Source organism: Callorhinus ursinus, unplaced genomic scaffold (genome assembly GCF_003265705.2).
Source record: "Callorhinus ursinus isolate GAN/ISIS: 27379988/994484 unplaced genomic scaffold, GSC_fseal_2.0 scaffold6, whole genome shotgun sequence".
Lineage (NCBI taxonomy): Eukaryota > Metazoa > Chordata > Mammalia > Carnivora > Otariidae > Callorhinus > Callorhinus ursinus.
Window position 1 is genome coordinate 19595798 of NW_027397068.1, and position 144179 is coordinate 19739976.

Sequence of the window (144179 nt, forward strand, 5' to 3'; positions counted from 1 at the left end):
GAAAGGGCGCAAGCTTTCCTGGGACCTAGGAGAAGGGCATGGGCTAGCGCCGTTGCCAGCATCTCTTCTTAAGGCGCCTTAAGCCTGTTGTCGCGGAAAGGGACCAGGGGACCCTGCAGCCGCCCCCAGGCAGCGAGGCCCGCCTGAACAGCCTGCTCAGCCATTGTCCTAGCGAGTGATCTCAGGGAGCTGTACTGGAGTGAGGGAGATATCAAGACACCTTGTCAGTTCAAAGCATTTTAGGGTTGTTTGAAATCCTCTCCACGTCAACGTAAGCAGCCTCTGTATTTGAACAGCTGCTTTGAACAGTGAAAGGGAATGAGCTGAATCAAAACCTGGAGGTGTCTCCCCGAGACACCTTCAACGTGCTTTTATGCGGGTTGGAGAAAGGCAGGCAGACCTGCAGACTCTGCCCTGGCGGGGTCAGCCTCAAAGAAAGGAACCCGAGACGGTGGGAGGGGGGAAGGAAGATGGAGAAGCCCCCATCTGGAGCTAAAATCCCCGAGAGTCCGGGTTCCCAGAGCCCCAGGGAGGAGTCGCGCCGGGGGGTGGGGGCAGACAGGAAGCTGAGGCTACTCAGGACCCGGCGTTCGCGCCAACCGGGCCTCCGGCGACAAGCAGGGAGGCGGGGGAAGCGCGGGGGGAGGTGGTACACGGAGCCCTAGTGCGCGCCCAGCCTTGCCCGCCCGGCGATTGGCCCGGCTCCGAGGTTGGGGGTGGGGTGCAGAGGCTAAGGCCCGGGGGTTGGGCACTGCTTTGTGTAGTCCCGGGGATTTATTGGGTGTATTAATCCGATAGAACTACCCGGATTACCCTGTTGGGAACGTTTTGGAGCCAACGCCTGCCAGCCAAATGAGGTGGGGCGGGTGGGGTGGAATAGAGACCCGGAACCTCAACGTGGGATGGATCTCAGAGTGGTAATCGCCAGTGAAGTCCCGTTGCAGACAGGAAGTTTTGATGTACACGTGCAGCATGTTCTTGCCCGCATCCCCCCGCCCCCCGACCGCAGCGCCCTTTGCCCGGGGTTGGAGTGGAGTGGGCAGAAGAAGAGGAAGGTGGGGATACTTTTAAACTGACTCGGAGCCCAGCCGCCTAGGTTCTCTCAGAGATGCGTCTGGAAACCCTTCTCTTCCCTCGAATGTATCACCCCAAGGGCTGCAAAGGGCTTTGTCCCTTGAGAAATGTGAAATCAAATCCAGAGAAAAGCAGACACCTGCCCTGGAAGGGGGAAAAGGGAGGGGGCGGTGAGCTGCTGAGTATCCTGACACGGCTCTTCCCGGCGGCTGCAGGATTCTTCCATCTGGGGACCTCTGAGTTCTCCGAGCAGAGGGGCGGGGGTGGGGTGGGGTGGGGCAGAGGGGAGAGGCAGGCCTGGACGGGACGCGGCTGGCACGCCGCCCGAGCGCTCCCAAAGCCCCAGGAGAGCCGCGCGCCCAGAGTGGGGAACTCCGGGCCGCCGTCGCGAGGAGGCGGTCCTGCCCGCCGCCCAGCCCCTCCGCTCCCAGTCGAGGAGCCTCAGGCGCCAGCCGCCGAGTCTGCGCGCTCCGAGGCTAGGAGTTTTTCATTTTTCCCTAGCCGGGCAAAGTTACGGGATTCCTAGCAGCCCCCAAGCGCGCGGCCGGAGTGGCTCCGCGCTTGCGCTGGAACCGAGCGCCACTCCGTGTGTGTCCTCGCCTCGCCGCGCGGGTGCGCGCGTGGGGGGATGCAGGTCCGTCCGGTTGGCGGCCTGTGGGCTCGCCCCTCCCCTAACCATTTCTCTCTCTCCCACACACACACTCATAAACACAGGGCACGTGGAAATCCTCAGCCAAAGCGCCTTGCCCGGGCGGGTGCTCAACGTGGTGATTTATAAACAACTCAGCCACTCCCCGAAGAGCTCGTTCCTCGTTAGTCGTGATGAATTCTCTGGCCCGCTCCACTTTGCTGTCTAGATTAAGATGCTCGGAGGCCCCAAAGTGCTCCCCTTGAGCGTTGTTTTGGCTTCCTTCACAAACACAAGACCACCGGCAGCGCCAGCGCTACAACGCGCAGGGCCAAGGGTGAGAGGTGGGGACGCGATTCACTTTCCCTGGGGTCTTTTTTTTTTTTTCCTCTTCTTGGCAACAACTTTTGATTCTCTTCGCAGTATCCGCGCCCTTCACTTGGCCCTTCGTGGTGGTCCCGCTGCGCCAGCCTGGGTCCGCGCCTGGGTCTCTCCTACCCGGCTCGCAGACACCTGCTCGGGGCGGCTAGGGAACTGACCGCGCAACGCGCTCGCGCTCGCGCTCGGTAGAGCGGCGCCGCCAGCGTACGGTCCCGCAGTCTTGCTCTGGAGTTCACGGCTGAAGGCTAAACGGGGAGCTTCGCTAGCAAGCACCTGAAAGCGGAGTTAGACCAGCCCCACCCGCTGGCGCCCGTAGAAGTTACTAATTAGAATGAATCCCCTAGCATCAGCCCTTCACACACCCTTCCTCCCTTTCGAAGCAGCTAACGGAAAAGTTGCATCGAAAAACGCCAGCCGCTCAGGGCAGCGCGCACGCAGCCCCGCGTCTCGGCTTCCCCGAGCGGCCCTCGGTGCCTCCACCGCACCCGGAGGCTGAGCACTTCTCGCCTGCACTCCTGTAGCCTTGCACAAGGCAAAGGTCCGCCCGCCCAGGCTCCTGGTTTTCTAAACCAAAAACTGTGTGCGCGCCCCAGTGTGTGAATCTGACAGAGACTTTGTGAGTTTTGTTTTGTTTTCAGTCCAGGCCGCTGCGCTGTCAGAGCAGGCAGTTCCGCGCCTTTACAGGAGTTTCTCACTAGCGGACGAGCGTAGGCTGAGCCAGCCTCTCATGGGGTCCTCGCTCAGGGACTGGGAGACAACTGGGCCTGGAACCTAAAGGGAAGAGAGCCTGCGCTAGCGGCGGGTTGGAGGGGAAGAAGAGGACCTTTATTTGGGGCAAAAGTGTCCGCATGCCTTGGAGCACGTGGACACTGAAATTCTAACCGTGGGGGGAAAGGAGACTTCAACAGAGGGACAAGTCTGGCTTCTGGCTCTAGGTTAAGAAAGCTGGTGTGTGTGTGTGTGTGTGTGTGTGTCCCAAGGTGAGTAAAAATGGGACTACCCCAGGCTCCGTGCGACTCAGCCTTTCTTTTTCTCTCCTTCACCCCCCACCCCAGCCCCAATAGGAAGAGAAGGTAGACCGACACACACACCCCCACCCCCCCACACCCAAGTCTTCCAAGTGGCTGTGGTCGAAAGAGGGCTGAGGCCGCCCCACCACCAACACCCCCGCCACGCCACAAACCCCCCGCCACCCCACCCCTCCGCGCCCAGCTTGACTGCTAGGGAGACAGATGGGGGGCGGGGCCCATCCAAGAGGGGCGGAGGAGCCCCGGGGTTGGGGAGCTAGGGTGGTGAGAACTAAGAGAATCTGAATTGGGTGGAGAGGGGGGACTGGAGGAGGGCTGAGAGGACTCAGCGCCCGGGGGGAGGAGGAGGGGCACCTCTACGCCAATCAGTGGCGCCGGCCTGGGAGGTTGCTAGCGGTATCCACGTAAATCAAAGGGCGCGGAGCCAATGGGAGGGGGCGGAGGGGGCGGGGCCCAGGCGCGTGCCGCTGCGAGCTGGCGCTGCCAAGAGAGCGGGAGAGAGCTGGAGAGAGCAGGGAGAGGGGGGAGCGCGGAGCTAGTCAGAGAGTGAGCGAGAGCAAGAAGGAGGGAGAGGAGGAGAAAGAGAGCGAGGGCGGGCGGGAGGCGGCGGCGGCAGCAGCAGTAATAGCAGGAGCAGCAACAGAAGGCGTCGGAGCGGGCGTCGGAGCTGCCCGCTGGGGGAGAGAGAAAGGAGAGAGAAAGAGAGCGAGCGAGCAGAGGAGCCCGAGGCGAAAAAGTAACTGTCAAATGCGCGGCTCCTTTAACCGGAGCGCTCAGTCCGGCTCCGAGAGTCATGGCGACCGCAGCGTCTAACCACTACAGCCTGCTCACCTCCAGCGCCTCCATCGTGCACGCCGAACCGCCGGGCGGCATGCAGCAGGGCGCGGGGGGCTACCGCGAGGCTCAGAGCCTGGTGCAGGGCGACTACGGCGCGCTGCAGAGCAACGGGCACCCGCTCAGCCACGCTCACCAGTGGATCACCGCGCTGTCCCACGGCGGCGGCGGCGGGGGCGGTGGCGGCGGCGGCGGGGGCGGGGGCGGCGGCGGGGGCGGCGGCGACGGCTCCCCGTGGTCCACCAGCCCCCTGGGCCAGCCGGACATCAAGCCTTCGGTGGTGGTACAGCAGGGCGGCCGCGGCGACGAGCTGCACGGGCCAGGCGCCCTGCAGCAGCAGCACCAGCAGCAGCAACAGCAGCAGCAACAGCAGCAGCAGCAACAACAACAGCAGCAGCAACAGCCGCGGCCGCCGCATCTGGTGCACCACGCCGCCAACCATCACCCGGGGCCCGGGGCATGGCGGAGCGCCGCGGCTGCAGCGCACCTCCCGCCCTCCATGGGAGCGTCCAACGGCGGCTTGCTCTACTCGCAGCCCAGCTTCACGGTGAACGGCATGCTGGGCGCCGGCGGGCAGCCGGCGGGGCTGCACCACCATGGCCTGCGGGACGCGCACGACGAGCCGCACCACGCCGACCACCACCCTCACCCGCACTCGCACCCGCACCAGCAGCCGCCGCCGCCGCCGCCCCCGCAAGGCCCGCCGGGCCACCCCGGCGCGCACCACGACCCGCACTCCGACGAGGACACGCCGACCTCGGATGACCTGGAGCAGTTCGCCAAGCAGTTCAAGCAGCGCCGGATCAAACTGGGATTTACCCAAGCGGACGTGGGGCTGGCGCTGGGCACCCTGTACGGCAACGTGTTCTCGCAGACCACCATCTGCAGGTTTGAGGCCCTGCAGCTGAGCTTCAAGAACATGTGCAAGCTGAAGCCTTTGTTGAACAAGTGGTTGGAGGAGGCGGACTCGTCCTCGGGCAGCCCCACGAGCATAGACAAGATCGCAGCGCAGGGGCGCAAGAGGAAAAAGCGGACCTCCATCGAGGTGAGCGTCAAGGGGGCTCTGGAGAGCCATTTCCTCAAATGCCCCAAGCCCTCGGCCCAGGAGATCACCTCCCTCGCGGACAGCTTACAGCTGGAGAAGGAGGTGGTGAGAGTTTGGTTTTGTAACAGGAGACAGAAAGAGAAAAGGATGACCCCTCCCGGAGGGACTCTGCCGGGCGCCGAGGATGTGTACGGGGGGAGTAGGGACACGCCACCACACCACGGGGTGCAGACGCCCGTCCAGTGAACTCGAGCGGGGGGGAGGGGCAGAGCGCGGGGGCTCCCCCTCCTCTACGGTCCACGGCCCTTTCCCGGCCCCCTTGTTCCCTCTCTAACTTCTGATGTTCTTTTATTTTAATTATTATTTCCCCGTCCCTTAAAAAGAAAAAAAATAATAATAAGGAAGGCAACTAAGGCACTGGACTATCCTTTAAACGGTAGCAGGTGTAATGATGTGTTTTGACCTTTACAGGCTAGTACCCAGGCAATGGAGTGGAGTGTCTTAGAGAGAGAGTGAGGAGAGAGTGTGTAATAGAGAGAGAAAGAGAGATGGCAAGCACTGAGTTAAATACCTGGCAAAACTAAATAAATTACCAAAAAGAAAAAAAAAATCCACCAAACCGTGATAAACACAAAACAGCTTCCTGATGCTCGGAGTTGGCACATGCCGCTGTGTTGGTTTAATGTGGATCCTCATCAGGAAAGAGGGAAAAATACACATGTTCTTTAATGTAGTCAAAATTTCACCACATAAATTTGCACTGCAAGAAAATTGAAGTTTACATGAACAAATTCATGAACGTATTTTTCTTTCTCCCACCGTTAATTTTGAAATTGCCGGGTTTTGTTTTGTTTTGTTTTGTTTTGTTTTATCAGCAGAGAGTTGAAGCCAGCTCTTGGCTACTCTCCATTTCCAACGTTCTCTTGTTGCCCCTTGTTCTTCTTACTGTTTGTGAACTTTGGTTACCTTCGGTCCCCCCCACCCCAACATTGGTGTAACATCTATTTGCTTCTTTTACCAAAGCAAAAATGATTGGCTTCGTACAAAATAAATCATTCTCTGCTTTCAGGAAACGTGCATGGTCTACCCGCTTTATCCAAGGCAAGAATCCGGTTTGGAATACAAAAATGAGTCAAGCATTGGTTTTTGTTACCAGCCACAAAGTAAACTTCATTTTCAGGCAGTGTTTCTGGGGGAGGTTGTGGAGGGGAGAAAAAGAAAAATCGATAGTGAGTGACTGATTGCTTCATTTTATCAGGCGGGCCCATTGTGAAAGAGCTCAGAGGAAATGTGGAGGTTAAATATATTTCCAGAGTTGTCCAACAGAAAGTGGCACTTTGAAGAGAACTAGGGAAATATATATCTTCAGAAACCCCTGTATAGTTCTCTGCCTTCAGTATTAATAACTTGATTATGAGGAATTATTTGTGCTGACAGCAGCAGTTAAACTTTGTTCCTCTAATAGCTTTTTTTTTTTAACATAAAGAAAATAATCTGGGAACTTAATGGTGTATGCATAGACTGTTTCTTACCACGCAAATACCCACATGCATACAGAGAATATCTCCACTCTAGACTGGTTTTGTCTTCACTAGCTCATTTGTTTATCAAATCGTATTTAAGGTCCCACACCCTCTTCTCTTATAATTTATTATGGAAAATACCAGTTTGACCTGGACAGCTTTTTCCCCCTCTTTCACTAAGGAAGCCAAATGAACTGGGAAAAAATGCTATTTTCTATCCTTCCTTTTCTCCCTTTGTTAATAGTTTTAAGTGCGTTTTTACCTTATCTTGATGGAAAATGGTTAACTCCCATAACAAAAGACTCTACTGGGAAGTGTAGGTGAAAAAACTTCTAACTGTATTGAAAATAAATACCATTAAACTGTGATCAGTTAAAATATTTAAAAATAATCAGCACAAAAGGGCGCTCAAAGGGAAAACACTTTTTATTAATCTTAAAAGTTTGGGGCTTTTTTTCTGGTTAAGTATTAGACAAATTTTTATTTTAAAAAATTAAATTCTCAATACCATAAAATTATGGTTCAGCATCAGATTAGCGTTGCACTCAGTAGTTAAGGTTTTAGGAAATATACTTTATATTGTCTTTTCAAACACCTGTGATGGTTTCATTTTCAATGTTTTTGCAAGATATATGATGACTTATAATGGGCATATTTATTTGCCTGTATTTCATTTCCCCCAACGAATGTCACAAGGAGATGGGCACGGAGCTGCTGCTTCAGGGTGCATCACGCTGCTTGTTCCTGAGGTGTGGGGACTGGCCTTTAGTGAAGCAATCCAGAGCAGGGCAAATAGCCAATGGTAAAGGGAGGAAATGAATTTTCAGATTCTTATTACCAAGTGGGTAAGGTCAGATGTTGGAGTTCAGGGGACGTGTCTATAGCTCCTCTAACTCTCATAGGTTTACTAAGATGAAAGTTACCACTGAACCTTACCACTATGTATATATGTTTAATATCTGTCTTTTGAAATGCAGAAATAGTTTAAATGTTTCTTTGTCTATTTTTCTTTTTTTTTAATGCTACCCAGGGAAATATTTTCATATCATTTTTAAGTGGCCTGCCTCAATGTATATTTATTTCTTTTAAAGCAAAAAGGTTCTGGAAACTGTTTTTCTGTAGCTTTAAATGAGTAGATGAGCAAAATCTATATGGGATGTAATTTTTTTGTTCAGTCTCTTTAAGAATATTTTGTTTTGGTACATTTGGTTGTGCTTGTGGGGAAAATAAAAACGCAGAGATCCTTATATATTTATGTTAAAGTAATATTTTATTATCTACATAAAACAGAAATGCACAATACCTTCATAGTTTGTTCTAATTATTGAAATATCTTTATTTTATTTTTAAAGATAGTGCCAAGTTTTAAGGGGGGAGAAAACCCTAGACCTTATACTGACTGAGTTGAGTTGTGTGTAAAATACTTCCCTTCCTTTATACTTCATAAAGTTTTGGAATAAATTTTATGCGCATACTGCCAGGTTTCATGTTTATAACTTTCAGAGCTTTTTTTTTTTTAAGAGAGACTACTGTTCTGATTCTAATTCACTTTTCTTTGCAAAAAACTATCAGTTCCAGACCTTTCAGTCACTACACCTATAGCATTAAATTGAAATGGTCATTGGGTTTGAGCTTCCATTTGTTTGCCATTTCATGGTCTGACAAAGAGATGTTTGTCGCCTTTAAATAAATGCAGATATCCCTACATCTTCTTTCTAGGTTACCTTTACCTTAACTGATTGTGCTTTTTTTTTTTTTTAAGAGCATCAGTGGAACTAGGTGGACTTTAATCTTTACCCACATGTCCTCACATAATTTGAGATCTAAAAAAGCAAAGCTTAGTTAAGGGTGTTATTCTTTTTAATAATTAACAAATATCTTTCAACTAAGAGTAACTGACAATATGCAAGAGGTGTGTTTACCAAGTGATTATTGGTAGGTCCCATGTATTATTCCTGTTAGGTTTACAGGGAAAAAAATGGATTTTGCAATGGTTTATACAATAGTGTGTGTTTCTCTTCAGGCAAGCAAACAGGCTCTCACACAGGGCAAGAAAAAAAAGGAAAGAATGTATGGAAGACACTCAAGGCTGTGATGCTAATCACAGACTCTTTCAGATATTCTTAGAGGGAACATTATACTTACCAAAATCAGTGTAAGGTTAGTGCAACATCCAAGCAGTGTTGAGTTAGTTTACAAGTTTGCTGTTGTATTTAAAGTCCTCCTTGGAACACTGGTTTAAGTATAAATGTCCATTTTGAAAGGCAGTTTCTGGGCTTATTACATCTGATCATCTTTTCTAACTCCTAGTCAATATTACACAGGTCCCAAACAGATTCAGCCAAATGATCTTATCAATAGTCTGAACAAGAAGTGACAGAAAGAAGAAGTGTTTTGTGACCGCAGACATGCTGATGGGTAAAATGTTTAAGCTGGGTATAGATTTGAGTTCTGGGTCAATATCCTCCTCCATTGTAGGCAGAAAACAAGCAGCATCTGCCCTCTGCAGGGCATTTTAGTGGACCTTGAGAAGGTGGTTTTTGTTCTTAGCCACAGGGGCTACTGACTGGAAACCATCACGTGTTAAACGGACACGCCATGGTTTTGACCCATGCTTGCTGTTCAGATTCTAAAGCTACTCAGGCAGTTTCAGTGCCGGTTTGGGGAATGTATGACATGCTAAAGTGAAAAACTCCATCACTGCCCCTGGGAGAAATTTGTGGGGAAGTCATCCCCAAGATGTTGGCCAGCCACAATAACAAACCCTTTCTTTCCCCCAAAGACAATAATGCAGAATGCGGCCATCCTGCAAAAGCTCCTGTTGTTTCCTCAAAATATGTCACTTTTTAAAATTTATGGTATAAGATGGGGGAGAAACGATCATGTGGGAGAGTTACGTGAAGGTCAGATAGAGGGAATGGCCACAGATATTATGCTTGGCACTTGTAGACATTCTCGGTTCCCATGAAGTTACCTCCTGTATATTTGAGATGGCAGCCACAAAAGCACTCTTCTTCACCTCCTGCTCCTACCAGTGTAAGCCACACACTGGTTGGCAAGATTTTCTGATGAAATGGCTTTAATAAAGGCACTCATCTCTCTTACCTTCTTATTTCTCCAAGAGCAGCTAATAAAGAGATGCAACAGCAACAATGGGGGGAAATGGCATGTGAGTGCTTTGGTACCTGTGCATGTATGTCTCTATGCTGCCTTCTTTTGCCTTTCACTTGCCTTACTGTGGAAACAGCTTGGGTAATGCTGGGTTGCTGGGTGAGAGAAATTATCATTTTGTCACTGGCTTCTGTGATTTGTCTTTGTTGATTTTTCAATCAGTTTATAGAACTGTGTTCTAGATTCTATTGAATTCCTAGACAAGTTAAAGAATGAGATAAAGAACAGAGCTTTTAACCGAAAAGAAAGACGGATGGTGAAGGGAGGGTCAAAGGTAAAAGTGTTTCTTTGGATCTGCTTGTATATTTCAGTGAGGTAAAAGGGACAGTGTCTATTTAAAATGAAAAATGCATCTTGGAGGTACTAGCAATGAATCTTGACAATAGGACTAAATGGGATGTTCAGCTAAATTTTATACCAACATTATCCCTATTCAGGAAAGTTTACTTTTTTCAGTGACGCATAATATCTTAACAGGGGGCAGATGGTGGTAGGAGAGGACCAGGGCTCCTGGTACCTATTCTCACCACTTGATTCAGTACAGGAAATAATGCAAAAGTGGCAGGGGCGTGCCACTTAGCTGGAAAATCAAGGAATAAACTTGCCCACCTTGGTAGAACTTGGGCCAGAGTTATTTCAATGCTTCCTTATCTAGAGGTGGGTACAGGAGTGCCAGAAAATGGCTTTTTAGTTTTCCTAAAGGCTTCGCTTGGTTATGGAGATAAACAATCAGAATATTTTCACATTGTTCTTATGTTTTGTGGGAAGCTAGGAAATTTGTTTCCTTCTTTATTTTTTAAGGAAAAAAAAGTTAATTAACTTTACCACGTAGTACTTTCCCTTTACCTTAATAACAACTCTGCTTGGCTTAGCTGTTAGAGGTTTTAGAAACAATATCATATCCCATCAAAACAACCCTGGCCTCTTATTGTTAGAATTCTGGTTGTTGATAACATGAAGATGTATTTCTTTAAAAAAAAAATGTCTGAAATGTTATTTAATACACCAGTAAAAGTGCATCTATATCTTAAAGTTTATTCCTTTCACGTCTTTCTGAGTTTTTATAGCTCTTTGTCTGGGATTTGGGGGGAGGGGGGCAAAAACTTCCATATGCGATTCGTCCGTGAAGAGCCTGGGCTCTGCAGTGGGCTGTAGCTGGCGGCAAAGAGCTCTCTGCTCTCCGAAAGGGGAGCTGTCATCTAGCAAAAGAAGGAAATAAATGCCCCACAAAGACTCACTTGTCACTGATTTTAGAAAGACAGGGGAGCACTAGGACCCCATCTGAGCAATATGGAGGGGATTTTGATTGTTATAAATTGTATAGGATTAACTCTCGGTGTGCAGAACGACAGCAGTACGAAACCTCGCTGTGGAGTACATTTGAATCTGCATCCTTTTTGATTTGGGGCATCTATTTTTCCTCCCACCAGTGTTTCCTCTGGGTTTGTTGTTTAAAGGCGGGGCGGGGGGGAGCCACACACACAAAAATATGCCCGGAGTTTGGCAGGAGAGTGGAAAGAAAGAAAAAGTTTCTTGCGGGGGTTTGTAACACAAATTAGCCGTTGTAAATCACTGGGCTTTAAGGTTCAGGCAAATGCTCGTGCAAAGGGTTGGGAGTTCTTTCCCTCTTCCTGTTCAGAAATCTCTATTCCGTCCGAAGAATTTTTACGTTCCACAGCACACGATTCTGGAGACAATGATTTGACATCAATAACTTTTTGTTTGTTTGCTCCCTTAACAAAATATTCCTTCAAAGTTGTTACAGCGCCTGGCCAAGGCTGGCGAGGGTGCTGCGGGGCCGGCTGCTACTGGGCGCTCGGACGCAGAGGAGGCGCCCCAGACCCGCCGTGAACCCTCACCTCGGGGAAGGCCAGGCCGCTGAAAAGAAGGCCCACACTGCCCAGCTTGTGGGCGGAGGGAGGAGAGGGGCCCGTGGAGCCGGGCGGTCCCTGTCTCCAACCCCGGGCCTCGCTCCGGGACACTGAACAGCCCCACAGTGTCTGCTAGGAACCCGGGGACTCTGCGGCTCCAGCGGTTCCGACGTCCGAATCTTTACGGGGAGGGTCGCCAGCCCCGACGTCGCGGGCTAGTCCATCACTCTCACTCTCCAGGGACACCCTGGGGGGGGGCAGTCAACGATTGGTGGGTTCGCCCACCCGAGGCTGAGGATAGAGGTTGTGGCTAGGGGGAGGAGGGCAGAAGCCTTGGGTACAGCTGCCGCCCCTGGGAAAGTTGGTTACAGTCGCAGCGAGTCGGCGGGTCCTCTCTGGGGGCGCGTGCGGCCGGGGCAGAGATGCGCTGGGGCGCAGAGGTGACTGAGGGTCCAGGGTCCAGGGGCGAGTGAATCTCCGAGCTTTCTGCCTGCGCGGCTTTTCCGCTTGAGTCTGCCAAGTTGGGCCCAGGACTTCGCTTCCTGCGTGAGGGAGGCAAGCGTGGGAGAAGGTGCCCCGAGAGAAGAGGGCGGAGGAGCCCACTGCAGGAAAACTGGGGAGAAGAGAGGGAAGTAAAGTAATTTGGCCTTTTCTGGTGTATTTGTTTGTTTGGGGGCGACTGGGAGAGGGGCAAGGAGTGGAGCAAGGGAGCCGAGAGCGGGCAAGCGAAGTTCTGAAGCACGTTCCCTTCAGCCCACACCTCTCAAACTTCTGGCTGCTCCTGACCTCAGCTCCGGGCCTCCAGTGAGGAAGAGCCTGCCCACCAAGTGCTGAAGCCAGGAAGAAAGCGAACCTCTAAACCCCTCGGAAACCGACCGCTCCCTGCTGGGGCCTAAAGTCGCTTTTTTATCTACACAGGAGGAATATCAGTTCCCCAGCGAAGGGAACCGGGGAGCCCCACTGGGTACCCCAGCCTCCCAAGTCAGAGATGAGGGCAGCGAGCGGGGAGGGGCCGCGCCCCACGACCGGAGGCCTGGGGTCCTGCAGTCTGGGTTTTTACAGCACGGGCGAACGACCGCCACCTCACCCCCCCCCCCCCCCCCCCGCTCCTTAGCCCTCCAAGGCGCCTGGGAGGAGTCGCCTAGTGGGAGGAAATCACTCAATTCTTAAAATCCCCGTAGTCGGGCCCTAGGAGTTCTAAAACGGCCTTTTGCCTCTGGAGGAGATGAGGCCTGTTGGGGAACAGGGGCTCTGGGGGGTTGGGGGAGCGGCGGGGCCCTGGGGGCGGGCAGCTGTCTGAGGAGGGGTGGGAAGGCCGCCAGGGACGGAAGCAGGGGCTCCGGCCGGGCGCAGGTCGGTGTTGGCGCCTGGCCCGGCCTCTGCCCGGCGCGCGGGGCCTCCTGCTCGCTCCCGCCGCGCCAGTCCGCGGCCACTCACCGGGCCCCGCGGCCAGCCCGGGCGGGGAAGCACGCAAACAAGGATGCTTCTATTTACTCGCCTCTGCCTGTGGATTTCTAAGACATTCAGCAGGCACAATCATTAAACTAATTTGTATTTGATTGTTTGGGCGGACGGAGGGTAGTTTTATTGCGCTAAGCATTCAAGCAGGCACGCATCGCTGATTACCAGTATACATTAAATAAAGTTGTTTGTACACATTGTCTTACCACATATAGGCAGAGGCTTATTATTCTAATTACTCTAATTAGTGCATTGAAATGTTTTCTACTTGATTTGAGGAGACAGTGATTAGTTCTATTACTTCTTTTAACTCGTATTTTATGGAAAACTGTTGGTGCATGTTCAAATTACTTTATTTGCCCCTGGAATATAACGCTGACCCAAACGCAGTGAACTGCACGGCCCTTGCGGGGCCCCAACTTTGATGTGGGCCTCAGCTTGGAAGACGCGTTTGTTCTTTATTATTTCCCTCCCACCCGCGCGGCCGCGTCTCCAAGGCCCGCCGCCCCCGCCCCAGCCTGAGCCCCAGATGCGCGCCCCGCACTGGCCGAGTCCAAGCAGACGGGGATCCGAAACCCGCTTCTACGCCGCCTCGCTGGCCTCCTGCCCCGCTAGTTGCCTGGGTGCGATTACTTTTAAAAGACGCCCTTAAGCATATTTTCCGTGAATCTGTTTCTTGAGCTTTAATGTTACTATTAATTGATAAGATCAGCTCATCAAACATACTATTTCGATAGGGAATTGTAATTAAAACCTTAATCCTGTTTGAGACTTTTTTTCCTTTAAATTCCTTTTTCTTATGGAAGGGGTGCAAAGTTCACTATAAAAGTATTATAACAGGGAGATTAATTCGTTATCTAAATAACAATCTTTGCTATTGATCCAACGTACTTTCCTCCACCTTTTGTGTTGGTCGAGGAGACCCTTAGAAAAGAGACTATGACAAAGCAGAAGATTTGGACCGAGTTCCGCAGACTCGGATCGACTTGGCAAAACAAGGGGTCCGCGGCCCTCCTCCCTTAAACACAATCTGAAGAAGCTTCCGAAGTGGAGGTGGGTCTCGGCCCGCCCGGCGACACCGCGGGGAAGCGCCGCTCCAGAGCCGCGGGACGGGGAGCCGGGCCTCCTCCGCGCTCCTCTCCCTTGGCAAAAGGAGATCTGCTCAGTTTCTAGGTAAATATTCCACCGGTTCTGCTTTTACTGTTAATATTTAAACTCGGATTATCCCGTCTCGAAATGCGCGTTCCTAACCTTTGCCGGTGGCTGGGATGTAATAAACCCAGGCGGGGCCGGGCGGTTCAGCCTCTCCGGGTCTCGGCCGCAGCCTCCCGCCCCCCGCCCCCACCCCGCCCCGCCAGCCCCCGCCCTCCGCCCCTCGCCGCCCGCCGCCCGCGGCGAAAGCCGCGCGGGAATGAAATCAGCGCCTCCCGGCAGCTGACGGCTGAGCATCCAGGACGCTCGCGGGCTGAGGGAGGCCGCCCTTTATCCCGGCTGAAGAGTCCTCGGGGGCTGCAGGCGGAGTTGGGCAACCCCGCAGCGCCCTGGGAGGAGAGAGAGCCCCGGTTCCCGGTGGCGGCAGCCCCCAAATAGGGGTGGGGGGGCCAGGAAGTTGGGCGGGGTAGCCGGTATGTTTGTGGGGAGCAGATCCACTCCTAATCTATCTCCCTCGTCACACGCCCCTTTAAAAGAGGTCGTGGCCCCAGTTTGAGAAGAAGCCCAAGAATTTCTGAAGCGAAGAGGAGCGTCTGCGTTCCTTATCCGTCAGCTCAGTGGTCTGAGATTGTCTTCTTTTCTAAGAGCTTTCCCCCATTCACACCCTCCTTCTTTCCTTCCAACAAAGTCTTCTTCCACCACGCACAGACTTGTTATGTAACAAAGTCTCCCCGGCGAGTTTAACTGGAGAATAAAGGACACCCCAGCCCCACCCCTCCTTTCCTCTCCCTTCCCTCCTTCCTCCCTCTTTTCTTCCCCCAGTGCATCTGTTCTCCAGGACTTCAGTCCTCGCACCTTGCACAACACGGCCGCAGGCCTTAGCCGAGTAGAACTTTGGCGCCCCACAGTGGAATCAGCTCGGAATTACTCTCGATTTTACAGCCTCCTGATCTGCTCAAATGTTTTGTTTCAGATCCAATTGTCTTCCCCTCCTCTTCCTCTCCCTCCTCGCTCTACATTCTTTCCCTCAACTCCCAGCCAAATACTTATGAAGGTGCCTTTATACATATGACTCATACAAAGGTTTCTAAACATCCGGTTCTAGGTAGTTCCTGAGTAGGGATTTGAAACACTTCATCTGGAAAGATCATACATTTTATAAAAGAAAGCCTCCCCCCCAAAAGATAAGAAAGAATTGCTCCCCAACCCTTGGCCCAGACGTGTCTGGACTTTGGCAAGTCTTCAGTCTCTCAGAGAAGCCCTGGCCCTTTAGGAGCATCAAGACCAGAATACCAGGTTAGAAGCAATGGTTAATAATAAATAGGATACTTCGTCAGGGAAAAGGGTGCTCAGTAAATGCTATTTTAATTCAGCCCAGGTTACACCTGTGGCTTCTTTCTATACAGTAGGTTTGTTCAGTCTTAGGTTTCAAAAAGTGAGTTTCTAGCTAGCTGTTGCTTGAACAGAGACCTATCCATGGAAGAGCTTTCCAGAATAGGGACCCCCCACCCCAAAGAAATACCTACCAAAAGCATCAATTCAGCATATGGAGCTGAATTTTGCTTCCTTCAGAGCCCAGGGGATTAGTCCTTCTCCCACACGATAGGCCATTCTCACCACGAACGGTGATTTCTCCCTCTGCTTTTATCCCAAGTATCAGGATGAGAAGGGAGAAGGGAACAAGGACCCCCGACAGCTCGCAGCAGTGCTCATAGAGCTGGAAATGGGCCTGCAGTCAGAACACCTGCGTTCGTGGACCCGCTCTGCACTTACGTGTGAGCAACCAAGGAGAAGTCAGTAGACACCTCCAAATCTCAGTTGTTCTCTTTTGCAGAATGTGGATAATACCACTTCTTTCTTTCCAACAGGATTTAAGTAAGGCTCAAATGAAATAATGTACCCAAAAGCCTATAAAGTGCAAGACCAATATGAAGTTCCGTTGTCACCAGCTCCCCTGTAGGCCTCTGCTGTGACTGTCCAGCAAAAGATGCTTTTAGCTTAAAAACAATGACGCAGCCTTGTGTCTATCAGCGTGGAGAAAGAAAAAAAAATGCAGGAGTACCCATCTGAATTGCATTATCTAGGAAAGGACCCAGTGATTCTGATTAGCTTTAAATCGGGCTACGACGGCACCGGGTTTTTGTTGTTGTTGTATTTAGGATGTTCAGGCTCGGGCTTGTGGTGAAAGCCATCATTAGGCCTCCAGCGCCCCACAACAGTAATCCCAGCGCTTGTAGCTCCGCTGTGATGCCAGGACCAGCCCAGTACTCCAGCAAACCACTGCCCCCCTCCCCGTTTTTGTTTTTTGTTTTTTGTTTTTTAACATCTTACAACCTCTTGACATTTATAGCGTCCTTCTCTGGGTGTCATTTATAGCAGCCTGCATTAGTCAAGAAGAGAAGACTGGGACCATATACTTAAACCCGGTCACACATACACATAAAGCAGCCACAGCAACTAGAGCACCAACCACCAGCAGGTTCTCTTGAATAGATACAGGCCTCCCACCTGTGGAGAGCTCCAGTGGTCGCGGGCCACATCCAGTCACTGAACTTGGAAAATAAAGACAGTTTGGATCCGAAAGGCTCTCTGCGATACCCGGGAGTTCCCCGGAGGGGCGCTGTGGCGGAAGCCGGTCCTGCACTCTGGGGTACCCTTCGCCACTCAGACGATCCCAGCCCACAGGAAGCGTCCTTCCACCGCCCCGAAGTTCCTTCCGCCGCCGGCCCGGGGTCCCTCGGCCACTTAGGCGTAGGAGGAGTGGCCCCGGCCAGTCCCTCACTTTGCCCGCGTCCGGAGGCCCTCTTGGGGCGCCCAGCCGGCCCGGGGTAGAGGGAGAGGTTCTGGGCGTTTTCCCGCCCGCGCGGAAGCCTCGGGCCCGGGTGTCCCTGCGGGGGGCAAAGGGGGGGGTCCCTGAGCTGGCGACCCGAAGGCGCGGGAGCGCTCCGGGCGTCCGAAGTACCGGCGGAGCAAGGGTTTCGCCCCGGGCCGCTTCTGGGCTGCCCCCCGCCTTTTCTTCTTGTTGGCAACGCGGCGCAGCCGGGGCGTGCCAGGGCCAAGTTTTACACTTTGTCTCTCAGGAGTTGTGGGGAAGCAGGAGGAAGTCGCTGGCCCGCGGGGTGACCATCGGGTCACCCCCGGGACCCGGCAAAGACACCTCGCGAAGACGAGGAGGTGGCCCGGCCGGGAAATGACCTGCGCCTTACGTCCTCCGCCCTGTGGCCCCAGCAGTGCTCCCAGGGCTCTCCCCTCGATGGTTACCTTCTGAACGCCTGGAGGCCCCTGAGGCGTCCCCTGTCCCGGCTCACGGGGGTGGGGAGAGAGAGGCGGCCGAGGCTGCCCAAGGCCCCGGAGGGCAGCGGGCTTTGCCGGCGAAGAAGGGAAGTGAGGCGGCACCAAGACGACCCGGATCCTGCCTATCCGGCCTGAGCCAAAGACTGAACCCTGGGTGCACCTTCACCTGGTTGTCGGAAGAGCCAAACCACTAGCCCAAGAACAGCAGGACTTCTTCCAAATGCGTGGAGTCCCTGAGCCAAGATGTGTTCTGGCACTGCTCCCTGCAACAAGGCGTTGATCATGCAGGCACATGAAAACACACGCATTTCCAAAAGGATAGACCCATGTTCAATCCACTACGATTCTTAGAATAATCGAAGTTGGAGGGGAAAGGTAATTTAGCAATCTTTTTTTTTTCTTTCTTTTTCTTTTTTCTTTTTTTTTTTTTTTCTTTTTTTTTTTGAGAGAGAGGGTGCTTTGGCAGAAAGAAGAAGGAAGTGGAGTGGGCACTCTAGGTAAGGAGGCGGCCGGCACAGGGCGAGGCCGGGGAAGCAGGAAAAGGCAGAGGGTGCGCAGGTTTGGTCGGCGGGGCCTGAGAACAGGAGCCCGCGCCACCACGAGCAGGCTGCTAAAGGGGCCTGCGTACAGAGTTAATTGGTAGAGGATCTTGAAGAAGTTTTAATTAGATTCAAAAGGCAATTAAGAGCCATTGTAGAGGAGTGATCCGATGAAAATAATGCTTCAGAAAGGAAGAGAGTTGGCGCGGTGCATCAGATAGATGGGAGAGGATGAAAAGCAGAGAGGTTAGCGAGGGGGCTGCGGGGGGTAGTCCGGACTCCAAGTTGTCGCGGAAGGCGGAGACCGACAGGCAGATGATGGGGCTGACATGGCTGTGGGCACTGAAAGGAGAGAGAGAGAAATTGCCAGCCCATGATTACATTCTTGGGGAATCAGATGGACAAGAAGAGAGAGCCGGGAACAAAGAAATTGTGTTCAGTTTGAGATGTACTACTTTCGCTAGTCTCTCTCTCTGTCTCCTCTCTCTCCTCTCTCTCTCGCTCTCACACACACACAGTATCACAAAGTCATCAGGGTAGCAGGTTTTTCAGCAACACTTATCTATTTGTTGAACCTACCTCTAAGGCTAAGCTGGTTAAACAAACTTAATTTCAATAAAGGACATTTTTATTAAGCACCTATCAGATGCGAAACCCTTTCCTAAATGACGTCTCTGTAACTGAGCTGGAAAGAATAGGAAGGGAGAGAAAACGAACATATATCAGAGGTCACAAATTTTTCATACACAGAAGGTGCCAAGCATATGGAGAAACCTTTATAGACCGGGTTCCTGTAACTTCCCGGAGCAAGGCCTGTGAAAGCCATGTCGCTTCCTTTTTTTCATGTATTTTCTATCACATATTTTCATCCAAATCTTAACTTGCTTCCACGGGAGTTAAAGAAAGAAGTCTTCTTTTGAAAAAAATTAGTTACACGTGAAATGTTCCTTACTTAAAATGTCAAGTGTCTAAATCAATGAGGGGTTAGATTGGGGGATACTATCTTTGTTTATATTTAATGCTACTTTACAACAAAAGTGCTCAAACCCCTCTCCAAGATTTCCTAGCCTTCAAAAAACTAGGAATGGTATACTGGATCACTATGAGTTCGGAAGAAAGGAAGGCAATTTGAATAGAGGGCAGCGGAACATGAGTCTGCCAGTATTCCCTTGAATGTGGTGTAAAGTCACTGAGAGGGCCTGCTTTAAAAGACAGAGTGTGAACTGACTTCATATAATTTCTTTTACTCTTTCGTATACCATAGACAGTCAGCCTACATTGCTTTTACTTTCCACTTCCCGTGTAAGTCAAGCTCACCAGATGTCCTTGATTTTTTTCCTTGGACACTCCATTTCTCAGAAAAGAACTTTTCACCTGAAAGTGTTTGTTATTAATGAATATTTGGAGGAATCCTAGGAAAAAAATGAGAAACTATTTTCTGCCATATTTGTCAGAATAAGATTTAATCCTAATTTGTTAAGGGAATTAAAGTTTCTAGAGTCCTTCCCCAAGCATTTCTTCAGACGTAAACGTTCTACTCCCAGCCCACACCACCCTCTGAAACATACTGCAAAATGCATCCTATAAAAATCTCTCAGGGGCAATGAAGTGGACACGTTCTGAGTTAGAGGATGTGCGTGTCGAGTAGAAGAGCTGCCCGTGCTGCCTGCCTTTCTTCTCTGTCTGTCATCAGCACAGCTAATTTGGAAAGAAGAGAAAGAGCTACTTTAAAATAGTACAGCATGGGGGCTGAGTTATCAGAGTTATCTGTATAGTAAAGCAACGTTTTAGAAACCAATTAAACAAGTATTTCTGAGTCTCAGGTGGCGTAGATTTGAATGGCATCTTAATCAGATGATATAGAATTCTCTTCATAATTTTGCAGTATTTTATATAGAAAGATCAAAGAAATGTATCACAAATACCCGTATACCTACCGCACTCTTTGAGAAAGTGAACATTGTCAGTACATTACTTACTCCTCAGATATGGCTCCCTCATAGCTTCCCTCTCTTCTCCACCAGAGGTAACTACTATCCTGAATTTAGTGTTTTCCACCCATTAATTTCTTTATATTTTTATGCATATATTTTTTATTCTTTTTAAGATTTTATTTTTAAGTAATCTCTATACCCAATGTGGGGCTCAAACTCATGACCTCAAGATCAAGAGTCATGTGCTCCACCAACTGAGCCAACCACATGCCCCAACATATATTTTTATTCTTAAAGAGTTTTTCATGTTTTAAAATTTTATATAAATGATTTAAAACTTTTGAATAAACCACTTTGTAGAAAAAATGTTAAAGATCTCAAATGCAAAAGACGGGCATCTTTGGATGCACTGCTATCCTTTTCAGACTTACATAATGCAATATATTGGTTCAAAGGCCTGTAGGGCTATTCTAAACCAGTTACGCTTTCAAAAATTGAAGCTCTATAGGACATTGTGAAAGGCAGAATGGATAGCAATTGCAATATTTATGTTTTGCCTTTTTCAATAAGCAAAACCTATATATTTTACAAATAATCAGCTTAGTTGTATATATAAGCCAAATACTACCATATGTGTGTACTTAGAAATACTTGTATATCTAATACTTGCCACCTCAGAAATATTTATTTCCCAATGGAAGCATTATTTTTTCACTTTGAGTACTTTTATAAGTATCAAATGGTTCAAGAAGGATTCCACTTACATGTATCAAGAGAATTTGGATGTGAAAAGGTAGTTTTTTTCTCCAATTATGAATAAAAATGACAGGTTGTTTCCAGAGATAGTCCCAACACTAGCCCCCATCCCGCACACCTTCTGCCATGAGGTTTTGCCATTCTCTCATCGCATGGTGGAGCTAGACCACCTACCGCAAGTCCTATCTAAGCTGGGCTGGCCCTGGCTTTGATTAAGAAAATGTGGCCATGGAATCGACTCTACATGGCTTGCAAAACCAAGATTTAAGAGTCCGTGTCACTTCTATTTTTGAACTCTTGGAACCCCTGAGGGGACAGGAGAGATGAGGCTCTTCAGCCAACAACCTGGCTGAACCCAAGCCCAGCCAGTCAGCTAGCTGAATGCAGCCACAGGTGACTACAGGCAAGAACAGAAGGATTGGCCAAACAATCCAGAGCCACGAGAAATAATAAATCATTATTTTTTCAAGTGCTACATTTTGAGGGAACTACAATGAAGCAATAAATAATTGAAAGAAAGAGTAATATGAGAATGGGCTTGTGCTATAGGTCTAGCATATTTGCGCTGTAAGGTGAGAAGTCACAAAAAATGCTCACAAAAGGAAGTCTTACCAGTTCTGCATCTTAGTGAAACTAAATATCTAAAAATTCTTAGGGTGCCGTTTCTGCCCAACTCACAGTCCTCTGAGGCGTGTCAATTGTGAGCAAAAGAGACTTTACCCTAGATGAAAATTTTCAAATAACCAGTCCAAATGGCACTGCACGTATGGCCAAGTGTGTGGGGAACCCTGAACTCCTCTGCTGGTGTCAGTAGGATTTATAATTGCTGCAAGGAGTTTATAAACTGAGTACACAAATCCATACCAATTTCCAGGACGACAGAAGCATCTGAATTTTATGTGTAAACTGACTCAGACTTAGTTGGAGGAGAATCCAAAGGTAAGAAGAGTAATACAAGAAAACAATTTAGCAGAGTTTAAGACGAGCAGATGTGATCTGGCAGAAGAAGTGGGCTGATACTTTATAGAGGGAACAACCGGAAAAGGCAAAGGAAACTTGCCCTTTAGAGGAAATGGGTGGGAGGAGTGGTCTCTTGAAAGAATATTTTTTTCAGAATACTAGTATTTGGCTATTAGAACTCTTCCATTTGCAAGTCATTGAAACTAAATAAAGCAGGCTTAACCACCCCCACAAAAAAAATACAATAAAACAAAACAAAAAGAAAACAAGGAATTTATTAGATCATGCAACATAAAACTTCTGAAATGACTTGACGCAGAGGGACAAATGACATCAGCAGGTCTGAGTCGGGCTCTCTACATCTCCTGGCAGGTGAACTCATTCTGGTGACCAAACCTGCTGGCTTGATGATCAAAGTTAGGTTTGTATTCTGTACTACAAAGAGCCTAATCTTGAAGACGCCAAGAATTAGTCTTATTACTCATTCTTTTAAAACAGGCAGTGTGTGGTGTGCGCACTTGCGGGCGCGTGCGTGTTAAAAGAGCTGCAATGCTCTGATTGGTTAGTCCAGCGTTCACATGCCAACTTCTAAAACTAAGGAACCAACTCAATCTAAACCATATATCCCTAGTCTGAGAGGGGTGTTTTCCCAAAGAAAGTCAGGGTGGTGGTGCAAGAAAGGTTAAAATGTAGCATGAACAGGAAAAATAGGAATGAAGAAAAATAAAGTGTCTACTATAATCAATGTACTTTTAATACAGTAATGCTTATATTTTAAACGTCTCTAGGCTAAGACCTAAAAGTAAGGGTACTTGCAGAACTCTTTTCTATCTTGACTTAGCTACTTAAAAAAATGGGTTATATCATTATTTAAGTGAGTTACAAAAGTGAATGTTATCAGTCTCTTAACCTACAATTTCCCTATTTCTTACTGTAGAGGTAATAGATTTTTCTAGGAAGCTACTCTTAGAAGATTAAAAGATTTCATCTAAAAATATGTTCTTATTTGAAATTCCACAACATTCTTAACGAAAAAATATTATCTGCATAATTACATTAAATGGCTTCTGGAATACATTACCACTAATGATGCTAATAGAGTTAGTCCAGATGCAAACTATAAAAACATCCATTATCTTTTGTCCTTGAAGGAACTTCAAAAATTGCTTTTTTTCTTGTAGGAAGTCTACTAATGCTATAGTCTAATTTCTTGTATGTTGTTTTGTAAACTGTTCTACAGACTCTCGATATCTCACAGAAGCTTCTGAAATGATTCAGAAAATATAGCCCATAATTTTTTACTTTTTTTCTGTGGTTCAATTTCATATGTAATTGATTTAAAGAATGTAGTAGCCAACATATTTAAATCTGATTCTTATTTGTCTTCTTAGTTTGTATTCAGCCTACAGATATTCGGTAGGACCATACACAACAAAAACATTTTCTACTATTTTATAAGAAAAAAATTAAGTTACCATTATTGGTAATACATAAAGTTGAAAATAGATTTCATTGTGCACCAGTGTTAACTTATAGAATTTACAAAAAAAATGTCTGCAGGGATAAAGTAACCAAAATATTCTGGGTCTTAAGTTCATAAAAAAGCAAAAGTCATACAAAAATGATGCTTATGTAAAAATACTTATTTGTGAGATAGGCAAGTGCATAGTGATAGAAAAACCTATACATTTAAAGCTCAGTGAATGACTAGATCTCTCCAATAAAGTATATATATTACAAACTGCTGCTAGCTGTAAATGATCATATGACATGGTCATTACTATGTATACAATGCTTTGAATCCAGTTAATAAAATGTCTTTATTTTCTCCTGTATAATTAGTAGGTCACAAGCTCTTTTGGCCTTGTTGGGAAGTGTATTAGTCAGAGTCCTACAGAGAAATGGAACCAACAGGATATGTATATATGTATGTATATATGTATAAATATTTATACAATAGTAAAAGGAGTTGGCTCATGGAATTATTGAGGTTGGCAAATCCAAAATCTGCAGGGAATGCTGACAAGGTAAGAGATCCAAGAGAACCAGTGTTCTAGTTTGAGTCCAAAGACAGTTTGCTGTAGAACCAGGAAAAGCTAATGTTGCAGAGAAAGCCCAAAGGCAGCATGCTGGAGAAATTCTCTCTTGCTTGGGGGAGGCCAAGCTTTTTGTTCTATTCAGGCCTTCAACTGACTAGATAAGGCCCACTTCCATTATAGAGGGCATTTTGCTTTACTCGAAGTCCACTAATTTAAATGTTAATCTCATCCAAACACAAAGAATACACCCAGAATGTTTGATCAAATATCTGGGCACCTGGTGGTGCCAAGTTGACACATAAAATTAGCCATCACACGTGTACCCCTTCAAACCTTGGCATCCATACACATGTTCTGAAATTGTACTTAATCTCCAAATAAAAAAATAAGGTCACAATTCCACCTAACATGATACAATTATCCTGCATTCAACCAAAAACCCACTAACGTTTTCCCCAGAAGAAAACGCGTAGTCCTTAGATGATGTTTACTTTTCTTGATATCTTGTAATATAAATGCTATGATGTAAAATTAACAATACTTAGATACTATGATATAAAGTCAATACATCTTATATTAAATGATAAGGAGATGAGAGAGAGACAAAAACAGTTACTCTCTATAAATATGCACGCAAACATATTCATAATGAAAGAGCAAGTACTCATGACAGTTACAGTCCTTACTTCTGTAACTGGTCATGTGGTCATAGCCGGTATTCATGACTACCTCCCTCCACTACCCACTGGTATTCCCTTAGCCTTTAGCAAGCACCTCTGCTGGTCTTGGTTATTCAGGTGGTGAGGTGACTCAAACCTTCATTCCTGACAGTGTTCTGGCACATAGGGCATTTCTAGGCACCAGACCAGGCAGTAAGTAACAATTAGGGAAATCTAGACCAGGGAGGGGAAAATGTCCAAATAAGTGGACTGCTTTAATGTGGTCTAATAGTTTCTTTTTTAAAAAAGATTTTATTTATTTGAGAGAGAGAGAGAGAGAGAGTGTGTGTGTGCACAAGTTGGGGGGAGGGGCAGAAGGGGAGGGAGAGGGAGAAAGAATCTCTCAAGTAGACTCCACATTGAGTGTGGAGCCCGATGCAGGGCTGGATCTCATGACGCCGGGGTCATGACCTGAGCTGAAATCAAGTTGGATGCTTAACCGACTGAGCCACCCAAGCGCCCCGGTCTAATCTTATTTTACTAAAAATGTTGTAAACATTGCAACAGCTATTTTTTTTCTTCAGTTTTCAAAGTGCTTTGGGCTGATTGTCTCAATAATCTCAGTTCTCTCCCAGTCAGGCTTTTATCTTTATTTTTATTTATTTAATTTATTTTATTTATTTTAAAGTAAGCTCTGTGCCCAGTGTGGGGCTAGAACTCAAAACCCTGAGATCAAGAGTCACACACTCTGTGGACTGAGCCAGCCAGGCACCCTAGTCAGGCATATTTTTATGGCATAAATTCTTCCACCAATAGATATGTTGGTTTTAGAGGGCATGTATCAGAGGATGCTGAGAAATAAATTCTCTCTTTAGTTTGTTTTTTAATCAAGAAGATTTCGAGTCTTCCGAGGAACGTGTGAATGCTGTTACACATTCATTTATCTATCCCATATATGTATCACATGAAGATAAGTGCTCAGTTTTATGAGAGTGTAAATCTGGGGCCTTTCACCAGCATCGAATTCATAGTTGGAGTTTCCTATTTCAATTAAGTAATTAAAACTTGCTGAAGTGAAATATCATCTTTAAATTGCCATAATTCAAAATAAAGTATCACACATAATTAAAAAATAGACTAGAAAAAGATGGAAAGAAGAGACTTTGCAAAAGGGATGATAAATCTAAAAGTAATAAATTAAAGTGACTTTCAAAATAGATGGGAAATTAAGAGAAAATAAAACTGCCTTTAAAAACATTGCCTATTTTATAAAACTTGGGTCTTAATAGTCTTGCCTTAAACTGGAGACAGGCCAAGCTGTGTATAATCCCCAAAATTTGGGGATTCAACCAATACTTACTGAGTCCCTACTCTGTGCCAGGTATTAGTCTCATTCCCAGGACACAGAGCAGTGAACAAAACAAGGCCCTTGTTCTTACTGAGATAAAAATTATAGAGGGGTGGATACCAATTGACACATAGTCTGTCAAATAGTCATAGGTGTTCCAAACAAAAATGTAGGGTACAAAGCCTAGTGACTGATGGGTGGGGGAGAATATGCTGCTCTATCAGATTGTCAAATAAGGGGCTCTGTGCGCAGGCAGTATCGGAGCGGAGCCCGGAGGAAAGCGAGCTCCGGAGCGGGGAAGAGGCTCAGGGAAGAGCCTTGCAGCAAGGAGCAGGTGCAGAGGCGAGGGCGGCAGTTGCGGAGAGAAGAGCGTAGAGGATAAGGGTTTGGGTTTTTATTCTGGAGAGTTTTAAGCAGAGAAATGACATATGTGAGTATGTTTTAAAAGCAGTTTGTGGGGCACCTGGGTGGCTCAGTCGTTAAGCGTCTGCCTTCGGGTCCTGGGATCGAGCCCCGCATCGGGCTCCCTGCTCCGCCGGAAGCCTGCTTCTCCCTCTCCCACTCCCCCTGCTTGTGTTCCCTCTCTCGCCTTCTCTCTCTGTCAAATAAATAAAATCTTAAAAAAAAATAAAAATAAAAGCAGTTTGTGAACGTGGAGATGAGATTGTGAGGAAACAAGGGGAGAAGCAGGGAGACTGGATGTCACCAGTTAACAGTAGTTGTAATTTTGTAGTATTTCAATCTGAGGCAGATCTACCCTGTGGATTTGGAGAATCTAATACTAATCAAAGCACGTTCACTTCAAAGGAATATTAAGACATTTGGTTTCCACGTTTCTAAAATTTACATATGAACATAATTCCATCACTTACAGAGGTCCAATATACTAAGCATGGTTTTTTAAAAAAGTTAAATTTACGAAGACAAAATACAACCACCAAATAAGGAATGTGTAATTGAGAAGCATGGTATTAACTATTTTAAATTATTATAGCATATAGTATCCCAGCATATGGGCGCTTATCAATATCATCATTATTATTATCAATATAATTTATAGAGTCTGTACTGCTTAGACTACTTTGGACACCTGGAGTGTTTGTTAGAAATGTGGTTTTCTGGGTTCTGTCTAGGCTTGTTATCTCCAGGGGCTTGGGGGCTGGAAATTTACATTTTAAACAAGCGCGCAGATGATTCTTACATATAATGATGTTTAAACTGGCAAATCTCAGAGTAATGGAAGAATATCAGTTTGAATATTAAGATTAAAAACAAGGAGAGTGGGGGGCCTGGGTGGCTTAGTTGGTTGAGCGACTGCCTTTGGCTCAGGTCATGATCCCGGAGTCCCGGGATCGAGTCCCGCATCGGGCTCCCTGTTCAGCGGGGAGTCTGCTTCTCCCTCTGACCCTCTTCCCTCTCGTGCTCTCTATCTCTCATTCTCTCTCTCTCTCAAATAAATAAATAAAATCTTAAAAAAAAAAAACAAGGAGAGTTGTCCTTTGCTACTTCATCTCAAATCCTTTTTTTAATAGGGTGGGATATGAATAGAAGAAAATTAAGATTCTATTGCTCTGCCATAATTCTAGGAAAAATGAGTTAAACTATAATAAAAATTGCAGAAGGATATGCTTTGTTAATTAGATGACAATAAAAAAACATTAGAATGAGAGCTTTATAGTAAGAATGACCTCAGGAAGCTTGTGGAACAACTTTCTTATTTTACACATGAGGAAATTGAGAGGCAGAAGAGTTAAATAACAGCCACAAAGTAGCACAGCCCAGACTGTGGATTCCTCAGGACTCCTGCTTTCTTTCCATTGTTTCCATGACTACACCATCAATTAGCTAGGGCCACTTCAATGAGTTTATTATATTTTTTATTTCCTACAGAATTAGGTGATAGTGATATTTGGGGAAATCTTTTCATTTTCCAAAGGATGAAATACAAAGAATGAGGATCCTTCTAAAAATTCTGAACCTAAACCAATGTATCATACCTTCCTTTTTTAAAAAATTATTTCCTTTTATATTATTTTGACATACTTTGGCTACTTATAGTGAGCTCAATTATTTGTGGGAAATTGTGGTACCTGGGGTATTATTGTTCAGAATTAGTTGTTTCCAATACCTTTGGCTATGACTTATCATGGCTCCCTGGAAGAAGAGTGGTCTTGTTGCCTGATGACTGGGCTTGGCCACATGCCTTGCTTTGGCCAACAGAATGTGAGCAGATGTAATGCTTAGTATATCCAGCTGGACACTATGAGATGCATTTCACATCGCTGCCAGTTCTCTTCCATCAACGCCCTTTGCCACTAGAAGGGCATATCCCAGTTAGGGTCTTCTCTTTCAGTCTGGGTCCTGGATGGAGCCGCCCTGCGCCTGAACCACGTCTTGGAGGACAGCTATGGCAACCAACCCACAGTAGCTAACGTGTCACATGAGTGAGAAATAGATGTTATTGGAAGCCACTGATACTTTTGAGGTTGTTATTCACTGTAGCCTGATAAAGGCTAGTACATAAATGCTTCCAAATCTGGACCAACAATCCGGTTCCTGAGGCAGAAAGATATCAAAAGTAAAAATTCTGAGGTTCCAAGAATCTCTGTGATAAAAAAGTGTACATATCTTATCGATGTGCCTGCATATACATTAGTGATAGAAGGTTTTTATGCAGTTTAGAGTTCAGTATGTGATAGGTACATATTTGAGTTATGGTCATTTGTGTTTGGAAAATAGGTGTAATGAATCTCCATGACAATTTCATAATGTGAAATTGCACCAACATGCAGAAAGGAAATGTCATAATTTATCTGGGGATATAATTTTCAAAGTCCATGGAAATATGGGGGAATGTTTTTTTAAAAATTATAATCCCACAAACACACAATGCTCTATCAATTTACATGACTGATGTCAGATTTACATCAGTAAAAGTAATTTGCTTCTCATAATTTTGCAAAGTTTTTCTTCTTAGTATTCTTAATTCTTCTCCTAGTAACCATTTGATAATAGTTTAGGAACATTTATTTTAACTTTATTCTTTCAATGTAGTCAGTGGCAAGGAAGAATTTCATTGATTTTGAAGGACCGCTTGACCACAGATAATACCACCTCTGCGGGACAACCAGCGATAGCTTCTGATGCCTGTTTTTCATCTGGCAGCAGTGAGCTGTGGCCGGTTCACATCAACTCAAAAGAACAGTGTGTGCATCTCATCCCAACTCAGCACTGAGTGACTTCACCTTGAAAGCTTGAAATCAGTCACACTGGGAGTATTTATATGACAAAAATTGGAAAGCACTACAGATCAGGGCTTTTCTCCCCCACCAGAGAGTCGGTGGTTAAACATTTATCAAAAGGCTTAAAAAGTCACCTTCTTTAACATTTGGTACTTTAATGTTCAGAACATCAAAAAAATAGATGGCCTAGTTTGATTTCTGAGGGAGGATTTATAGCTACCGAGTTAAAACCGAAGCTAGCGGCTGGTGACAGAGGTTTAGGACTGTCGGTGCCAAGGAATCAGGCCTAATGATGCTCCGGGAATGCCCTTGCACTCAGACTCTGGGCCATGGTCAAACTGGTGAACCGAGAGTAGGACATGACCCCTGACTTTGGTGAGGAGTGTCTATAGAAAGGGGATCAGAAGACATTTTGAAAGACAGAAGCAGAACAGTTGTCGAATCGTCTAATATTTTTTCTCTTTTCTGTGTAGCTACACATGGTCAGACACACTGCTGACAGATGCTAAGGAAACATATGCTGGAAACACACATTTTCAGATCTTGCCATTTTACGAATATTTCTGATTATAAGGACTTATGAATATTTATTTTAGGTTTTACTGGGTGGAATTATTTTTAGGACTTTTAAGCAAAGGAAACAGGGCTTCAACACTATCAATTCTTTATTTGGGGTATCTGTCAGCAAAAACATCTCAAATAAGAACAATGGTGTGCCGGAATCTGTGTTGGTATTAGTAATTCTCGAGCTTTTGTGGTTGTAATCTTAGCAGCAATTTACAAATATTCTATAGAAAGCACTGCAGAAGCATAACTTCTCACTAAAAAAAAATTAACAAAATTAAACACATACTTACTTGAGACTGAAATGTATATGTGTTTATTTTTTTTTCTAAGATTTTATTTATTTGAGATAGAGAGTGAGAGAGAGAGATCACAAGCGGGGGGGGGGAAGGGTAGAGGGAGAGGCAGAAGCAGGCTCCCCACTAAGCAGGGAGCCCGATGTGGGGCTCCATCCCAGGACCCTGGGACCATGACCTGAACCGAAGGCAGACGCTTAACCGACTGGGCCACCCAGGCGCCCCTGTGGTGAATACTTTTTATAAGACACCATATAATACTGCTTAGTAGCACTTTCTTTTTATTTTATTTTATTTTATTATTTTATGTTAGGAACCATTCATTACATCATTAGCTTTTGATGTAGTGTTCCATGATTCATTGTTTGCTTAGTAGCACTTTCTTAAACTGTGCCCTGAGAAACTATAGTTTCCAAGAAATGTTGACAAGTATTCCACAGAAAAGTGGGAAACACCACAAACCTTACCTCATCTCACCTTCCAGTAGATATTAAAGGTTCTGAAGTAAAGAAAGGTCCAGTAGTAAAGAAATCTCCCTAACTGTGCTGAATCCATGGTACCCCATGCTTAGCTCACCATTGATTTTTTTTTTCTTGGCACATAACCACTTTTTAAAATTGCTCTGTGATTATTTATATGCATTCTGTAAACCTGGTCCCCCCCATCCTAATATGTGCCTAGCACAAAGATCTCCACATATATTTGTTGTCCATATACATTATCAATTAAGTAGATGGATGAATGGGTCTTATCTTGTGTTATTCTTTCTATTCTAGCTCACCAAAAATAGTTTGGGCACAACAAGAACTATAGAACCTAGGAACTAATTAGTAATGAAGGGATTGGCTTTTACAGAAACCAAATGCCACAGTACATGATACCTTATAAGTAAACTCTGTGTCAAACTCTGGTTTAAGTAACAAACCAAACAAACTTTGAGTAAATAAATCTGAATTGGGGGAATTACTGAGAAAGGAGAGAAAAGTAAGTAACAGCGTGAATGCAGTCTGCAGTTTAATTGAAGACCCGTGTAATTTTAGAGTTTAAAAGGAGCTGATGTCATTTCATAACATGAGGATGGATTGTGAGCGGTTAGCACATAGATGATGGTTCATCTACCAGGCTTATTCTCGTCTAATTTCATAGAGGCTGTGACACAAACCTATTTACCCAAATCTTCCATTATATTCAGCAGTGTCCTGAAATGATCAATTTTGAAAGTGAGCTAATGAGATACTCAAGTTATCGTATTATTCTGAAGTACAGGATAATACAAACAATAAAAATCATTAGACATTGAATAGCATTTTTATACAAATAAAATTTAAAACATCTCCGTTAGTTGTCTGCACAGATTCTCATTTGTAACAGAAAGAGCTGTTTTATCTTTGGTGTAATCTACTCAATTTATCTGATCATATGACTGCTTTGCTTTTAAATTTTTCCTTAAAAATTTTATAGCTAAGATTGCACCAATTTACTTCGCCAAATACACTGATAAAAATCTTCCTTCCTCTGAAAATGTCAATTTCAACATAATTACCTTTTTCCTTTCAAAATGTAATAAACCATTAATAGTATTCCTATGTACAAAAATTTAAGCCCAAAATTCAGACCTATAGGCAAAAATCTTAAATACACTTTCTGCTGTACCAAAGGAAAAATCTTGGCTTCTATCCACATTTATAAAATATATATAATAAATCATGATCTCTGATTAATTTATCTTTTACCTTTTGACTGGTTGCTATTGCTGTCAATCATCATCTCATTTGCTTATTGACATTAATGTACTGCTAGAGAACGAGGCTGCAAGGATAAAAATCACAGCTGCTAGAATAGTTTTTTAGCAATAGCTAACATTCTGTTAAGGGTCACTGACAAAATTTTCAGAATAGCTGAAAAGAAAAGTTCTTCTGAAGTATTAATTTAGTATTAAATGTGCTAAGAGAGGAGGAAACTAGATATAACACTGAAAAACGTGTGATAAATGGCTTTGAAAATGAAAGTTACTGTGTCAGAAATAGGTGTCCTTTAATACCGTAAAGTAAAAAATGAAAAGTCAAATATTCATTATTAATTTACATGATAACTAAATGAAATTTATATTTGGTTTTTTATCTCTTTGTTAGTATTACTATACTTGTAAATATGAGTTTCCAGTCTTTAGTTAATTTCTGGGAAACACCAAAAAAAAAAAAACCCACTTCTTTAAAGAAATCACTTTTTCTTTGCTACATACTGGCCCAAAATTAATCAACCCACAAGAAAGGAAGAAGAATATTAGCTGTCTAAATGTTTTTCCATATTTTGTGTATTTTTAGGGTCTTATTTCAGGGCAGTTTAAATTAAGAGGTTCCTTTACTTAATGCTCACAGAGTTAGAGATGTATTTTAATGTTACTAGTCACTGGGAAGATAATTTATCTTACCAAAATGCTAATAAATATTAAAAAACTTAAGCCAGTTGACAATATTAATAATGATGGGCCATTTGGCTTCAAATTTTAATGGATAGTCTACATATTTTCTCGTGTTAAGGGAACCCTTATACACTGCTGGTGGGAATGTAAGTTGGTACAGCCATTATGAAAAAAATATGGAGGTTTCTCAAAAACTTAAAAATATGATCAGCAATCATATGATCATATGATCCAGCATATGATCCAGCAATCCCACTGCTGGGTATATATCCCAAGAAAATGAAATCAGGATCTCAAAGAGATATCTGCACTCCCACAATCATTTGATCCAGCATATGATCCAGCAATCCCACTGCTGGGTATATATCCCAAGAAAATGAAATCAGGATCTCAAAGAGATATCTGCACTCCCACAATCATTTCCATATTATTCATAATAGCCAAGCTATGGAAACAACGTAAATATCTGTCAACAGATGAATGGATAAAGAAAATGTGGGATGTGTGTCTTTATATATATATGATAGATGATATATATATATATGTGATATATGATTTATATCATAACATATATAACACACACATAATATGGAATAGTATTCAGCCTTGAAAAGAAGGAAATACTGCCATTTGCAACAACATGGAAGCACCTGGAGGACACTCTGCTGAGTAAAACAAACCAGACACAGAAAGATAAATACTGCATGATCTCACTTATGTGTGGGATCTAAAATAAACAAATTCATAGAAGTAGAGTATAATGGTTACCAGGGACTGGGGGAAGGGGAAATGGTACAAGGTTTTGGTTATGCAAGATGAATAGGTTCTGAAGATCTAATGTACAACAATGTGAATATGGTTGACAATACTTACTGTGTACTTGAAATGTGCTCAATTGTCACCACCCAAAAAAAAAAAAGGTGGTAACTATCTAAAGAGAGACATTATTTAGCTTGACTATGGTAATGACTTCACAATGTATATCAAATAATCACACTGTACACCTTCAATATATACAACTCTTAGTTGCCAAATATACCTTAATAAAAAAGAAAAAATCCAAAATTCTCTCGTTACGGTAAAAATTTTTGTTTTTTCTAAGTCAATAAAAACTGTTCTTCATATTAAAATCTAAATGGTAAAGTGAGAAAGATAAAGGCTGAGAACAGGTTTGAGTGGTGTATAAAATTAGGAATGGGCAAACCTGAGCTTAGTAATGATTTGGGAATATCCAAGAACAAGGGTCAAAGATTTGGTCCACTAGCCAAATTCAGACCGCACTTGAAAATGGCTTTAACATTTTCTCATGGTAAAAACAAAAATTAATCAAAGGAAGAAGGGTATTTTTTGACACATGAAAATTACATGAAACAAAACTTCCAGTGTCCATAAGCAAATAGAGTTTTATTGGAATGAGGCCACATTTGTGTGCTACGGTTGCTTCCGCACCCCAGTGGAAGGGGTGAGTGGCCACGGCGGAGACCTACGGTGCTCTCAGTGTACACATTACAAATGGCAGGGATGCAGTTATAACTCTCCGCATTCTGAATGCCACATATATTGCCATATCGCAATGTTTTCTTATTACCAGTGGACACCCATGATGCCAGAACAAAAAGGAAAAGGAAAAAAAGAAATGTGGACTCCAAGTTTCCTGTGTTTAAGGCACAGGTGCAGTATGGATAATTTGGTTACCACAGTAGATGGCAAAGCGTTGTGTTTAACATGGAATGACACTGTAGCTGTTCTGGAAGAATACTATACATACAATGGAATTATCAGATGAAGTACTCATCACAGTGGCCAGAAAAATTAGGAATTTTGAAACAATCTCATTACTCATCACAGAATTTCTTTCAATAAAAAAAATGAAAATAAAGCTGCAGCCAAAGTAAGCTTCTGAGTGGTTCATTCATTAGCCCTGCAAGGAAAGCCTTTTACCAATGGTGAGTTAATTAAATTGTTTTTGATTCATCAGCTACAGAGAAGTGTCCAAAGTAAACTTGCTTAAACTATTTAATTAGGCTTTTGGCAAGAACAGTGGCTTGAAGAATTGAGAACATTGGGAACAGCATCAACAGTCAGTAAAAAAATGAGGCACATGATTCGGAGTGGTTTTCCCTGGCTCTTGCTGAGTCAACAGATGTTACTGCTACGGCGTCATTCTTCTTGTTTATCGGATACGTCAGTGCTGAGGTTGAAGTGACTGGAGAGTGAGTTTCTATGAATAGTCTGTGTGGAGCAACTACAGACAAGAGTATTTTCTCAGAAGTTAAGAAAATAGGACTTCGGGGCAACCTGAGGTAGAATCTGCTAAGATGTGTCATATTTGATGGTCAAAATATGTGGGGAGCAAAAAAAGGCTTAGTTGGTCAAACTTAGAAAACTTGTGAAAATGTAAAGTGTTCAAAACATATACAAATAACTGGTTATTTACTGTTATTATTTATGGCAGCTATTTGTGGAATACGTGACTTGACCTTGTGTTAATGACCTTGCCCTCAGCAGTGAATGTCACTGAACCATCCTCAGCTGTCATCTGTCAGCTACAGAAGCCGAATATCCTGATCTGTCCTACCACTCTGCAGTCTGTTGACTTAACAGTGGTAGTTTTATCCTGAGTTTTTGAGTTCAGAGCGGTTATTGCAATTTTTCTGGACCAGAAGAAATACCCTGAACCACTAGTATAGAACACTGAATGGCTTTGGACTGTAGCTTTTGTTGCAGACTTGATCCTGTTTTGTAATGAATTCGAGCTAAAACTGAAACACGGCAAAACAACAGGAACGGTTATTCCCACTGTAAGTGGTATTCAGGAAAAGGCTTCTCCAGATTTAAAGAGCACTCTGGGGAGTAGTGCTTTTCAAAAGGTGGCCCTCAGACCAGCAGCATCAGTGACTGCTCATTAAAATGCAAATTCTACTGAATCAGAAGCTCTGGAGGTAAAGCCAGCAAAACAGTGTTCATATGTGAAACATACACTAAAGTAATTTTGATGACAACTAATGTAATCTGAATCACAAAGTAACCCCAAGCAGCTTTATATATTTCCTGTGCTATCAAAAGGTAAGACATGAAGCAGACTCTCCATTTTCACACAGAACTGCAGCATACATTTTCTGAGCTGAAACCACAGGTCCAGCAGTGGGTTTTTTTGGACCCTGATGCAAATATAAAGGAAATTTCCATTTTTCAAATCCATTCAATTGTGCAGTTGAGCTCCACCCAACCTTCAACTGGAAGTGATTAATCTGCAAGGTAATAGCATGCTAAAAGGAAAATACCAAGAGAAGAAATAATCTAATAGAATTCTATCAATGCCTTCCAAGGGATAAATATGCCCAGTGAAAATATTCTCATGGATTAACATATGTACTTGGCAATACTTATCTGTATGAAAAGATATTCTCAAAGACAAAATATGTAAAATCATACTAGAGAGCAACATTAACAGATGAATACTTAAAATCAATTTTGATGACAGGAAATAGTAACTTTGAATCCCCACTAAGTGAAATATTATCCTCCCCAAGAGTATTTCATTCCTCCTGTTGGTAGAAAACCGTATCACAAAAAAATGGTTCTCAATTACTACGTTTTGAATTCTGGCAATAAAAATTTTGTGGAAATTCATGTCTATCATTTTATAATACCCATACGATTTTGCCTCAGAGTCCATTACAGGAAATATGTGCGGACCCATGCACCACTAGGGATCACCCTAGACACTTACAACACGGGTTGAAAGCACTGTCCCTAAAGCCAGATGTCCGAGGCTGTATAATGGCGCTGCCACTAGCAGTGATGTGGACATGCATACATTCTTCCATCTTTCTTTGCCTCAGTTTCCTCAACCGTAAGTGGGAGTGAGTAATGTTATCTATCTTACAGCATTGTGGTGAAGATGCAGTGGCTTAGGAAACACAGAGCACACAGAGCGTCTGGCACAAAGTAAGCACTAACTCCATGCCAGTTGCTAATTCAAGATAAAAGTACTACTTCACCCAGTTGGTAGTCAATTTATAAATCTCATCCTCCTAAAAGTTTCACCAGATAAAACATTTAAAATGTCTACATATATTTGTGAGTGAAAAGAAAATCCGAGTGCTTGAAGGTAACAAGGTAGGTCAACCCAGCCCTTTCCCAATGCCCCTTGTTTCCACCATGAAACGGAAGATAGAATGGGTCATACACATCGACAGCAATCCTCATACCGATGGTTTCTTACATGGAGGAGACTGTATTACGATTTTAGTATTTCAAATGTCACAATATTACATTCTTTATATTCTATAAAAGAATAAGCACAGTACTACTAGTAGTAATAATTTATAACCGTTATATTTTTAAAGTTTGACATATTATATGGCCTAACTCAGTAATATATTCTTACTCATTCAATAAATATTTATTGAATGCCTAATATTTGTCATATGTATAAATTCACTAGCTTAACTACTTTGAGGGGGAAAATGCTTTCATATATATATTGTTGAGGATACCCTCAAAAATTGCCTAGAGTCATATATTAATCATGTTAATTTTTTTAGCTGAATGTGCTTCTTCTTAAATGACTACAAGAAATTCTAGAGTAATGCTGTCTGATATAACCACTAGCTTCAGGTGACTACTGAACACTGGAGATATGGCTAACACAACTGAGGTTCTGAATTTTTAATTACATTTCAGTTAACTACAATTAAATAAAATAGCCACACATGGTTAGTGGCTGCCATATTGGACAGCAGAGTTCTACAGGATTATTCTAGGATGTGCAGAAGTTGGAATTTAACATTTTGCTCTATGTGGGAAAATAAATTTTGTTACACCATATACTTAGTATTAGTTTGCTACTCAAAACAGCCTTGTCTTTTCATGCCACAGAATATTTTGTTTACTTTTTTAGCAGCAGAATTAAATCAATTCACTATTTAACAAAACAATGTTGTTTGTTTTTCCTCCACTGTAACAGATTTCTAATTATTTAAGGTGCTAGGGCACAGAAAAAAAAATATATATATACATAAATGAAATCCACATATATTTCATAAGTCTTAAACCTTTCCCTATGGCAAATTTTTAAGGCATCTGCTTAACAGTTGAAAAGCTATTTTCTTTAGCAGTTCACCTCTGTTCTTGATCATGCTCGTATTTTAGGTATGATCCACTAGTAAAATAGGTAAGTATGTCAGAATAAAAATGGTAAAACTAAAATTTTCAAGTCAAAGAGTTAATGAATCAGCTTAAAAAATAACCACAGCATGATTAGTTTCTCCAACTAACTCTGGAAATTCTGTATATACCCAAACAAAACACTGGCCAGGTCATAAGGCTTATTAATAAGACATCCTTACATGGAGGTGTGAAAAATTAATTTTATTTTTAAATATCACGATACTTTCTGGTTCAACATGTTCCTTTAAAAATGTTAAAAGGTTTCCATATTACTCTTTTATTACACATGTAATTATTGACTGAAGAATAATATTACTGATTAACATAAGGCAAAAATAATGCGAGCCACTCACATACTCTTCAAGGAAAGTGCTTGCAATATTTTATGAAAACACTTGTTTACATTTTTACTTGATTTAATGGACAATTTCATATTTTTCTTCAAAATCTACAAATGCCTTAATGGAACATTAAGACATTCGCACCATTGTAAGAACTAAACAAAACCAACCCTAAAATAAAACCCTACAAAAGCACATTGATTTTATTACAGAACACATATTAAGTCACTGCGTAAAGCTCTTTTTTATGAACACTTTTGGAAAGCTCACATTGAGTTCCAGCACAGCTCTATTATCAATCTGTGAACAGAAGGACACATCAAGCAAGGAAAGATCTTTACAAGATTCCAGAAGTTTTCTTAAGGATGCTGGACTTACCATTCTTGTTCCTGTTAAAGCAAAACAAAACACCGTAAATCTCATATTTATATAATGTCCTGATAAAAAGCCCCTTTACTATTTATTGTTTAAAATGCACTTAAAATAAATTGCCTTTTAAAAGGAAAAAGCATTTCTTTAAACCGAAGACATACTGCAATAATCCTGTAAAAAAGTACAAACTGAATTTTCCTAGCCAATTTGGCATCTAGGACCTGGATTTTGTCAATACTCTACCCACTATCTTCATTTCTACCTCCAACTCCTTCTGGTCAGCTCCTCCAGACCTTCCTATTTCTGTCACCCAAGTTTTTCTCAACCCGTGGGTCAAATCAGACAGCAATGCTTATAGTGATCCCCCCTCATATCCCATGCAATGCAATTACTGAGCAACCACCCTTGGAGAAACTTCTGTGTCAGGCACTAGAGATGCAAAGGTGAGTAAGACATGTGTCTGCCTTAAGGAGCTCACTGACCAAAGTTGCAAACAAGTAACTACAATACAATTGGTAAGTTTGACAGTAAGTGGTGGGTACAAAATGGCATGACTGGAAGTCAGACCATGGATGCTGGATACTGTGTAGCCCACGTTAAATGTGAAGACACTACAGGACGTTCAGATAGAAGCTCAATTACATACATTATGAAAAGCACTTGCTACCTAGCAGGTACTCAATAAATACCAAATATCATTAGGCTTTAGAACATCGTCTGTTGTAAAACAAACCTTGCTTTAACTACAGGTTTTCTAGGGAGAAAAACAAAATCACAATCCTATCACGTATACACTCCTACTGTTAGGGGGACCGAAGTATCTGCAAAGTTAACCTAATGCCTTTTTCCCTGAGAAATCCTTTTGACTCCCTTCCCTGCCACGGGCCCCAGAGGTAGCAGCTATACTGCCACATTGACTTTGGCTGCCCCCCAGATTCTCCTGGGAATTCAGAATGGGGATTCAGTACAACCTTCAGTGTCCATAAATCTCTCTCGAACTAAAGACACGAAAAACTGATTGGGGCTGTTAGATTTAGCCATGTGTACCTAGAGAGACAGAGATGGCCAGCATGACAAGAAAAGAACAAGGCAAAGCCAAAGGGAGAAGCATACATAAGAGTATCTGTGAGTTTACAGGGGCAGAGGGGGGAGGCGGCTGGTGCCTGAGCATGAAGGACAGGAAAAGAAAGAAAAAAGAAAAAACAGCTTTCTTGCCTTTTGATGGTTTTCTAGTCTCTCCTGAGGTCTGACCATAGCTAGCTCCTACCTATGGATCTCAGAGAGACACCTCTATCTTCATCATCATTTTCTTTCCCCTATATATACGTTAGCTTGAGTGGTTTCTGTTACACAAGCTCAGAGAACCTCAGCTGAGACACCCAGCTATGTGGTGTTTTTCACCTATGCATTTTCTATTTGGTCATTAGAGTATGAGTTTCCTGATAAATTAGAAGTTCCTGAAAGCCTAAGAGAATGTCAGGGAAGGCAGTCGGGAGACTGAAAATTGACCTAGGCTAGGGCGCCCTGTCTTATGCTTGCAGACGCCATGTGCTTTTGTTTTTTTATCCACTTATGACACAGCTATGTTCTCAAGCTCGCTCCTTCAGGGCTGGGGCAGCATCTACCTTGTTCAGTGACCCAGCTCCAGTGTTGGCAACAATGCCTGACACAGTATATGTTCAATAAGTGTGTAATAAATGAAAGAATGAAGGCTGGTGTTTAATTTCCCAATACCATCACCCGGGTTTAGACCCTTATTAGATGGACTACCGCAGCTAATCTCCCTGATTTTGATCTCCTCCAATTCACCTACCACTTGTTTCTAGATTAATATCCCTAAAAAGCTCTAAATATATCACTCATCCCCTGAGTTAAAACCTGATAATAGTTCTTCCTTGTTTAATTCTGTGCAGATTCCTCATCCCAGTGTTCAAAACTCTCCATGAAAGCCTCCATTATACTAACGTTCTAAGTCAAATTAGATTGTCTATCCTCTGAAGATACTCTGTATTTTTAACTCTGATGCTTTTGTTTCATGCTATTCATTCTGCTTAAAATGCTCTCCTCCCCCTATTTCCTATTCACTTTTCAAGGATACTTTTCAAATACCTATTAACCTTTTTAATTAAACTTTTTCTTATTTTTCTAATCATATGTACTCTCTTTTCTTTGAGCCCCAAAATGGACTGGCTTCTGGCTTGCATTTAAGTTCTTTATATCCTGTTTTACTTTTTTTCTTTTTTTGGTCACGTTATAAACTCTCTGAAGGTAGGGACTGTACCTTGCTCAGCTTTGTACTGATCAGTAAGCATTTTCGGTATGAAGAAGGTATGCCACCTAACGTTCATACATGCCAATCACAGAATGACAAAATAATCACTGTCAGCTTGGGGTTTAACTAAGAATTTTTTTTTTTTTTAGTGGATTCAAACACTTAAGGATAAAAGGAAACCATAAAACAACAATAAAAATGAAAATATAGCATTAGTGGTTTAGGAGCATAGACTGATTCAAATTCAAATTTCCTTACTAGCCATGAGATCCTGGGCAAATCACACAACTTGTTTCAGCCTGTTTCCACTTCTGTGGCTATAATATACCTCATAGAGTTGTTGTAAGGGTTAAATTGGTTAATATAGGCTCACAACAGTATAAAGCACACAGTAACATTGCTGCTAACATTATTATTATCAATATTTTTACTGTGTTCTTCATATTTGAAATAAGATGTTCTAATAAATACATAGGCATGTATGGCCCTGTTTCACCTCTAATTTGTCTTGGCCTAATAATGATACTACCTTGCTCTTCTTTTCTGAGTGTAGTTGGCACACAATGTTACATTAACTTCAGGTATACAAGGTAGTGATTCAACAAGTTGACTAGATCCTTCTATGGTGCCTTTTAGTCCCATGACTTACTCATTCCATAACCGGAAGCTTGTGTCTCCCACTCCCCTTCACACATTCTGCCCATCCCTCCACCACCCTTTCCTCTGGCAACCATTAGTTTGTTCTCTATAGGTCTGATTCTTTTTGTTTGTTTATTCATTTGTTGCTGTTGTTGTTTTAAGATTCCACTTATGAGTGAAATAATGTTATTTATCTTTCTCAGTGTGACATGTCACTTAGCATAATACCCTCCATGTTGTCATAAGTGGCACAATCGCATCCTTTTTTATGGCTGTGTAATATTCCATTGCATATCTATATACCATATTTTCCTCATCCATTTTTACTGATAGACACTTAGGTTGCTTCCATATCTTGGCTACTATAAATAATGCTACAATGAATATAGGGGTGCATATATCTTTTCGAATTTGTGGTGTTGTTTTTTTTAATAAACACCCAATAGTGGAATTACTGGAACATACAGTAATTTTATTTTTAATTTTCTGAGCCACTTCCATACTGTTTTCCCCAGTGGTTGTACCAATTTACATTCCCACCACGGGGGGTCCTTTATCTCCACATCCTCACCAACATTTATTTCTCGTGTTTTTTATTTTAGCCATTCTAATAAGTGTAAGGTGGTATCTCATTGTGGTTTTGATTTGCATTTCCCTGATGATTAGTGATGTTGAACACTTTTCATGTGTCTGTTGGCTATCTGCATGTCTGAACACTTTTCATGTGTCTGTTGGCTATCTGCATGTCTTCTTTGAAAAAATGTCTATTCAGGTCCCCTACCCTTTTTTTAATCATATTGTTTCCTTGGTATTTTTAAGTTCTTTATGTAGTTTGGATATTAAGCCCTTACAGGATATATCATTTGAAAGTATCTTCTCCCATTCAGTAGCTTGTCTTTTTGCTTTGTTGATGGCTTATTTTGCTGTGCAAAAGCTTTTTATCTTGATCTAGTCCCAATAGTTTATTTTTGTTTTTGTTTCCCTTGCCTTAGGAGACATATCTAGAAAAATCTTGCTACAACTGATGTTAGAGAAATTCCTGCCTGTGGTCTCTTCTAGGATTTTTGTGATTTCAGGTTTCACATTTAGGTCTTTTTTTTTTACTTTAAATTTTTTATTGTTATGTTAATCACCATACATTACATCATTAGTTTTTGATGCAGTGTTCCAGGATTCATTGTTTATGCATAACACCCAGTGCTCCACGCAGAATGTGCCCTCTTTAATACCCATCACCAGGCTAACCCATCCCCCTACCCCCCTCCCCTCTAGAACCCTCAGTTTGTTTCTCAGAGTCCATCGTCTCTCATGGTCTTTAATCCATTTGGGTTTATTTTTGTGTAGGGTATTAAAAGGTGGTCTGGTTTTATTATTTCACATGTAGCTGTCCAGTTTTCCCAGCACCATTTGTTGAAGAGACTGTCTTTTCCCATTGTATAATCTTGCCTCTTTTGTTATAAATTAATTGACTATATAATCGTGTGTTTATTTCTGGGCTCTCTATTCTGTTCCATTGATCTATGTGTTTATTTTTGTGCCAGTAACATACTGTTTTGATTACCACAGCTTTGTAGTATATCTTGAAATCTAGAATTTTGATACCTCCAGCTTTATTCTTTCTCAATATTGCTTTAGCTATTTGAGGGTTTTTGTGATTCCATACAAATTTTAATACTATTTGTTCTAGTTTTGTGAAAAATGCCATTTGTATTTTGAAGGGGATTGCACTGAATCTGTAGATTGACTTGGGAAATATGGACATTGTAATTATACTAATTCTTCCAATTCATGAGCATGGAGTATCTTTCCATTTATTTGTGTCATCTTCAATTTCTTTCATCAGTGCTTTATAGTTTTCAAGTACAGTTTTTTCACCATTTTTGTTGTTTATTCCTAGGTGTTTTATTCGTTTTGGTGCAACTGTCAATGGTGTTGTTTCTTAATTTGTCTTTCTGCTACTTCAGTATTGGTATATGGAAATGCTACTCATTTCTGGGTACTAATTTTATATCCTACAACTTTACTGAATTCATGTATTACTTCTAATAGTTTTTTGGTGGAATCTTCAGGATTTTCTATGTATAGGATCATGTCATCTGCAAATAGTAAGGGTTTAACTTCTTCACTAATATCAGTTCCTGTTATTTCTTATCTGATTGCTATGCCCAGGACTTCCAGTACTATGTTGAATAAACGTGGTGAGAGTGGACATCCTGGTCTTCTTCCTGGTCTCAGAGGAAAATCTCCAGTTTTTTAATTATTGAGTATGATGTTGGCTGTGGGTTTTTCATATTGGCCTTTATTACACTGAGGTATGGTCCCCTCTTAATTATTACTATTATGTTGAGGTAAGTTCATTCCACTTTGTTGTTTTTATCATAAATGGATGTTGAATTTTGTCAAATGCTTTTTCTGCATCTACTGAGATAATCAGATGATTTTTATCCATTTCTTCTAGGTGGTTCAGTTTGTCGGCATATAAGTTTTCACGGTATTCTCTTATAATCTTTTTATTTCTGTTGTGTCAGTTGTTACTTCTCTTTATTTCTGATTTTATTTCTCATCTATTTTTGATAAGTCTGGCTATGGGTTCATTGATTTATCTCAAAGAATCAGCTCTTGGTTTCAGTTTTTTTTTTTTTTTTTTAGTTTCTATATCATTTATTTCTGCTCTGATCTTTCTTCTATTTCTTCTACTCACCTTGGGCTTTGTTTTCTAGTTCCTTTAGGTGTAAGGTTAGATTATTTGAGATTTCTCTTGTTTCTTGAGGTAGGCCTGTATCACTAAAATTTCCCTTAGAACTGCTTTTGCTGCATCCCAAAGATTTTGGACCATTAGGTTTTCATTTTCATTTATCTCCATTTTTTTTTTTTATTTCTTTTGATTGCTTCAGTGACCCATTCATTGGTTGTTTAGTATCATGCTGTTTAGCCTTCAGGTGATTGCATCTTTTCTGTTTTTTTTTTCCTTGTGATTTATTTCTAGTTTCATACCATTGTGATTGGAAAAGATGGAAAAGATGCATGGTATGACTTTAATCTTCTCAAATTTATTGAGGCTTGTTTTGTGGCCTAATATGTGATCTGTTCTGGAGAATGTTCCATGTGCAATAAATATATATATTGTTTTTTTCAGATGGAATGTTCTCTATATATCTGTTATGTCCAGCTAGTCCAATGTGTCATTCAAAGACATTATTTCCTTGTTGATTTTCTGCCTGGATGATCTATCCATTGATATAAGTGGAATGTTAAAGGCTGCTACTATTACTGTATTACCACCAATTTCTCTCTTTATGTCCACTGATATTTGCTCTATGTATTTAGGTGCTCCAGTGTTGGGTGCATAGATATTTACAAGTGTTACATCTTCTTGTTGGATCGATCCCTTTCTCATTATGTGATGCCCTGTCTCTTGTTATAGTCGTTGTTTTAAAGTCTGTTTTGTCTGATATAAGTATTGCTACCCTTTCCTTTTTTTTTTTTTTTCACTTCCATTTGCATGGTGAATGTTTCTCCATCCCATCACTTTCAGTGTATGTGTCTTTAGGTCTGAGGTGAGTCTGTTGTAGTCAGTATAAAGATGAGTCTGTTTTGTTTTGTTTTTTTTGTTTTTTGTTTTTTATCCATTCTCCCTCCATTGGAGGTTTTGGCCATTTATGTTTACATTTAAAGTAATTATTGATAGGCATGCACTTATTGCCATATTATTATTTGTTTTCTGGTTGTTTTTGTAGTTCTTCTCTGTTCCTTTCTTCCTTTGCTCTCTTTCCTTATGATTGATGAGTTTCTACAGTGTTATGTTTGGTTTTCTTTCTCTTTATTTTTTGTGTATCTATTATAGGTTTGGATTTGTGGTTACCATGAGGTTCATGTATAGCATCCTAAGTATATAGCAGTCTATATTAATTTCATGATCTTTAAGTTCACATTCTAAAAACAAAACAGAAAAATAAAAAAAAACCCTTTTTCTTTTTCCTCCTTCTGTTTTATGAATATGTTGTCCTATTTTACAACTTTTTACTCATAACTTTCTTATGTCTAATTATGGCCATTTCTTTTCCACCAAAGAAGTCCCTTTAACATTTCTTGAAAATCTGGCTTAGTGGTAATAAACTCCTTTATTTTTTTGTTTGTCTGGGAAACTCTCTCTCTCCTTCAAATATGAATGACAACCTTTCTGAGTATTCTTGGTTATAGGTGTCTTCCTTGCAGCGCTTTGAATGTATCATGTCATACCCTTCTGGCCTGCAAAGTTTCTGCTGAATTAATCAGCTGATAGTCTTGTAGGTTTTCCCTTGTAGGCAACTTTTTTGTCTCTCTTTTGCTTTTAAGATTCTCTCCTTATTATTAACCTTTGACATTTTAATTATTATGTGTTGTAGTGTGGACCTCCTTGGATTCATCTTGTTTGGAACTCTATTCGATGTGGATGTCTGTTTCCTTCCCTAGGTTAGGGAAGTTTTCAGCTATTATTTCTTCAAATAAGTTTTTTACCCCTTTCTCTCTCTTCTTCTGGGACCCCTATAAGCAAATGTTTTTTGCTTGATGTGGTCCAAGAGATCTCTTAATCTATCCTCATTTTTAAAAAAATTCTTTTCTCTTTTCAATGTCCATTTTGGGTGCTTTCCATTACCCTGTCTTCCAGATCTCTGATAAATTCTTCTGCATCTGCTAATCTATTGATTCCCTCTAGTGTGTTTTTTACTTCAGTTATTGGATTCTTCAACCCTGACTGGTCCTTGTTTATATTTTGTATCTCTTTATTGAAGGTCTCACTGGGTTTTTCCACTCTTCTTTCCAGCCTGGTTATCTTTATGATTATTACTTTACATTCTTTTCCAGGCCTACTGTTTATTCCTGTTTCACTTAGTTCTTTTCCTGAGTCTTTTTTTTTTCCTCTTTCTTTTGGAACATATTCCTCTGTCTCCCTATTTTGCTTGACTTTCTGTGTTTGTTTCTACAGATTAGGCTGAAGAGCTGCTTCTCCTAAATTTGAAGGAATGGTCTTGTGTTTGGTCATTCCCTATGTAGACTGTGCTTCACTTTTGCTGGCTGGCTGGAGCTGCGGCTGGCATAGGCTGGGGGGTCCTGGTACTTTCCACATAGTGAGTGCTCTGTCAGGATAGTTAAACTGAAGTGGATGCAGACCAGGGTGCCCAAAGGTTCTATGCACTGAGGGCACCCTAGCAGGACAGCTGAAGCTGAAATGGGTGCAAGCCAGGGTGTCCCAGGGTGCTCTATGCAGGGGGTGCCCTGGCTAAGTGGCTGAAACTGATGCGGTGTGCAGGTCAGGAGGTCCCTGAGCTCTCTGCACAGAGGGTACCCTAGCAGGATAGCTGAAACTAAAGTGGGTGCAAGCCAGGGGGATGTGGGGCTCCACCCATAGAAGGCACCTTGGAAGGAGAGCTGAAGTAGAAATGGATATAAACTAGGGGTGTTCCTGGATTCTTCATACACAGGGTGCTCTGAATGGTGGCTGTAGTTGAGATGGAGTATAGGCTGGGAGGTCCTGTGGCATTCCACGGAGGGGGCATCTTGGCAGGACAACTAAAACTAAAATGTGGTCCCTGGGCCCTCCACACAAAACATGCTCTGGCAGGACAGCTGAAACTGAATTGGGTGCAAGTTGGGTTGTCTCATGGTGTTCCATGAGGCAGGTGCCCCGGTGGGTGGTTGGAGCTGAGGCTGGCAAGGGTGGAAGTGTTCCGGGGTGCTCCACATAGGGGGCGTCCTGGGATGAAATCAATGCAGGCATGGGCCTAGGGTACCCAGGGTGCTCCACACAGGAAGCACCCTGGCAGGGTGGCTGGATCTGAAGCAGACGTCAGCCAAAATGGTCTGAAGTACTCTGCCCTGGTGGTGTCCTAGAAGTCATCTGAAGCCAAAGCGGTGTGGGCCTGGCGTGTTTTGGAGTGTTTTGCACCTGCGTCACCTTGGTGTGAAGGCTGGGGCTGTAGTGAGAACTAACCAGGGGTGTCCTGGTGTGCACCACTTTGTGACCACCTTGGTAGGACAGCTGGGGCTGGTGTGGACTAAGGGCCCGGGGCTCACTGAGGCACCAGGCCAGTTAGGGTGCCCAGACTATGCAGTGGTCTGTGCTTTCAAAGTGGAGGGGGAGTGCGGACCATGTCCATCAGCCCTGCCCACTCTGAGAGCATCCTAGCAGCCCCCCCCCCCCACTGTTTGGTGGAGTTCTAGAGCCAACTCTTTTATATACTAGCTGTTCTTTTAGACCACAGCTTTCTAGAGAAAGAAAATAATAATAAAAATAAAAATAAATGAGAAAAGAAAAAAACATAAAAATGAAAACAAAAACAGAAACAAACAAGACAAAAAAAAAAAGAAAAAAAAACCACACAGCTTATTTTCTATGCCCCAGCACCACCGCCCCCAAGGTGTGGGCTTGTGGACCCTGGTCTCACTGAGGTCGCCAGTTCACTGTGATGACCAGAATCACTGGTGTCCAGATTCTGCTGGGGTCTAGGCTTTTAAGGTGGGGTTAGAACATAAACCGTGTTGTTCTCCAGTCCCTCCGACCCAGAGAGTAAGCCCTCAGCTCCAGCGCAGTTTGACAGGGTTCGTGTTGTCTCTTTTATATGCCAGTTGCTCTTCTACACTGAGGCTTTCCCTGTCCCAAGGACAGAGAGACCTGTTCCCGTCCCTCAGTACTCCCCCTCCCCACTGCTGTTGGCATTGTTGGGGGGGGGAGGGGAGGGTTCCTTCTGTTACTGTGTTTCAGTTGTTCTTGCTGTTCTATCTCTGGCCTTGCAGAAGCTGTTCAGTCAACCCTCAGTTCTTCAGGATGAACTGTTCTTTAAATAGGTATTAACTGCTGTGTTCCATGGAGGTAAGTTCAGGGTCTTCCTATGTTGCCATCTTGGACTGGAGCTGTCCATATATCCTTGCTCTTATGTTTAGGAAAGTCACAAATGTCTTCAAAAAGAAGCCATTATACTTCTTACCTATTTTTCTTTTATGTCTCTGTCAAGTAATTCATACATTTGTTGGCCACAGTTAGGCCACCTGACCACCAAACCCATTGTTCACCACAATTGTGCTTTTGTTTTAGATCAGTGTTACCGACTCTTTGCGGTTCTGTAGCATCTCTTTCAGATGCTGGCTACTCTTCATCTCTACTGTATGAGGTTTTGAGGGGGAGAGTTGTAATACAGGTATTAACCAACAATACCACCAATCCTCTGAAGCGAAGCCTAGTGCAATTAGTGATCTAGTTTTAAAGGCCCTGGCCACCTTTCCTCATTCGTTCTCATTTTCTTGAACTTCCCCAAATATTTCTCTTATAAAAGGTCTAGACTAATTCAAGGTGGAAGGTGGGTAGGATGGAAAAGAAATAAGCAAGAAAAGCAGTTGTGATGGGATGGAAAGGCAGTACTCACTATGCTGGGGCCCCAAACCTGGCATTGAACCACCTTCTGCCATATGCTAATTGCTGGGCTCCAGTCCTCCTTCTATGAAAGACAATGATATCCAATTCCCTGAGCTATGAAGAATGAAGAAAATACAACATAGATGAAGTAGCTAGCCCAAAGTATACATGCAACAGGCAAGAATTCCTCCCTCAGTTTTTAGGCAAGAATTTCTGCCTATTAGGGAGTTGAACAAGTAACATGCAACCATATAAGCAACAACCACAAATGTATCATAAATCTGGACTGTGCATTTTCAAGGAAACCACAAACTCAGATGCTGAAAATCTTCAGGCTTTCCTGTTGTTGAATGTTTAATTAACAGGAAAGGATATAATTAGCACTTTATGAGCTAACCTACTAACACTCATAGATTAACAGAGAACACAGTCCAAGTGTTATGTGAGTTCACAAAGTACCAACCGTATGGGCAGTTATAACTCTGGTGTTGCCAGCAACACCTCACAGGGCTCCCAGTTGATGGACTGCAATATGGACACAAGGAATCCCAGAACTGGGAAGGATTTTCAATAGATCTGCCTTGGGGTAGAACTATTCCTAAAATTCAGAATTATCAGGGATGAAGATCTGGCAATATTCCTTAATCATGAGTTTAACATCAAGAAGCTTTATGTATATATGTGTGTGTGTGTGTGTGTGTGTAATTCATTATACAAATGGATTTCTTTTCTGTCTTTAATAAAAATGGAGAGCATAGCTCATATAAATTCTCACTCTTCTTACTAGACCAAGAATTAGTGTTTATTTATAAGAGCTTTCTGATAGGTTCAACTACAAAATTCTGTTATTATCCTTATTATTCTCTGTGTCAATTGGCCTATCTTGCACTTCCTCAAACCAAGCAGTCTTATCAGGACAAAATTTTATTGTATCCAAGAAGTGTTTTTTTTTTCCTTGCAACAAGTCTGAGATTCGCTTCCACATCAAGGCTTTAAAACAAATTTATATACTGGGCCTTACCTAGTATGTCCAGTTGCCGTAACCTGGTACAATTACATGCCAGTTCTTCAATGTCCGTGTCACACACAGACCTGTTAGCTGTGAGGAAGAGTTTTTGCAAGTTGGGGAGCTGGCGTGCCAGTCTGGCGAAACACCCGGTACCACTCTGCAGTGTAGGGCACCAGCCAAGGTCGAGTTCCTCCAGTAGCGGGCAGCCAGAAGCCAGTTCCGCAATCCCATTCTCAGTAATATTCTTGCATCTCCACAGATCCAGAGTGCGGAGTTTTTTACACTTGGCTCCTATCATGCTGGCTATCACATCATAGTCTTCAATCTGGAAATCAAATCATTCCAGTCACTTAAATATTACACTCAGAAATACAAACTGTGTAGAACAAGTTAAAACGTTCCTTTAAGTTAAAACATTCTTAATCATCTCCTATTGTTTGCTTCCACGTAAACAGACCCACATTCTTGTTAATACAAATCTACCCACTTGTCTTACGGATCTGCCACTGTTTCACAAAACCGCAAGAATAATCACTTACTTAAAAATGCATTTAACAGAACTCCAGATAGAGGACTTCGTGAATTAAATCCCAAAGCAGTATGAAATCCTCAGTCCCTCATAAAGAATGTGAGGATTCTGTGTTGTTCTTGTATGCCTTCCATTTTGACCTTGCTCTGCTACTTGTTGACAGGGCCTAGTTTCTTCTATTTTATATATAATTCATCAACTTTGGTGGGTATAGAAGATCTCCCTGACAAAGATGTGCACTTCACCGGTCTCTAAAATAGTATGTGAATATGCTGAGAGTACTAATAATGATACTGGTCTGGAGTGAAATGAGGCACTTGGGGACTGAATATACAACACGAAAATAACTTAGATCATGATATGTTAGTGCCAGTTACTGCACTGTCCACAGTTTACTTCCTGATCACAGGATAATCCCCCACCAGACAAGAATTAAACATTTCAGTTCATGGGCTTTGAAATGCTTTCATAATGTTTCTTTGAACAGCTTTCTTTTAAGAGTTTCATTGGTTTTATAATCAGGTGCCAAAATGATCACCAGAAGTCAAAAGGAAACGAAAGAGCTAACACTTCCAATCATTATTTCCTTTTGTTCATTTGTTTCTTCGTATTTTCAACTACTGTGTGCCAGCACCACTCCAGAGGCTAGGAGCAACAGTGAACCAAAACACAAAGACTTTGTTCACATTTTTGGAAAAGACATACAAATGAGCAAAATAAATTTAGAGAGTGATAAGTGGTATGAAAATAATAAAACAGGGTGCTCAGAGTGTCAGGTGTGGTGGAACTGGGGGGAAGGAGGGAGGGAGGGAGGGAGGGAGGGAGGGAGGGAGGGAGGGAGGGAGGGAGTGGTGATTGCTGGGATTTCCAGGAATGAACCTGGTGCATTCAAGGAACAGAAATAGGACCAGGTGTGGCCCAAGGGGAGTGAGGAGCCTCAAGGGGTGTAAGGAGAGAGGCGGTGAGGGCCAGGCCATGAAATCAATGGAGGGTTTAAAACAAATATAATCTACATTAAAACAAAAACCCCTCTGGTTTCTGTCTGGAGGATGGTCTATGGTGGGTAAGAATAGAGAGAGGAAGCCCATCGAAGAGGCCTGCATGAGCTTGGTGTAGAGAGACAAAGGCTTGGATCAAGTTTGCAGCAGTGGAACTGGAGAAATGGACAGATTTGGGGCTATATTTTGAGTCAGAACTAAGGCCTCATGGTTTAGATGTAGTCATGATGATTTCTAAGGTTCTGGTCTTCAGGAACTGTGTGTGGGAGAATCACGCAGGAGACCATGAGAAACAGATTTGGGGGGAATATAACTACTTAAGTGAGTATACCCCAACCATACAAACCTGTAGCTTTGAAAATTAGTGCAGCCAATTAACTTCTTTACAAAGAAGTACTGTTAAAAACTTTCACAAACCCATGATTCTGATTGCTATTATTTTGATAGTCAAAACTAAAATCAAGGGGCGCCTGGGTGGCTCAGGCGGTTAAGCGTCTGCCTTCGGCTCAGGTCATGATCCCGGGGTCCTGGGATCAAGACCCGCAATGGGCTCCCCGCTCTGCGGGAAGCCTGCTTCTCCCTCTCCCACTCCCCCTAGCTTGTGTTCCCTCTCTTGCTGTCTCTCTCTCTCTGTCAAATAAAGAAATAAAATCTTTAAAAAAAAAAAAACTAAAATCAAATGAGTCATCCTGCCCTCTGGTCAACTGACAGAAAAGCAACTGAAATAAACATGGTATTAAAGTGTCAACAAAGATCTGTCTGTGTTACTGTTCCAGTGAACCCTGAATCTGCTGTGAAATGTGAGCAGTATTTCTATGACAGGTGCGGAATGTTCTGGCCACAACGTTCGTAACGGGATCAGCAATATTAGTATGTTTGAACTTCAATGTCAAGTCCTTAAAACTTAATTTCCTGGCAAACAAATATCAATAGCAACCATATTTTACTGATAACTACATACTTTAATTTAAAAATAGCCTACTGGGGTGCCTAGGTGGTGCAGTCGGTTAAGCGTCTGACTCTTGGTTTCACCTCAGGTCATGATCTCAGGGTCGTGGGATCAAGCCCCATGTCGGGCTCCATGCTGAGCATGGAGTCTGCTAAAGTTGTTTCTCCCTCTCCCTCTGCCTTTCCCAGCATTGCTGGCTCTCTCCCTCTCCCTCTCAAACAAATAAATAAATCTCTAAAAAATAAAACAAATAGATAAAAATAGCCTATTTATCTTAATGCTTAAGAAAAGTCATGCTTAAGTAGCATTTTCTACAGTATTTCATATATTAATAGAAGTACTATGGAACCATCGGTTTCGTAGTCAGGTAAAGCTGGAAAACACTGGCTTACACAAGGCACAGTTTCTTTGTTGCAGGACATACCACTGAAAACTCCAGGAGGAACATAGAGTAGCATCATTTCCTAATTTTGACCAGGAATCCCTACGTCACTGTCTCCCAATACACATCCTTCCTTAATTGAATATCTTTTAGGACTAATATTCCATGGGTCAACTTGAAAATGCTGACCTAAGATACAGGAAATAATTTCACAACTTAAAAACTACAATTAGCTTTGTGACAACCTTACAGCACTACTGGCATGTGGGTATGACTGATCTCTTATTTTGTAAAGAAATCCAGAGCAGTAAATAGCTTGTCTGAAATAACATCTGGCTTGAGGCAGAACCAAACTCTTTGCCACGCACACTTCTTTCCTTGCTCTCACAGATAAATAATGTCGATGTTTCAAAGACATTCTCTCCAATTTAAGAAAAATGTTTGAAAGCGGGGGACACAGTAGTTCACCGTAAACCTGAAGAGCTGCGGGTGAGTGTGGAGTGGGCAGGTCAGGCTAACATTCCCCCACGGGAAGAAAAAGAGAACAAGCGATGGAGCAGAAAGAATTTTCAAATACTTACCATTACACAACTGCCCAAACTCAGGTGCTGAAGCTCTGAACAGAAGTTCAAAACGCTGAGCAGCGCTGTTTGCTGCCATCGGGGACCACATTGGCGGCAAATATGGAAAGTGAAAGAGAAGAGGTCAATTAGACATTAGAGGCTGTCACTGCTTTTCCTGAAAGAGAGCTCAAAACCCAGGTTACAGACACCACAAATGCCATTTAATGAGTCCCCAGGTGCTCCCACCATTGATTGGCTTGAAGTCAAGGTAATCATTACTAGTTTCCATGTGAGTCGCTGCTTGGTATTCAGTTTTGCATGCCCTACCGATACCTATGTTCCCTGTGACCTCTCAGCCCATCTCCCAAAGGTATGCAATTTGAAAGTCTGGTTAAGACTGAACAATAAGAAAAGCTAAACAGCCCCTCCCTCAAAAAAAAAAAAAAAGAAAAGAAAAAAAAAAAAGCCAAAACCCAGAGAGGGCTGGTGACACTCTAAAGAACAGCGGCAGCTCTGACATTCACTGATCAGCTGCCGCCTGATGGAGCTGCCAATAGAGTCACCCTAAATCAGGATCGAGCTGGTGACTTTAATGTCAAAGGATTCTCTCTGCTGACAATGATACCAACAACCATTGAGCACCTGTCACTAGCAACATGCTGACTGGAACATATATAATGTGCACTTTCTAGTCATGTTCCTGCCATTTAAGCCCATCTATTCTGTGCAATGAAAATGGTCTCACCACTAAAGAAACCCAAAGGATGCTGGACTGCTACATAATCATGGGACCTAAAATCTCTCTAGATCTAATTGCCTTTGATGAAATGCCTGCCATGAAACATTATAAGAAACAAATAATGCAAAGCATTTAAATTTCACTAGAAATTTAATTTTTTTTGATTCCATAAATTGAGAAAAAAAACCTACTCAAATTTATGTGGCAAAATTTCTTTCTAAACATTTTAACTCAATCCTATCTAATTAAATGACAATGAGACTGGACCACCTCTGTTTAATTTGTTCCAAGTGTTCAGAAACTGAAAAATGTCAGTTGGGGAAAGGATGAAGAATGTGTCAATGACAATACAAAACATGAGTTCAAACCCAGATAAGATTCTCATTGAGAAAATAATGAACTATTTCAGATAAAATAAACTTAGATAAAGCAAAAATAAAATAATAGGCCCAGAACAAAACTAGACTTAAGGTTAACTGTTTCACTGTTGGGTATTTCTTTAAATTTAAGCAAAAAAATAAAAGTTTATATTGGTTTTATGATTTTATGCTTAAGTTTCAACACCACTTATCACATTTATAAGACAATCCCATGTAGCTCTCAGAATGTTGGCATTAAGAAGAGACCTATGAGGATTATTTAATTTTCAGATTCTCTATAATACTCAGTTATTTTAACTTATTAATAGATGGGAAAACAACATTAGGTTTGTTTTATTAAAATACCAGATCCTTATGACAAAGCTGCTTGATAAGATTTTCCCATGAGCAAGATCAGAACATATTAGAGAATTTTTACAGATAAATCCACATATTTTTGTGGATTACGAATCATAAAAAAAATACACATACTTCACTGAAGGAACTTGCTGGTAATTTATTTTTAAACTATTTACAATGGTAAATATCAAGTATACAGACAAGTACAGAATCCAATATAATGAATACCCATGTAGCTGCAACTCAGATTTATTAAATCTTAACATTTTGCTTTCTTTGCTTACTCTTCTCTATTTGTGAATCCCTCCAACCATTCACATACTTCCTTAGAGGTAACCTTTATCATGACTTGGTGTTTAAAAACCTGCTTAAAAATTATACAATTTTATTATAAATTACAGATCTATAAATAGAATATTGTTCTACATGGTTTCTATACAAAGGATATTATATAAATATACATAGACTTTTGCATCTTCCTCAGACGTGTTTGTGAGGAATTTGGTCATGTTGATACAGCTTTAGTTCACTGAGTTTTTAACTGCTGTATACTATTCCATTATGCAAATATATTACAAAATACACTGTCATTTGATGAATATTTAGTTGGTTTATAAGTTTTACCATAACAAAGAATGTTAAAATAACCATTCTTATATGTGCTTCCTTGTACATTTTATTGAAGAGTATTTCTCTAGCGCACATACCAGAGGAAGAATGTCTAGATTTTTAGTATGCTTTGACTGTATTCGATTTTGCAAAATAGCTTTCCAGAGTACCTGCATCCATTAATGCTTCCACCAGCAATGCAAGAGTGCTGGGTCCCCATGTCTTTGCCAACAGAGTCTTTTCATCCTTTTTAACGTCTGCTATCTGATGAGCACGGAATGGTATAATATGCATTAGTGTGATTACTAGTCAGGTTGAAGATCTTTCCATATGTTTATGGGCCACTCATATTTCTTGCCCCATAAATTGCTTAATCATATCCTTTGCTGATTTTTTCCATTAGGTAATTTCTTCTTTCTTGACTTGTAGGAATTTTTTTTCTATGCTGGATACCAATCTTTGTTAGCTGTAGCCATTACAAATACCTTCTCTAAATGTGAGATTTGTCCTCCGCTTTGTTTATAGAAGCTTCTGAGACATGAAATTTAAAATCTCATATAGTCACATCAATCTTTTTCCTTTATGTTTGTATTCTGCTGTCATTTCTAAAAAGTCCCTCTTTATCCAAGGAAGAATATTCTTCTTTTTAAATGACAGCATTAAAGTTTTTCTTTACACTTAGGTTTTTAACCCAACTGTAATGGATTTTTATACATGGCAGGATATCAAATTTCATTTTTTTCCTTAAGAATAACCACTTTTCCCGGTTCAACTTATTGAAGATTCTACCATATTTACCTATTTGCGGTGTCTTCTGTTATATTTCAAGTTCCGTATATGTATGAATCTACTCCTGGGTCATTTTGTTCCTCTTGTCTATTTGCCTCTCCCTGCATCAACACTTCAGTCTTAATTATGATACCCTGTAATAAGTCTATAAAGGTGGTAAGGCAAACACCTTTTCCTCATTCTTCAAAATTCTTAACTGTTCCTGGTCCTTTGCTCTTTCATATGAATATTTGAATCACCTTAAAGATTTTAGTTTACCTTTTTAAAAGTAATACAGAAAGATTAGTTTTTCTTTCTTCCCCTATGGTCATTACAGTTGATCCTTAAAGAAAATCAGAGTTAGGAGTGCTGACTTCTACACAGTAAAGCCTTACCAAAAACTTAAGTCAGTTAAACACACATTTTGCATGCTGTATTATATATTGTATTTTTACAATAAAGCAAGCTAGATACAGGAAAATGTTATTAACAAAATCACAAGGAAGAGAAAATGCAAGTAGAGTACTATATTTATTGAAAAATACAGTACCATATTTATTGAAAAACACATAGAACTGTATTTATTGAAAAACATCAGCTCATAAGTCGACCCAAGTTCTTCAAGGGTCAACTGTATTTAATTTATTGGCATTTTTATCAATTTCTGTGTCATAACTATTGACTTTATCTGATACCTTCTCACTGAATTTTTCTTCTTGTTGAAGAATATTAATAGTTCTTTTAGTGAGTGTGAGTGTAGTTATGAACATGGCAGGCACTGCTATAAATTATACATATTAATCCACACGACAACCCTATTGTTTATGTTTAGTCCTCACAACAACCCTACACACTCATTTACTCATTTAATAAATATTTATTGAATGTCTACTCTGTGTTAGGCACTGTATAGACACTTGGGATATATCAGTAAACACAGTAGATAATAAACCTATAAGGTAGATATTATTATTTCCATTTATTTATTTATTTATACAGATTTTATTTATTTGAGAGAAAGAGAGAGAGAGCAAGCACGAGCAGGGGAAGAGGGACAAGCAGAGTCCCCGCTGAGCAGGGAGCTCAACTCGAGGTTTGATCCCAGGACCCTGAGATCATGACCGGAGCCAAAGTCAGATGCTTAACTGACTGAGCCACCCAGGCGCTCCTATTCCCATTTATTTATAGATAAGGAACTTATAGACAAGGAATGTGAGTCACAGAAAGTTAAATACCTTATTTAGTCTTTATATTTTCCTTCAATCTTGAATGAAAATTTAGCCAGGTTTAAAATTTTAGGATGACAGTTACTTTATTTCATCACTTTGAAAGTGTTACTACATTACCTATTAGCCTCTATTATTTTGATAAGAAGTCTACCGTCAGTCTAATTGTCTTCCTCTGTAGGTAATATGTCTTTTCTCTCCAGTAGCTCTTATTCCTTTATCTCATATTCTGCAATTTCATCACAATGTACCTAAAGATTTATTTTCACTTACGCTGTTTGGTTTCCTGAGTGAACATCTGATTCAAAGACATGCATCTTTCATTATGAAAGATGAAGATTGTTAACAATTTTCTCTTCAAATACTGCTTCTCTGTCATTTGTTCCTTTTTTTTTTTTTTTTCCTTCTGGAACACCTACTAATGAACACTGGAGTCTCCCAAGACCAGTGCCTATAGTAGTTTAAAAAATATGTCCACAAACTATTCTATACTTCTTCCTTCCAGGGATGGAGCTTAGTTCTTCTCCTTTAAAAGGGGGCTGGACTCAGTGACTTACTTCCAACAAAAAGAACATAGCAGAAGTGATGGTATGTTAGGTTTTTGTGATGGTTAATTTACATTAATCAACTTGACTGGGCCACAAGGTACCCAGATATTTGGTTAAAAATTATTCTGGGCGTTTCTGAGAGGGCAGTTTTGGATGAGATTAATATTCAAATCAGTAGACCGAAAACAGTTCACTCGTAATGTGGATGGGCCTATCATCAAAGATCTAAATAGAACAAAAGGCTGACTCTCCTCAAAGTTAAGAAAATTCTTTTTTTTTTAAAGACTTTATTTATTTATTTGACAGAGAGACAGCGAGAGAGGGAACACAAGCAGGGGGAGTGGGAGAGGGAGAAGCAGGCTTCCCACTGAACAGAGAGCCCAATGCGGGGCTCAATCCCAGGACCCTGGGATCACGACCTGAGCTGAAGGCAGACGCTTAACAACTGAGCCACCCAGGCGCCCCAGTTAAGAGAATTCTTCCTGCCTGATGGCCTTCAACCTGGGGCATCAGCTTATTCCTGACTTCAGACTGACACTGAAACATCAACTCTTCCTGGGTCTCAAGTTTGCCAGCTTTCAGGCTGGAAACATTGGTTCTCCTGGTTTTCAGGCCATTGAACTTGGACTGAACTATACCACTGGCTCTCCTGGGTCTCCAGCTTGCTGACTCACCCTGTGGGCCTTCTGACTTGGCAGCCTCCATAATTATCCCTCTCCCGCTGCTCACTCGGGAAAAGCCAGCTGCCATGTCATAAGGATACTCAGAAAGCCTAAGGAGAAACCCATGTAGAGAGCAACAGAGGACTCTGGCCAACAACTAACAAGGAAGTCTGCTGATGGCCATGTGTATAAGTTTGGAAGCTGGTCCTCCAGCTGCAGTCAAGCTCTAAGACTGCAACCTTGTTAGAGACCTTGTTAGAGACCCTGGGCCAAAACTCTCCAGCCAAATAGCTCCCAGATTCCCGACCTACAAAAGCTGTGTGACAACATGAATGTCAGCTATTTTAAGTCACTCAGTTTGGGGGTAATCTATGTACAATAACAAATAAATAACATAGTGACTGGCATATAGAATAGACACAATATATATTTATTAAATCAATGAATAGGATTACTATGAGGATTAACTGAGGTGTGTGTGTGTGTGTGTATTTTATACTACAAACTACATGTAGTGGTGCCTGGCATTCAAACCTTTTACAAGTTTAAGTGCATTCCTCAGACCTCTTCTTCTAATTTAGTAATTCTATCTTTGTGTCCAATATAGAATTTAATCAATTTTTATTACAATAACTATTGTTTCTTTCCTAGATTTCCAACTAGTTCTTTTCCACAACTACTTGTTCTTGCTGTTTCAGTGTGTGTTCCATAATTTCTTGTTTCATTTTAAAAGATGCTTTCATTTACTTCTTTGAACTCCCATTCCCTGACCTCACTCTTTTTATTCTTCCATGGCTAATGGTCTTCCTGACTGCCCCCATCCAGAACCAGGACTTCTACTGAAAGTGCAGTGGGCCTGCTCTGCAGCGGTCCTGGGGATACTGCAGAATCAGGAGAGGCTTGGCTCAGTTCTGATCACAAGGTCCAGCCGATGCCAGGTCACTAGATACTTTTTGGTATATGTGCCCAGACCCAAATCCCTCCTTTCTCTAAGATTTCCATCCAATCCCTGGGGTGGCTTGGACAGCCATCTAACATGGTCACTTAGCTCTGACTACTCCCATGTTGGGACAGTAAGATTCTCTTGATAAAGTCTGAGATGAATTCCTGTTAAATCAGTTCTTCTAATTAAAATTAAGAGTAAGGCAAAAAATTTATTGCAAAGAGCACCATATTAACCTGTCTGGACTGTTCCTCAGAGAGCCGTATCTATTGCTTACTGTCCAGCTTAAAGATTGTAACTTTGAGGCACAGACAACACACTTTTGAATTAAAATTCTCATAATTATATATCTAGAAAACATTTTATGTAAGGGTAGATGCATTCTGGAGGAATTTCAAGCCACAGAAGAGGAATTCATGGCATACTGTACCTACTCATGCAAATATTTTACAATAACTTACATAGACTGCACATTAAACTGGGAATTAAAAATTCATTTAATAGTAGAGAGAACTATTATTTTCATTCCCGCCTTAAAGAAGGAACACAGAATAAAAGAGATTCATGTCAAATGATATCACACAACTCTGCTAAATAAGAGATGGGAGATGAAATGCTGAGACCGCCATACAAGGGAATGGAGGTGATGGCTACGGGAGACAAGGATGACCTTGGGAGAGATGCTGCGAGGAATGCAACTAGGAGTCAAACAGAGATAAATGAAAGGGCTGACAGGTAGCACTGAGGTGAACAGGTACAAGTTTACAGTTTCATGACTTTCTCCAGCAGAGCTCATGAGAAGCCAGAGACTGTGGGAGTACCCAGGTTTAGAGAAGACAACAGTTTGCAATCTCTCTAAGTCCAATTAACCAATTTCCTCCTAGAATATCTTTAGGATATTCTTCCTCTATGCTGTTAGTGTTCAGAATTAAAGTACTGCTAGTGATGCTGAAGCAAAGAGGAGACACTAAAGAGAAATGAACTCTTTGTTTCCAGATATAAAAGGGCCTGATTTGGTGGGGAACCACAGACTCAATGATTTAGAGGAGTTGACAAACTATTGCCCACAGGCCAAATCCAGCCTACTGCCTGCTTTTGTAAATGAAGTTTTATTGGAACAAAGGCACCCCCAATCAGTTCTGTATTGTCTATGGCTGTTTTTACACTATAACAGCAGGGCTGAGTAGTTGTGACAGAGATCATATGGCCTACAAGACCTAACGTATTTACTATCTGGGCCTTCACGAAAAAAGTCTGCCCACCCCTACCTACTTAAGAGAACAATTCTACCATAATGAGTACTTGTGCCAATTCTACATGTCTAGAACACACAAATGGATGGATTAAACCTACATTATCAAACGTGCTATGCAAAAGGAATTCAGAAATAAAAAGTGAAAAATTATATGACTCTCTTATTTAAGATTTAAGATATTATTAGGTCTCAAGTCCACAAATTCTGCTGGTTAGTTCTGTAAAATTCAATAGAAGCAGAAGAGTAGCTCTATAAAATTAAAATAGAATTTAAATAGTTATCAGCTTTAATAATGCAAGACAGAAGATTCATTTTCAATTGAGTTTGTAATTTTTAAACCAAGGTCCAACCTTATTTAAATCACCATGGAAAGGAATTCACTAAGGAGTGACTAGATCCATGTTAATTTCTCCTACAGAATTACCAAAACATCTCCTAGGTGAATGCTGGCCTCTGGTAGTACAATATATGCTCCTAAAGAAAGAACCCTTTTGCATTCCACCTAAAATCTGCCTACTAACCTGTTCAACAGCTTCAAAATCCAATGATAACTATACGTAACAGAGAATTATTAATGCCTCTCCTTGTTATAAGGACATTTATTAAGAGGTAAAAGGAGGGCGCCTGGGTGGCTCAGATGGTTAAGCGTCTACCTTCGGCTCAGGTCATGATCCCAGGGTCCTGGGATTGAGTCCTGCATTGGGCTCCCTGCTCCTTGGGAGCCTGCTTCTCCCTCTGCCTCTCTTTCTCTCTCTCTGTCTCTCATGAATAAATAAATAAAATCTTAAAAAAAAAAGAGGTAAAAGAAGGAAATTCAAATTTTCATTCACAGTTTAAGAAATGCTACCCATAAACTACATAACCTTCCATCCTCCAGACTTCTAAAGTGCTAAGCAAAAATACTTAATAAGATGATAATTGATGTTTATTATACTCACATATAAGTTTTAGACAGTCCAGATTTATGGCTTAAAAGAATCATATTTATGCATACCATGTACATTTTATAATACAGTAAGACATTGTTTAATCAGTGTGTGCAGTACTGTGGTCACCTTTTATATTAATACAGGTTTATAGTTATTATAACTAGTTTATGACCTTTGTTGGTCAGTTAAAATTAGTTGTTTATTTTTAATAAAGAATGCAATCCTTAAATACAACATTCTTAATAAAGGAAGGTAGGATTTCAAATCAGTATTCTCTACTCTAAAAAATGATTCTTAGAAAACATTCTAAAGGAACATTATAAGTTTATATATTACAGACATATATTAGCTAAAATATAGACTAGTGACATCACCTGATCACAAATGTACTTTCACTTATCATTATATTTCAAATACATCAGAATAATATCTATAACTAAAGAGATGGGATTTTCAAAAGTATATCCACAATGTGAAAATTCATAAATTTACATAACAAACAGCACCAAAGAAATCCCAAGAACACAATCAATCAGCAGAATTTAAAATACACCTATATGTATGGGGGCATCTGGCTGGTTCAGCTGATAGAACATGTGACTCTTGATCTCTGGGTAATGAGTTCGAGCCCCACACTGGGCATGGAGATTACTTAAAAAAAAAAATACACATATATGTATGAATCACTCTTTCTTTAATTTTAATTTTTTTTTTTGCCCCAGTGCTCCAATCTCAATAAATTTGAGGAAGGGGAATATAGAATAAAAGAAGAATTTTGTGGGATGCCTGGGTGGCTCAGTCTGTTAAGCGTCTGCCATCAGCTCGGGTCATGATCCCAGGGTCCTGGGATCAAGTCCCACATCAGGCTCCTTGCTCAGTGAGGAGTCTACTTCTCCCTCTACCTGCCGCTCACCCTGCTTGTGCTCTCTCTCTCTCTCTGACAAATAAATAAATAAATAAATCTTAAAAAAAAAAAGAAGTATTTTGAGAACTGTTTAAAGCACTTGCAACTAACTATATGTAGAAACAATCATCATTCTAGAATATTTCAATTCAATTACTTTACAGAGATTTGCTATGAACCATCTACTACAAAGTGTTATCTTTTATACAGTTTAGATATACAATATGGTATAGGTTATATAATCTGATAATCACAACTGAATATCAGAATATGGTTCCAATAATTTGTTAAATCCCCAAAGTGCAAGTGTGTGACAGAACAAAATCTTAGACTAAATCACACATGTTGACCCTGCCCTCAAGCCTCATTCAGAAGATATTTTTACCACTGTAGTGGATCTTTTCTATAATCAGTTGACTACAGCTTTGCTCACTGATGACTAAACTGACCAATTTCCATTATCAACCCATCATGGGTGATGGCAGAGATCTGCAGTCACAAAGTCATGGCAGTTCCCACACCAGCTGGACTTGACAATAGCCTTACTGACTACATAAAAAAAGAATGTTTCAGTCAGAGGGGTAAGGGTTGGACTGTCAAAGAAGCACATAAGAAGAGCCTGAGGCATATGCTGGTTGACACTGTTTGTTTAAAGAGAGCACATTAGTCCAAAGACTTTATCTATCTTCTTTCCTGTTAAGATGAAAGTGTCCACCTGTTCTGTGCTGATGCCTTTAATCATTTAAGTCACATAACTAACTCTCAGTGTTCTCACTCTGAACTCACCAAATAAGTCTAATAACTATAATTTGGTTTCCCCTGTGATATGCCAACAGTGAGAGAATGTGCTAATCAGCTACCTCTAACGAATGACATCCTTGCCAGGTAGGTTGCTTACACCTGACTTACTGGTGGATGATAATGAGTCTGATCCCCAAGAGATGACGCTGACCCCACATCCCACCTCACTGAACTGACAAGTCAGGCTTCTTGGCCCTAAACGAACCCTGACCCTGAACGAACAACAGACACATACACTCAACCCCAATGGAAGCCTCATATTCCCACTGGAACTTCTTTAAAGCCTATCACGATAAAAAGAAGTATAGACATATCCTTGCCTGGAGACATATAGGAAAGACTTCAAAAGTTGTTAACTTTTAGTATATGATAGTAAGTTAAATATATTAAAAGTTATTAAAATTCTTAACTCTTAATTCTGTTTAAGAACAGGGGTGCCTGGGTGACTCAGTCGGTTAAGCATCTGTCTTTGGCTTGGGTTGTGATCTCGGGGTCCTGGGATCGAGTCCTACGTTGGGCTCCCTGCTCAGTGGGGACTTTGTCCATCTTCCTCTGCCCCTCACCCCCGCTCATGCTCTCTCTCTCTCTCTCAAATATTTTTTAAAATTCTGTTTAAGAACAAAGTATTAATATCTTTTCATTTTTTGTGTTATCTAGCCAAATTAATCTGTCTGAAGTGGACTGCATTTAAATGGCAGTTAGCCAATGACCGCCTGCATTAGTCAATGTAGGTGACCAAAGTAGGTTTTTCCTGTATCAATTTCTCCTCTTGTTCTCGGTTACCACTCTGGCTCTGTTAAGTGAGTGGCCATCCCTTTCATTTGAGTCTGTTAGCTGCACTGACTCCATCAAAGGAAAGGCCATCCCTGCTTCTACTCACTAGTATAAAATAATGTGTTCTTTAACTCAAATAAGAATGCAGTGAGACCACCATTATCTCTGTTTCAGAAAGCAAATTCATGGCATTAACTCAAATCATACTGTTTTCAAAAGACAGTTTATGTATCCTTTGTGGGACAGCTGAGGCACAGGGTGGTATGCATCTTTACTTATATATCTCCTCTCTGCCAAATAAACTGGCACAGAAAAAAGAAAATATGAGGAGAGTGCTGATATCCAACAGAAGTAAAGATCGACTACTTTTGTTGTCTTCTAGTTGATGAAGATGAAGGCAGCGGGGTCCTTGAAACTGTCGTCTCTGCCCTGGTAGGCCAAGTAAACAGCTGCTGAACCATACTTGCGGATTACTGTCATATACTAGTCCCCCACAATACCTATAATCAGTTTTTTCACTTCTTCAGATTCTTTCAATTTATGCTCTATCATTCTTGAAGTGAGGCAATCAAAATTGGATGCAGGTGTTCCATTTATAACTCCAACTTTTAAAAAACACACTTGGTTTTCTTGTCTGCTGCTAAGCAACAGAATGACATTCTTACTGAGCTACTACATGCCCCATCTCCCACCCATTCCAGATTTATATATATATATATATTTTTACAAACAAAGAAAAAGTAAACAGGCTCAAACTTCTAACACTAATGTGGATTGTTTTAGTAAATGCACAGGACTGCTCTTAAAGACACTTTATATGCAAAGTTATTGTTATGCCATCCTCTACAAGTTGTATTAGTTGGTTATATCTGCTATAACAATATCCCATAGACTAGGTGGTTTAAACAAAAGAAATTTATTTTTGCACACAATTCTGGAGGCTAGAAGTCTGAAATCAAGGTGGCACAGCAGAGTTAGTTTCTGCCTCATTTCTTGGCTTGAAACTGGCCGTATTCTTCCCCTGTCTTCACATGCCCTTCCTTCTGTGTGTGTATCTGTGTCCTAATCTCTTCTTCTTTTTTTTAAGATTTTTATTTATTTTTGACACAGAGAGAGTGTACAAGCAGGGGAAGCAGCAGGCAGAGGGAGAGGGAGAAGCAGGCTCCCCACTCAGCAGGGAGCCCGACATGGGGCTCAATCCCAGGACCCTAGGATCACGACCTGAGCCAAAGGTAGACACTTAACAGTCTGAGCCACCTAGGCGCCCCCTAATCTCCTCTTCTTATAGGGACACAAGTCATACTGGATCAGGGCCCACCCTGATGACCTCATTTAACCCTAATTACCTCTTGAAAGACCCTTTCTCCAAATACAGTCACATTATGAGCTACTGGGGATAGGACTTCAACACATGAATTTGGGGGAGACACAATTCAGCTCATAACACAAGTATTTAAGAATCGGCTGCAGATATATGCCCCTTTAGAAGCAAAGAACTGTATCTTCCACTTATTCCCAAATGGTTCAGGAAAAAAAAAATTATGCATATGGTAGGGGAATGTATTTTTTATTCCACTTTTCTTTAAGTCTAAAATCATTTCAAAATAAAAGGTTTCCTTTTAAGTATTTAAAAGTCTATTTAATGAGTTAAATTTTTACAGCCCTCCTCTCATGAAAATACATCATCATGTATGATGGAAGAAATGCTTGTAATCAGTGCTTATCATACATAGTAAGAATCTTGTGAACAGAGAAGAAAAGGACCAATTGGACTGAAACAAAGTCCTTCCTATCATTATATCTCTAACTCTATTATAATTACCTCTTCATCATGAATGGCAGAAGATCCTAGTTCAACAAGTTTCTTTCCTGTCTGCTCTAAGTTCCCATCTTTTGCCTAAAATGTTGTCTATACAACCTAAAAGATCCACCAAATTCATTAAAAAGAAAGTTACTCTATTTACCAACCCATTTCACTAGTTACTCTGGGATCATGTAGTAAACAAGGCCCAAGTCCTGGCTCAAGGGCCATTTCTTCTCAAAAAGGTTGCCCAACATGGACCCCTCTCCGACTAAGCACAAGCTGGTGACATTCTTAGTATGCATCTGGGCTTACTGCACACCAGTCCACTTTGCCTCTCTTTATCGCAATACTATCTTGTTCTTTACAAGGCATATGTTTACTGCTTTGTGTCCACTGAAATTCAACAAATGTATACTACTAACTCTGCAAATAGCTTATTCAGTGATTTTTTTTTGGTTGAGTTATAAGAAGACATTTGTTATTTCTCTGATGAAACAATTTTTCATCTCAAGCCTAAACATCTAAAAAATGAAAGAAGAGCTCATGAAATAAATGAACAAAACAAGTTGAACTATATTTCACTATCTTTTAGAGCTAAGAATTCTGAACAGATACAGTTCAAATATTTTCTTACAAATTTTTCAAGTTCAGATCTAACCATCCATCTGCTTAATACATGTGTTTATCTGATAATGAAAAAAAATGAATTGATAAGAGCTAACTATTATTCATGCAACACAAGTTTACTGAATACCTACTACATATACTCATTATAGTGAACACCAGACACTGTTCTATGTACTACTCGTGAAGAAGTATACAGTCAAACATGGTCCTTCCAATTATGGAGTTCGCAAGTTAGGAATGAACATTCCTTTCACCAGAAATAAATCGAAAGGGTGAAAGAGATAATTCAGCCTAAATCTCCCTTAGCACACGATGGGAAAGATACTCCTATTTAGGAAGATCTATAAGAATACTTCCCAGAGGTGGAAATATTTGTGTAGGATCATGCTGAGTAAATCTGCCCTACCATTTTCACATTTACACAAGTTCATCTGATTTATAAAGTGTGTGGTTCTTTTAAACATATAACCTAATTTGGTCTTCTCAATAGCCTATGTGATAGGGTAAGCTTGTTGTTGTTTTTTTTTTTAATAGACAAATAAACGTTTAGCTTAGTACAAGTGACTTCCCCAAGCACATAAATCTTTTAAGTGGAAAAACCAAGATAAGGACTAAGTTATATGACTTAGGTCCATGATACAGACTAAACAACAAACATCTTCCCAGTTTTTAAATTATCAAATAGTGTGTGAATCAGATACCTGAACCCTACTGCTAAGCAAAAGTTTTAATCACAGCTAAAGTCTCAACAAGATCCTACTGCTGCTTTCTCTCACTGTAGGTACCAGCTACAGTATTAGCCAAAGCAGTGGAGCTGGGCAGAAAAAAAAATTTTTTTTTTATTTGATAAATTTGATGTGTGGCACTCTGTAAATTTAAGGTGTATAGCATGATACTTTAATACCTTTATATACTGTAATATGATTGCGATTGAAGCAATCAATAAATTATATCATTACAGTGTAATATTATTGTCTATATGCCTTACACTGTGCATTAGGTCTCTTTGGCTTATTTATTACACGGTACACATTTGTACCCTTAAATACTATTCATCTTATCCTCCCCCTACCCCTTATCCCCTGGAAGCCACCAATTTACTTTGTTTTTTTTCTTTTTATAGGTTTGACTTTTTAAATGAACTAGGCCAGATAAAAAGCTGGGTTCAAAAACTGGTGACAATGACAACTAGGAGTTATTTTAAAGTTGCTCTCATTTTAGTTTATTACCAAAGCAGCAATCAGGCAGTACAAAGGATATGCACCAGGATACAACCCCAGCTCCCGACAAGGTTACTCATGAGGCTCAGTGGTCAATGCAGCAGCCCTAATGGTAAAATCTGTCAGGGAGAGAGAAGCCCACTGCCCTGTGCTCACTGCCTGTTTCACCACTGGCTCAGGAAGGGGCCCCATCAGCATGCCAGGATCTACCTACCAGCATAAAAGGCAATTCTCACGCTATTATGCTTTCATTCTCCCAGGTTCTCAGTCTTCTTGAGTAATCAGACCTGCAACACGCCTGGCTATGCCTAACCACTTAGAACATACCACTAGACATCAACAGCATATCATTTTACATGCCAATATTATTTGTGGGATTATCTATCCCAATGCTACTCTCCATTACGGTATAATATTGAGAATTGGCCTATATAAACTATTTGCTTAAAGCAGTTTATTACATATTGATTCCACAAACTATTACTTAAATGTAATTTGAATATATATAAGTTGAATAACTTATTTATAAGTGCAGAACAACTAAGACTTCAAAGTAAGTTTGTTCATAATAAAAATAAAACATCGGGGTGCACATACCCCTTCAGATCCCTACATTTGTATCTTTGGGGTAAATACCCAGTAGTACAATGGCTGGATCGTCGGGTAGCTCTATTTTCAACTTTTTGAGGAACCTCCATACTGTTTTCCAGAGTGGCTGCACCAGTTTGCATTCCCACCAACAGTGTAGGAGGGTTCCCCCTTCTCCGCATCCCCGCCAACATCTGTCGTTTCCTGACTTGTTAATTTTAGCCATTCTGACTGGTGTGAGGTGGTATCTCATTGAGGTTTTGATTTGGATTTCCCTGATGCCGAGCGATGCTGAGCACTAGCAGCACTGTCCACAATAGCCAAACTGTGGAAAGAGCCAAGCTGTCCATCGACAGATGAATGGATAAAGAAGATGTGGTATATATACACAATGGAATATTATGCAGCCATAAAAAGGAATGAGATCTTGCCATTTGCAATGACGTGGATGGAACTGGAGGGTGTTATGCTGAGTGAAATAAGTCAATCAGAGAAAGACATGTATCATATGACCTCACTGATATGAGGAATTCTTAATCTCAGGAAACAAACTGAGGGTTGCTGGAGTGGGGGTGGGGTGGGAGGGATGGGGTGGCTGGGTGATAGACATTGGAGAGGGTATGTGCTATGGTGAGCACTGTGAATTGTGCAAGACTGTTGAATCACAGATCTGTACCTCTGAAACAAATAATGCAATATATGTTAAGAAAAAAAAAAGAAGAAGAAGATAGCAGGAGGGGAAGAATGAAAGGGGGGAAATCGGAGGGGGAGATGAACCATGAGAGACGATGGACTCTGAAAAACAAACTGAGGGTTCTAGAGGGGAGGGGGGTAGGGGGATGGGTTAGCCTGGTGATGGGTATTAAAGAGGGCACGTTCTGCGTGGAGCCACTGGGTGTTATGCACAATGAATCATGGAACAGTACATCAAAAACTAATGATGTAATGTATGGTGATTAACATAACAATAAAAAAATTTAAAGAAAAAAACCCATAATAAAAATAAAAGACAAAACTTCCACTTCCCTGTAGTAGTTTCAACTAGAAAATATTTATATAATATAACTTGGTAGTTCATATATTACACTGGATTGTGATGTTGTGTGTGCTAGTTACAACGTCATACTTCCTTACCAGTTGCAAACTAGAAAAGGAATAGGTAGTAAGGAAAAATCTCTGGTTTAAATAGAGACAGCCAAGTTATTAGAATAACCACCATTCTATGCTTTTATATATCTTATAATTTTAATTATAACACTAAGACCACCAAAGCCAGGTTCAAAACCTGACTCTAACTTATTGCTCTGTGCCCCTAGGAAAGTTACTAATCTTTGGGACCTCCATTTGATCATCTGTAAGATGAGAGTGACACCACTTTCACTGGACTAGTGTAAAGAATTAAATTAAATGCAAAATGTCTAGGACAGCAAACACAATATATTCAGGAAGCTTTCTCAAACTTTGGGACTAAAACCCAGGTCTCCAATATCGCCTAAAGTTTTGTTCACTATGCACAAAGACTTACTTAAGTCTTATAAAATGGCACAGATGTATTATGTTTATTAGTGGAAATTATATATAGACACATAAAGTCTAACTCTACTAAATCATAAATCTAACCTCTGTGAAGTTAAATGCTATAACAGACTCAACATTTTATAATATTCATTTTTGCTTATTTTAGAACTTTGTAGAATTTAGAAAAATGGGTAAAAGTGGCACTGGATAATTTGTATTCCTTATTTTAAAAAAAAAAACTCTCCCAAGAAGTTCAAATTTGTATATTCTTTTTCTTCTACATATTTCTTTAGAGCAAACAGAGGCGTTTAAGATTTAACTGCTGTTCCTTCTTTTCAAAACAGTTTATAACATCAGAATGTACTGCCAATGATTACATGGAAGGCTTAGAGAGAAGCCAGGCCCCTAGATCGTGTCTTCTTATTCTGTTTGCTCTTCCTCCACCAACACCACTGAGTGCAGGATAGGAAATGTACATGCATGGAAGAAAGAAGGGGTGACGTAATGCTTTGCTTAAGCGAAGAGGGAAGTGTTTGCAGATTGGTATGTATACCAGTGTTACAGCTTCTGCTTGTTAATAGAGACCAGCTGATCATGCTGCCTTCTCCCTTTATTCCTGCGAGCTGCTTAGTACCCACGTCAGTGTCTGAGATAGAGCCCAAGGATGAGAGGACGATAGAAGTGAGTACAGGTAAAGAGCACTGAATACAGACTTGAGAAGCAATGAACGTAAGTACTGCCTGTGTTTTTCCCAATTTTGGATTTTCCCTTTTATATCACTGAAATGGCATTATTTTTTATTTTATTGTATGTCAACTGTAAATCATTAAAATTTAATTTTATGAACTTTTTTACATATTCGATATCAGAAAAATTATATAAAACAAAGTTATAGATTATTTTTATAATATTTTAGCAGATGTACTAATAAAAATAAACTTTAAGAGGTAGTAACATAGGGTACAATACATATTTTATTTAATGGATTCACAGAATAATTTTACATCTATATTGAAGTAACTGAAAGAAACTGGAGCTGATGCTATCTAGACTTAGATACATATGTATAGATCTCCACTCTTGAAATAGGAATCAAACTTTTTAAAAAATATACTCTTATGTGGAATTTAAGAAACAAAACAAAGGAAAAAAGAGACAAAAAATAACACTCTTAAATAAAAAGAACAACTGGGTGGTTGCCAGAGGGATGGTGAACGGGAGGGTGGGTAAAAGGGGATCAACAGTACACTTAACACAATGAGTACTAATATACAGAATTGTTGAATCATTATATTGTATACTTGAAATTAATAAAAAATGAAAGAAAATGATTTCAGAAATATATAGTCATATTCTATCAGTTTCTTAAGGTAAATTAAAGAAAACTGGATCGTTTAATGATTTCCTAACATCTAGATCATGTTAATACAGAACATTTTAAAAGCATCCCATGGGATATTTCTTTTTAAGATTTTATTTATTTATTTGAGAGAGAGAGAGCACAGGCAGGCGGAGGAGTAGAAAGAGAGGAAGAAGCAGGCTCCCCGCTGAGCAGGGAGCCCAATGCGGGACTTGATCCCAGGACTCTGGGATCATGACCTGAGCGGAAGGCAGAAGCTCAACAGACTGAGCCACCCAGGCACCAACCATGGGATATTTTTTTTAAAAATCATCACAGATGTAAGATACCTAGCAGGTTAATATAATTTCTTGGTTCTTACCCTATTTTTCTTCCTGATGATTTATTCAATAATTAACTTTGCTATATTTCTTCTTAAAGTTAAATTTAACCAGAAAATTTTTGAAGGAGGCATTATCTTGCTCAAAGGATCTCAGAGTTTATAGTACATAGACCAATGAAGTAGTAAAAATACCAATAAAAATAAGATATGGTATAATTTAAGAATGGACAGACCTACCCAAGAAAAGATAGCTGACGATTTTATACTCACAAATGGTTAAGTCATTTCACGACAGACGAATGAAAACAGGGGCTAATATTATCTTTAAACTGGCATTCAGGGACAATAGCCCTTTCATATTACAAAGAAATCTGGGAATTTCAGACTATGTGACTCACCCTAGATCATTAAGCTTGTCACTGGGCCAGAACTAGAATCAGTCTCCGTTCTAACATACTAGGTCACCAGTTAAACTCTAGCTAAACATTTTGCCCCAAATTGAAAATAACTGTATTAAACAGAAGCTCTTATACTCACATACTCAGGCTTCCATAGATTAGAAAAAAAACCATGTCTGTAAAAAGGTATATACTCTGATCTACCAATAAAAAAGGCTATATACCGAGATGGTTTTATAGGTAAATTCTATAACAGGTAATTTCCATCTATTCAAGTTATGCCAGATCAAAGAGAAAAACAGGAGCTTCCCAAATCATTTTGCTATGCTGTCACAATCCTAGCCCCAAACCTGATAAAATAGCATGAAAAGGAAAACCACAGCTCAATCTCACTTATTATAGACACTGTTATAGACACTGCATGTACATTAAAGCATTTAAGCCTCACAACAACTCTTCGTGATGCATACTATTATTATCTCCATTTGGGTCAAGAAACTTCCTCAAGGTAACAATTCATAAGTGATAAAGCTAGAATTCAAATTCAGGCAATTCAGCTCCAAAATATTAGGAAACTAACCTAGTTTTCTATTAAATTAAAAACATGGAGGGATGCAAGGACTATTCAACATAAGTCATTATACTCTTAAGTAAAAGAATAAAAAAGATGAATGCAGTAAGGGAGGCTTAAAAATAATATACATTTTTAATAAAATATTCTTAATCAAACAAGAATGATAAAAACTACTTAGCAGAAAGCAACATCAAACAACATATAAAATTAGTAAGCTGCATTAGAAGCTGTCTGTTTAATTCGATACTAAAGTTCCAGTGCCTAAAACAGTGCCTGGCACATAATAGGTAGTCAAATATTTGTTGTATAGATATTTTTGAAATGAAATAATAACATATCCCCACTATATTAAAAATAAGACTGGTGTATCTGTTATGATTCTATTATTCTACACTACTTATTAAGTTCTATCTAATGAAGCAACACTTCAAATATTGAAAAAGAAAGAAAAAGTGTATTAATTTTGAGGTTATATAATTGTATCATTAGAAAATCCAAAAGACATAAGTAAAAAGTTATTAGAACAATTATGAGCATTCAACAAGCTGAGCAAATACAAGATACATATAGAAAAAACAATAAACTCTAAACTAACAATAGTCAATCAAAATTAAATAGAAGAAACAGTATCTGAGACTATAAAATGCAAAAGATAAATCTTCTAACCAGGATATAAGACCTAAGTGAAGAAAACTATAACATGCTCTTGGATGTAAAACAAGGCCTACATGAATGATAGGAAGCCTTATTAAAGAGCAAAATGAAATATAATGTACTTCTAATAAAATCCCTGCTGAAAGATACAACCAGAAGAAGAATATACAAGGATTAACAAAAATTTTTAAAAAGAATAGAGATGAGATTTTCCCTACCATAGAGTAAAATATACTACAAAACTGCCACGATGATATTATTAGCACTAACATTTATTTATTGAGAGTTTACTATGTTCTAGGTACCCTCTAGGCACTTTACATGTAATTTGCACTTTACATGTAATTTAATTCTCACAATGACCCTGAGATATGTATTTTTATTCTCTCCATTTTAGAGAAAAGAAAACTGAAATACCAGAGGTTAAATACAAAAATTCAAGATAGTCAAGGGTTCACTATAGCGGGAAAGCATCTGGTATACCATTTTGGAAAAGTAATTTGGTTATCTTATTCATTCACTTAATAAATATTTATCAAATGACCAATCTTACCAAGTACCATTCTAGACATTGGAAATATGGCAATGAAAAAGATGTACAAGACTCCTACCTTCATGACATTTATATCCCAGTATAAGGAGACAGATATCAGGAAGAAAACAAAATCACTTCAGATGCTAAGAAGGAAATAAAACTGGATGATATGAAAGAAACAAACCAGAAAGTGGGGGGGCTACCTTTTTATCGATGTCCAAAAAGTGATCTCTGAAGAAAAAAAATACTTGAACACTGAGCTAAGAAAAGGGCAGCCACATAATAAACTGGAAGAATATTCTAGACAGGCAGAAAGCAAGAGCCATGAGCTGGGACCAGGTCAGAATGTTCAAGTAACAGAAAGGTCAACATGACTGGAGTAGAGGAAAGGAGTATATGACAATAAGTGGGTGTTTACTACAGGGGCCCAGGCACATCCTCTTTGATCCAGCAATACCACTTACAGGACTCTATCCTACAGCAATAACAGCATGTATATCAAAACTCTGCACAAAAGAATGTTATTGCTAGATAATTTGTAAAAGGAAAACAACTGGAAAAACCTGAAGGCTGATCACTTGGGGAATGGTTGAACAGATTATGGTATAACCTATACTACAGTTAATGAAAAGAGTCAAATGCTCTATGTAGTGATCTGGAAAGAAGTCCTAGAGATACTATGCGAAAAAAAGCAAGTAGATCAATATAAATGACAAGATTCCATTTTTCATTAATGAGACTCCTAAACTATGGCATGGAAAAAAAATTTTTTAAGATTTTATTTATTTATTTGAGAGGGGGAGAGAGGGAGAGAGAGAGAGCGCAAGAGCAGGGAGAGGAAGAAGCAGACTCCCCGATGAGCAGGGAGACTGGCTCAGGGTTCGATTTCAGGACACTGGGATCATGACCTGAGCCTAAGGCAGATGTTTAACCAACTGAGCCACCCAGGCGCCCCATGGTACTGAGAATTTTAACTTCTAGGTCTAGCCCTGGATAAATTCCACTTTGCTTCCTCCTCATTCTACCTCCTTCTCTAATTCATTCCCTGCCAGCATTTCAGCTCCCCTCAACCCATTGCTTATTTTTTTACCTGGAAACATGAACAACCTTACAAAAATTTTAAAACACAGAGAAGAACGTTTTCCTATAATTATACAAACAATACAATAGACTAAATAATTTTGAAACGACTGAATCAGCTCTATTAATTTTAGAATAGTCAAGTGGCATCAAAATCTATTTAAAAATCAGAAAGCATATTATCATGAGCAATCACAGGCAACTAAATATTCAGCTGGCTATCACACTAGCAAAGATGTAAATGATGATGATTCTTACCTCTACTTTTGTTCTATAGAGAACAAGTCGTCTAAGACCGCATAACTTGGCAATGTGGTTGAAAGCTTGAGGTGGTAGTTTATCACAGGATGAGAGATTTAAGTCCTGTAGATTTGGACACATCTCAGAAATAATCTCCAAGCAAGTTTCATTAAGAAAGTGGCTGCAAGATAATTCAAGGCGCACTAATTCAGATCCACAAACCTTCAGAAACCTGTAAAAACAATGTTCCGTGTGAATTTTGTAAAACTAAAAGATACTTTTGCAAGTACATTGGAATTACCTCAACTCTTAGTAGATACCTTCAGAAGAATGGATTTCTATTACAGAAAATGTAAAACTCGTTTCCCTTAAATTCTCATTTACTACTTACCAAAATAGGCATGATTAGGCTAAAATAATTCAACCTGATATAAGATGTATTCATATCATATAAAAAGTCAGCTAATGCGAAGTGAAAAATTAAGAAAGTAGAGAATGTATTTCTCCTATCTAAAATTCACATCTGAATGGTAGAGCCAAAAAACCAAAAACATAACATAACTCTTAGAAGTATTTCCCCCTAAACAATACCCATACAGTACTGGATAATTTATTTTGAATGTGGCACACAAGGTGAAAGCTTTAATTAAATGACCTCAAAATAAATCAGACTAGCCTCCTCTCAACTAAGGAAATGTCTGAACTGGTTTAACTGTCCTATTGTAATGTTCCTTAAAACTATTACTATTTACTAGACTGATGTTGAAATTATTACAAGATATTCAATTACAGCTTCACATAAATACACAGAAATAATTCAACATGGCGGACATAAAACTCTGTATCAGAGTGGTAATAACAATATTTATTGTAGTTGCATTACAGATGGGGGAGGACAGTCCTGTCTATAATCATCATCTGAAAATCATATAAAAGTAAGTGTGAGTCTAGGAATATTTGAATCCATGAAACTTCATCAACTAAGCAAACTGAACCCTTAAGTGCACCAATTACCCCTGTCCAGGTCTCTTGACATTTTCTTGCCTAACACAGTGCCACGGTGCATCAGTAACATACTGTTAGTTTATTTATGCCATGTCTTTCTTCCTGAATGGATTAATTAGCTTCCAAATAGACATATAAAGGAAAATTAACTAAATCAATCCCTTATGAAAATAAAAGAAGTAACACTGGACTTCTAAGTCAAACGATTAATTTCTTGCCCTGTTCCACTTCCTGGCATGTGACCTTGGAAAAGGCATTTACCCAAGTCTCAGCACTTTCTCAGCTGTAAAAGGCAGACTAGAATTACATAACAGCACTCACCAAACTGCCTCATGGTTTTGAACATCAAACAATATGTGAAAGCAGTTGGTAAAGGTCAAAGCACCCCACAAACATGAAAATACAAGTTGAATCTTGGCCAACTCACATTCAAACAACAATAAAAAATTCAATTGCTACAAATTTATTTTAAATGTTGAAAATAACTATTGCCCACATATCTTATTTATACCTGAACACCCATTTATTCTTACTCCATTGCAATATGTGTTTTGCTCTCCCTAACTTTGCCCTTTCCTTTTAAATGCCAAACTCAATGCCCTTTCTTTTCAGTGCTTGAATTACTTGACTTATTGTGGCATTTCACACAACTGCCCACCCCTTCCTTAAAATTCCCTGACACTCCTCAAGCTACTCCCTTTCCCAGATTTCTTCCAACCTGTCTCACTACTGTTACCTTTGCTAAATTGAATTAGCTAAACTGCGGTTTACACCAAGCATGTTCACTTATTCATTCAACAAATATTTACTGAGCTCCTATTATGATCCAGGCATTACTCTAGGCCCTGGGGAGTTAGCAGTGGACAAAACAAAGTCCTGGCTCTCATGGAGCTTACTGATATTTTGGTAGGAGAGGTAGGCTATAAACAAGTAAATGAGTAAAACAAATAGTATTAGAAAGTGAAAAGTGTGGAGGAGGAAATAAAAGCAGGGAAGGGCAATAGGAAGTATCAAGCGTAGGTAGGGTGGTCAGAGATGCCTCACTGAGAAGATGAGTCAAGACCCAAGACCCAAAGGAAGTACGGCAGTAAGCAAAGCAGGTATCTGGGAAAGAACATTCCAGGCCGAGGGAAGGGCAAGCACAACAGCTCTGGGGCAGGATACCACGTAGAGTGAGGAAGCGTAAAGAGACTAATGCAGGAGGTACAAAGTGAGGGAGAGATGAGGAGCAGGTCAGAGAGGTTAAGAGGCAGTTCATATAATGTGTGTCCCATAAACACTTCGGCTTTGAGGGAGATGGCATTCTCAATCATGAGAGGGCTTTGAGCATAAGAGTGACACAACCTCCTTGTGTCTCAGCAGGATCACTCTGGTTTCTGTGTACAGCATAGACTGAAGGGGAAGAGGAGTAAAAATAGGGGACAGTCAAGACACCACTAAAATACTCAGGAAAGAGAAGACGGTGCACTGGATTCAGATGGTAGCACTGAATGTGGTGCTCAACATTCAGATTCTGGATCTATTTCAAAGGTGGGCAATGTATACTAAATTATGACACACCTTCTCTACACTGAACTGAACTCAGGCTCATCTATTCCTAAACCACTACATTTTTTTCCCTCTTAACTACAATGTCCTTCCCTACTAATTTGTAGGGAAGATTGAGATTTATAAGTTGCCTCAAATCCTTTGGCAACCGAACAGATTTTTGGCATACCCAATCCTTAGCACAATGTCAGGCATGGAAAAAACATTTGATGAGAGTTTACTGAATGTATCTTCCAATTAAGAAAATTCACTTGAAGAATTTAAGTTTCCTCTACTCCAGAACAGACTAAGTTCTATGGGCTCAGGGTATTTTTCCCTTACTAGGGTTAAACTATTCCCAAGAAATATGATGAAATTAACAATTTTACCTAACTTTGAGTATAAATAGTAGTTACAAGTAGTTCTTCATATTTTTGTAAGCTAGCAACCTAGAAATGGATGTAGGGTTTCAAAGAACTAAAAACTATTCTATTTTGATTTGATACTTGCAACACTTTGACATCTCTTTTCTCCTTACCTCATTATTGAACTTTTCTCCTCTAAAGAATTTAGAGAGAAGCCAGTCAGCAGAAAGCTAACTGTTAACAGACTAGAAAAGTTCCCAAATTGATTTAATGAATGACAGAATTTGAAAGCACAATAAAGATAATGATCATGCCTAGAGTACCTTTCGGACTTTCCCTCTCTTTTTCTATATTGCATATTTTTACTCTGAGCAGATTATTTAGTTAATATCCCCATACTGTGTCTTCCTAAACTTATAGGATCTATACTACCTACTTCTTCATGATCTCTGCAGTTCAAGAAGGCAGACGTAGTAGCAGACTCAATTAATTAGCCGAACACAACTCTTGTTTCTTTCCTTAATGCTCCTCATGTAAGTTTTATGTTACTGCATAATTACATACATGTTTTTGTCTTGGTCATCTATGTATTCGTCTCAATTGTGATACTGGTCACCTAAAAGGAGAACTACAGCTTCTTTATTTCCTACAGCCTCTTCATTCCATGATATGAATTCTCATAAAGTATTTCCTGATATTGAGGGTATTATGAGAAGACCTAAACTAGGTCTCTTGCTATGGGAAAAGAAAGAAATGGCTTATCCTTATGTGGTGAAGTAATTTGTCCAGAGTAATATAGGCACATAAGAAGTAATTTACTACATGGTAACTTGCACCCTAAAATAATAAAATCATATGAATAAATCATTTAATCTGAGTTTACTCATCAAAATAAAAGGCACCAATCCTCAGAACTTGCCTGATGTATAAAGGTAAGGGGGAAAAAAAGGGAAGGGGAGAATGAGACGTAAATGTCTATGGCTTCTGATTCCTAACGGTACATTTTATTAGCTGATTCTGAGTTTTCTGAAACAGCATATTTAAGATAAATCTTTAATCCCTTACAATTTGGAACATTTTTTAATACATCTGATCCAAAATAAAGCCATTAAAAACAAAACTCCTTGTTGGCAGGAGAAAGAAAGTCTTAAAATTGCCTTAAATCTCTGGGAATTGACATTCTAAAAGAGGTAACTGTATAAAGCATAGGTAGGCAATTGAATAAACAAACAAATAAGCAATAAGTTCTTTATCCCATAAAATTGTAGCTCTGTGTCAAAACACCTAATAAAATTCTTGAATCTAAAAAGCATCCAAGAATGTTTTCTGAATGAAACAATTAGAGGAGTCAGGGATAAAAATCTCTACATAACTGAGGTGGAGATCAAGGTGATTAATTTGGGCAACTATCCAAAGAAAAATAGTAGTGGAAAAATAAACCTAAGGCTTTTTGAGCATCAGAGTGATACGATTAAACCTCAAAGCACAAACAGGTGGGGTGGGGGTGGGGGCAAAGAAATGTCAAAGACTAGGGAACTCTATTATAAAAGAAAAGTGGAATTATAAAAGATGTGGTTCTAATGAGTAATGATATGCATGAGCAGTACTTGAAGTTGCAAATCACAAAGCTAGAGATAGAATAGGATTTTGATAACTGATTAAAACTTTTAAGTTCTTGTTATTCCAATTCAACCTACTTTCCTACTCTTTTGAATAATATCAATTCCTAAAAAGTTCTTTGAAATCCAGTTAAACAGTTCCAACCTGTGAGGAAAGGTTTTTCGGCAACAAAAATAAACCGTATCAAACTTTTCCCAAAGACTTGCTCAACAGCAGCTCATCATCACTGGTCTCTAGTTTAAAAATGTACTTTTTTCTTTAAAGTATTATAAATAAGTCTTCTTCACAGTAATGAGCATAAATAGACCATACTTATTCATAGATTATTCATTAATAATCAAGCCATGAATATGTATTGTTTATTCTGGGAATGCTGCCTACAAGCCATAATGACTATCAACCCTCAGTCAAGTCAAGGAGGCCCACAGCAATCAGTAGGCAAGACTCCAGTATCTCCCACCCAAAAAGAGAATTCTCTCTTCCTGGTATTTAAACATTTTATTTTCTTCATGGGAACAAGGACTATGCTTAAAGGAATGTTATCAAGGTTTATAGTTTTAGTGGCTGAAATACTACTGTAAAATATGGAAAACTTAAATTTATGTATGTACCGTTGTGATTATTCAAACAGCCCCCCAGCAACTAACATGGCTGAATTGAAAATGGAAGAGAAATTGCTGGTGAGAAAGTAGACTAGAGCTTTAATCTTGCAAAAGAAGATCTTCATCCATTATGATTCTAAAATTTAAAAATTAGCATTACTAAACTTTCTTCTCACAACTTATGCCTCTGCTCATGCACCAGAATGAGTGAAACAAAGGGAGTTTTAAAACAGTGATTTAATACTACTGTTCCATTTTACTCATTATATCATGGTCATTGCAACATTTTGCCGAAGAAGCTGGACTTCAGTTGTTTACTACCGATGTTTTCTTTAAGGTCTACACTCATTAGTTATCATCCGGTTATTTTATTAATAAAAATACAGGAAGGATGTTTACATGTTTATATCTTTATTCTTCCTATAGCCTGACGTAGGAACTATGTTAAACGTTTCTTTACACAGTCAACACTCACTATAATTTCTTAAACACTAAGGATGAAAACAAACAATAAATTCCTAGTAGTGGGAAACACTGAAGAAAGAGCTCTGAGAGGAATTAAAATAACCTGCAAGATCCTTATAATGTAAAATAATGCTTACTGACACCAGTCATTCTATCTATGAGTTAGTCAGTCTTGATTTATGAGCCACAGTGCATGCTCTAAACACCCACAGTCATCATTAGCTTCAGTCCTTCTTGGTCCTATTAGCAGGGAAGAAAATTTTCAGATGAAGGGTGGGCAGGGGGGAGGGAGCAAGTTTCACTGGATAGCTGTCAAATGTCCAGCAATTTTTAAAATGTGGATTCCATAAAAATTCACCAAAATCAAACTGCCAAAAAAGAAATGCCTATTTTTTTACCTTAGATATCTCCTAAGCAAATTTACATAACAGAAAATATTTTGTACACACAGCAAGTTATAAAAAAAATCTTTATACTCTCTGACCCACAATACCATAATGTTTTATGTAAGATCTCCTTTCCCTGGCTCTATTTTTGGCGGGAAAGAAAGGAACTCAGTGCATCCAGGGTTTCAACATGTGCTATAAGCCATTACTGCTTGTGTTTATTTTTTTACTTTGTTGCATAAACTATCAATATTGGCACTTTGAACACAGTTACTCTCCCAAACATTATTATTTCATCCGAATTTTATGGCATCAAATATTTATTTCTGGAACTGCATCTTTATTTTTATAGTCTAGTCAAGGGAAAACAAGGCTCAATATACAAATTTCTAATTCATAAACCACTGTTCAAGAATGTATCCACTGATACATGTGTGAAGAAAAAGCTGTTGTTCATTTTTAACTTCTAAAAACCGAACAGAAGATTATCCATTAATCAAAAATAACAGGTAATTTCCCCAGTTTCTACTCCTCCATTATTTAACTTAATGAAATGATGGGATTATACTGTAACGTACAATGAGAATAACCCTCATCAAGGTTAAGAGAAAAACACCTGTTTGTATCATAAGCAAAATTAATATGGCATTACTAAATGAATATGCACTTGTGCAAGCTTTCAAAATGTTTAACAGGTGACATTTAATAGTAAGAAAACGAAATGCTTAAATAGAAAGGAGCAGAAACACCTGGGCAGGTCTGCAAGTGTGGTCGCCTACTTAGCATGCAATTGCATTTTCAACATAATTAGTTTAAATGAGCTTCTAAATTTGGGTGATGTATTGCACATGTAATTAAGATTTAATTAAAAATGTTCTATAATAAATTGTTTTCCATTTCTGACAAATCACATTAGAGAGGTGGATTTTGATTTGGAAATAGTTTTTAAAATGTGTTAATCATCTGTGTTGAAAATATGAGAAAAAAAAGGAGGTATGCTGAAAGTTACTTGGGATTTACAAAATTGGAGGGAAAGGGCAGAGTTTTGTTTCATATTGTTGTAAAGTTTAGCTGAAGAGGATGGTGAAACTCACTCATTTTGATAAGTAGAAACATTCTGAACGTGACGAGACATAAAATGGGTTTCTTTTTTATTTCTGTAAAGTATACAGTAGATACTTTCAAACTGTTCCTATGGAAACGACTCAACAGTAAGTACTGCGTGCCGGTAAATGAGCGCAGCGAGACTTGGTACTAACCTGCTAAATCCTGCCACAGAGATGAAGCCCCTATTGCCAGTCCAAGATAAATTAAGCCACTGAACAAGGGTGCAGCGAGGCTGCAGAAATTCCAGAGAGATATCATTTAGTTTTGCCCAGTACGGTTGCAGATTGAGATGGATGTATTGTAGAGGATCACAGCAATGCTGGTTCAGTAGTTTGCAAGTCTGGGCTAATCTACACAGGTCTGGTAGTGTAAGATGATTCAGAATCAGCTGAATGAGCTACATCAAACAGATTGAAAAACAGTATCACTTAAGTATATTGTCCAGTCTAATACAGAACAATAGTGTCACGTATTTCATAACAATATTTTCACATATGACATCAAGACTCCACAGCATTACTCAAATCAGAAGAAACCATACTTACATAAGACAATATATATTACATTTCAAAATTGTTTCAAGTATACTCGGCTCATGTCGACTACTCATTTTTTTTCACAGTACAAACATCTATTTTGGTAATCTGTTGAATAATAGTTTCTCCTAGACTCAACATTTACTGAACATCTACTACACCTCAAACATGGTGAGAGATGAAGAGTTGCCATCTTCAGAGTTTTGCAGAGTCCAGTGGGAACTGGTAAGTACAATGACATGTTTTAATAGCTTTGAAAGACAGGAGCAGGGGCTGCTCTGGAAGATACAGGCCTAACCTCAAAGGGAGAGTGTACTTGTACCAGGAAGGCTCAGCTTTAAAGGGTGAGAGGCAAACTAAGTGAAAGACTAGTTAGTGGTTAAGGACTGGGTTACGAGGAGCCTCACAGAGGAGCGTGAATTTATTCCGAAAGCAATAAGGAGTCCTGAAGGGCTTTACACTGCAGAATGACATGGTTAGATTGGCATTTGGAAAGCTCACGGCAAGGGGTACTCCTCAAGGCAGGGAGGCAGGGAGGAAAACCAGCCCAGGAGCTGCTACAGAATTCCTGGAGGAAAGAGAAAACAAGGGCCTACTGGCAGTGATGATGTAGCAAACATATACAAAAAGTATTAAAGAGGAGGAATCCAAAAGATTTTTTAAATCTCTAATTAAAATAGTTTCCTTGAACTAGCCCAAGATTTTTTTTTCCTTGACTATGAGCAGTTTGGGGCTTCTAAACTAATTTTTCTAGAACTACTGTTAAATAGCCTGTTCTGGACCAAGAAACAAAGAAAAAAAAAGATCAAATATTTGCTAAATGGTAAAAGTCTTTAGATGAGAGAGAATATTGAGTTTCTTGCTTAATGCAGCATATTTGTCTAGCTACACTTTTTGTTTTGCAAATATATCCTTTAACCTTAAATGATGTTCTTCAATTTATTTGACTACGTAAGCCCAATATTCACTTCAGGACAGAATTTCACTGTTTTAGGCCAAAAACTTACAAAATAGTGACAACGTGATTTTTAAAATAAGCTTAAAGGGTACATAAAATATGAGCATTGCTGACTAATACATAGATTGTGTTCAGTAAGGCTTGGGGTATTTTTGCTCTTTATTTTTAAGACTGATCTGGACTTTAAAAAATATTAAAGGTGTCTGACATAAAAAATTGGGAACGATAAGGAAATTAAAAATTATCCTAAAATCCCATCATCCCAATAACATGTAAACTGCTGACATGTAAAATATTATACAAACAACAAAAGAAAATTGGGGTAAAACATTAGAAAACTCAAACACTGAAAAAAGGTAGAAAATGAATAGTTTCTATCATCAAATCTAACGAACCCTCTCCCTACTGGTAAGCCCTTACGTTTTTCTGATCTCTTCCAATAAATATGTACAAAATCCCATTTTGGATTTGCACTAAAAGAATGATACTATATACACTGTTCTTATACCTTGCTTTTCTCATTTAATGATGTATCTTATAGGCACCTCTTTATCTGCACATAGAAATCCACCCCATTCCTTTTTTATAGATGTGGCTGATTTCTCACTGACATAATTCCTGTTTTAATACTGCAATAATGTTGTGTGTGTGCATGTATGTATATCTTGGCAAACTTTGCAAACATACCTAAGGGTAAATTTCATGCTTTTAAGTTTTGACATAAGCACAAAACTGCCCTTCAGAGTGTTTGCATCGATTTACTATAGTGTAAAAAAGTACCCATTCAGGGGCACCTGGGTGGCTCAGTTGGTTGGGTGACCCACTCTTGGTTTTGGCATAGGTCATGATCTCATGGGTTGTAGGATCGAGCCCTGCATCGGGCTCTGTGCTCAGAGGGGAGTCTGCTTGAGATTCTTTCCCTCTGCCCTTCCTCTCACACATACTCTCTCTTTCAAATAATTTTTTTAAAAAGATTTTATTTGACACAGAGAGAGAAAGACAGGACAAGCAGGGGGAGCCGGAAAGGGAGAAGCAGGCCCCCTGCTGAGCAGGGAGCCTGATGCGGGGCTTGATCCCAGGACCCTGAGATCACGACCTGAGCTGAAGGCAGATGTTTGACTGAGCCACCCAGGTGCCCCAATAATTTTTTTAAAGTACCCATTCACTTATGTCCTAGACAGCACTGTTATCAATAAATTTCATCATTCTGAAAGCAGAAAAAGAAACAAAAACAAAAACAGTATGGCACTGTTGTTTTGTATTGCTGTTCTTTTTTTAACTACAGAAATGTAACCCTTTGCCAAGGGAGTTGCCAGTATTTCTGTTCTGTTGGTCTGTTTCTGGACTCTATTCTGTTCCATTTATTTACCCATTATTTCTCTCGTATCAATAGACCTCTGAGTCAAATGAGTTTTGTTCTGATTTATTTAGAGTTTATGCATTGGAATGCACTGGATTGTTTGGCTGCAAATGAGAATCTATCTTCATTGTTGATGCACAAATATCATTCCCATAGCTTCAGAATATGCTTTATTATCTGGTGGGACTAGTGCTCCCTCTATCACTCTTCTTTTCCAGAATTTTCCTGAGTATTTTCATGTTTTTTCAGGTAAACTTTCCAATTAAAAAACAATTAAAAAATTCTGTATTTTAATTGGGACTTCACTGAATACACAGATTAAGGAAAGCTGACACCTTTACTTTATTGTGTCTTCTTAGGCAAGGGCATGGTACGATTTATCATTTAATGATCTTTCATGTTCCTAGAGTTCCTAAAGCTATTGATTTTTGTCTATTAACTTTGTGACCTGCCAACTTATTGTTCCTAATAGTTTGTCTATTTTCCTAAGAATTCTAGTACATAATCATATCATCTGCAAATGATGATGATTTTATAGCCTCCTTTCCAAAAATTATGCCTTTTCCTTCTCATATTTCCAGCATTGGCTAGTGTTTCTAGAATAATGTTAAGTAACACTGTTGTCTTGTTCCTGGCTTTAATTTAAATGTGAGCCACAAATGTGGCACATATGTAATTTTTAAAGTAAATATCTTTTTTTAAAAAAGTCAAAAGACTGCAGTTAATAATACTATATTGTATACCTGAAAGTTACTAAGAGTAAATCTTAAGCATTTTCAACACAAACATAAAAAAAAAAAAAAGCTATACGAGGTGATGTATGTGTCACTTATCTCGATCTTGGAAATCATTCTGCAATGTATATGTATATGAAATCATCAGGGGCGCCTGGGTGGCTCAGTGGGTTAAGTGTCTGCCTTCGGCTCAGGTCATGATCCCAGCGTCCTGGGATCAAGCCCCTCATCGGGCTCCCTGCTGAGTGGGGATCCTGCTTCTCCCTCTCCCTCTGCCTGCCTGTCTGCCTACTTATGATCTCTCTCTAATAAATAAATAAAATCTTTAAAAAAAAAGAAATCATGTTGTACACTTTAAATATATACAATTATATTTTTCAATTATTCCTTAATGAAGTTAAAAATAAAGGCAAAAGAACAGTGATATTAATTTTAATATACTTTATTTAATAATATATTAAAAATGATTTCAACTTGCAATCAACATAAAACTACTGAGATATTTTTTTCTTTTTTTTGTATGAAGTCTTTGAAATCCTGTACTTTATACTTTCAACACATTTTAATTCAGACTAGCCATATTTCAAGTGCTCAATAGTACATGTGGCTAGTGGCTACCACATTGGAGAAAGAAATTTCTAGTGTTTGATAACTAAATGTGATGTTAGCTTTTGGCTAATAATATTTGGTAGTAAACAATAACTATCAAGAAGCTTAACAAGGTACACGTATTTTTTTAATGGCGATGGATAATAGATTTGGATATCTATCCAACTGTCATTTGTCAACCAATTTTATGTATCCACTAAGATGGCATAGGATTTTTCTCCTTTTGACCTAGTACTGTGGTATAATAATTCTCTAATACCAAAAACAATTCTCTAATAGCAAAACACCCTTGAATTCCAGGAATGCGTCCTGAATGATTTTGTTGTATTATCTTTTAAAATAATTATATTTACTCTACTGTATTTGTTTACAGAAGTAAAACTGGACTGTAGTCTTTTTATGTGCTACCATGTTACCCTGGCTTCAAAGCTTTCCTTTTTCTTTAAGCCATGGAAGAGTTTAAATAATATAGGATTTATGTGTTTCTTAAATGTTTGAAAGAACCTATGAGAGCCATCTGGGCTTGGCAACAGTAGGATCTTAAATATTTGTAGAATGAATTAAAAATCTGTTGTTTTAACTACAATATTAAAAATCATATCAGGAGAATTTTTAAGCAGTTAGTGCAAGAAGGCATTAAAAATTAAATATATCCCTGTATCAGAGGATCAATAATTCACTTTTTCCAGATGATTTGTAATTTAAATAACACCCAGCAATTTCTGGCATCGTTCCAAACAAAAGACACCAATGTTAAAAGATGTGTATTTTGTGTGAAAACATTCTATGATACTTAATATTACATTTTAAGCAAATGTCAAAATAGAAAAAGAATAGCGAAAAGTCAGAGACCATGACATTGACATGTGAAAAAGCACTTTTGGATTTTGATTAAATAAGAGATGACAGTTTCAGGCCTACAAGACAATATCCATTAATCATTACATGTTTAGTATCTATTACAACGTGTTTTTATATCTGGGGTATCCTAGCATGAAGTACCATTTGATACTACAGCGAGTGTAGGATGTGATGGTGGGGAGGACTCCCCAAACAGAATTGATCTACCTGCCCTCAAAACCCACTCTACTCATAACACAATTATCTTCAACTATGAAAACACTGTCATTTGACACATTTCTATACGGGTTTTTTTTTTTTTCCACTTTAAATAATTTGGATTATCTTAAAATAATTTGGGTAACTTTTTTTAAGTTTCTCTTTTTTAGTCACTGAGAGATCATTCAGTGTTCTCTCTCTCTGCATGGTGCTCGGCTTTCGTCAGGCCTAGGCCGCGTCCTCACACTACAGACTCTGTCTCCCAGTTTCTTCCCCATGCCTCTGTGGTACTGATCAAACCCCTTACCTGTACTGGAAGCCTTCCCTCTCTGCGTTCCTTCAGCACAGAAACATGCTGAAACCTCTCCCAGCCTGCATCACAGATAGAAGTCTTCCTACTCTGCTGCTCCCTCCACCATTCACTTGTCTTTTCTCCTTTTAGAAGTTAGAACAGATAATTCCTATAATTCATACTCTCCCTCATTTTGATATGCCTTTTTTGAGTGCCACACAAAGGGGTGAAGTGTTAGGCAAGATGACAAAGTAGTATTCATTACTGTGAACAGTCTTCTCCATGTTACAGCCCATAAAGAGAATATATTCACAGAAATATTTTTCTGCTTATACTCAAAGTAAACAGTTTTTGTCTCTGCTTCTCTCACCCTCCTTCATGCCTTAACCAAATATGGCAAGGTCTTCTCATTCTTCACCTATGTTCATGGCTCCACTAAACCATTAAGTGTAAAGGATTATTAAAGATCTCCCAGCAACCAAAACCTGTGCGTACTTGTAATTTAGCTCTCTGCAGCAATGTGGCTATGTCCTTTTTTATGTTTTCTATGCCTATTGCTTTGCTTTTAAGACTCTCATCTTCATCTCAAGTGCCTTTTCTGACGGGTCTTCCTCTGTGGGACTCCTAGATGTTAGTATTCCCAGAATTCTGCTCTTGGCCCTTGATTCATACTCGATAGACTATCCCGTTAATTTTATCTACCAGGTGCCCCTCACCTCTTTCAAGTAGACTCACTCAAATATAAACTCAGACCTTCCTCTTGCATTTCAAACTGAAATACTAACTGCCTACTGTCCTCAACCAGTTGAGATGCTTTGGTGAATCACAGGCACCTCAAAGTCAGTACATCCTTCCTACCTTCACCCACTGTTTTATGATTAATGGCTTGTCCATCCACCTAGTCATTTCGATCAGAAACCTGAAAGTCTCTCTGATGGTCTGCTTCATCTAGAGATGAACATTTACTTGTTCCTTTCAATTTCTACCCTCTGAGCTCTGAGAATATTTCTCTTACTCATCTCCTTTCCAAATCTTCCAATATCCAGGCTTCATCATTTCTTGCCTCAATTACAGCAGTAATTTCCTAACTGGTGTCCCTGACTCCCACCCTGACCTCCTCTTGGTCTACTCTTCATTTGCCAGCAGAGTAATCTAAGACAGAAATCTCATTTTCTTATTCTCATTTTTTAAATAAATTAAATAAAACCTTCAGTGTTTCCCCACTGACTACAGAAAAGGTTCACAATCTTTTTAATACCACGACACATATGAAAGACAAAATTTACATGAAGGCCAAAAACCTGGGCAATTATTCTTTTGTACGCATGTACAAAAATGCCTGCATATTATGGGTCATTCCTGGAATGTTAGGTATTCCACACCTTTCTCTCCCACTCAAAAAAGCATTATGAAGAATACAAGAGAGTACAAGAAAGTGAGTGTGAAACTATTATAGGTATATCATCTCTAATTTTTTACCACAAGGTATTTATATAAAGTCTCAAGTATCTAGGACTTTGCCCCGATTAATTTTGCTGGGTACTGAAGAAACACAGCACCCTGAGGAACACTGGCTGAAGGGATAAAACGCAAATCTCTCAGTAAAACCACAAGCCCTCTCGGATGCAGGCTGCACACTGCCAATGCCAGGATGTCCCAATCACTGTCATCTCCACGAACGGGGTGCTGCAGAGTTAGGCACCGAGGCTGTTCTGAGCCTCCACCCAGCTTCATCTCTTACACCCTCTGCTATCCAATCCTCTCCCAGTCACCCTCTCCCAGTCACCCTGGAAGACCAGAGTTCCCAAACAGGTCACACAGTTTCACTTCCTCTCACCTCTGTACATTCTCTTCCTTCCGCCTGAAGTTCCCCTCAGTTAGTCATCTGAATGTTCTGTGTCAGCCTTTTCTCAGGTCTGGATAAAATTCAAAAACTGCTCAAAATATATTTGTTGAATTTAAATCTCTATTTTGTAGTTTTAGGAAATGCGTAAGAATCAAAGAAGTGATTTCATTTCCTCCTGATGAACTGCTCCCACTGTCAAGAGGACAGATGCTCCTTAAAGCCCTGGGGAACAACGCTGTCAGGATCATATCCTCCTCTTTCCCCAACTCAACTCTTCCTTCGACTTTCCTCAGTCCTCCCAACCAAGAGCCATAAGGTCCCATCCAATCTGTGAAGCTTTCTTTCTGTAACACAAGACCTGACCGAGATGGCCTGGGTGGGACCCTGGTCCCATGGCTTACTGACTAAATTACCTTGAATCCTTAACTTCATCTTTATGTGCCAACTTGAGCTACTTCACAGGATGTATGACAGCATTTTAACTGCAAAATGTTGTACGGGCATTGTGGTGACCGTTAGGCCTTCAAGAGGCCATCTTACTGTTCTCTGCAAGTTAAGCTACTTGTGTTATTACAATGAAACCTGAAATACCCAACAAGTTGGAAGGGGATAGTCTAAACTGGCTGAAATTTGTTTATAAATTTTTCTTGAAAAGATTTGGTTATATTATTTTTAACCCCACATAGCAGTGGTCAGTCTTACTAATACTCTAATGCAAGACAAAAGTGGTAAGATTACTTAACATAATTTTGTCTTGTTTTTTCAGAATCGAAATAGTCAACCCTTGAACAACAGCAAGGGTTAAGGGCGTCATCCCCCTCCACAGTTGAAAATCCATGTATAATTTCTGACTCCCCAAAAAGTCAACTATTAAGAGCCTACTGTTGACTTAAGCCTTACAGCTAACTTAAACAGTCGAGTATCACATTTTGTATATTATATGTACTATGTACTCTATATTCTTTCAATGACATAAGCTAGAGGAGAGAAAATGTTAAGAAAATCCTACGGAAAATGCATTTACAGTATTACACTGTAAAAAAAAATAAGTCTATGTATAAGTGGACCCACACAGTTCAAACCCGTGTTGTTCAAATGTTAACTACACATAATACATGAGATTATGTACACTTTACCAATGCTTCTATTTCTCTGATACCTAGCAAAATAAACATTAATACCCAAACATTTAAAAATTAGAGTGTTATGTCCAATACTGCTACTGATTATCTTTGGCTTACCTCATAAGGCAGTTTATCAAAATATCCATTATTTGGCCCTTCCCTGAGGGCAGTACTACTAAACTTTTTGTTAAGACTGTCCATTCCACAACCATCCGTTTCTTCATAGTCGTCATCTTCTAGATCATTCATGTCAATAAGTGAAGTCTTGAGAGAAAGCACTGGCTTGTCCTTCGTACCATGTAACACGACTGCATCTAATTCAGTGTAATAATCCAGAAGAGAACTATTTACTTCCAGCCGTATGAGGTTTGTGGGAAAATTTATCTGCTTAATACAAGGTTTAAATTGGCGAGCCTGGGAAGCATTCACCTTCGTCGGTCTCTCTGACCAAAGAATCTCCCATCTGCCAAAGAAAGAGATTTACCTATAATACACTTTAGAATGAGATTTACTGTTACCTTAATGTTATGGCCCCATGCCCAACATGTTACAGCGTGATGCACAAAGATATTAAATAAGGTGAACAGAATCAAACACAAGTATTATTTCCAGTACATAAATAAATAAATACACTAAATGTCATAGACCTTGAAATATTTGTACTACTTAAATTATTCTTATAATTTCCTAGAAAGTCCTTTCTGGCAAATTTCACATTGGTCAGTTAGAAACTGGCACAGCTGGAGCTACATGAGGAACACCATTCGGTCCTACAGAAAAAGGAAACCCAAAGTCAGAATAAGGCGTACAGGATGAATAAAGCTCTGCTGTGTGCATGTCCTAAACCAACTGTGGAAACTACACTGAGCATCTTGTCACACCAGGGTCTCCTTTTCCAACTTTTCCATTTCTGTTACTGGCATCATACAAACTCAAAACTTTCGTTATCTCTGATTTTCTTTTATCTGGTCATTAAGTTTTGTCAAATTTTTCATGAAACTGTCGCTTTTATATGCTCTTCCTCTGAATTCCTATTATTCTCCTCTTTTAGTCATCTGTGTATGTTCCATATCTAGCAAGTATCTAACACATACCAGGTAAATAACATTTTCTCCTACTCCTCCAAAATGAACCCCCAACCCCTTTCCAGCCAGATTAATCATTACCTTCTGGATAATAAACTCATTTCTACCTTTGTGTCTTTGCTCACATTGTCTCCCCACAATGAAATGTCCAACCTGCAATTATATGCCCATCTATTCTTCAAGGTCCAACTCACCTGCCATCTCTTCATATAAGTCTCCTTATAAAACTATTTTCCAAAATTATTTAAAGATTTTCCATAATGTAGCATCATTAGATATATAATATTCTCACATATGTGTTATAAGTAACCATTTCTAATACTCTTTCCAAATATATCAGAGAAAATTAGAACCACAGACAAAAAATACTTCAATAAACATCTTTCCATTTCTAGTTATTTAGTTAGAATTTTTTAAATACAGATTTTATGTCAAAAACTAAGCATTTTTAAGTCTCTCAATACATACTACACACTGCTTTCAAAGAAGCTTATGCCAACAGCATATAAGAATGACTACTGAGGGGCATCTGCCTGGGTGGCGCAGTCGATTAAGCCTACGACTCTTGATTTCGGCTCAGGTCATGATCTCAGGGTCATGAGACTGAGCCCCGTGTCCAGCTTCACCCTCAGCATGGAGTCTGCTTGAGATATTCTCTCTCCCTCTGCCCCTCCCCCGCCCCCTGCAGCAGGCACGCACGCTCTCCCTCTCTCTAAAATAACAAATTCATAAATCTTTTTTAAAAAATGAATGACTAAAGTTTTATTTATTTTTAAAAATAATCTGTAATTTCATGGTAAGCCAAATCTCCATAGAACATAATTTATAATTCACTGATTACTAATCACACTTAAAATGTTTTCATAAACTGATGAATCATATGAGGTTTTTTCTAATATACTGTCAGTTCATTTCCTTGGCCCAGTGACCTATTAAGATTTAAGTAAAAACTGATTACAGCAAGGCATTTAGGAAACTGAGATAGACAAAAGAGTGAGGCAAAACTACAGAAGTCATCAACATGCAGGTACCGTAGCGGCCTTTAGGCCAAGATGGCAGCAAGAAGGGCATAGAGCACCAACTTGGAAGCATAAGGCAGAAGCTCATGAGGATTATAGTAAACGTATCACTAACCATTATAATAGGAACTTTTGCAGTTACTAGACCCTTTATAATCACCTCATATTTGCTACTCTTGCTGATTCTCTCCTGAAAATTAGGAATAAAACCCATCAAACATAAAGAGCCTATGAGACAATTAGGAATAAAACCCATCAAACATAAAAAGTCTATGAGACAACACGAAAGTCAGAATGGAGAGATCAGTCCCACTCTCTAACCAACCTTGGGAGACTAGGGAAAAGTTCTAAGGAGTACAGCAAGTTGTGGCAGGTTCAAAGAGTGAAGGAAAGCAGGCTGGGCATCTTGCTTTTCCTGTAACAAGGCAGTAAAGCCCACCTGGAATGCCAGGCTAGACCTAAGTACCCCTAGAGCTTAACTGCAAAAATCTTGAAGGTTCCTAACAGAAGAATTGATTTGAACACTCTAATGTAAACCTACACAGTTAAACAGAGCTAGCCATACAGGTACAAGGTACTGAAGTATGAGTCATTTAAAACCATGTTGGTGGGAAAATGCATTCCTAATTTTGGACAGTATATTTCCAAGAATCATGAGGCAAATGGTTTTACTATTTATAAATAGTAAACTCTTACTGTATGTTGCCACAGTAAAATGACATCAGACGATGTTAGAGGAACGTCTAGTATCTAGGAAACAGGGACTGCACAGGACCCTGTGAAATAACTGCCTGTACTGGGTCACAACACATGTGGTCTAACCCTATCTATTTTATGATTTAGCTTCAGTGAGGAGTTTTTATGAGACTTAACAGAAACACTGAAAATGTGATGTAGAAATCACCTCTGCCAGGTCCTTTGCAAAAAATAAATACACAACTAACACATGTTCTTCATGTACAGTTTGAACTGCATTATAATGCAAATTACATTATAAATCTACAAACATAAGTTTAAAGAAAAGCTCTGACTAGAGCAGAAATATTCTATTTTAATAAGGTATTAATCCACTAAAGTCCTCCCTACTTACCTTGCAGAATGGACAAAGTTAGACGTTGCTTTAAATTGACTTCCTTAACCTTTCTTATATATTTAAACATATCAGGATTAATGCTATTTTAGCAACATTTTTGCTTCTTCTATGTAGCATGAATATTATATATTTACTTACACATATATCTTAAGTTGTAAATATGATGGCATACTTAAAGAAAAACATCAATATCATCAGTTTTTAGAAATATTTTAAAATGTCTAAATATAAAACTTACATGTATCTAAATTAGTTATTCATATTTTACTTTTTCTTGATAACCTAAACAGTAACAAAAATTATTTTATAGGTCTGTGGCCATCTGAATTAAACTAACATTAACTATAAGACCAGTACAAATTGATCCTGAGGGGTCTGCATTAAAGTGAATTTTTATTTAAAATTTCCTAATAGAACTAGAATATATTATTTCACAGTTAGAAAGAGAAAGGTATCTATTTTATCCAACAAGAGAACATGCCAATATTATTTTATTCTGGAAAACTAAAGCCAGAATCTTAAAACCTAGTCAGTGAAAACAAGCAAGCAAATACAAACACATGTACATGTGCACACATGTTGGCGCGCGCACGCGCGCGCACACACACACACACTTTCTGTGAGACAGCTCCAACTCTTTTAATCCTCTTGACCCAGGGCAGTGTTAAGGAGAGTAAACTGCTTTAAGTCATGCCCTCTGTGGTCTGTACATTTATCTGTTTACTATATGTGCTCACACACTGTATATATGTATGGGACAAGTCTGACCAACTCCAACGTCCTATGTAAGTATTTAAATCTACAGTATCACATATGAAAAATCAGCTTGGAGTTCCATTCTGGCTGTGCTTAGAGCCCTTAATTCTGAAATGGTAACCAACAGTATTCTCTTCATCAGCCCACTTATTTCCCTTTCTGTTGATTGTACTGAATGCTTACTATGTGCGCAGTTCTTAGAAACAAATCCCTCTCTGTGATGTTGATCTGTTGCTTCCCCATTGAGAAAGTCTCTCTAGGGCACCCCAGAAGCAACTGGGAAACAGAGAAAGAGAGATGTTCACCAATGGAAACCAGAGAAACAAGTTTTCCAGCATATTTAGGTTGGACCCTGGCACATGGATGCAAAAAGCTTTCCTAGAACCAAAATTTCTCCTGGTTAGTAAGCATATCTAGCAGCCAGCACAAAGAAAGTTCTCTTGCCAACACTGTTCCATTCCATCAACTGAAAGTAAAGGGATAGAAGAGGAACACCAACAAGAATAAAAGAAAACTATTTAGATAGTATACCTACTCACTCCTTGCCTCCCAGCCCATCCCTGATTGGAACTAACTAGCATGTGCTTTAACAAAATCATGCCTCTTGGCCTACAAAGTCAGGACCAGACAATGACCAATTCGTGAAACTGTTGCTTAAGCAACCTCCTTTGGCAGCAAATTCTCTCTGTGACAGCCACTGTCTTTCTCCCTTTCTTAACTTCAGTATTATGTAAGTGTTTTTATTTTATTTTTTTAAAGATTATTTATTTATTTATTTGATAGAGAGAGAGAGAGAGAGAGACAGCGAGAGAGGGAACACAAGCAGGGGGAGTGGGATAGGGAGAAGCAGGCTTCCCGCGGAGCAGGGAGCCCGATGTGGGGCTCAATCCCAGGACCCTGGGACCATGACCTGAGCCGAAGGCAGATGCTTAATGACTAAGCCACCCAGGCGTCCCTAATTAAGTGTTTTTAATGCTCAGAAAAACCCAATAAATTTTATCCCCAAATAACTTTATTGCAATCGGTTTCTTTAACATGACCTCAATTTGTCATTTTCTTTCTCCTCTTTTCCTGTCTCTTTTTTCCAACATGTAACCCTGTGCTAGCCTATCTTCTGACTCTTACACAAGCATCCATTAAGATCTTATCCTCAGGACTGGGACACTGGATACTACCTGTTTTCTTTTCTCTGAATCGGGCACTAGGCAAGAAGTAAGAAGACCTTGAGATCTTATAGAACTACCTGTAACTTGTCTACTTCACTTACTCAACAAAAAAAAAAAATGCAACCAGAAAAAAAGGGGAAAGATTGCTTTTTAAATTTTGAATGTTCTGGGACTACAAGTCCATTTCCTGCAAACAAATTCCTGAGCCACTCCAACTCACTCTCTTGCTTGCTAACTCTTAAGGTGGGCATAAAACCACGTGCTCAATTAAAATAATAGGCAGTACAGTCCAGGGGTTCCCAAACAACAGCGTGTGATGGAGATTTCCATGACTAAATGTGAAAAATAAGGAATGTATTGTTATATATAAAAATATGCACACATACACATGTAAAATCGCCAGCCATTCTTCAAGATTCTGATCATGCCAATTTCCCAGTATAAACTGAGGTTTCTTGTATAAAGTGATGGTAATGATAAATGATGTTAGTATTTCACGGGTTTGTCTTTTTAGGTGTACTTATTTAGCAAAGTAAATAATGTGACAACCTGTATCAGTTCTCTAATGTTTATTATCATTATTATTATGTTTCCTAGTTTATGATAGCCAACGTTCCCTACCTGTACTCCACTTAGACCTCCTGGGCAGTTCTGTGGGCCCACTCTCCACACCTCCCAGCTTTGCTGCTAAGGGCTTCCCCCTGCAGCCTTCTTCAGAGAACTACTTGGGCTCCTAGAGCCTCTTTATCCAGACGGTAGCATGTGCCTGGAAGATTTCCATTCCCCTTCCCACTCTCCTCACCCACAGTCCAAGACAGACGGGTGCAGGATCGTAAGAGCCCAGTTCCCTGACAACTTTTCCTCCAGGCTGACTGCGACTTCTTAGGAAAGTGCATCCTTGCCTGACTTCTTCCCTTCCCCACAGTGCTCTCTCCACTCTCTTAGTGCCTCCTCCAGGAGCCCTTCCATTGCACATCATCTGCATAACAACAGTCTTCTCAAGGTCTGCTTCTGGGACGTTGGGTCCAAGAGCCTGTGATTCCCAAAGTCTGGAAACCACTAGTCCAGATCTTGAGAATGGCACTTCCACGCCTGTGGTCCTTCGCTTGCTTGTTCTCCACACTTTTTCACTTCTTTAAACACCAAGACCTCACCTCATGACTTCACCTCTGCAGCATGCTGTTCTCTCTCCACCTTTCCCATCCAAACTAAAGCTTCACTCAACTTTTGGGTCTCAGTAAAGTCACTTCCTCAGGGAAGACCTCTCTGAGCCCCAAAGACTAGGTTTGCCCTCCACCACCACACGTTCCCTGTGATCTCACGTTCTTCTTCCAGGCTGGCCTGTAAAACACTCAAAGAACAAGAGCCATGTTCATCTGGTTCTTTGTTTTGTTCCCAGCAGTGAACTGGCAGAGAGGGTATTCAATGTTTCCGACTGTTTAAAGAAATTCACCAAAATGTTAACAGTTACTGAATCTGGGGAGAGTTGTGAGGTTTTTTTTTTTTTTCCCTGTGTATTTTCTTTCTTGATATCTCATAACAAGTTTTTTTAAACAATGAAACATCTACTGATTTCATAATCAGTAAAATTTAAAAGGTCCTTTTTTTATCCTACAATAATTAGATCCTTTTTCTCTTAAAATTTAACGGTATTTTCTGTGGAATAAAGCTAAAAGTCAGTTAAGCAAATTAGAGATACATTTGTAAATAAAGGTGCCACTTTAATCACAACCATATACTACAACTCTCAGCTAGGAACCCAAGAGCATGATTTATATTCGAAATCAGTTATGCACACATTATGGTTTAGATTAAAGATATTACATGTTTCATAGATCTCACTCCCAAATTTATCTAGCTTTTCAGGGAAAAAGTACATAACCTTGTAGGAAAGAGACAAAGAATGACAGAATCCAAAAAAAACAATTCTCACATAAAGGATCCTGCCCAAGGTACTTTTTCTCTCAGAAAAAAATTAAACAAATCTGTATATTAAAGGATGCTAGTTTTCTTTTATAAAAAAAAATTCATTAATAATATTATTCATGATGAATTATCAAGGTCATTCTGAAAAGACCAAACAAAGATCATCACGGCAGTATCCAGCTTGAGCTGAGCTATACTCTGCATTTGTTTCCTGACACTGGGGAGGAGTTTTGAGGGGACAAGGGCCCTCAAGGAAGCAGTGTGTCAGGTGGCTAAGTGATCCTTGTCCCCACTCCTTCTCCAGTGGCAGCTGGGGACTGACAGTTTAATAGGTGCCCAAAAACTGCTCTGGGGTTAGAATAAGCTCAAAAGGGCAGGGCTTTTTGTCTACTTGGTTCATTGTTCACTGCTATATCCCCAGTATCCAAATCAATGCTTAGCACATGAAAGACACACATATATTTAATGAATGAATTAGCAAAGTGATAGAAAGATCACTGATATCAACAAGTAATAGAAAAATGAGAAAATAATATGATTAGATAGTTCAAGGAGAAGGAAACATAAATGGCTCTCAAACATGAAAGCATATACAACCTCAGAGACAATAAAAGTATTTTAACTTAAGGTTTACATGAGATAACATTTTCACCTACCAAAATGACAAAAATATTAAAATTTATTAACACACTCTGTAGCTCACATGAGGCTTGGACAAAACATGTATGCATATACAATGCTAGCAGGAATATAAATAAGCAGAGCCTCTTTGAAGAGAAATTTGGCACTATCTATCAAAATTGCAAATGCATAAACCCCTTGGCCTGGCAATTCTTTTGGGATCTTAACCCACAGACATACTTGCACATATGTAAAATGATTTATGACAAGGTTATTCATTGCAATGTTCATAATAGCAAAAGCATGGAAAAACTAAGTACCCATCAAAAGGTGATTGGTCAATAAGTTGGAATACATATACACTGTGCATTACTTGCAACCACAGAAAAGAATGAGGAACCTCTCTTTGTACTTATATGAAAAGATACAGTATATACTACTAAACGAAACAAGGTATAGGGCGACGTGAATAGTAGTACGCTTATTTTTTGTGTATAAAGAAAATAAAAATACATTTGTATTTGTTTATATCTGCATAAAGAAACTGAAAAGAAGTAAGTGGATAAAAGTGATTTCTTTGAAGATGGGTGGGTCTTAGGCACATGGAGAACAGAGTATATGCAAGACTGCATTATGTACTTTTTAGATTATTGAACTATGTGAATACATTACCAGGTCAATAATTATATTTTTTAAAAAAGAGGAGGCTGAACTACAAAAAGAGGAGGCTGAACTACAAAAAGAGAGAGAGAGACACTGGCACTACTATGCAAATTGATGTAAGTAAATAGGCTTTTAGAAAGAATGCACAAATTTCTCAAAGCAACATTTGTTTTTAAAAGAATATGCTTGTTACAAAGACATTCCCCTAACATTAAAGCTAATCCCCTAAGTACCCCTCCTAAAGTATCACTATAGATCTACTTTGAGTTACTCACTATGTGTAAAAGCAGTAACGTGACGCTTGTTTGAAAATATGTTACAGGGCGCCTGGGTGGCTCAGTTGGTTAAGCGACTGCCTTCGGCTCAGGTCATGATCCTGGAGTCCCGGGATTGAGTCCCACGTCAGGCTCCCTGCCCAGCGGGAAGTCTGCTTCTCCCTCTGACCCTCTGACCCTCTTCCCTCTCGTGCTCTCTATCTCTCATTCTCTCTCAAATAAATAAATAAAATCTTTAAAAAAAAAAAAAAGAAAATATGTTACAGGTCATATCTCCTACTAACTTCTCAGATTGGCCCACATCCCAATTAACTGAAATCACGCTTTTTGTTTATAGTAATTTGTGATGCACAAATCTCACGATCTATGAATATTACGGTGTAAGGTGTTACATGTATAATGAATGTATTACAGCTTTCAATATGTGATTTTTCTCTCCCTATCAGAAAACTAAAGAAAATTTTAAAAATCCAATTTGTTCAAATTACTTAGAATAAGAAAAGACCTCCAATATTAAAACAAACATAACCTTTCAGCCATATAATTTGGTCATTAAAAAATGAGCCTTACCTTACTTCAGCTGGTGGAATTGGTGAATAGGGATTTGCCGAACAAGCCAGAATTCTAATGACTGCTCCAGGATGATAGGTTTCCAGAACATGAACGGCGGTCGGATACACCTGTTGTTCAAAACTAAGTTCCACGTAGTCTTGGCTTTGAAAATTAGGCGGTGTCCTCTTGAATGGCAAAGAAGCGCTAGGACACTGATCCCACCATATTCCATAAGTTCGAAATACAGCTGTCTGAGTGAAGTCACCAGAACTTGGAAATACATTTGGTACACCTGCCAAATTCCACATGGTATAGGACATACTGTTTTCACTTCCATAATGGGAACTGAAATCCACTACTTCTTTGGCATACTGGACCACCTCTGCGTTGAGAGGGGAAGTCTGGCTGTTTGATTCTATAGTTCTACGGCTGTTCATCATTTCTCCTCTTGTAGCTGTCCTGGCTTGGCGCCGAAGGCATATATAATAAAACATGGTCAGAACTGTTAACATGGGAAAGACTGGTGACATCTAGGTGTGAATTATGAAGCTTTAAAAGGTCAGGTGTCCTCAGTAAGACGCATGAACTCTTTGAAGGATGTTCTAAAAAAATGAATGGCTTAGTAAAGTAAAAATAATTCAAATATACAGAAAAATGCATGGATAAGGTAATAATTAGGCTTTCCCCCAATGTAATTTCCCAGAATGAAACTGAAAAACCAAAATTCACTGTAAGTGTAAATCTCTGGTATAACTTATCAAATGAATTTTTAAGAAACCTATATATTGATAATGTATACAATTTTAAGCTATATGGGAAGCAAAACTGATACTATAAGGCAATGGAAAGTACATGATCCAAAAAACCCTATTTTATACAAAATTATAACTATCTTTCAAAAAATACTAAAGTCCTTGAACTTCTAAAATGAAAATTATTTAAAATATCTAGCAAACCACTAAAACACTGCTTTAAATCCAAAAGAACTTTAAGGCATTTTATAATTTCACATTTTAACAAATGATTCCCTATTGTTAATTATTACTCACCTCCAAACATGCTAAGTACAGATTTCACATTATGGGAATATAGTTTTGTGGAGCTGATAGTTAATCCAGACCAACTAAATTAACTGCCTTACACATCACAGATCACCAGACAGTGTTTAATTTATAACTCTTAGCAGTATTTGTTAGGGCAGGCCATGGCTGACTGGCATCTGGTTTGCTGCCAGATACTCTTAGAAATCACTCACCCCAGAGAGAATGGTCACAGGATACACACAGGAAATGCAAAAGTTGGCATTCATCCATGTGGCCTGAAAATTGCATGCTGATTTCAGGTTCAAATGTTGAAATGTGACATTCTTTACCTATGTAAGACAACAGTTTTAGAAGATCTTTTTATTTCCAACTTAGGAAGTCAAGTATCTCAAAAAGATTATAGATCATCTTTTAGATAAACAGACAAACATAGATAAATAGCTACCTATTAAGTAGAACTTTCAAACTGAACAGGTCACGTATTTCTGTTTTGTGGACAAATCTAAATAATACAATTTTAAAATTTCAATACAGAATGTAATAAAAATGTAACAATGACCCCTTTTTATATAAACAACACAAACCTATAGCTATGGGTCCAAGTATGTGGGTAGACATATATTATGGGGACCACACAGTATTTTTTATCTCGTTTTATTTTTATTTTTTAAAAAAATTTCTAAATATAGTTGACACTCAATTTTACATTAGGTTCAGGTGTACAACATAGTGATTTAACATCTCTACATGTTATGCTGTGCTCACCACAAGCGTCGCTACCATCTGTCACCATACAACACTATTACAGTATCATTGACTGTACTCCCTGTGCTGTGCCTTTTATTCCCATGACTTACTCATTCTATAACTAGAGGCCTGTATCTCTCACTCCTCACCCATTTTGCCTATTCCCCACCCCCTTTTCCTCTGGCAACTATCAGTGTTCTCTGTATTTATAGGTTTGATTCTTTTTTATTCGTTTTGTTTTTTAGATTCCACATATAATGAAATCATAAGGTATTTGTCTTTCTCTAATTTCAATTAGCATAATGGCCTCTAGGTCCATCCATGTTGTCGCCACACGTAGCAAGATCTCATCCTTTTTTATGACCATATAATATTCCTCTGTGTATATATGTATGTGTGTGTGTGTGTGTGTGTTTACATCTTTATCTATTCATCTATACACTTAGGTTGCTTCCATATCTTGGCTACTGTAAATAATGCTGCAAAGAACATAGAGGAGGGTATCTTTTTGTGTTAGTGTTTCTGTTTTCTTTGGGTAAATACCCAGTAGTGGAATTATTGGATCATATGGTATTTCTATTTTTAATTTTTTGAGGAACCTCCATACTGTTTTCGACAGTGGCTGCACCAATTAGATTCCCACCACCAGTGCACGGGGTTTCTTTTTCTCCACATCCTCACCAACACTTGTTATTTCTTGTCTTTTTGATTTTAGCCATTCTGACAGGTGTCAGGTGATATCTCATTGTGGTTTTGATTTGCATTTCTCTGATGATTAGTGATGTTGAGCATCTTTTCATGTGTCTATTGGCCATCTGTATGTCTTCTTCAGAAAAATGTCTATTCATGTCCTCTGCCCATTTTTTATCAGACTGTTTCTTGAAGGCAGGATCTAGCCAAAGATCTTCATTTCTCAAAGTACTCAGTACATGGTAGGCACAAAATATCTGACATGTTGACAGAAAGGTGATGAACAAACAAAAAATACTACAAAAGTCCAAAATAATTTAAGATTATACAACAGCATTCTTGTGCCTCTTAATCCCAGTCAGATTCAAACACACTGAAAGGCTTGACAAAATATAACCAGTAAAACAGTAAATAAAGAACTGAGCTTGAAACAAGTGAGGAAAATCCACAGTTGTGAGAAACAGACGAAAGAGAGCAGGAGCTGAAGCTAATACAACTCCTAGAACCAGGTACAGGCCTTAATCGTTATAAGGGGACTTTCTAATACCCATAGAGAGAGGTTATTTCAAGCCACAGGTCATATGTGGAAAGATCTTCATAAAGCCAAAAATAAGGAAAGATCATCCTATCTGTTAAAATCAGAAATATGAAAACTCACTAGCTGGGAAGCCTAAGGAGACATGACCTCAATTTGGGTAATGGGGAAAAGTTGCCAAGGGAAATCAGAACCCTATTAGGTGTACACTATGCATAGAGCAAGGGCCTAAATTCACACTACTTTCATGAGTTAGAATCTCTACCCCATACCCAAGCCAAAAAAATTTAAAAAGATAAAGTAGCTCTGAACTGGTAAACTTTAGAACCTGGTAGGGGCAGATGTGAAACCTCTTTGAAGAGATACTTCCATGACACATGACACAGGACAGACTAAACCCTTACTAAAGATACATCACAGTAAAAACAGACTCCAAGAGAAAATGAACCACAATGAAGTTCAGTCAGTAGGCAGGCTCACTAAATGGAGGAACTTGCACCCCAAGAACAAGAAATAATAGAAAAATCTGAACAAGACATTTTTCTAGAGGAGAGTAATAAAACATGTATTAAAATAACTAAGGTGTTTCTGCAGCACACATTCCTAGAGCTGATGTACCATGAATCAACAAATCAGATTCACCTCAGGAAATATAACACCAAGTGCTAAAGTATAGGTCATGTTATTAATGTGGGAAAATATTCCATTGCATATATGGACCACATCTTCATTATCCATTCGTCTGTTGAAGGGCATCTCAGCTCCTTCCACAGTTTGGCTATTGCGAACATGGCTGCTATGAACACTGGGATGCATATGGCCCTTCTTTTCATTACATCTGTTTCTTTGGGGTAAATAGCCAGGAGTGCTCAGCCATCAGAAAGGATGAGTACCTAACTTTTACATCAACATGGATGGGACTGGGGGAGATTATGCTGAGTGAAATAAGTCAAGCAGAGAAAGTCAATTATCATATGGTTTCACTTATTTGAAGAACATAAGGAATAGCAGGGAGGACATTAGGAGAAGGAAGGGAAACATGAAGGGGGAGGAATCGGAGGGAGAGATGAACCATGAGAGACTATGGACTCTGAGAAACAAACAGGGTTTTAGAGAGGAGGGGGTGGGGGGATTGGTTAGCCTGGTGATGGGTATTAAGGAGGGCATGTACTGCATGGAGCCCTGGGTGTTATACGAAAACAATGGATCATGGATCACCACATCAAAAACTAATGATGTACTGTATGGTGACTAACATAACATAATAAAATAAAATTTAAAATAAATAAATAAATGTGGGAAAAAATAATTATCTAGTCTATCACTTCTTTATTCAAATATTTCACCTACCACAATATAAATCTGTTGCAAAATAAAAAATACAACTGCACAAATCTCAAATCTTTAATGCCAAAATTTAAAATGATATAGCTCTTTTACCATATACACTTTATTTCAAAATAGGCCCCCAGGTATATTAACAGGGGTAATTGCCCAAAGAAATTACTTGGTCCTTCTCTTTCTTAAAAGAATAAAATAAATTGCAAAGATGAAATTTAGGAAATAAAGAACAATTTATAAGTATCCAACTCAACTGACAGACAATTAGAAGACTCTGCATGTTTTATTCCTGGAAACCTTCAAAAAAAGGACAGAATTCCATCTGCCAAAGTGGACAGATGAGTTTGGCTATATAATCTTTTTTTTTTTAAGATTTATTTATTTATTTGAGAGAGACAGAGGCCGGAGGGGCGTGGCACGCAGGGGAGTGGCAGAGGGAGAGGGAGAAAGTCTCAAGCCAACTCTGAGTAAAGCGCAGAACTGGAAACAAGCGACAATCCCACGACCCTGAGATCAAGACCAGAACTGACCAGAACAGAAACCAAGAATTGGAAGTTCAACTGACTGCACCACCGAGGTGCCCCTGGCTGTATAATCTCTGGACATCACTTCTCACTCCACAATCTATACAAACTGCCTCAAATAAGCTTCTTTCACTTTCTTTATAAAACTGCTTTTATCAGAAAGTAAAAATTTTATAAAACCAAGGAAATATCTGCAACATAAGATACAATCATTCACCTGAACTTTCATGATCATTCTTGCCATAAAGATTGAGACAAACCGTGAAAGTCAATTCTATTTCACACACCAAGCCACAAACTTCCTGTTTCCCAGCTAGCTTTTACTATTATAGATTATGGGATAATATCAAAAGCAGCAAGAATGCCATATGAGCAATATCATCTTTAAGCTGCATTAAAGTTAAATTTTACACTGAAGCAACATATGTAAAAGGGAGTTATAAACTGTAAATGTATGTATTATATATTCAAACTTCTGAACAGGAGAAGAGAAATGTAAATGGATGCTTTATTTTTCCAACTATGAATAACAATAATTGTTATTTTTATAAGATAAAGCTAAAAATGACAAGTTTCTGAAAGAAGGAAAAGCAGTGTACATACAGTACACTGAAAAAGCAAATATATTTACTCTTTTCCAGCAATACTATTCAGAAAAACATAATAAAATTAAAACCTGTTTTTGAAAATAAACAAGGCATAGAAATAAAAAAGGAAGTGTGCAACCAATTGTTAACACCCTTTATTGATTATAAACTCCTTTCCAATCAACTAAGATGACACTATAAAAGTGTTTGGGGGGGTGCAGAAGAACATATGGAGAAGAAAGGATAGCTCCCTTTACTTTTTCCTGGGAAATGAAGCTGAAAAAGGGAATAGAGCCATAGTCTCAGGACTCATGTGGCCAGCAACGGCCAATGCTGAAGTCCAAATTGTCCATGTACTGTCTGGACTTTTGCCAAGGCATGGAGGCAATTTGTGATAACCAATGAACATCCCAATGAGCAATGAACCAAATGCAAAAGATACAATAACTCTATTTTATGAGGAGAATGGGATTCAAAGACAAAATGACTTTTCCCACCTGGTGCAAATAAATAAATATTAGTCTGGTACACTAAAGTGGTCCAAAAGGGTGATTATAAAATATACCTTTTGAGAGACATTTCTCTTCCAGTTCATTCAAAATGCTACTTTAATTTTTAAAACTCTCACAGCATATAAAAACATTATTTTCCATTTAACAAAAAGTCACAATTAGAAATAGGGTCACCATTATTTTATTAGTTGTTTAATCCAATTACTTATCAACAATGGCTGTGAGGGAAGAAATTCTCCACAACACACGGAACTTTTATACTAGCACAATCAAGGAATACAGAACAACAGCCATTTTAACTTCTATCCTGAGACTTTCATACTCCTTGGGAAACAACTTGCTTTACACGACATGATTTTATTATAGTACAACTTTATTTTCAACTACATCTTTCATATTATAAAATGCTTAACAAAGTTAAATAATACAATTACAGAGAAAGCAATAACAGTGGAAAAGAGAAATTAAGAGGTATAGACAAGGGAGAACATATGTTTTCTACTGAGATTTGAAGTGAGATGGGGAGTCGATGAGGCGGAGAGAAGCAGGATGGCAGGAACCGCAGAGAAGACGGCTCCTGCTCTGGCACCGCAAAGAGGAGGAAGGCAAAGGACTTTCCATAAAATAAACAAAAGGAGGCCACCAAAATGAACTTGAACCAGGACCACGCCAAAGCCAGGTTCACAGTGGGATGAAAGAACCTAGAAACAAGCTTAAAAGCCCAAGAGGATTCTCAACTTAAAGTGAATAGAGGAGAAGCAAAAAGGACAGGCGACGAGGCACAGCCAGATACTGAAGGCAAGTGACAACACAGTCCTGCCGCAGAACGGCCCACAGACACAAGCCGAGGAAGTGATGGGGAAAGACGACGGTCTAGGCAGCTCCGCAGCATCACACCAAAACGTAACAGAGTGCATAATGTGGTAAGAAATCAAGATAAAAAGGCCAAACCTGGTAATGTTATCATTTCTGAATCCTGCCAAAACTGATCGAGAGATGCTATTTTGAGGAAGGGACTTTTCTGGACAAGTCTAGAAATCCAGACATCGGTGAATGGAGGAAAACATCAATCAAGAAGAGGGGAATCATATTCGAATTCAGCAGCAGCTGCCCCTCACAACCAGCCCTCTTTCCTGGCCTGCCCCCTCTACGCTCCTAGACCACCGCAGGCTCTTCTATCTCCTTCTGCCTGTCTGATAACTTCTCCTCCCCGGGCCTTCCTCCTCTTCATTCTCAAATATATAGAGGTACCATTAAGAGAAGGCCGTCTTTTAATAAAATGACACCCAAGAATGTTCCACCTACCTTGGCATGTCTTCTCCCGCCATCCCTTCCATTTCCACACGCCCCACCTTTGCTGTAGAACATCTGCCTCACCCCCAGCCACACTCGTGCTTGCACACCTCAACATCCTCAAGTCTTCCACTGAGGCTGGGCTGCTCTGGAATGCCCTGTTCTTCCCCACTTGGCAGCCTCTTATTCATCCTTTAAGGTCACGTACAGACTTGGTCTACCACTCACTTTTTCTCTGCTCTTACATTTTTGTGTGCCACTTCTTATGTGGTGAGATTTTCTTCTACCCCAACAGACTATGAATTCCTCAAGTTCAGAGAAGGTGATTTAATCATAACTACACCCTTAGGGCTTAGCACATGCCAAGATATGCTCAATAAGCATTTGTTCTGGTTTCTTTTTGAAGATGGGCAGAGAAGATGGCGGGACAGAATTAAAATAAACACAGAAATGAAACCAGGGACTCTTCAAGATAAGAACATGAGACCGAAAAATGAAGCAAAAAAAGTTCCATATCTTGATACAGAGCAAAAGAGGGGGAAAATGGATAATAAAAACCGAAACACAATAGGTAAGAATCAAATGTACGACCTTCTTTGAAGCCATCCAATAAGGAATAGTATACATATTGAAATTTTACTGTTCAAAGAGAATGTAAAAAATAGTAACCTCTGTTAGTACAAAAGCAGCCCCTGAACACATAAAAGAGACTTGACCTTGGCTACAAAGAAACTCTGATTGAAATTAAAGAAAGATCCATGAAAGAGATGATTGGAGAGGTAAAAGGGAACTATTTTCTCAAATACAATGAATTTTTTTAACACTCCAAATCTCTGTTAAGACCATAGAATGATTAAGAAGAACTGAAAAACTATGAGTAGAAAAGAAGTTCTTAGAAAAAGTGATAACCTGGGGCGCCTGGGTGGCTCAGCCGTTAAGCGTGTGCCTTCAGCTTAGGTCATGATCCGGGGTCCTGGGATCCAGCCCCGCTTCAGGCTCCCTGCTCGGCGGGAAGCCTGCTTCTCCCTCTCCCACTCCGCCTGCTTGTGTTCCCTCTCTTGCTGTGTCTCTGTCAAATAAATAAATAAATAAAATCTTAAAAAAAATAAAATAAAATAATGTACCAGTGTCAGTAAGGAGACTATTGGGGATGGAATATTACTTTACATGCCTCTCTTCCCCTAAGTAAATTCTCCTCCAGTTAAAACACTTTTATTCAGATTACAGTTTTTATTCAACAAGGCCCCAATATAGAATAAACATGTAAAGTTCCTAACTCAGCCAAGTGTATGGACAGGGAACACAGAGCTTCCTACCTAGCTTCAAAGCTTCTTGAAAATCCAGGCAAATAGAGCAAAAGAGAGCAGGGGAACCACTCAGGAAGAAAAAACCTAAAGGCCGAGGAAAAATCCTGAAAACCAAAAGGACAAACAATACTTCTTTCTCTTCCAGGAGTCAAAGTAGGACTTAAAATACAAAAAGTATGGCAACAGCGGGCATTTCAAAACTTTTGCTTAGTTAATGAACAAATGGTGAGGACCATGTAAAAAGTGCGTAAGAAGTCAAATCAGGAATAAACTTGTCAGAACACAAGGGAGAAGATTTAGAATCAATTTAACCTAGAAACTGATAATGGTTAGTTATCTTTCCTTTCTTTCCAAAACTTTCTTTAACAAGCATATCTCAACTTATGAAATATTTCATGACCATTCTTTAGTAGAGAGAGAAAGGAATCGAGGAGTCAATGTTTTCTTTTTGTTTTAAAAAGCAGAGCTGTAGGGATAGATGTCTGGTGATTTAATACAATGGACCTGAAAACCCTCTTCCTGCCCAAAGTGCTATCTCACAAAGGGACAGGAAGGACATGTTTCTAATAACAAAGGTCTGATATAGAAAGTACCTTAGATAAGCTGCCACCAATGGCATATTCTCTATATTTCACCTTCTCTTGTTAATGATGGGTAAGAATAAACCATATGAATGGGAAGGACTGTGAATTTAGAATAACTCTAAACATTTGGCAGATACACAGTATCTATTTAACTAAAATCTAAAATATTAAGGACATCTGGCTAAGGGCAATTTTAATGGACTCACTGAAGAGAGAAAACAAATCTCTCTAGCTACTAAAACCATAAAGTATATTGAATTTACTTTGTTCAGATACTAACTATACATTTTTGTACAGTAAAATAAAGAGCTTTACCTAATAGAAATATATTGAATTTACACTTAGCCTTCCTAACAAAAATCCAACTACAAGATCATAGGTATGTCACTGCTAACCATTGATGCTAAAAGAGCAATTAACTAAAATGGTATAATACTGTTAAATTAACTTTGGTGTGTAATTTACATTCCAAAAAAAAATGTACCCCATTTTAAGTGTGTAGCTTAATGAGTTTTGACAAAGACATATACCAATGTAACCACCTCCAGAATCTAAATATGGAATATTTCCATCAGCCCAAAAGGTTCATTGCTGCTCCCTCCCAATCACCCTTCTACTTCCTGCACCAGATAAAAATAACCTGCTTCTTATCACTATAAATGAGATTGTCCTTTATTCTAGAGTTACACATAAGTGAAATAATATGGTCATATTCTTTTGTGTCTAGGGTATTCTGCACAGCCTATCTTTAGATTTATCCCTGTTGTTACGTGTATCACTAGTTTGTTCCTTTTTATTACTGAATCATATCCATTATATGGACATATCCACTCACCTGTTGATAAACATTTGGGTTGTTTCTTGTGCCAAAGTGTTTCTAAAATGGCTGCCAACATTTTACATTTCCACCAGCAATATATGAGACGTCTAGTTGTTCCACATCCTCATCAGTAGTCAATGTTGTCAGTCTTGAACCATTCCAGGGGGCGGGTGGTAAATATCTTGTTTTAATTTGCATTTCTCAATTGACTAGTAATGATGTGGAGCATTTTTTCATGTCTTTATTTGCTATTTGTATCTTCTTTAGTGAAATGTCTATTTTACCCATTTTTTTAGAATCAGGTTTTTTTGTTTTCCTATTATTTAGTTGTAAGAGTTCTTTGTACAGTCTAGATATAAGCTTTTTATCAGATATATGTTTTGCAAACTTTTCTCCCAGTCAGTGCCGGACTTTTCATCTATTTGACAGTATCTTTTAAAGAGAAAACTTTCCAATTTTTATTAAGTCCAATTTATCATTTTTTTTCCTTTTATGGCAAATTTTTGTGTATCCTAGCGAACATTTTACTTAAGAGCAATGTCAAGTATAATTTCAAAAGGGTAAACTCTGGGACAGATAACATTTAATACCTTAAACCTGGGAACAGTTAATTACAGATTATTGAAATTTCAAGATGATACCAAACTGGATGCTGCAAACACTTCCAGTGGGAATGCAAAATGGTATAGCCACTTTGGAAAACTTTGGCAGTTTATTATAAAGCTCAACATACCCTTACCAAACCATCTAGCAATCCCACTCCTACATTATTTATCCAATTGCACTGAAAACCTATTTGCAAACAAAAACCTGTACACAAATGTTTATATATTTATTCACAATCACTCCAACCTGGAAACATGATGTCCTTCAACAGGTGAAAGGATAAACAACCATACATCCATACGATGAAATAGTACTTAGTAATAAAACAGAATGAACCACTGATTCAGCAAATAGCACAGATGAATCTTAAAATGATTTTGTAAGTGAAAGAAGCTATACCCAAAAGGCTGTATGTTATAGAACTTCATTTATAGGATACTCTGAAAAAAGCAAACTACAGGGAAGGCAAACAGATCAGTGATTGCCAGGAAGTTAGAGGAAAAGACGGGTTGACTCCAATGACTACAACAGGCCCACACAAAGGAATTCCTTGGGTGATAGAACTGTTCCGTATGCTTTTTGATTTCAGTCTTTGTTTTGGACCAAAACAAAGTCAAGTTGGAGATTTAATATCCTCATACTGGCTTATTTATAGGGGTCCTACTTTATTAGTCTGTTCTTCACCAGCACACTCTGAAAGAAAGTTATGTATTAGTTGACATGTCCTGCCCACTCATTGTGTCTAGGACAAAGCCCAATCACAGAGGCCTTTCCATTCACCTGCCTTTAGGGAACTACCCCTCTGGAAGAGAGAACAGAGACCTTCATGACTTCACAGAGATTCCCAACCAGGAACAAATCAGCCAACATAGATCTGCATTTATATGTAGGAGGAGAATTACCTATCTTAAAGACAAGGAAACAAGTTGGGCAATTAGAGCAAATGGTCTCCAGTAAAAGTTAGTAAACAATAGGAAAGTAGTTTTAAAATCATAATTGTTATCTTTAGTGTGAATTAATAGAGTATAGGATTCACAAAACAAGGAGAAACTATTTTTAAAAAATTTTAAGGTCTTTGAAATTAAAAACATGGTGGCCAAATTAAAAATTTAAATGAAAAAAATGATGAGTAACTTAGAACACAGATGCAAGAAACCTAATGCCTATATAAAATGAATGCAAGAGACTGAAGCTGATAGAAATTCAAGGAAATGCTAGAAGATAATGTAATATTTCAGGAATTCTAAAGAAAAAAACTGACTCAAACTCTTATTCACATAGAAAAACAAAAAACACAATGAAAAATATTTCTGGACATACAAATATACTTTCTGTAACTCTTCTTAAAAAAATCTTCAAGAAAATATTCCAGTCAAAAACCAAAGAAAGTATTTTCAAAAGGGAAAGATGTAATATTCAAGTTACTAGTGACCTTACAGTCAAATTTAAATCTTTACAGATACAGTACTGGTGAAGATGAAAAGGATGGTTGGGGGAAAAAAACACAAGTAATGTTAAAAAAAAAAATCAAATCAATAAAACTAAGCATGTAGGGAAGGCAAGGAGTTACAGCCTCACGTTATTGAATGGAGGTATAAGGGAACAGTTATAGATGATTTTAGAATTTCTGAACTTGTAAGAGAGAGAAAAAAAGGTAAATATGAATAGATTAAATTATCCTATTAAAAGATAAAGTCTTTTGCACAAGGGATCTTTGTAATGGAACTGTTCTGTATTTTGACTATGGTGGTGGTCACAAGATCTACATAATATTTGCAGAGAATTAAATGCAAACACACACAAGAGCATGTAAAAGTCATGAAATCTGGATAAGGTCTGTAGATTGTACCAATGTAAATTTCCTGGGTGTAATACCGTCCTATAGTTATGCAAGATGTTACCACAGGAGGAAACTAGGTGAAGTATACATAGGATTTCTCTATATTATTTCTTATAATTGCATATGAATCCATAATTTTCTTTTTTTTTTTTTCCAGAGGGAGTAGAGGGGCTGAGGGAGAGGGAGAGAGAGAATCTTAAACTGGCTCCACACTCAGCACAGAGCCCAATGTGGGGCTGGATGTCATGACCCTGAGATCAGGACCTGAGCCAAAATCCTGAAATCAAGGGTCAAACACTTAACCAACTAAGCCATCCAGGCGCCCCTCTATAATTATCTTTCTAAAAAAAGTTTAAAAATGCAAAAAAATAAACTTTTGAATTAGGAGGAGGGAAAACTAGAGAGAGAAATAAAAGTCCAGCTATATGATGTTTGATGTTTAAAAGAGGCAAGTAAAGCAAAATGATGTGGAATGACTAAAATTAAACATATGAGCAATAAAGATCTGGTACACACAAAACTGACAGAGATGACAATAGTAATATCAGGCAGTGTTGACTCCAAGGCAAAAATCATTAAACAAGGCAAAAAGGATATTTTATACTTTGTAAGATTAAAATCCAAACAATTACACATAGGATGAATTCAACCAAATTGATAGTCACAGCAGGAAACCAACATATTTTGCTCAATTTTGAGGGAAAAAATAATATAGTATAATAAATGTGTCAGTAAAAACAACAGGGAAAGGATGGCTTATCAAAAAAAAAATGTTTTAGAAAAATGTCCAGATACTTAGAAAAATAAATTTGGAATATTATAGCAACCATTTTTTAATCTAAATTTATGATACAAAATTCCAATTAGGGGAATTTGTACAAAGTATTTTAATAATCTTGGGGTGGAAACTTAGAGGTCATAAAGGAAGAGAATAATAGAACTGACAACTTAAGTATTATAAAAATTTCTGTAAAGCAAAAGTTCCCAGAAAAAGCATTAGAATAGACTATGAAAAAAGAAAAAACTATTAAACAGTGTACCAAGTCACTAGTAGCCACAACATGTAAAGAGCTATTACAAATCAATAAGAAAAAGAGAAACACTTCAACAGAAAACTAAGTAGATGATGAACATGTAAGTTACAAAAGAATGCAAATGACCAATAATTTACAGATATTTAACTCCATCAATAAACAAAGAAATGCAAAACTAAAACAGTAAAAACATACCATTTTTCATCCATAAAACTACTAAAATGTTAAAAATGATTGTATCACCTGGATACAATTCTTCACAGGTCTCTCATGTTTCTGCATGTCTTATAAGCCAGAGCACCGATGGCCTTTGTTCCAGACTATCTTTTCAGGGAGGTCTATATAGCAAACATCCATGGTAGATAAAGAGAGGTTTCCCTTTGGAGAAGAGGGCAGGTTTGTTTATTATCCAGTATAATAAATACAATGCCTCTCTCTAGCACAAAGGTTAAGCAAGTTTACTTGCAGCCCATTATGGAAGACTCAGGGTTCCTGTCCTGTAATGTAATCTGTGTGTGCTAGAGTCATCTCTTCATTATCACATCACCCAGTAGAAACTGGGGTTCAAGGAAGCAGCACAAGAAAATGATGATACTCTGGCTACCGCTGATGCTGTGCTTTGAGTCTCTGGCCCGGGAGTCTCATGTCTTTTGCCAGTATCCATCAAACTGCTGGCTTGGAAGTAGGGTAAAATCTCAAGACCTGTAACAATCCATGGCAATGATATGGAAGCAGCAGCATTCTTATAAAGTGTATAAATTTACTCTTCCAACACCTTTTGAAGAGCAATATGGCACAATCTATCATAATTTAAAATGTATATAGCCTTTGACCCAGCAATTGCTTGTCTAAGCATTTACACCAAGGAAATAAACAAATGTGCTAAAATATATATACAAAATGAATAATAGAAATAAATTTCTATTCTGTAACAGAAATAAATTTGAAATAGCTTAAATATCAACAGGGAATCAGTTAAATAAATTTTAGGTTATTCCTACATTGAAATACCAGAAAGTCTTTCAAAAGATAATGTTATATGCACTGACAGAAAGATGTTCATCAATTATTACTAAATGGAAGTTATAGAAAATTATATATAGTACACTGCCATTTATGAAACAAATGTAGACTTATACACATGTATTTTTTGTGTCTGGAAGGAGAACAAATGATTAATGATGATCTCTGGGAAATGGGGTTATTGAATAGGTGGGCACACAACACTTTCACTTTCTCCTTTGGCTACTTCTGTATTACTTGACTTTTTTTTTTGAAGAATGTATATATTCATTTTATAATCTAATAAAGTTTCTAAGCATCTGTTATGGCAGCACTTGAAAATTCATTACATTTAAGATGTCCAGTTGGGACGGTAAAGTACAAATGGACAAGGGGCTGTCCTGGGTGTCATTTCTATGGGCACTTATCCCTCAGAGCTGCTGAAACCAGGTACAGAAAGTCCTGAGTCATAGCTGAGAAGAGACACACTACACTTACTAATAACACAATCCAAAGTTAAAAGATATGCAGATTTTGAACAGCTGCTTTTTTATGTACAACTCTGAGGAGCAACTCTATGTGGCAAGTTCTGAGGTACCAAAAGAAGGGATTTATTTAGCAATGGTTAATGATTCAACATACCATGAAATAGGTTAGGTAAAAAAAATAGTAATTTCAAGCACAGACAAGAAATTTTAGAGGGGCAGGGGAGGGGTTGGTAAGGTGACTTAGTCGGTTAAGCGTCCAACTCTTGATTTCGGCTCAGGTCATGATCTCAAGGTCTTGGGATGGAGTCCCTGCTCTGCGGGTTGGGCTCTGCGCTCAATGCAGAGTCTGCTTGAATCTTGAATCTTCTCTCTCCCTCTCCCTCTGCCCCTCCCTGCTGCTCATACTCTCTCCAAATAAATAAAATCTTTTAAAATAAATAAAAAAAATAGAAGGGAGGGAAGGAAGTCAATTTAACCCCATTAAGTGTTGTCATTACAAAAATATTTAGTGGTCTATGATATGCCAGACACTGAATCACTAGACATTAAACACATTATAAAGCTAGAGTAAGAAAAGCAGCATGGTATCAGCACAAGAAGCCAGAAATCACTGAACAGCAGTTCAGAAAACGTCTTTAGAATACGCAAGAATTAGGACCTTGGATAAATAGAGTATTTATCAGTAGGGAAAACAGAATCCAACAAAAGAGGCAAGTAAAGCAAAATGATGTGGAGTGACTAAATTAAACATATGAGCAATAAAGATCCCATCCCATTGATGAGATCAATGGCTAATAATTTTGGATGGGGGGAAGTGCCTTACTTCCTTTCTCACACCAAAATATACTTGAGGTAGGTTAAAGATTTTTGGATGAAGTCTAAGATCATTAAAAGTACTAGAAGAAAACAGGTGGATATATATATTTACAGTTCATGTGGCAAAAAGTCCAAGAGGACACCAAAGTTAGCACCATGAAGTTAAGACAGAATGTTGATCACAGGAAAATTATGATGATGAGGCAGAGACTAAGACAGCAAAGAACAAAGGGGCAGTTTTTGCTAACTGACCATATCTGAAAGTAAAAGATAGCAGTTAACATTTTAAGATGTCATGTACACAGTACTATAACTGCATTACTTGATCACAGCATTATAAAGAAGAAATTAACCATTTTGCATTGAGATGACCTCTCTGATTTTCAAGTCAGTAACAGAAGAGAAGCGCAGTAAATTGCAGGGTTCAGAAAAGCCAAAATTTGAGACAGTTTAAAAAGTTGATACTCAAAAAAGAGGTATGGAAAGAAGAATCCAATGCAATGAGCAATTAGAGAGAGCCTACCATAGGGTGATGGACATTGCTACTAGGAAAACAAGAACGCTGTCTCTTTCCCCCAATAACTTAGTATCTAATGAAGAACTGTAGGATAGTTGATGTATTAAGAAAAATCTCCCTTTACTTAACCAACAGGTATAATATGTAGTACAGAACTACAGAGGCATTAAGTGAGCTTTTTAAGGACAGAATGTGCCTGAAACCAAGGACTACACGCCAGGAAGCAGTAAAGGCAGCTTGTGTCCTCAAATTGGAACAAGATCACCACACCTGGTGTTGAATCCTCCAGGGCACAACGCCAAACATGGGATCTCGTCAGTGCTACTACCGGACCACAGGTTTATATCACCTTTCTATTTATTCTATTCTATTTATTCTATTATTCGTATATTTCAACTAGTGACTGCATCCCGAGGCTACGTGGCAGTAAGCATTTGGGAACCATCAAGGCAATCCAAAACCACTCCCACTGTAAGCATGTTGACAAGGAGGCCAAGTGGATGGTCACCATCAACACTATACTCTAAGGACACCCCTAAACATAGAAACAAAGTTGCTGCCGGTATCTTGTGGCAATCCTGAAGATATGGGCCTGGTTAGTCAAAAACCATCCATGCCAGAGGGAAACCAAGGCAACACGCACAGGAGCAACACAGGCGGGCAGGTGGCCGACGCGGTACTGCAGGGTCTGCACGGCCCGCTGATACCGCGGTGTAAACAACCCTGGGCAGGGTGGATGCCGGGACGACGCCTCACGCCGTGCAGAGTGCGGCAGAGAAGCACTACCCAAGGCACGTAAGCCGCTCACAGGTGCCCAGCAAGTTCCGGAAAAGCGGCACAGGCTTGGGGGGGGGGGGGCGGGAGGCAACCGGTGGGGGACCTCTGCCCCGCGCCCGGGTTCCCCGGAGCACGGCGCTCCGCCCTAGCCCGGCCCCGCCCCAACGCTGAAGGAGGAAGACGGAGACCCGCAGGAGGAAAAAGTATAGGTAAGGGCCGTACCCTGCAGGGTCCGGGAGAGGTGCACGCCGCGGGGTTCACCAGCAACCCAAGCGGCACCGGGAGACGCGGGCGCGGACGCGGCTCCCAGAGTCCCGCGCTCCGGCGCGGCGGCGGCGAGGCCGGCCCAGCGCGACCCGGAAGGAAGACGCAAAGACCGCGAGGAGGGGCGGGGCCGAGCCAGAGGGGAGGCGGGGCGCCGTTCCCGCTGGAACCTTGCGCGGCGTCTGGACCGCCCTCTCCTAGGCCGGGGGGAGGAGATTCCTGCGGACTTCCCAGCCCGAGTCGTGCACTATAAATCGCTCAGTTACTACGCAGCGGGCAGTGGTTCAAACCCCCTGCGGGAGTAATCCGTTCCTCGCACCAGCCTGCCATCTGTAGTGTAGTCCTGCTAGGGCTTTTGCAGTCCAGAGTTGGTGGGTCAGGTAATGCATAGGGATTATGGGTAGTAAGGTCTTCAGAGCTGAAGTGGAAAATAAATTATAGGTGCTCTAGAGGCATAATTCACCAAGTTTGCAAATCTCTTCTGCCTCAGATACAAATCCGTCCTGCAAGCTCATTTCTCTCACATGTGGAAACCGTGACCATGATCTCTCAGGAACGAGATGGTCTCACGTCTCCCTTAGTTACTTTTGTTTATTTTCAGTAGATACAGTATCAACTTTTTAAAGTTTGCATTATACTGATCTCCTTACAAGATTTCTACTGAGATGAAAAAACATTGACTAATGAAGAGATGATAACATATTACTTGCTATCTATTTGCCCCTAAAGAGCCAAAATAATAAAGATATTTATTTATAAATTATATATATGAACTGAACTGATATGTGCAATAAAAATTGTATGCAAAACTGGACATTTTTAAAAAGAATATATGATGTGCAGTATAAATTGCATGCAAAACTGGACATTTTAAAAAGGACTTGAAACTTAATCCCCAATTTCCCTTGAGTGTGGGCAGCTTAGTGACTTGCTTCCAAAGAATATGGAAGGGAGGAAAAAGCAGCTTTATTGTGGAGAAACCTGGTAAACACTACCTTGGCCAGATGAAAGATAACACCGTCCGTGATAAACCAAGTTAATAGCATGCACCCTGATATGGTGTAATGAGAAAGGCACTTCATCTTCATAATTTTCTTCCTCAAAACCCATAAACCCAGTCTGACCTTGAGGCAACATTAGAAAACCCAGAAAAACCTACAAAATACCTGAACAAACTATCTAGTTAATGGAAAAAATATAACAAAACAAACGAAGAAAAACTGAGAAACTGTCACAGACCCGATGGGGACTTGGGTGATAGGACCACTAAATGTAACATGGTATTTTGAATGGGATCCTAGAACGTGAAATGGATGTTAGTGGGAAAACTAGTGAAATTGGAATGGAATTTAGTGAACAGTAATGTGCTAATGTTGGTTTCTTAGTTGTAGCAAGTGTACTATTATAATATACGATGCTAACAAATAAGGGGCAAATGGATGAGTGGTATGTAGAACTTCTGTACCACCATTGCGACTTTTCTGCAAATCTCGACTGTTCTAAAATCAAAAGTGAACTACAAATAATTTATTAATGAGTAAATAAATGCTCTTTTATGATTGCCAGTGAGACTTAATTGAGTTGATGCCTTTAGGGCACTCAGACCCAGTCTAACTAAAAAAGTTTCTCATTTCTAATTTTTGAAATAAATAATTTTGAAAAAATTTTTCATTAAGGTATAAAATATATTCAGGAAAGGACACAAAATATGAATGTAGAGTTTGGTGAAAAGTGAACACACCCACGTATTCACCACTCAGATAAAAAATAGATAATTACTGGCACTCAGAACGCCCCCCACTTGTTTTCTTAAAACTCTATCCTTCACTCCTCCCCAAAGGTAACCATTTTCCTGACTTCTAATACCAGAGTGGTTCTTGCCTTTTTTTTTCTTTTCTTGTCTTTATGTAGTTGGATTCATACGTTACGGTCTGGCTCCTTTCTCTCAACATTAGGTCTGTGAGAGCGATTCATGTTGTTGAGTGTAGTGGTAGTTTCTTGAGTTTCTTTTGTATAAATACACCATAACTTATTTATTCTATGTCCTGGTAGACATTGAGCTGTTTTTTTGTTTTGATTATTACAAACAATGCTGTTATGAACATTCTTATTCATATCTTTTGTTGCATATCTTTAGCATGCCTCCCATACATTTTCTCCTCCTTGGTGTAGAAGAGATATAGTAGTTGGTGCTATTATTTGTTTTGTTGAGTGTTTTGGTTTAGTTTTGTTTTTAAAGGCACTTAAAGTGCTGCTTGGAAAGTATGTAAGCTTATATTTAAGGAAAGGGAAAGACTAGGGCAAAGTTTCATTTCTGTGACTAGATGGAATTTTGGTCATCATTGCTCAATCTACCCTCCCTCCAACGTTCTCGTCTCAAGCGCCGTAACATTGCCATGCCTCATTTACTGAGCAGAAGAGCCAAGTGGGGCCAAGTAACAGGGCGATACTTATCAGTTAGTGATGGCACTGATTTAATGGGTGAACTAATGCCTACTTATTAAATGGAATGTTGTTTGGAGCTGAATAGCATCCCACGCCATAACAGCACTATTACAAATAAAGAAAGTCCCAACAAAGCTTAATTGTGCATAAAGAACCAGCTCAGCAAGCTGGTTATGATCCATTCTGTGTTTGCTTCAAAAGTTACAATGTTCTACTCAGATGGGGAGGCGGGCAAAGAAGCAGCAGGTTCAAAACTCTTCTTTGTCTCTAACTCTTAAAACACTCACCATCATACCCTCCACTGTTTTCAAGTGATTTGTCTTTATCTTAAAATGAAATGTGTACCAATTATAAACTTCCACAGTAAGGAGTATGCATGACAAGAAGACACAATATCAGACGCAGAAATAGTATATATTCCGCACACTGCAGAGAGGACCAAAAATGTCTTCACCTTGAGCTCCCTTAGGTTTTCTATCATTGGTTACCCAGTAAAGTCTTCTGTCAAGTCAAGATCCCTCAGAAAATGCAACTCTATACATTTTCCACTAACTCAGCCAAAATAATTTGCCTCTTGGTGAAATCTTAACTAGTTAGTTGAAAAGTGGCTTTCCATCAATAATATTAGTCCAGGGTTTTTAATATGCCAGTGGCCAAAGAGCATGAATAATAGCCAATAGGAGTGATCTTTTGGTGTAATTTTTTTAACCTCTTAGATTCTGTGACAAGTTTTATTTTAATATTAATCTACCACAATATTCATCTAGAAACAGTCACAGCCCTACGAAAAAAAAACTAAAAGAATTTTAAGCAAGAAGTCCGCCCAAAAGTCATGTAATTACTGATGAGGAAGCTAAGGCTCAGAGAGATTTACTTCTCCACATCATACTGTCAGACTCTCAATGACACATGCATGGTTCTCTGACTTTACATCCAGAGGGTTCTTTTTTAACAATGCCACATTACCTTATGATTTAACAGAAACTTAACTAGTCCTATTACCATAACCTTGAAGTACCCTGAATACAGTAGAAGAAAACTGAACTTGGGAGTAGGAAGACCTGTCTGTCCAGCTCTGCTATGTAAGTAACTCTGTGATCTTGGATAAGTTACAACTTCTCTGAGCTTGTTCTCACTTCTATGAAATGTGCCTAACTCACAGGCACCAGAGGGATTTAAAAGAGATCATATATGTGAAAGCACTTTGTGAGCTATAAAGTAGAATGCAAATGTATGAATATTATTAATATTTATTAAAACATGTGAAAGATAAGAAATTAAATCTTTCCAGCACAAAATGTCAGAATAGAACTTTCACATTCATTCTAGTCTAATCCCTTCACTTGTCACCAGAGGAGAGAAAAGCCTAGAAAGACTGGGTAATTTATCCAAGACTTATGGCAAGTTGCTGACAAACCAGGACTTGCATTAGGTCTCCCAACTTGCAGTTTCAATGAACTTCTCATATGTTTGATAAGTGAACACTAACTACAAATCAGCAAGATGATTTAAAATAATCTGATAAAATTTTAGACCGAATTTACACAGGTCTAGAAGGGATATCTTGAAATACCTTTTTAAAGTATTTTTAAAAAATAAAAACTTCTCTATAAAACTGTCTGTGCTGTTTTGCCTTGTATTATTCCTTTTCCTGTAGCCTGGATCATTTACTTATTCCTTTTTCTATAGCTTGGATCATAACTAAGCATTAATAAAACATTGTTGATGGTTGAGGCCTGTGTGGCTCTGTCAGTTAAGCAGCTGCCTTTGACTCAGGTCATTATCCCAGGGTCGGTCCTGGGATCCAGCCCTGAGTTGGGTGCCCCGCTTGGTAGGGAGTCTGCTTCTCCCTCTCTCTCTGCCCCTCCCCCTGCTTGTGCTCTCTCTCTCTCTCTCAAATAAATAAATAAATATTAAAAAAAAGAAAAACATTGTCAGTGGTTGAGAATAATGTAGGAGAAAGACCGCCTAGATACAGAGAACAAAAACAGATCTCTTCCTGAAGTAACTTCCTGCCTGTGGTTCCATGAGGATGGAAAACACAACCACGAAAATGACACTCATGGGCAGGGTCTCAGGTAAGGCCAGTTGCTACAATCTCTGTTCTTCTGACTTTTTCTTTTTTTAAGTGAAGATGCTTTTGGAAGAGTTCCTGTGTAATGTGTTAGACAGAACCCTGTGGTCTATTCACAGAGTGACATGGCAATCAATAGAAAAAAAAGCAAAGATTTTCTGTCCATACAGGTAAAACAAATACCGGGGAGTTTCAATATTAATGTTCCATATAATTCAGTCTTCAATGGAAGATTTGAGGGGACTGGATTATCCCGATAAACACTCATTATTCACCTATTTATTTGTGCCCTTACACAACTGTGAATGTCCCTTCCCCACTGTAATATAATCTGTGTATTTAAAACAAAAAATTGAAAATACCATTTTCTGGGTAACCCAAATCCTTTGGAATACAAACAAGTGCATCCTATTTTTGTTATTGAGCCATAAATATGTTCCCAATCTAGTTAATGTGAGTAATAAAATGTCTACAGTAAATACAAATGACTCAAGAATAATATATTAAGCATAATTTAAAATGAAATCTTTACAACTTTTGAAACTTTATTATAAAGCATCCCCCAAACCCAGAACCCTTTGCTGATGGACTTCTTTCATCCAGCAATCCTGCATCTCTCATGGATATTATGTGAAACAACAAAGATAATCTGGCAGAAATCTCCCTAAAAGTACAGTTAGAAGTACCATTCTTTGAGGTGGCTCAGTTGGTTAAGTGGCTGCCTCCGGCTCAGGTCATGAACCCGGGGTCCTGCGTCCGGCTCAGGCCATGAACCCGGGGTCCTGCGATCATGCCCTGCTTAGTGGGGAGTCTCCTTTCCCTCTGCCTCTCCTCCCCACCCCTGCTCATGCTCTCTCTCTCTCTCTCTCACTCTCTCTCAAATAAATAAATAGAATCTTTAAAAAATATATAAATACCAGTCTGTGAGATACTCTGTTTGGGGTTTTTTGGTTCGATTCCTCGGTGCTTTATTGGGAAAAATTCCTCTATTTCAAAGTCATTTAAAAAGAAACACAGAAAACAAATTTACTAATAGACTTGACTCCCCCCCCCCCCGGTTATAAATTGGTAGAAAGTTTCCAGAATTTTGAGGAGAAATTGACTTTTCTTTAATACGTTTCTCAAAATGTTACTGAAGATAAAGCTCCCTATTATATACTATTCTCTAGCTATTTTTCTTCTTGCTTATCTTTTCAGCCTTTAATGGTGAGAGATTTGATAGCTTTCGAGTACAGGTCTTTTACTCCAGATCAAATGACTCATAAAGCAAGTCACTAAGAGAAGAGGGCGAGAAGCCAGGATGGCCTGCTGGCAGCGTCCCCCCTCCCACCCGCCTCCTGGCCTCTTGCCCCCTGATAATGCCTCTGGCTGCCAGGACAGCCCAAACAACTTGGCGATGGGCCAGACAAGATTTAACAATGGTCAGTTGGGATCGATCTGTTATGGAACTGGGCACTTTATTTACTATTTACTAAGTAGATTGCTATTCGTATAGTGTAGGACTATTTTATAGGAGAAGATGCCTTGAGCTAATTTCATATTTCTATGTCCTATTTCCCTAATAATGAATATTTTTCCGTAGCCTTTAATGCAGCTGGAAAACGAGCTTAATGCAATCACTCAGAAGCACCTCCTCAGAGAACCAACACAAGTATTTGAGACTCAGAAGAGTGGGTCTTTGAGCTACTTTCTTTGAAAGTCATATTTTGAGGATGGGAGGAGCCACCTTAATATTTCTATGGTCAATATTAGTATTTTACTCTTCCACTAATAATTGATGTTCATTTACACTGAGAGTTGGAGTTCACATACAAATTGTGTTTGGTGTTTTTTTTTCTATTCCAATTTTGTCTGTGCCTCCAACTACAGACAGGAATCTAGGCAGGCATTCTTTTACATGGAATACCTGACTAATACAATTTAGGTAAAAATGGTAGAAGTCCTATAGGCCAATACTTCTAAAACTTTAATGGAATATTATTCAGCCACGAGAAAGGAAGGTATTCTTTCATTTGTGACAACATGAAAGGACCTTGAGCACATTATGCTTAGTGAGATAAGTCAGGCTGAGAAAGCAAGTACTGTATAATCTCACTTATATGTGGAATTTTAAAAAGTTAAACCTGTAAAAAGAAAGAAAAGAGTAAAATATTGGTTACCAGGGGATGGGGTGGGAAGGATTAAAATGCTGTTGTTTAAGGGTACAAACTTGTAACAGGTAGGAAATAAACCACAGAGAGCTAATGCACAGTATCATGAATATAGATAATAGTGTTATACCATAATTATGTAATGGGATAAATATTGCTACATTGGCCATCATATTATAATATATAAATGTGTCAAAGCAACACATTGTACACCTTAACCTCACACAATGTTACATATCCAATGTATTCAATTTAAAAAAACCCTTTAATGTGCATGTGAACCTCCTGGGAATCATGTTAAAATATGATTCTCATTGTGGGTGGAACCTGAGTTCTGAACTTATCACAAGCTCCTAGATGATCCAGATGTTACTGAACCTTGCACTCCATTTTCAGTAGAAAGCTTTAGGCCATTTCCCTTGCAGAGTATTATATCTGAACTGTGAAGACTTACCATGAACAGGTACTAATGTTACAAAGCGATACCTCAACTTCAACTGGAGACTCGAATACAGTAAATTGATAGAATCTTGTTAAACATTTGTGTTGACTCCTATAGATGGTTTTGGATTTCCTTGGGAGTAGGGACAGGTAATCCATATTCTCTTTCAGTTTTACTGAAAAGGCAGGTACAAGAGAAAAATCTATGAAGTGTTGGCATAAGTGGGCATCTCTTTAGTCTTAGAAGACTGTGGCAAGCCCATCTTGCAAGGTAATTGAGAAAGCCAGCAGCCAATATCAGAATAGTTTGGGAGATAAAATTCTGGCATACGCTAACACTGCATGAGCTTGACCAATTTAGCTTTCTATATGTCAAAGTTCTCCACCAGGAACATCACGTCTCCAGCTGCTGTTCTGCTCCATCCTGCCTTTGTTTTCACCCAGCTCAAGTGCAGCAGAGAAATGAGGGCATAAGAGAAACATCAGATTTGTTATTCACAGCAACAGCTCCAAGCCCAGACAGCTCCAAAGTAAATCTGAGCAAGGTCTTGCTGTGACTTTGTGACCAAAGACTTAATGTTCTCATACCATTAGTGGGCTCTGGCACTTTATCAAACCTGTGATATTGACTAACTACCAGTAATTGCTGATTTATGGGCAAAGTTTTCTCAGCCTTGTTTTCTTCAGGACTCTAATATACCTTCGTCTTCTGGAAACGTGTTGAATCAGTCAGTTCACGTTCTCTGTGAGATTTGCCGTTGACATATCTAAATAGAGAACATCTTGTCCTTTTACCTGTTGCTGTTGAGATGACTTTGTAGGACTTTACTTGCTTTAAGTTTACCTCTTAAGAAAAAATCCACACTTCTGTGCATTCAGGGAGGGCAATTAATAGAATAGAGCATGTGGGAAATCAATTTTGTCATTCTACAACTTTTTAAAGCTCTTTACTTAAGCAGGATAAGATAATGATATAACTAGAAGGATTTCTAAAAGAGCATCTAGTCCCAGATAACAAATGGGTTTCACTTCCAGTGTCATAGGACAGAAGAATGAGGGCAGATGTGCCTTTTACTTTCTAATCCAGAATTAGTATCAACCCTAACTTCTGTTCCATGCTTCCCTTCTTTGGTTCTCTCTCTTTTTTTTTTTTTCCTTTTCTATCTTTCTTTCTTCGTTATCTGGCACTCTCCATCTAGATACAAGTACCAACCAAACCTCAAAATTAGATCCGTGGAGGGATTAGGGTCATATCAAGAGCCTAAGACAATTCTATCAATTTCACCTCCCCTTCAAACTTCTACTACTCATTCCACTATTAACCAGCACCTGGGGCTCCCCATCAACCACTTCCACGGCAGCCTTTGTCCTTTAAAATTTCCAAAGGAGTCCATGTTACTATGGGTGCTTTGTGCCTGAAGGATCATGTTACAGAAACCCTTGAACCATACTATAAAATGTTTATGACCATGCCACAGCTCACAATAGTTGGACACGTAGATAAATCTCTGGTTTCCAGTTAATTCATTTTCCAGAATCAAAACCTCCCGTCAGCTGCCTCCTTCATCTCTCTCCACTTGCTCATTCATTGCATACAGCACTGGGAGGGAGGCAGAGGTTGGTAAAACCAACTGAGACCTTATAATATCTTGGAAGTGTCCAAGTATAGAAATATATTTTGTCCTGTTTATTTCTAGCTTCAGGAGAGTGCTAATTGCAGCCAAGACATCTAGAGTTGATTTAAATTTCTCTCTGGCAGTGTGACCTTGGCTGAGTTACTTCACCTTTTTGATATTTTGTCAAGTGTGGATAATGGCATCTCCCCTTAAATGAGGTTAATCAAAGAAGATACGCAAGAGAACTTTGCTCTCTCCACAGCAAAGGTTCTAGTCTATATAAATCAAGGAATTATTAAGATACTGATATTTTCAGGCTAAGTTAAGTGTGATTGAATTATACACCATTAAATGTGCATGTGATTTCTTTATTGGTAGGCTGATTCTTAGTATGTTAATGAAGACCTATGTATAGTTTTCTTGATTAACTCATGGCTCAGGACTTGTTACTTCAAACACCAAACAAGATTCAGTTTTTTGAGGCATTGCATCCAGTATCTCAATTATTCATCTTAGGAATTAGTGTAAAATTAGCACAGATCCCTGTTCATATGGAAATAGATGGGTATGTTAAATGGAATGCTGTAGCTGGAAAAAATCTTGCATAATGAAAGGATTAATATTAATATCTTTGAATGGAAGATGTATACCATATTATTAGTAAGAAATAATTCATTCATGTGTACTTGTCATCTAAACAATTATTTTATGTAGTTTATCTCACTTCAAAAGTACAAGCTATTCAATGTATTGAGGAAATATTTTGAAATGGAAATATGCAAACACATTTTTAACTTAAAGTAAAAGCTATGTTGAAACACTGAAATTTCTTCCTTGCTCCTTCTTCTCATATTTTCTATCACTTCCCATTTTCAAATTTTCACATCAGTCACTGTAGGGTTTATTAATTCTTAATCAGAACGAGATAATTAAGGTACACTTCCACTAACTATACAGATAAAATACTAGGTGTATGTGATAGTTTGCCATCACTAAAATCCCTTAGTTCTTTCAGGTAAGTCTCTCAGAGCATTTTCTGAGTTTATCTACAGAAGTAAACCCAAATAGTGGCAACAATAATTTATGGACATGCTGAAGGAAATGAGATACCAATGTACATCACGTGTGTGTGTGTGTGTATATATATATATATATATATATATACACTTATGTATAAATGTACACACACTCACACACCCTGGACTCAAGTTGAGGCCTTTAATCAGTGTTAAGTTTCTGAAGCTTTTCACTATTATAATATAGCCTATTCTAATATTTTGCCATTCCTTTTCATTTAGAAATTAACTCAACAATCTTATATTGAGGATCTATTAGGTGAAAGGCACTTTGTTAAATGTTGTGGGGGAAATAAAAACTAACAAGGACCTCACTATCTAGGTGTACAAATATCCATGTGTACAAATATCTTAATCACAAGAGGACAGCTTAAAAGCATTATAAACAAAATTCTGTGTGAGCATAAAGTCGGAAAAAATTGTCACTACGCACGGCTGCTTAAAGGAGTTAGCATGTTGAACTGAGCTAAAAAGATAGAAATTCAAGGGATTTCCATGCAAAGGCAACAACAAGAAAAAAAGCCTGCAGGGGGAATAAAAAAGGCAGGAAGTGGTTTGGGATTGGTGATGGGAGAGAGTTGCAAAGAGTATCAAAGTATCTCCCATTTCTTTGCTACCCAGGGTACTTTGTGATGATCTTACCTCCTTTTCATCAATGCTGTGAAAAATTGTTTTTGAATACAGATTGATATGTGAAGAAATTCTAACGCAGAAAGTGATTTCCCAGGGAGAACATACACAATAATTTCACTGTTCTGAATTGCCAAAGACAAATGAGGATGGCATTAACTAACATTGTAAACATTCATGGGGGCCTAGGGTGTACCCAAAAGGAAAAAAGAGTCATCTGATAATACAATGTTAGCAACCACGTGACAGGCCCAGTGCACAGACAAGATGGCTGGCAAAGCCTAAGAGGTCACCGGGTGAGAGTCTCTCAGCTGAGATGCAGGTCCAGGCAACAAGAATCACTTCATACTCCAGTTCAAGTCCCGTGGTAAAGGGGCCTGGGAGTTTGGGATGGCATCGAGCAAATAATCCTGAAATGGATGGGTTGGTTTCTTCAACCATTTCTAACTCAAAATTCTGGAAAGAGAACCCCCAAACATACTATTTATTTAGTTATTTGTCCAAAGGGCCTATTCCGCTTACTATGACTGTAGAACAAATTACTTTAGAACTTCATGTAGAAAAATAACTATTATGTTCACAGGTTCTGTGGGTCAGGTTTTTGACAACATAGTGGTGTCAGCTTGCCTCTGCTCTCTACTCTCCGGGCCTCAGCTGGAAAGCTTGAAAGTGAAGGACTGGATCACCTGAAGGCTCATTCTCTCACATACCTTGCAGTTAACACTGGCTGTTGGCTGGAGAGTTCCTCTCCACCTGTGCTTCTCATTGAGGTCTCTCTGCATAAAAGCTTGTTTGACTTCATCACAATATGGCGGCAGAGTTCAAAGGGCAAGCATCCTAAGGGACAGAGCCACATGTGGCCACATGTCTTTTCTGTGCCCTCACTTTGCAAGTCATATAGCATTACTCTGTCCTATTTTACCTGTGGAAGTAGTTTCAAGTTCCTGCCCAAATTCAAGGTAAGAAAACAGAGACATCACCTCTTGAGAGGTAGAATGGCAAGGTTCTGAAGAGCATGTCAAACTAGAAATACTGCTATAGCCATATTTGGAAAATACAATCTGCCACAGGACCCTAGAGAGCTCATAGAACAAATACTGTTGCCCCCCTCTCTTTCCCTCTCCTATACCTTTTGTAACTGTTGTGGTTTCTTAAATGAAGAGAGAGGCAGAGGATTAACAAGAAGTCGACTCTGATTAGGAGAATTATTAATAAAGTTTATTATGGGTTTTCAAAAATCAAACTCAATATAGATTAATATTCCTGGAGCATGGGAAGGATAAAAGTATTTGAAGAGGTGGCTTGGGATAAATCATTGAGAACTTTAAATGCCACGCTGAGAATTTAGGTTTTATGCTGGACTTGGGACTTTGTTTTGTGGCAGTGGAGAAATGGCTGCACAGTTTTGATCAGGTGAGTGACATAATCATTTAGGAAAATGACTCATTCTTAAAAGCCCTGGGCAGGATGGCAAGACATGAGAAACTGAGAGAAACAGCAGTTCTTTCTTTTTTTTAATTCAAGTATTATTAGTTTCAGGTGTATAATATAGTGACTCAACAATTTTATACATTACTCAGTGCTTTTTGTAATAAGTGTACTCTTAATCCCCATCACGTTTCACCCATCCCTCTACCCACCTTCCCTCTGGCAACCATCAGTTTGTTCTCTATATTTAAGAGTCTGGTTTTTTGGTCTCTTTTTTTCTTTATCCATTTGTTTTATTTCTTAAAGTCCACATATGAGTGAAATCATATGGTATCTGTCTTCCTCTGACTGTCTTATTCCACTTAGCATTATACTCTCTAGATCCATCCATATTGTTGCAAATGGCAAGATTTCATTCTTTTTTATGGCTGAGTAATATTCCATTTTGTATATATACCACATCTTCTTTATCCAGGCATCTGTGGATGGACACTTGGTTTGCTTCCATATCTTGGCTAAATAATGCTACAATAAACATAGGAGTGCATATATCTTTTCAAATTTGTGTTTTTGTTTCCTTTGGGTAAATACCCAGTAGTGGCATTACTGGAACATATGGTAATTCTCTTACTGATTTTCTGAGGAACGTCCATACTGTTTTCCATGGTGGCTGCACTGGCTTGTCTTCCCACCAGTTCATAAGGGTTCTTTTTTCTCCACATCCTTACCAACACATGTTGTTTCTTGTGTTTTTGATTTTAGCCATTCTGATAGGTGTGAGGTGATATCTCATTGTGGTTTTGATTTGCACTTTCCTGGTGATGAGTGATGTTGAGTATCTTTTCATGTATCTCTTTGCCATCGGTATGTCTTCTTTGGAAAAACTGAACAGCTACATGCAAAAGAATGAAACTGGACCACTTTCTTATACCATACACAAAAAAATACCTCAAAATGGATTAAAGACCTAAATGTGAGACCTGAAACCATAAAATTCCTAGAAGAAAACATAAGCAATAATTTATTCAACATTGGCCATAGGAACATTTTTCTAGATATGTATCCTCTGGCAAGGGAAACAAAAGCAAAATTAAACTGTTGGGACTACACCAAAATAAAACAGAATTTCTCTTAACTGATCTCCTCTTAACAGAAATGCCTCGTTATTCCTAGTTCTCAATGTTGTCTCCAAAATCCATGGACTGATTTGCAGGACACCCTAGATGCTGAGCCCGTAAGACACATCCTAACCCTTCTTTGTACTCCTACTCCTTCCTGATGAGTTGCTTGCTTACCAAGAGTCAGGATGTTTGTTTCCAAATCTGTCTATGAGCTTTAGTTGCAATTACATAATTTAAGAAAATATTTTAAGACGAAAGTAATGATAAGCGTAAAAGCAAAGACGGTTGTTGTTTCTGTGAAAACCAAACTACCTGCTTTGGGAAAGACTAAAAAAGGGTCTAATAATTGCTGTAGGATTAAGGGTGGGTGGAGCAAAGATAAAAGATTGGGGGAAAAAATGAAAATCTGGAAAGATTCTATAGTCAGTCTTGTATTTTCAGAGTAGACAACATAGTGTGGCACAGTGGTTAAGGGCCCATAGAGCTAAAATTAATGAAACCAGTTCCAATTCTACCATTTGCTATCTGTGTGACTTTGGGTAATTTACTTAACCTTATTCACTTAACATAAATGTGCCTCAGTTTCCTTATCTATAAAATAGAGTTACTAATAGTACCTACCTCATAGTTTGTATGAGGATTAATAGAGTTAAAATTAATAAAGTGCATAAAAGAGTGTCTGCTACATAGAAAGTATTAAAGAAGGCTATTATTATTTATTCATTATTATTATACACTGTGGATATAGTTTTTAAAAAAAGAACAATGCAGGGGCTCCTGGGTGGCTCAGTTGGTTAAGCGTCTGCCTTCAGCTCAGGTCATTGTCCCAGCATCCTGGATCGAGCCCTGTGTCGGACTCCCTGCTCAGTGGGGAGTCTGCTTCTCCCTCTGTCCCTCTCCCTGCTCCTGCTCTCTCTCTCATAAATAAATAAAACATATTTAAAAAACAAAAAAATAAAAGAAGGACAATGCAGAACACCAATAAATGGATCAATTCAGGAAAATGCTATGGCTACATTAAAAGATGAGTGCATGAATACACATTCATATGTTCACAAGGTATACGTGTATCATTATTTTTATAATTCCCTGCTGAGACAGACTTATAAACAACACTGACAAGCCGTTGGTTCCAATGATCTGAGATAAGAGATCTTTCTCTGTCTCGAGGGCTCTTGCCAGGTGGGTGATGTTAGCAGTTTATGGCAGGAGCAGGGAGAATGGAGAGTAAGGGGCAGAGATAAGAGACTTGGTAGAAAGAGACTCTATAGAACTTGAAAATTGCTTGCACACCAAAGGAGAGCAAGGACTCTGATCGCAAAGCTTGATCCTGAGTACTTAAAAAGAAGTTCATCAGGCGAGAGAACTTAATTTGGGAAGGGAATAATGAAAATGCTTTATTTAAATATAATTGGTTTTTAAACTTTGATATTCCCCAGGATTTGGTCCTGGGCCCTCTACATTTCTTCCCCAAATTCTCTGTCTATGTAAACTCATCTCATGGCTTTGATTAGCATATTCTAATCATGTCATAATTCATAATCCAGCTCAAATCTCCCTGCTGAACTTTAGTATATACAGCAGGGTCTCAAATACAGCTCTTCTCGAATGTTCCACGGAACACTCATTGAACATTCAATGCATGCCAAGCAATTTATCATCTTCCCACTAACACCTGTTCCTTTTCCAAATTACCTTAACTAATGATACCATCATTTACCCAATCATTCAGGCAATGGGTGATCAAGAAACCAATCTAAATGTCGTCTCTTACCTTACCCTTACATTTAATTGGTCTCCAAAACTTGCTGTTTTACCTTGTAAATATTATTTTAATCTGTCCCTTCTGCCTCCTAACTCATTTCCTTGCCTTCATAACTGGTTTCTCTGCCTTCATGCTTTCTCCCTTCTACCCCATTGCTACCAGAGTTATATTTGTAAAAGGCAATATGATCATATTGCACAAATGGTTAAGACTCTTCAGTGGCTTTTCATGGTCTATAGGATCTAGCCCAAAATTCTATAGATGGTACACAGCATATATGTCATATTGTGATCTGTTCTCTGCTTCTTTCTCCAGATTCATCTCTACCCCTTGTACTCCATGATCAGTCATATGGATTTATCATGAAAATAACCCCCCTCCCAGAATTTACCCCTCAAAAACTTGGCATAATGAAATTTTTTAGATAGAAGATTTTAACCTGATCTACAAAGACCATCGCTACTGGCTTCAAGAAACAGAAAAGAAACTATTGCAATCAAAACTTTCTGAATTCTTTTTAAGAAAATTTACCTAATATTAAGTGTCTGACTCTTGATCTCAGCTAAGGTCTTGATCTCCGGGTCATGAGTTCAAGCCCTACATTGGGCTCCAGAAAGAAAAGAAAGTTTACTTAGTATAATTCCACAGGGAAAAAAAATCCTCCAAAGGGTATGTTTTCAATCTACATTTTATTCTTAATATTTGTTTTTTAAATTTATAAATATTTGCTTCTAGTTAACAACTATATTTTGTATTTTCCTATGATTAACATTGGTATTTTTATAGTATGAATAGGACCAGAACTCTGATTTGTGACATTTTACCTATAAGATGAAAAGAATTTGTCTAAGAATGACTGGACTTATAACAATCATATAAGAACCAATTATGCTGTCAGAAGTGCCCTATACACAAAGTTAGAAATGAAAAAGAGAACAAAGAAGTTATTAAAAGAACACCAAGAAAATACTTTGCACAGCTCTATAATAATGAAACCTAAAAGAAATGAACAGTAGTCTAAGAAAATATAAATTTCCAAAATTGGCCCTTGAAGAGGTAGTAAATCTAAATAAATCAATTTTCATGGAAAAAAATAAAGTTGTCACAGAACTACTACTTAAAAATGTGCAGGACCCAGATGGTTTTACAGATGAATTATTTCAAACTTTCCAGGAACAAATTGTTTCTATGTTATATAAACTGGTCCAGAACATAGATAAAGAAAGAAACTGTTTCTCTTCCTTATATGAAGTTAGCATCCATTTAACAAGGAGAACACAAACTTCAGACCAATCGCCCTTGAAAGAACTGACACAAAACTCCCAAGTAAAAGATAAACCCATTTACTTTAAATGATAAAGAATGACCCAGCAAAGTTAATTTCAAAAATGCAAGGATAGTTCAATAGTGGGAAATGTATTAATAGATCAAAAGGAAAATCATATTATTATTGTGTACTGCAAAAAAAAGAAAAAAGAGGAGGCATTTATTTTATAAACTTGAACTAGGAAAATGCACAGATACTTTATGGTTGGCATAACTATCATCTGCTCTTAAAATGGTATGAAATAGTGAAACGAGATGCCCTGAGATGTCACGAGGTAGCAAAAACTCCACATATTCTGTGCAGTGAAGGAGCCTGTTTCAATCCAATTCTGTGTACTCCCTCCTCCCAGAAATGGAGACTGAAAGGCCAAGTCCCTGGCACAGCGCTGCCCTGGAGAAGAGTGGGTATAGAGGACGGGGGGATAGCACAGGAAGCCACGGCCGGCACTTTAAAGAGCATGCTGTCAGGGAGAAATACACCCGACGGAGCAAATGCCAATGAAAAAGCTGTTCCTTCTCTGGAAGGGACATTACAGCTCTGGTGTGGAGAGGTGATCCTTTCGTGTAGGTGAGAGAGAACCCAAACGGTGGGGAACAGAAAAAAGTCATTGATTCAGCTCAATAGAAGAGGAGCAGGCAAACTGGGGCAGGACCAAAACCATGACGGTAGCCACACCCGGAACCACATTGAGTATGTCCTATAGTTTGGGGTATTTCCTTCTAATTAGGTGCATCCTACAGATTGGAAGGTAAAGAGAGAGAGAGAGATGTGCAGACCAGGTTACATAGGGCCGTGAAGACCTCAGGGCCTGCAGGCACACTGCCACTTTCTAAGGACGGTCTCCCGAACTGCTTTGTTTCGTTTGGTTTTGTCTTTCTTTCGAGCTTGGGGATGAGATGTGCGTCCTGCTTCAGGGGAAGCCCACCTGCCACTCTAGCCCGTGCCGATAGGGGAAGAGGTTGCTGTATGAAGCAAAGCAGCCTGATCGCGGAGCCTGCAGGCATTAAACGAATAGTAGATGATGAAAATTTTTTATAAGGCAAAGATTGAAATTTAAGTGAAAAAACGATGTTTGAAATCTAAGCACGTGATTACCTTTTAAAAATATACTTGCGGAGGGGGCGGCGCCTGGATGGCTCAGTCGGTTAAGTGGCTGACTCTCGATTTCGGCCCAGGCCATGATCTCGGGGTCCTGGGATCCAGACCCGTGGTGGGCTCCCTGCTCAGTGGGGAGTCTGCTTCTCCCTCTCCCTCTGCCACTCTCCCCACTGTCTCTCAAATAAATAAATAAATCTTAAAATATATATATACTTTGGTGGTTTGCACGCACAGGCAGCTATTTCAAGAGTCCCAAGACCACTGTCAGGCTGAATGATTCGTTGAAAGGACACACAGGACTCCAGAAAGCTTTTGTCCTCACGGCTGTGGTTTACTACAGTGAAAGACACAGATGAAGATGAGCATAGGGTAAGGTCTGAGAAACACCAGGACCAAGCTTCCAAGCGCCCCTCTCCAGTCAAACTGCACAGGGACGGACCTAATACTCTCAGCAACAGTGTTTGACAGCACATACCAAGTGTTCCCAAATAAACAACTCAGTGAGTTTTGGTGTCCAGGGTTTTTACGGGAAGTCAGTCAGGTAGGCATGCATTGATGCATGATCACAGCTCCTCAGAATCCACCTACCTGCCCAGACGAAAAACAGGTATTCATCACAAATCACATTTTATTTTTTTAAATAGTCTTTTTTTTTTTTAGGGCTATTTTAGAATCACAGCAATATTGAGTAGAAGGTACAAATATTTCCCAAATACCTCCCGCCCCACACGTGCACAGCGTCCCCTAGCGGAGTGGTACCTTTGTGACAATGGATGCATCTATACTGCTGTGTCTTTAAAATCCCCAGGAGTCCGTAGTTTACACTAGGGTGTGTTCTTGGCGTTGTACATTCTATGGGTTTGGAAAAATTTGTAAATAACAAGTATTCACCATTATAGTATCATACAGAGTAGTTTCACTGCCTTAAATATTTTCTGTGTCCAGCCTATTCATCCCTCTGACCCCTCAACCCCTGGAAACTATTGATATATATACTGTCTCCAAAGTTCTGCCTTTTCCAGAATGTCATATAGTTGGAATCATTTGGATTTACCCTTTCCAGATTGGCTTCTTTCAGTTGATAATATGCATTTAACTTTCCTCCATACCTTTTCATGCCTGTTCATTTCTTTTGAGCACTGAATAATACTCCAGTATCTGGATGTACCACAGTGTATTTATCCATTCACCTACTGAAGGACATCTTAGTAACTTCCAAGTTTTGTCAATAATGAACAAAGAAGTTATAAACATCCACATACAAGTTTTTCTGTGGAAATGTGTTCCTCTCCTTTGGGTAAATACCAAGGAACACAATTGCTGGATTGCATGGTAAGAAGATGTTAGTTTTCTAAGAAATTGCCAAACTGTCTTCAAAATGGCTGTTTTATTTTGCATTCCCACCAGCAATGAATGATAGTTTCTGTAGCTCCAATTATGAAGCATACTTTTAGAGTAAGCTTATTTGGTCAAACAGCTTTAGACAGCCCAAGGCCTCAGGCACACAAAAACACTCTGATCAGGCAGAATATTCCAAGGTGTCAGAGGTTATCCCCTAGCAGTTAGCCCAGGGCCAGCCCTGAAGACAGGCTTTTCTCTGGAATGTGATGAGTATGAACAACTGGTCTGCTGAGTTAACTCTTTTCTGCCCCCACAGCCCAAGTCCTGAGCACCCAGCTGCTCTCAGTAAGTACCTGGTCTACACCTACACCCACCATGCATTAGTATGAGAAAGAAAAGAGCACCCTGACTTTCTCCCAGGCAGTCTTAAGTAACAGGAAATGTCCAGTAGCTGAAATGCTGACCCTTCTCTGCTCCGACTAGGTGTTTTCATCATTCCTGAGGTAACATCACTCCAACTCCCACTTGTCACCCTTACTTCTAGTTAGCTTTGTATCTTGCCTGGAGGGATGGGAAATGAAGCTCTCTACTATCCTCTAGGCTAGAAATGCAACCACTCTTCATCCACTTGGTCTGGGAAAGCTAGAAAGAAGCTTGCCTGGGCTTCATCAGGAATTGGTGAGTTGGAGTTCTTGTGAAAAGATCCATTTGGTTAGAAAAAAAGAACCTGCTCTCAATTCCTTCTTTGGAAGTAAGCAAAATATTAATCTTTAACTAGACTACTTTAGACACAATCCTTTGCAAGGCTGGGATTCGACCCTACAGAACAAAGAGTGTATTCTAGATTGGCAATGCCCCACCTCCCTCATATCCAGAATATTTGAGTTCAGGACACAGAGGGTGAAGTTGATAATGATGACACTCTTAATGACACCCAAAGGCCCACTCTTGATATTTCAGGTTAGACAAAGCCAGACCAAGAAAAAAAAGTGCACGCCATTTTAAGGAAGTTGGGTTTATCCTGGAGTTAATGAGAAGTCATCGAAGGAATTTACGTGGGCCATTGCAGACTAAGGTTTATATTTTTAAAATATTGCTCTGAACACAGTGAGGATGGAGGGAGACAGGAATGGATGCCAATTTAGGAGGTTGCTGCATTAATTAAGGCCAACACTGAGTACTGAACAAAGACAGTAACCGTAGGAGGGGAGAGGAGTTTGGATGAGAGATATTCAGGGAGTAACACTGATGTGCAGGAAAGCATCTAGCACAGTGGCCACATTCTGTGTTAGATGAGAGAAAGACAGAGAATGCATTAGTCCCAGGCTTTCAGTAGGGAATACATGGGAAGGTGTAACATCTGCATGGTAGACAACACATAGAAGGGGTTAATAACATCTTTATTAAGTTGACTTTTGGAGGAGGAATTTTAGAAAGATTATTCTGAAAGCAATAAGTCATAGGCCCCAGATATAGGGGAAATCAAAAAACCTGAGAAACCCTAATTAAGGTGTGACAGAATAGAAAAGGCATAAGCACTAGTGAACTTTCAAAAGAAAGATCCATAAGTTCCAACATTTGATTAATAGAATACAATATGAAGTATGAATATACATACATGAATATAGAGTATGAAGGGGGAAAAATGAGTTATACTTCCAACTTTTAATTCCTGGCGAAATATCAAAGTTACATGACTGGAGTCCCATGGATAAATAATATTATTAATTCCAATAAGAAACCTCAATTTGAATTTTATTGTATGGCTAAATTATTTCTCTCCATTTGGCACAAAAGTCTCATTATACTTACAACCATTATCCCCATTGGGAACAGAAGATTTCTTGCCCAGAATTGAGCTGATTGCCAAATTCCTGTTTGTGCTGATGTTTAAGTGCAATAGCTTTTGTTTCTAGGTTACTCTTGCTCCCTGATGAATGGGGATTTAGTTTGTGTAACCATTTAATGCACCAAGTTTTAAAGCCTGATTGTAACTTCTGGTTCGAGATGTTTGACCTTTTGTCCACATTTAAATATCTGAAAAACATTTGGAAACTTCAGCTGGGAGATCAAACAAAATTCTGTCACAAAGGTTCCTGACCTTTCTACATCTCTGAGAAAGGGAATTAAGACTTCAGGCTTTCTTAATACACATTTGAAACTAAGCTCATTGATTGAGAGCTTTCTGTTCTGGTTGTGGCTCCTTGGCTTCCCCCAGTGTCAGCGTGAAATCTGTCACTCTTTATCCGTTACATTCTCTTTTTTCCTCTGACCTCTATAAAGTTCAACTGACTTTCAGATGAATAAATACAAGTCCAGATTGTGTTCAGATATTAGTAGGTATTGCCAAAATGGTCGAAGTCTTAAACTGGGAAGCTAAGATGTCAATAATCCAAACACTGGCTGGCAGAGTGTTGACTTAAATTTGAGACCTCAGTATTGTTTTCGTTTGAGTAAAACCAAATATTTTCCACTGCTTCATTTATTCATTCAGTAACTCCTTTTTGGGGCATACTGTGTGCCAGGTACTTGGGAGGCGTCAGTGAATAAACCTAAGACCTTTCGCTCACAAAGCTTATACTTGAGTGGGGATATAAAATTATAAGCCTAATAAATAAGTAAGTATATGTATGGTATGTGAGTAGGTGATTAGTTCTCTGAGAACAAGAAAAGTGTAGAGCTGGCTAGGGAGGAATTAGGAGAGGAAGTGGGGTGGAGAAGTTGCTATATTAAATATAGAGATCAAGGGGGACTTTGTGGAGGAGGTGAGATAGGAGCATAAGCCTGAAGGAGGTGAGGGAAATAACCAGAAAGATATCTGGGAAAAGAGCATTCCAGGCAGAGGGAACAGGAAGAGCAAAGACCCTAAGGCAGGATGCTGCCCAACATGTTCCAGAAGCAGCAAGTAGGCTGGTTTTAGGGGCGTTAGCAGAGGATGTAGGCTGTTGCAAGCATAGGCATGGATAGGTACTCTGAAATATGTGACAACTTCAAGACCAAAACTGGCTTTCAATCTAACCGTAACTATGCAACCTTTTCTTTACTCTCCCATTCCCCAAATGAATTTTCTGCTTCTTAAGCTCATATTTGCACCACCCTTCCAAGCCGTTCCTGCCTACTTCTACCACTATGCCTTTGTACATTCCTCATGGCACCACATTTTGGACCTTTATCCTGGTAGCAAGATCCTCGCCTTTGCTAAGGTCTACCTCATGGTTCATCCACCCTCAGTGAGGTTTTCCTTAAATTCACTTACTCATTTTCTTTCATCCACTCAGTGCCACACATTTTATCCCTTGACTATTTGCTATCTTGTGTCATGCCTTTATTACATCATGCATGTAAGTCTTTTCCTAGAGTATAGGCTTCTTAAAATCTGAAATCATTTATCTTTATTTAAGTAGCCTTTGCAGTTAAATATAACTGGGTATGCAGACATGAGTAAGACTCTATCCCTATCCTGGAGGAGTTTAATCTTGAGAGAAAATGGCTGGCAAATCATTAACAGTGATACTCTAGGATCTATACACAGCTGTGATTCTGAGAATAACAGAGCACTCTGAGCAGAGAGGAAAAGAGGAACCAATATACATTAGATGCCACACATGATCTCATTTAATTCCTACAATAATCTGGCAGAGAAAGGTTATAAGCTTCATTTTAGAAGATAAGGAAATTGAGGTCCAGAGGGGTGAATTTTCTTGACCATGGTTACTCAGGTAGATATGATCTGTCCTGGGACAGGATTTAGGCCTTTGATTTTCATTTAACTACACAATTCTTCCACTTGCCTATTATCCTTTACCAGTCCAAAGAACACAGCAACTAAGAAATATGTTTTATACCAAATAAAATAGCGATTTCTTTCATTTTTCCTTATGTTGTCTTTCAAATATCAGAGGATGTCCATGGTAAACATACTTTTCTTTATTATATAAACTTCAATCTTGTCTCTCCTCAGACTTTGATTTAAGAAAAATGAAACCCAGTTCTAGCTATATTTTTCTCTTACAATTCCTATTATATGTTTGTTTAAAGATCAGTTGTGAAACGAAAATGTCAAGTTTGAATTCTAACTCTGCCTTTCATTTATTACAGGTTACTCAATTTAGCAGTTTTAGGTCACTCCATTTGTAAAATAGAGATACCAGTGTGAGGATCCTGGTAGAATTAATTAGTATTTTCAGAACATCTGATACTATGCAACTGAAAAATACTAGTTCAGTGAACACAATTACAGTTTTCACTGCATGCGTAGAAAGCATTAGAGGACACATGCATTAGCGTATTAGACAATTAGGTGACTTCTCAAGTTAACTGTTATGGGTAAAAAAAAGACCATCCAAATGAGAACAAACAGAGGCTATATGTTCAGAACTTGCGATCACAAGGGAGTCAGGCACCATCACTTGCATTGTGGCAGAGACTCGAAGACAAGCAGAGGAGTGGGAAAATTTTATAGTAGAAAGAAGGGAACTTTTAAGTGTACTCTAATTGGAGACTGTTGGCATGGGGAAGATGTAGATAGGCTAACTAGAAGTGGGGCATCCTAAGTGAGTGGTTTAGAGTGCCTATCTGATTTTCTCTCGTTGGCCCTTAGTTGGGAGCAGAGACAAGAATTAGGGAACCTGTCAGTTATTAATCAAGTCCTGGCCATTTTGTTATGAACATTATTGTTCGGCTTCCTGGATTAGTTCCTAGCGGTAGTGGTCTGACTTTCCACAAGTCTGACTTGCAGCAGGTTGACTTCCTAGGCTAGTTACTGTAGGTCATGGATTCATTTCCTGGGCTGGTTACTGCACATTGCGGGTCAGAGTTCTATTTTTACATATGGCTTGGCCTTTGCCTGTTTGTACATTCAGTCTCTCAGTGTAGGTCTATCAAAAGTTGACTTAGCAGGTCTCTATGTTTTACAGGACTCTATATGCACTTTAATGAATTGCTGTTTTTAAAAATTTAGTTCTAGAAGCATCTAGAGTACATGTGCTAATTTCTCTGAGCATTAACCTCATTAAATTTGATATATTAATAATTTGGGCATTTCCTTCTCTTGTCAAAACTTCTAGCAAATATTCCAAATGTGACCTAAAATTTCTATCATGATTTATTAGAAGATATATGTAGGATAGTAAAGTCACTGTTAGGCTTTAAAGAGTTTATTACCATTGTTAATTACATTGTCACTCTTGTTAATTAGTCCTCCAAAAAAGTTAGATTGACCATATATGTGTTCTATTCTTTGAAGGCTTATAGGAAAAGAAACAAACAAAAAAACAAACCTACAACTGGGATTCAAGACACTATACACTAAGCAATAGGAAATTTCTAGAAAATAAAATCACACTTAAACTCTCCATGACAAAAATCATAGTAGCCAACACAGGAAAGGTAAATCAGGCATATGCTGAGACAGTCATAGGACTGCTAACACTGTGGCTTCAGTAAAAATTCTCTTGGTCATTTCAAATGAAGGGGGCCAGAAAGACAGAGTAGACATTTGTTCACTGCTTGCTTGGATAATTTTTGATTAATGATGCATCTCTCCTCCATTCTTAGTTCTCTTATCAGAGGTGAGATGAGACCTCTTCCTAACCCTAGGGGGTAAACCCAAGCCTCAGCTAATCAATATGTAAATTTCATGACTACAGTGATTGGTTCAAAGGTGGGCTCATGACCTCACCCGGTCCAATCAGAGTGAATGTCAGGACTTTTTATGAGAATGCTGGAACAAATATTCTCATACTTCCCTGGTGGGCATGAGCCACAAAGACTATTCCTCAAGGGCACCTGCAACTAGCTTGCAAGCACAAGAAGAGCACAGGTCCAGGAATAAGATCAACAAAGATGAAACACAGTTCCACAGTGCACTGGAGAAACTCAGTGTCCTACCTTCTTAAGCAGAGAAAAACCCAGTTCTTCCCTACTACGAGATTCTGCCCTGGTGAGTCTCCTTTACTACTCACACAGAACACTCTACTTCTGACCCTTCTGGTCATCAAATGTGTAGAGGTTTTTCCCCCACAATAGCAGGCAATATTCTGGGACACCAGTTGGGTATCCTACAATTTAATTCAACGCTAACACTATCAACCTGGAGATAGTGTCTGATCCTACATCCCACAGGTTAAAGATTTAGTCCCACAAGACAGTACTTTCCTCCCCTCCCTCACCCTCGCCCCCACTCCTTCAGAGGCCAGTTGCAAGTCCAGGCTGTTGCCTGTGCTTCTGACGAACTGGTTATAGGTTGCAGGGTCCAACAACCCCCTCCTTGGGGTCAGTTAATTTGAGCACCTCACAAAACTCAGGGAGGCACTTACTTATCTTTACCAGTTTATTGAAAGATATGATAAAGGATACAGAGGAACAGCCAGATGGAGAGATACAGAGTGAGGTCTGGGAGGCTCTGGAGCTCAGAAGCCTCTGTCCCTGTGGAGCTGGGGGTCAATCACCCTCTTGGATATAAATGTGTTTGCCAGCCTGGAGGCTCTCCAAACCCACCTCTACTGGGATTGTGTAGAGGCTTCTCCTGTAGGCATGATCAATCATTAACTCCATTCCCAGCCCCTCTCTTCCCTGGAGAATGAGGAGCAGGGCTGAAAATCATGGCTTTTCCCAGCTTCTAAACAAGACTTGGTCTTTCCAGTAACCAGCCCTTATCCAGGAGCCATCCAGGAGCCCACCCACAGTCACCTCAGTAGGATGCTCAGTAAGATGCTCCTAGTGCTCTTACCACTTAGGAATTTATGAGGGTTTTAGGAGCTCGGTGTCAGGACCTGGGAGCGGAGACCAATATATGTATTTCTGTTATCTCACAAGCCGTAAAGAAAAACCAGAGAGTACCTGATGATATTGTTTGAATCTATTTTCCTAATTATAACTTTATAGTCCTTTCCCAATTATAAAATAAACATAAAAAAGCATAAAGATAACATAAACAAAGCTAAAGAAGTAAATAACCCACTTCCCATAATCCTATCATCTAGAGATGACCTCCTGAACATTTCAGAGGGCAGACCTCCAAAAGACAGGCACGTGGATGAAGACAAGCTTGTAGCTAGAAACTGGGGGATATAGTTGGGGAACAAACCAGAACAGCAACACATATCCTATTTATCATCAGTAGCAGTAGAGTGCAATTGCCATGCAAGATGGGACAATGTTTTTCGGCAAAAGCCCCGCAGCAAAGATGGTTATTTCTTGCAAGGAGCAGCTACCGCCCTGCAAACCAACAAGCAGCATAAGAAACATGGCTGGTCCAACCCAGGTCCAATTTGACAAACTCACACAGATAATCTCAGCATCAGAGAAAAACGGTGAAGTCCCTAGCTGTAGCTGAGGCAAAAGTCACCGCTTTGAAGAGGAGAGACCTGTTCCAACCCCTAAGGCTTCCCTGTCCTCGGGAAGCTTTCCGTCAAGAAATGTGCTTTAGAGCCCCCGGTTGGGAAGGGAAATGAGCAGCCAGGTGCTTAGAGTGATTTCACAACTCGGTCTTCATTTGCTTGGAAAAGTGCCTTCACTTCAGGCGTTTAATGCGCCCTTCTCCTTAAGGCCAAAACTCCCACTCCCAGAGACATTTCTGTGCAGTAAGAGAACAAAGCTTGGTGCCTTAGTCCTACAGAGACATTTTTTACATGCAACAGAAACAAAATGTGACTGAGCTAGAGTTATGAGCCAGAGATGGCCCCTGTTAGCCGAAAATGGCCCCATGGCTATTTACTTCCTCACAGCAGGCTAAGACCTTTAGCCCCAAGCCTGCCAGTGCCAACCTCAAGTGTTCACACATCGAATTGCTTTACATAGAATCCAAATAAACATATTTTTTAGCCATTTGGAGCCTACCTACTTTACATACCCTGTGGAACTGCACCCAGTATCTGCTAAGCATAGATTAAGACAAAGCCTGTGGCTATAAAAGAGGCCAAGTCCTTGTTACCCTTCAGAGTTCTCTGACCCAGAACCGCCCCCCCTTACTGCTGAACCACAGCACCTAATCAGAGCCCCTCACTCTGATTTCCCCTGACTTCTATAGGACTTCCTCTGCCCTATTCCCCTTCTGGGTGGTGGCCTGGCGGTGCTGTTTCTGGAAAGTCTTTTGCCAGAAGGGGTTTCCCCCACCTCCCATGCTGCCCCAACTAAGCCCTCCCCAGGCAAGCTGGTTGTGTGTGACTGTGGCCATCTCTACTTTGTTCAACCCTGGCGTCTCCGAACTTACCAGAGCCAGTCGAGTCCAGCCTCTCTTAATGTGTTTGTGTTACTTAATTCAGAAGAAATGTATTCCCCAAATCTTATCAATGAAACAAATTTCATGGTATATTAATATTAATATACTTCTCCTGCTCCCTCAAGTTTTGAACCAACTGACAGATAAAGGAGTCAAGAGGAAGGTGATCAAACTTCTGAAAAAACTATGAAGACAATGGCATTGGTACGTGGCAACAATGGGCGTCCCCATGCTGCCTTACATTTAGTCATTCGGTCTCAGGAGTGGCTGGAGATCTCACGTTCCCACTCCAGCGGCAGATTGGAGCTCACAGTTTCTCCAGGAAGCGAGGCAGACGCATCCTTAAGTGACTGGCAGCGGATAGAGCTTGGGTTTTCTCAAGTGCCCCAGCCGGAGAAGCCACCGAGTGACAGGGCAGAGAGAGGCTGAGCTTCCTAATGGATGGCCCTCCACGTAGAAAGAAACAGCAGGATTGAGAGTCGGTGTTCTCCAATAGCACATTCTCTTCGGTGACGGCAATTACAAAAGTGGGAATGTTGCTGTGGAGTGAGTTTAGATCCCAGATGATATGGTTTTACTTGAGAACCACCACTTGCACAGTCCTCCATTTAAAGGAGGAATACTACTATTTCTTCTGATAAAAACGGTCATTCGAATGCTCAAGTTCTGTCAGTGGAAAGGGCTTCCTTTATTTTTATGTTTAGGGTAACAACGTACATGCCTAAAAATAT

The 144179-nt window shown here is 39.6% G+C and overlaps 2 protein-coding genes across 3 annotated transcripts; one reads left to right on the forward strand and one right to left on the reverse strand.

Moving 5' to 3' along the window:
• Nucleotides 1-3677: 3677 nt before the first annotated feature.
• On the forward strand, nucleotides 3678-10696 carry POU3F2 (POU class 3 homeobox 2). Its single transcript, XM_073893687.1, has one exon. The coding sequence runs from the start codon at nucleotides 3905-3907 to the stop codon at nucleotides 5234-5236; it is 1332 nt and encodes a 443-aa protein (XP_073749788.1). The 5' UTR covers nucleotides 3678-3904; the 3' UTR covers nucleotides 5237-10696.
• A 26861-nt stretch (nucleotides 10697-37557) lies between these two features.
• On the reverse strand, nucleotides 37558-116808 carry FBXL4 (F-box and leucine rich repeat protein 4). 2 transcript variants are annotated; one of them, XM_025862903.2, is made up of 9 exons: nucleotides 116674-116808; nucleotides 100644-100760; nucleotides 99407-99990; nucleotides 90350-90695; nucleotides 81867-82111; nucleotides 74656-74869; nucleotides 52859-52930; nucleotides 49432-49744; nucleotides 37558-38126 (listed from the first exon to the last, which is right to left on the reverse strand). In XM_025862903.2, exons 3-9 carry the CDS (start codon nucleotides 99916-99918, stop codon nucleotides 37963-37965), a joined length of 1866 nt encoding a protein of 621 aa, XP_025718688.1. In that variant the 5' UTR covers nucleotides 99919-99990; nucleotides 100644-100760; nucleotides 116674-116808; the 3' UTR covers nucleotides 37558-37962. The 2 variants fall into 2 exon arrangements, with proteins under 2 accessions (XP_025718688.1, XP_073749789.1); XM_073893688.1 differs by lacking the exon at nucleotides 116674-116808 and adding an exon at nucleotides 107570-107729.
• Between the last annotated feature and the right edge of the window lie 27371 nt (nucleotides 116809-144179).

Coding starts and splice junctions, on each gene's coding strand:
- POU3F2 (XM_073893687.1), top strand. CDS start 3,905: ATGGCGACCGCAGCGTCTAACCACTACAGCCTGCTCACCTCCAGCGCC.
- FBXL4 (XM_025862903.2), bottom strand. CDS start 99,918: ATGTCACCAGTCTTTCCCATGTTAACAGTTCTGACCATGTTTTATTAT. Junction 90,696..99,406: donor ATTCCACCAGCTGAAGTAAG/GTAAGGCTCATT, acceptor TTTCTTTGGCAG/ATGGGAGATTCTTTGGTCAG. Junction 52,931..74,655: donor TCTATAGAACAAAAGTAGAG/GTAAGAATCATC, acceptor CCCCGATGGCAG/CAAACAGCGCTGCTCAGCGT.